Here is a 133,812-nt window from a genome sequence, read left to right as displayed (position 1 = left end):
ACATTAAGTTTCAACCCTTTGTTGTAGGATATACAACTTCTATTATTCTCTTTCCAATCCATTGATGTCTTACATGTTGGTCGACAAGGAAATGAGGTGGTACATCTACTAGTAAGACATGGACATTTTGTGGGCGACATTCTTCAATGGTGGTATGACCCTTTAGATTTTATTTCCAGTAACATTGTAGTGGATGCTATTGGTCTTACTGTAAATTTCTTTGTTATATTTAGAGACTTTATGTATCTATTTCTAATATAAATGCCATATGTTATTTCACAAAAAAATGCCACCCAGGCTCCAAATCTGACCATTCCAATCAGTCTGGCACCAATATATTCCTGAAGCACCTTGAGTACTAAAACAAACTTGAAAATAACTAAAACAAACTTGAAAATAACTTTTGCAGAGAAGAAGTTAAAAGTTGAGAGAGAATCAACTCCATTTAACTCTCCCTATATATTAAGCGTAGAACTATAATGTTATGATTTCATACAATAAAGTAGGGTATAACCGGTTCAGTTTGGTCTAATTATATATATTTTTTAAAACTAAATCAGTATACACCGATTTTAAAAATTTATGATATCGGATCAATTCACTACCGAAATCGGAACTTCTAGTTTTACAGATTATCTATGTTATTAATAATATGATATTTCCATATACTAAACTATTAGTCTATTTATATTATAGTAAAGTACATTATTTTTATAATATACTAGTATAGTATTGAATTTAAATATAGTCTATATAAATTCTAAACTTTTTATATGAGTATATATGATCAAATGTGTAAAAATATATTTACAAAAAGAATATATATTATAATTTATTTTGTCAAAAATGTATTAAAATTTATATGTTATATTAAATGCTATATTAAAAGTTATAAGATTAATTTTATGTTATATAAAATGTTATATTAATTTTATGTTAAAAGATTAATAGACTTGAATAATAAGATTATAATTTCATGTTCTATTAATTAGCAATTTAAAGTATAATATATAATATAATATAAAAAATTATAAATATATATACCGATTTAGTTCAGTTTAAACCAGTTTTCATATTTTGAAAATTAGTACCACTAGGGGGATTTCAGTCTGGTCTGGTCCTGAAGAGTTTTGTGGACCGGACCGGACCTATTCGGTTCAGGGTTTTTCCACCCTAGACTGGACTGAATAGCCATAAGGACCGGACCGGTCCGGTCCCATTCGGGACTGTCTAGTCCATTCAGTCCAATCCTATTCCAAATGGTCATTGGTCCAATTTTTATATCCCATATTTTTCGATATAACAGTGAAAGCGTTCTAACAATTTATCCAATTTTAAACCAAAAATACAAAAAAAAAAAAAATTGAAAGAAAAATAAAAATAATCATAAATGAAAAATTGTTTATATATAATAAATTTGAATAAAATATTTTATTACGAAAATATAAAAATTTTCTATATCCATCTAAACAATTTAAACAAGGTTATCAATCATAATATTTAATATTTATCATGTAGCAAACTAGCAACTTATTTACTATAACTATTAAATAATTTAATATATATACATATAGTGTACTATGATATATATTAATATATATATTAGTATAAATATAATACTATTAGTCTATTAGTATATAGTAATAGTTACTAACTTATTTACTACAGTTAATAATACACCATTAACTTCTTCTTCTTCTTCTTCTTTTGTAAGAAGAAACACTTTTCATTAATCCATAATTCAACCCCACTAACATCAAAGAATCAAACCAAATAATTTGGGCAATATAATCCGGGAAAGAATCCCACTAAACTATCAAGTCTTCTAGATGCCAAGCAAATTTTGCCAAAGTGTGAGCTGCTTTATTTGCCGATCTTCCTCTATGTTGAATTGAACATCTTGGAATCATCATCATCATAGTCTTGATTTCAGATACTATATTATCTCATGAGGACCTTGATTCAGTTTCTGCCTTGATTTCATTCACCATCAGTAGCGAATCACTCTCAATTATCAACTCATTGATGCCAAGAGGAATGGAAATCTGTAAACCACACAGAATAGCCAGCATCTTCACCTCCAAAGGATCATTTACTGCATTTTCCTCTTACTAGCAGCAAGAATAACTCCACCTATTTCATTTCTTAATACCATGCCCACTCCTGCCTTGCATTGATCACTGAAAGCGATCACTGAAAGCATTCTCATCTACATTTAGCTTCAACACCCCATGAGGGGGAGGCTGCCAACTACAAGCTCTTAGCTATTTTAAAGGATAAAGACTTTTAACATTTTTAAACTCATGTGCTAAAGACAAGGCATATTCAATAACATAATCAATAGCTAAAACTTTGTCCTAAAAAACTCTCTGGTTATTTATGTACCACAATCCCCAAGCAATGAGGAAAATTTTTTCCAAATCCCAATTCTTCCCTCGTGTCATAACATGCCATACAATCTGCATAAAGTCCCACCTCTCATCAAAATAGCAAATCTACATAGCTATTAGTTATAGCTATATAGCCTATTAGAATTTAGACTATATAATAGACTAATAGTACTACTACAACTGTATAAGTATATTGCATAGTTATATATTAGTATTAATTATAGTGATTAATATAACTATATAATAATATTAATAGTAGACTATTAGTATAGCTATATATTAGTATTACTTATAGTGATTTAGTATAATTATATTAGTATAACTATAGTCTATATCATAATATTAGTAATTTTTTTTATACCATATTAGACTACTAATATTAGTATAAATATTAGTATTAGTATATAATTATAAATATTAGTATTAGTTAATAATTATATAAAAATTATATAATCACTTTAGACAATTATTTATATAAATAATAAGATATATATTTTTTATTTTTCATTCAATTCGGTCTGGGGTGAAAAACCCTAGATTGGGACTGGACCGAATGAGTTTGGTCCCATAGAAATTGGACAAGACCGGACCGAATTCCGGTCCAAAAATGGCCACTTTGTTCAGTTTCTCCAGTCCAGACCAATTGAATATCACCCCTAGGTACCGCATTAGTTAATATCGATTTTTGTTTTTAAGAATCAGTACCACACCAAACCACTTACAAACCGGACCAAATCCACCAGTTTGTTCTGGTCCAATCAGTTTTTCGATTTTTTTCTTTACACTATGTGATACCCCTTTTTATGTGTATTTTCAATGAAGGAGTATTTTAATTTAATTAAAATATTAGTTCTTTTATTTTAAATTATCGTATTTAATTGGATTTAGTTAGTTGTGATATTTGTTTTGTAGAGCTTTCTTAATATTATTATCGTTTTGAGTTTAAATTGCTGTGTAATTTATTTTAATTTATTTTTTTATTTAAAATTATGTTGTTAGTTTTTACTAGTTATTTATTATATTTTAGCTTGATGTTGTGTTTAAATTATTTTAATCGTTTTATAGCTTTTAAGATTATTTTCGTTGGATCAATTCCTGGATCTCACTTCTTTCCTTTTTCTTTTTCTCTTCTTTTTCTTTTCTGTTTTTCTTCTTTCCTTTTTATTCATTTCTTTCTTTTTTCCTTTCTTTTTCTGCTTCCTTCCCGCGCAACCCAGCCCCCTCCCTCTCCCTCTTCGTCCGTTTCTTTTGTCCGCCCAGATCGCCACCATCCAACCCCCGTGACCTGCACCACCCCCATCGGTCGACTCCCCTCCGGTCGGCGCACCTCCCCACCAAATCTCAACTCCTCCCGTGCCGCCGTTAGCCAATGTGAGCCTCACATTTCCGCACAGTTTTTCCATCATTTCGCTGCCGTCGTTCCACCTCCTGCCACCACATCATCACCACATCATCACCTACCTCTTGCCATCCTAAACCACCCATTTTCGGCTCCGATCCGTCGCCGGAACAGCTCCCACGAGTTCATCTTCATTTTTGCCGTTTTTCACTTCCACCGCCGTTTCCTCCACTACCCACGGCCTATTCTCAGTTCTACTAGCTTCATAAATACCTCTTGGCCATTCCCTATCAATCCTAAGTCTGGGTTTGTTCCCATTCAAAAGTGGGTATTTTACAACCCACCGCTACAGTGTATTTTACACTGTTACGTTGTTTTTTCTTTGCCGTTTGCAGCTCCTTGATCCTTCGAAAATTATTATATAGCGTTGTAAGTATTTTCCAAGCTTTCTTTTAGATTAAAATATATCTTTACTTTAATGATAAATTGTGACTGATTGGTTATTCTGGACTGAGTCTGAGGAGTTGGGGGTCGGATGGATTTGAGGATGGAGTTATTTATATTTGGTTGATGTTGATATTTGTTGGAGATTTTGTGCCTTGATGTTTTCATTGTATAGTGCATCCATGTTCATGTTTAAAAAGGAAAAATTAGATTTTCGTGTAATTGCATACATGTACATGTGTTTGTAAAATGAAAACTGGGCTTGTAAGCGAGAAATGATTTATGGTATATGTAAACGATTGGATTGACTGGTTTGAGTCAGAGGCACGTGTAGGGATGGTGGTAAGCAGGGACGGTGGTAGAATCCCGCTTGTGATTCCCGCCTACGGTGCACGCGTAGGGATGGTGGTGAGCAGGGATGGTGGTAGAGTCTCGCCTGCGATTCCCGCCTACAATGCTCTGATGGTTTGGTTTTTGGGCCATTATCTGGGATAATTGCGAGGTTATGTTTAAAGGGAATGTTTTGGGCCAAAATGAAATTTTTGGCATGCATGGAAAAATGTAGAGTTTTGGGATATATGTATATGGCATCATTTTCATGCATATTGTTGTGGCATGAATGTATTTTCTATCTTGAGGTTTGCTTGATTTATTACTTCCCTGCGGTACCATTTTGAAACCGTAGATTTTGATGCAGAGTTTGAGGAGGAGGAGGCTGAGCCCGAAGAGGCGGTTTCGCCAGAGTACCAGAATTTTTTCTATGTTTAATACAAACCCGTTCAAAACATACATAATAAAATATTACAAGTCACAAATATTGTTTCAAAACCAACTACAAGGCATAAACTTCAAATCAATACTCCAACAGAGCCACCTCCTCGGGCTCAGCCTCCTCCTCCTCCTCCTCCTCGATCTCTGCATCAAAATCTACGGTACCAAAATGGCGCCGTAGGTAAGTAAGATCCAAACGCCACTAGATAAAAACATATTAAACTCAAACAATATGCATGAAAGAATGCAAATGCACATAACCCATAAAACCACATTTTTTCACGCACGCCAAAGTCCCATTTTGGCCCAAAACGTAACCTTTAAACATAACCTCGCCATTATTCCAGATAATGGCCCAAAAACCAAACCATCAGAGCACTGTAGGCGGGAATCACAGGCGGGACTCTACCACCATCCCTGCTCACCACTGTCCCTACGCGTGCACTGTAGGCGGGAATCACAGGCGGGATTCTACCACCGTCCCTACTTACCACCATCCCTACACGTGCCTCTAACTCAAACCAGTCAATCCAAAAACTAACCTCTAGAGTCCAAAAACTAACCCGACGAAAACAATTTTAAAAACCATAAAACGATTAAAATAAATTAAACACCACATCAAACTAAAATAAAACCAATTAAAATACAATAAATTAAAATAAAAGAACCAATATATTAATTAAATTAAAATACTTCTTCAGTAAAAATACACGTAAAAAGGGGATGTCACAACTTCTTTCCTTTCCTCTTTCTTTTTTTCCTTTTTCTTTTTCTCTTCTTTTTCTTTTTTCTTTTTCTTCCTTTCTTTCTTTTTTCCTTTCTTTTTCTGCTTCCTTCCCATGCGACCCAGCCCCCTCCCCCTCCCTCTCCGTCCGTTTCTTTCGTCCGCCCAGATCGTCGCCGTGACCTGCACTTCCCCCACCGGTCGACTCCCCTCCGGCCGGCGAAACTCCCCACCAAATCTCAGCTCCTCCCGTGCCTCCGTTAGCCACCGTGAGCCTCACCTTTCCGCACGGTTTTTCCCTCATTTCGCCGCTGTCGTTCCACCTCCGGCCACCACCTCTTCACCACATCATCACCTACCTCTTGCCATCCTAAACCACCCATTTCTGGCTCCGATCCGTTGTCGGAATAGCTCCCACGAGCTCATCTTCATTTTTGCTATTTTTCACTACCATCGCCGTTTCCTCCACCACCCATGGCCCATTCTCAGTTCTACTAGTTTCATAAATACCTCTTGGCCATTCCCTATAAATTTCAAGTCTTGGTTTGTTCCCATTCAAAAGTGGGTATTTTACAACCCACGGCTACAGTGTATTTTACACTGTTACGTTACTTTTTCTTTGCCGTTTGTAGCTCCTTGATCCTTCGAAAATTATTATATAGCACTGTAAGTATTTTTCAAGCTTTCTTTTAGATTAAAATATATCTTTACTTTAACAATAAATTGTAACTGGTTGGTTATTCCGGACTGAGTCCGAGGAGTCGGGGGTCGGATGGATTTAAGGATGGAGTTATTTATGTTTGGTTGATGTTGATATTTGTTGGAGATTTTGTGCATTGATGTTTGCATTGTATAGTGCATGCATGTTCATGTTTAAAAAGGGAAAACTGGATTTTCATGTAATTGCATGCATATACATGTGTTTGTAAAATGCAAACTGGACTTGTAAGCGAGAAATGATTTATGGTATATGTGAACGATTGGATTGACTGGTTTGAGTCAGAGGCACGTGTAGGGATGGTGGTAGAATCCCGCCTGCGATTTTTGCCTACGATGCACGCGGCGTAGGGACGGTGGTAGAATCCTGCCTATGATTCCCTCCTACGGTGCACACGTAGGGATGGTGGTGAGCAGGGATGGTGGTAGAGTCCAGCCTGCGATTCCCACCTACAGTGCTCTGATGGTTTATTATGTGTGCTTTAAACGAGTTTGTATTTAAATGAAAAAATTATGGTATTTAGTTGTAAGATTTTTTTTTATCCGCTGCACGATTTTATTGCACACTTGTTGTGTAACAGCCCGTTAGAAATTCAATTGTGAAATTTCTATTAACTTTAGAAATCTCGTGAAGACCCCATAAGTTTTCACGAATCCATTAATCGTATAGGTTTTTGTCTAACTACATAGTTAGTGTTATTATTTACTATGGTATTAGAAGTGTGTTTTTAATTATTGAAGATAGTTAGAAGTGTCAAAATGTATTATGGTTTGTGCCATTAGACTCGGAGGGTTATTTAAGGTCTTATGGCGCAATAACATTTTTTCATATGTTCGGACAAAACGTCTGTTCAAAACTGTAGATATTATTGGATAAAAATATCTTAAGCTAATTTTGTGGATATTATTAGATAAAAATATTTTAAGCTAATTTCGTGGATATTATTGGGTAAAAATATCTTGAATTGATTTTTGTAGATATTATTAGGTAAGAGAGTCCTACACTCCACTCTCACTCTGGGTAAGAGAGTCCTACACTTAACTCTCACTTCAAGTAAGAGAGTCCTACACTTAACTCTCATTCCAGCCTCATCTATTCCATATCTCATCCATAAGTATCTCCAGCCACCTCTCCCCATGAAATTATTTTCATTTATACTTTCCATTAAAAGAATATCAAACACTCTCTCTCGGACAACTTTTAGGAGTTCTTTTGCATGCCCATTTCGAAGATTTTGTAAGTGTTTTATCATAAAGTCTCCTTCATATAATTTGTTCCTTTTTAAGTTTAGTTTACATGAATATCTTATTTATCCCATTTGAAGATCATTTGGTCAGTCAAATATTATATAAACTATAGAAAGGTCATTCTGAGAGATAAACTGGAGCATATGTTATTGTTTGGAGTTTTTGACCAAGCTAATGGATAGATATTGGTCCAAACTTTTTATGGAGTATTGTTAACATGTATATATGACTATTGGTTGAGGATTTTTGCATGATTAAAAGTTTTGATGAAATATTTTCTTAGATTTAGAAACTTAGAAACTGGAAGAAGAAAAACAGTTTCTATTTTGAGAAAGTTTAACTCTTTGGTGGTCTAAACCTATTCTAATAACTTTGATAATTTTATTGGAGGATCCTAAGTATCTTATATACATTTTATATTATTATTTTGAAGATATTTGATGTTAGTTTCAAAGATATGAAATTTTATGTAAAGAGATATTCAGATAAGCCAAAGTATGGATATTCTTGGCTAAATTTATGTCTTGGTTAATTTCTAACCATGTGATCTTGAATTAGAAGCTTATATATGTTTTAGGACATATTTTAAAACATGTGACGATTTGGTTTGAAGATCATATATTTATAAGTCATAGATTAAGAGATTTATCAAAACTAGTTGAGGAAAAAGTTTCTGTTTTTAGACTAAGTGTAAAACCAAAAACTCCAAATGTTATTTTGTGATTTTGGTGACTTTAGTTTGATGATTTAAAGCATGGTTAATGTTAGGATGATATTGTGAATATGTTAGAAGTAAGATTTGATTTTTTTGAAATTCTTGGAGATGTTTTGATTTAAAGTCAAAACTTGTGATTCAAGTGCTTGGATCTTTTTACAAAAAAAAGTTTGGTGTTGATTATTAGCTTTTTCTAAATGTATGTTTTAAGTATGGTTTTGAACTTAGGATTGGAAGATGTTTGTCGCAAAATTTTGGTTTAAGCACGAGTTTTGAAGTTGGAAGAAATTGCAACAAAAATCAAGGGAAATGGCCTATGGATGTTTTGGCCATAGTGTGTTTTTCATAGTTGTGTTTTGTTTTAAATTTTTCTAAGTTGATATTTAAGTTTAGGACAAAATTTACATGAGGAATGTAAATTTTGAAAACTTTTGGAGTTAGTATGCAAAATTCTTAAGTTATGGGTAAAACGGTCATTTTCCCACATGTAGAGAGTAAAATGAAAATTGTACTCTTTAAGTTAGTATTTTCCATATTTTAAATTATTAGTGATTTAGTTCTAACTTTTAAAATCACTAATTACAGTTCCTCGTGATCGCACTTGAAGTTTTATAAGAAACGCGGAGATCGAGATAAGTTAGCTTTTAACTTACTAGCAGTCTACTGTGTATGTGTGCTAAGTAAAGGAACTAGAGTATATGTATGTGTGTTATAATATATGTCATGCCATGCCAAGTCATCACGAAATTGTTTGTTATACAGAATTTATTCTGTCATTAGTTTTTATCTGTTACATAATATATTCTGTCATGTATTGCTGTACATTACAAGTACATCATGCTAAGTATGCCATCTATTACATGTATGTCAAGTCATGTAATATTCACTGTTGCAAGTATGTTATGTTAAATATGTTGTCTATTATATGTTATGCCATGTTACGAAATATTTCTATCTCAAGTTGGTCATGTATTTCAAGTTATGTTTAAGTCACATTATGTTACGTCAAGGTTTCAGTCCTTTCATATTCCAGTCACGTTTCATCTTGATTACTTATGTATGGGGTCACAGCAATTGTGATGCATACACTATGTGAGACACAGAAATTGTGACACGTAGAATACATGGGGCCACAACAACTGTGGAGTATGTATTTAAGCAGTTAAAGAATAAGTTTCCATAGAATACATAGGGCCACAACAACTGTGGAGTATGTATTTTTCATGTTAAGTCAAGTTTGTGTAGAATACATGGGGCCACAACAACTGTGGAGTATGTATTTACACGTAGAATACATGGGACCACAACAACTGTGGAGTATATATTTTTCATGTTAAGTCAAGTTTCAGAACAAGTTCATGCTAAGTCAAGTTTCAGATCAAGTTCATGTCAAGTCAAGTTCAGTTCATGTTTCAATTTAAGTTATGTTAATTATGCTATGTTGTACGCCAAGTTATGCTTTAATTACTTATGAATTTGATTATGCATTTATGCTTTTACTGTCATCCATGCATCATTAGCTTGTGTGGAAGTTTTTTTTGTTAACTTACTGAGATTTGTAATCAAATCTCACTTTGGTAGTCCCAACTACCATTCCCCCCGAATGGTAGATCTTGTTACAGGACCTGAAGGAGAATCAGGAGCTGAACAACTAGATATAGTTGACTAAGCGACGGTGCGACATCAATGTTAATATAATAATTAATGTAAATTACTACTTGTACGATTGAGTTGCATATCTAGTACTTTTTGGATTATAACCATTTTGGACTAGTGTTGTGATCTTAGTTGTTCAATGGGTTTTTATGTATGAAGTATGTTTTAAGTATTTGGGATATTTTCAATTTGGTGCATATTATTACTAAAGAAAAAATTTATCCGCTGTGAATATTGCATATTGTTAGATGCATGTTAGGAACATTGCATCTTATATGTCATGAACGGGGGCAGGTAACCTTGTGTTGCATGTCTTGACACTTCAAATGTCCGTCCGATCTCAAACGGAATTTGGGGGCGTCACATGTTGCATGTATACACACTTAGCACTCGACAATAGAATAGTGATCCGTGTTGTCATCATCCCGACGTTTCGATTTCTACGTGTTCGTACATGAGAGTTGGGGGCGTCACACACTAAGCAAAAAGGTTTAGTAAGACTAATTACCTGTCTATTAACTGATAAGTAAATAATATATTAGATTTGTGATAATGTACAGCATAACTCTAAAAATAATTATTTTTATCATGTGATTGCTATTCTTGTGTTTAAAAAATCAATTGGATTTGTGCATTATTTTAACAAATTTATTTAGTTTCTGAGATGATTGTTTATTCAATGGGCATATTTGTTATTTCATTATAATATATATATATGTGTGTGTGTGTGTGCAGGGCTTGTTTGGACACGGAGATAGAGATACATATTTATCAAAATTATCAAGATTTCTCATATTTTTGTTAACAAACATAATTCAAATATAAAATACTTTTTAATATTTTTCTAAATAAAAAATATCATTGGTGCGCGAATTGGTGCACGAACTTGCTTATACCTAACAAAACTCTATTAGAAAAGTCTATTTCTAGTGATAAAAAGAAATGATAATAATTGTTAAGCGACAAAAGATAAAGCCAAAAGTGAATGAATACATAAAAAAAAAAAAAAAAATTAAAAAAAAAAGTGAAACTAACATAAAACAAAATAATAGTTAGCTATATAGGAGATCAAACATAAAATAAAATGAATAATTTCAAAGAATGAAGAAGATCTTTATAAAAGGAGGGAACTTCTACAAACACTCTCTTTAAAATCTCTTTCTCCATTATATTGAGAGCAAGGTGAGGTCTTGAGAGATTTTAAAATCGTTCAACATAGTGAATTTCACCCTTAAAGGATATATGAACGTAAGCCTTTGTGCCAAACCACGCAAATATTTGTGTATTTGTCTTTATTTATATTTTATATGTTTTATTTATTATTTAATTCATGGACGATCATCTGAGCAACATATCAAGAGCCAAAGTGTCGTCTTGGATCATTCGACTATAATGTTAAGAACTCTAGAGGACTTAAACCCAAAAAACAAAAGACTTTATACAATTAAAATAGATTCACTTGAAAATTTCTAAACAATTTGAGAGAGTGATAACAAATATAGACCGATGCAAACTAAGTAGTTCAACACGAATTTAAATGATTAAGGGGATGTTTGGTAATATTTTTAATCTCATCCATTCTCATCTCATTTCATTTAATCTCATCTTATTTCCTTCTCGAATATCACTTAAATACAAATACTTTCAAATTAATCATTAAAATTTTTCAAAATTTTTAAATAAAATATAAAAAACAATTCAACATTTTCAACATCACAATTCAAACCATTTTACTACTATTATCAAATCATTTCACTACTATTCACATATTTCTCATTTCATAATATTCCCCAAGCATCCCCTTAGGGATTTTTTGGACGCTTAAATAGTCTCATATATAATCATATATTTTTAAAACTTCTCATAATTTCCTTCCCAAACTAAAACATCACTCAAATACAAAATATTTTTTAATTTCAAATTTCTAACTTTTTCATCTAATATTACCTAATCATTATCCAAATGTAAAACGTAATATTAATTTTTCAAACTTCTAAATAAAATACAAAAAACAATATAACTTTTCTAAATTTCAAAACAATAATTATATTAAAAAATAATATTTATATAACTTTTAAAATTTTTAATATATTTTTTCAACTTTCTCATTTTCCATAATCCTAAAACATATTTTAACTCAAACTATTTCGAAATTTTCAGTACTATTCACAAACCATTTTATTACTATTTACAAAATTATTAGATATTCTAAGAGTTTGTTTGGACACTTAGGATAGGTTTGGAGCCTCAGATTAGACACAAAATTCTTATCTGATTACATTTTATATCATCTCATTTTATTTCCAAACATAATTAAAATAAAAAAATTTTAAACTAATTATTACAAATTTTTCAAAATTTCAAATAAAAAATTAAAAATGATTCCAACTTTTTCAAATCTCTAAACAAAAATAATATTTTAAAATTATATTCTTACAATATTTTAACTTTATAATATTTTTTATTCAAATTTTTCTCTTACCTTTCCAAAAACTTAAAAAATACTCAACTCAAACTATCTTACTATTATTCACAAATTATTTTACTACTATTCACAAAATTCTCATATCATCTCACTCCCCAAACTTGCCCTTAGATATTATGAAAACTTCTCATAATTTTATTTCCAAACATCACTAAAAAATAAAACATTTTTTGATTTTAAAATTTCAATTTTTTCATCAGATCATTATCTAAACATAAAATAAAAAAGTAAAATTTTTTCAAATTTTAAAATAAAAATAATATTAAAATTTAGAATATTCTATTTAATTTTTTTATCTTTTATTTTTAAAAATGAAATAAAATGTAATAACTTAAATTATTTATTATTATTAACAAATGTAAAAAAATTCTAAATATCCAAATAACGCATCGATATCGAAATCAACCCAAACTCGATCGACATATTTAGCTACTGCGGACGGTTAACATCTCAGTTGACTTTAGGTGGCCTCCTGCAAACTCTATATTATTTTTTTGGGGGGTTTTTTAACATATATATTTTTAATATTTTTTAAAATAAAATTATAATATTATTAAAAAATAATAATTTAATTATTAAATAAAAAATATTAAAATAGTTATTTTGTTAGAACATTCTCATTGGAATAATTAAAACTAAATTCAAGTTTTAGTTAATATGAGATGAATTTGATTTGAGCTATTCTATTCACATTAAATCTCTACATTGATTTATCTATTTATTCTTTATATAAAATTAAAATAATATGAGATGAATTTAACTTTAATTATTACATTCACTTCAAGTTCCCACATTCACCTCAAGATGAGAGAGTGTGTTTTGAAGAAATAAAAAAAAAAAAAAACATTTGCTCTATCTACTGTTACAAGCAAATTTGATTTTATTTTAAGATATAGTGTAGCTAAAACTTGATTAAGATCAATTTGACTAATTCAATGCTGGTGATTTTGATGTTCTATTGGGAAAGTTTTTGACTTTGAACGGCCTATTTGTTTACTCAAATCTAAACTATCTTATCTTATCTCATCATTACAATTTTTTCAAATCCTCATATAAAATATAATAAATAATTTAACTTTTTCAAATCCTAAAACAAAACTAATATTAATAAATTATATTATAACAAATTTTTACTCAAATTTCAACAAACCACCTCATCTTATTTTATCTGAATTGTGTAACTAAGAGCACTCGCATTCGGTTTCACATCTCTTCCGCATCCTTATATTTTGAGTATATTTTTAAGGTTTGATGTAAAAACCTTCCTCCATCCGGATTCTTAAAATGGGGATGAAGTTTACGGTTGATACAGTAGGTCCCCATATATGGGAAACCACTATACATCCCTAGATGTAATTTCGGTTCCCTCTCTCCTTTTGACATCCCGCGTCTTCTTCCTTGCGACAGTTGGCTGCCCTTCATTTTTTTCTCCGGCTTCCTTGAATCTCGCATTCATCGGTATGCCCATTCCAGATTTTAGTAATTTAGATTGTACTTTCTACAATCATATACCTAACTTCTTTTTCGTTTCTGAAATTTATTGTCTTCTTCTTTCATCCTATATCAAATTTTTGAGAATGAAAGGTTGTTCTTTTCCTTGTTTTTGGATAAATTATAGGGATGTTTCAAAGGGTTTTGGGTTAATGGAAAAAGAACCCACGAATGAAGGTCCATTTTGGTTTCGAATTTGGGAAATTTCTGGAAAATTAGGGGTTGCATTTATTTGGGGCATTTTGAGATCTTTAACTGCGATTTGATCTATTACCTGGGAACAGAATTGGTGGTTCAGTTCTGGTGGGGTTGTGATTATGCTTGGCTATCTTATTTTTCCCTGTTGATTTCGTTTATATTTCTTGTCTCATTTTATATCTTGAACTGTGTATATATTTTAATCATTGTTGAAGATTTTGGCAATTTCCAGATCTTGTAAAGAACTGTTAGTTTATGAAATTTAGCCATCAGAAGTTGGAATCCGAAATTTACCAGTTTTGTGACATTCTATTTTGTCATTTCTGTGCATTATATTTTGACAGTATTGTGGTATGTATTGTTTTGATAGTTTTGTGGATTATGTTGGCCATTATGCTTTGACATTTTTGTGAATTATATATTGACAGTTTTGTAGCATGTGTTGTTTTGATTTGTGTTGTGGATTATGGGATTGAAAGTTGGGGTGCCATGTATGGAAAAATCGAGTTGTAATGGTTTTTGTATGCTACTACTTGAGTGTTACTTTTGGTGATGAGAAACTACGTGTAATCATGTTGTTCTAATTATTGGAATTGTTCAAACTGAATGTTGTTCTAAATATTTGTTGTTCTAATGACTGGACATTAAATAAATACGTATGTTCTGTATATATATTTTGATAATTAAAGAAATACATATATATTGCCTTGTGTTAACCATATTACGTGACTATAAAGACATTTTGACAGTGTTTTAGTTATGTTTATTAGCTGGTTTTGTGACTGGAAATAAGTGTGGGCAGTAGATACGTGTTTTAATTATGGTTATGTCTTCTGGATTATGGTTTGACAGTTGGGGTGCCACGTATGTTGGAGTATGAAAAATCATTTTCCCTAATCTAATATTATTTTATCTATTATTATGGCTAATAGATCCAATGTATACTTGTGAATCAGTGCTATATATGGTCCCTTTCAAAAGTTCAATAGATTTTCATTACTTGTAATATTATTACAGCTTTTTTTACCAAATGCCTGGGAAAGGGTCTTGTATAAATGAAATGATTATCATATTGTAATACTATTTTATTTTGCCTAAACACAGCCATTCAATTTTAAACTAATGATTATCCTAGTGTATTGCCCATGCATTTATTGCTTGTCTTATGAATACCATTGGTTAGACCCTTTTTATTTTATGTAAGTATCATTGAACCGGGCTTTTTTTTTATACCTTTTTAAAAGAATTTGATGAGCAGGAACTAGCTAGGAAGTAGTGCTACTTGTGTAAGTCCATGTTATCATGATTGAATTTCAGATTCAATATAGGATCAGAAATGATAATTCTGTAAGTGATGGGATTGAAATGTCCTAATATTTGTTTTGTGTTGTTGGGGTGCAATGTTTCGTATCTTTCAGGAGAGGGAGTTGTTATTAGGCTGTGATGATGATGTTATAGTGGGGGTTAATTCACAAGTATTAATGGGGCCCATCGATATGGCGAGGTAATCCTCACTCGGATGGCCATATTTCAATTTGTGGTACTTTCCACAAAAGGCAATTGGGGTTTGGGTGGGGTTTTGCAGTCATTCGAACGGGAGGCTTATTACTTACGCATGCTGTCAATATTTACACCATTATGAGCCTTTTGTCTTATTAATATATTATATATATTAGTAAATCGAATGGGGATGATCTTATTTAGCATTATTGTGATTTGCATGCTGTTTGGTTGGTGTTTTGTATTATGTTGTAATATAATTATAATGTGGAAACTAATCGAACTTGCCTGTGATGATGTTTTGGACTTGGCACGCATATAGGAAATTTAGGGTCATTTCCTCAATGGCTAGGTAACCCTGACGACCAACTAGTAGTGGCAACCGGTCGTTGCAGTCATGAGTGGGTGGCCAAATTTCCATGATGTTACCATTCGGTTTCTGAGCCGATGACCCCGACTATTCCCCAAACTTCGGTTTCTAACATTTCAATATTTTTTTAGAGATGGATTCACAATACCCTGAACATATGTACTTCATAAACCTTCTTAGTCAAGATCCTCAACTCGATCCCACTTACGGTGGACAAAGTGGATCCTCTCCTATGCCTCTTGGTGACTCTCCACCCCTACCCCCTAACGAGCCTATTGGTGTTAGAAAATCAGTCAAGGGGGCAAACTTAACCCCTGAAGAAGACAAGTTACTTGTCTCTACATGGCTAAATTGTAGTCTTGATGTCGTCCAGGGAACAGATAAAAACACTTCCAACTTTAAAAAAAAATCTTTGAGTACTTTCAACAATATAAAGAAACCACAAATGAGCGGACAATAAAGTCTTTAATACATCGGTGGTCAGTTATTCAAAAGGTCACAAATAAATTTTGTGCGAAACTAGCTCAAATTGAAGAGTTAAATCAAACTAGCATGACCGTGCAAGACAAGGTAGAATTTTGTTACTCTTACTTATTTTACGAGATTTTTTTTTTTATCCGTGGTTGGTTTAACATGGATTTTATTTGTTTACATGCAAGTTTGACAAGATAAAGGTTATGTACCAATCGTTAGAAAAATGCAACTTTCAGTTCGAGCATTGTTGGTACCTATTGAAGGACCAGTCTAAATGGATTTGGCGCGCCACAAAGGAGGATCCAAAGCGAAGGAAGAAGATATCCCCGTCCCCAACCCTGACCCCAACTCGATGTTCCGCCTCTATGGAGGATTCAGTTTTTGATCTCGAGACGGAGAATGTGATAGAGAATGAAGTTATCGAATTGGACCGGCCAATGGGAAGGAAAGCTGAAAAAGGAAAATGAAAGGCCCAAGACAGGCAAGCAGAGGAAAATTTCAAACTCAGAAAGATGAAGTATACTCTTTTAGAGGAGTCACGGGTTCAGGAGAAAGAGTTTTATAGCCTTAAAGCCGAGAAGATGGCGTATGATAAGGAGAAAGAGGAAAAAAAATTACATCTTGAGGATGAAAGACTGAGGTTTGAGACAGAGAAGATGAAAATTGAAGCTAAGAAAGAGCAAAGTAAAATCTATCAAAAGGACGAAAGACTGAGGTTGGAGGCTGAGAAAGTGGAGCTTGCGAAGAAGGAATCAGATCAGCGCATTATGATGATGGATGTGAGTGTCATACCAGAAATGCAGCAGCTATATTTCCAGCAACTCAGAGGGAAATCATGGCGAGGCGCAGTCATGCCCAAGATTTGGATTGATTGTATATGGTTGTATTTCTTATTTTATGTTTTGGACAATAATATATATGTAAAAAGTAATGTAAATATTTTTTTGTACTTTTGATGATAGTATAAATTGATATTTTTGTGTAAGTAAATTGGATGTAACAATTTTAGAAACAATTATAAATTACCTCAAATATAAATATGAGGCCAAACTTGATTACCATTAATATAGTCACTACTAACATAAATGAATTATAAATGCAAAGCAGATTAACTCAAACATAGCTTAAAATAACATGAAGGAAATAATAGAATATAATGCGACCCCGACTAATGTTGGGAATAATAGCCATTGATGTTCAATTAGATCTTCTTGGAGCTGATGATGTGCCGAGTTGTCTCTAATAATATGATGATGTTGGATGAAATCTGTAAGCTCAGTTGTATGATTGTGCGACAATTCCTAGAAATCATCATCAAGTTGATCATTCTCAATATTCAGACTCTCACTATCATCATGCTCGTCTTCAATGATCATATTATGTAGAATAACACATGTTTTTATTATATTTGTTAGTTCCTTCACTTTAAACATTCGGGAAGGTCCACGAGTGATAGCAAATCGTTGTTGAAGTACCCCGAATGCACGCTCGACATCTTTTCTTACGGATTCTTGTGCTTTTACAAAAATTTTCTTCTTATTCCCTCTTGGTGATGAAATCATCTTTACAAAAGTTCGCCACTTGAGATAAATACCGTCAGCAAGGTAATACCCCATAGTATAGTCGTTGCCATTGATTGTATAATTAACTGGAGGAGCACGCCCTTGGATAAGTTTCGTGAAAATAAAAGATCCCTTTAGCACATTAATGTCGTTATGTGAACCGGGCATACAAAAAAGTGCATGCCATATCCAAAGATCATATGAAGTAACTGCTTCTAAAATAATAGTAAGTTTACGGATGTGGCCAGAATACATGCTTTTCTAGGCTGCGGGACAATTTTTTCACTTCCAACGCATATAGTCAATGCTTCCCAGCATTGCTGGGAATCCTCGTTGTTCAGCAACAGCAAGCAATCGGGTAATATTATTGGCATTTGGAGATCGCAGATATTCATCTGACAAAACACTTACTATTGTCTCAAAGAATTTTTTGAGGCTCTCCATTGCGGTGCTTTCACCAATACGTATGTATTCATCCATAAAATCTGCAGTAATCCCATACGCCATTATTCTAAGTGGTGTAGTTATCTTTTGCATAGAAGATAAACCTAGTTTTCCGGCATTATCTCTTCTTTGGACGAAGTATGGCTTGTAAGACTCTACCTCATTTAGAATACGGAGAAATAGGGGACAGCTCATCCGAAATCTTCTTCGAAATAGATTCGAGGGGTATACTGGATTTTCTGCAAAATAATTATGAAATAGGCGCTCGTGCTCTTGAATATGATCACACCAAATAAACTTATGACGTTGGTGATTGTCACGATGCCTCGATGACTGTCCATTGGCCTCCTCATTAAGAACAACATCGCTATCATTTTCAGAGGATACATATGTCAACAATTTGCGAAAAGAAGGTACGAGCCATTTGATGAAGGAAGTGGGAGATCAGGGGAGACTATTAAATTTCGGTTCTATAGATCAAATAAAAGAAGAGTTTGTGAGAATGTGAATGTTAGCAATATGCGTATTTATGGAGGAAAAAGTTACCGTTATATATAGGAAAAAAATATTACCGTTTGAGAGAGACAAAAAAAGTTACCGTTAGAGAAAATACAAAAAAAGTTACCGTTGTAGAAATGACAAAAAATATTACCGTTACAGACATGAGTGTAAATTTTATTATTAATACGTGACTAGGTATTACTATTAGAAAAATGGATAAAGAGTACTAAATAAAAAAATTTGGCCATCACGTTAGAAAATGCACTAATTAAAAAAAATTACTATTTTTATAATACGAATTTCGGTTTAAATAAAATATTGTATTGGATAGTCAAAATTGTATAAATATTTAATAGAAAGTAATATTTGAAAAAAAGATAATAAGATAAAAGAGTTAGTAGTTAAGACTGTAAATGAAAGAGAGAGAAAAAAGTAATAAAAAAATAATACAAAAATATTATTTAATAGAATAGAGATAGGGATGAGGAATGAGATGTAGGAAGTTTTTAGAAGATGAATAAAATTTAGAGATAAATTTTAAAAAATGTAATTTTAAATTAAATTATAAGAATAAGGATGATGAATCGGATGGAAATGTTCTAAACGGGATAAGATGCTTAATTCAATGAGAGTGTTATTGTATTTTAAAGTTTGAACTTTAGTTTTTTTATGAAAATAAAAATTAAGGAAATCCTAAATATAAATATTGACTCGTCACCTCCTCTATGCACCGTTTCAATAGCAACTCAATAACACGATTTCCTTCTACGCGATAAGAAAATTCCCTCCCACTTAGTCGCTTTATTTTAATGAAAGGATTTGTTTTCGCTATGGTGGCCGTGCGCGTAAATACCTCTATTTGCATACTGCAACAATAATTTCTCAAAACAAAATAACATTTAGCAATATAGGAGATCAAACATAAAACAAAATGAATAATTTCGAAGAATGAAGAAGATCTCTATAAAACGAGTGGACTTCTATAAACACTCTCTTTAGACTCTCTTTCTCCATATTTCTACAGAAACTCAGTTACGAGAGCAAGGTGAGGTCATATGAGAGTTTAAAATCATCTAATATAGTTAAGTTCACCCTTAAAAATCATATGGATGTAAGCTTTTGCGTCAAACGACGCAAATATTCATGTATTTTTCTTTATTTATATTTTATGTGTTTGATTCATTAATATTTAATTTATAGATGAGCATCTGAGCATTGTATCAAAAGCCAAAGTGCATCTTGGATCATTAGATTGTACCATTAAGAACTCTAGAGGATTTAAATCCAAGAAACAAAGGAGTATATAATTAAAATAGATTCATTAGAAAATCTCTACACAATTTTAGAGAGTGATAACAAATATAGATCGATACAAACTCAAGTAGCTCAACACGAACTTAAATGATTAAGGAGACGTTTGGTAATTTTTTTCATTTCATCTCATATTGTATTATTTCATCTCATCTCATCTTGTTTCATTTTTAAAAATCACTCAAATGAAAATACTTTCAAACTAATCATTACAACTTTTCTAAACTTTCAAATAAAATAGAAAAAAATAATTCAATTTTTTCAACATCAAAACTTAAACTATTTTACTACTATCATAAATCATTTTATTATTATTCATAAATTTTTCAACTCATCTCATTTTCCAAACATCTCCTTAAAGATTGTTTGGATGCCTAGATATTTTCATATATTATCATATATTTTTAAAACTTCTCATAATTTATTTTCCAAACATCACTTAAATATACAATACTTTTTAATTTTTAATTTTAAATTTTTATCTAATAATTATCCAAACGTAAAACTCAATACAAATTTCTCAAATTTTCAAATAAAATAAAATAAAAAATTCAAAATTTTAAGATTTTAAAATAAAAATTATATTAAAAAATTTAAATAATTTTTTAATTTATAATACTTTTATTCAACTTACTCATTTTCTATAGTCTTATAAAATATCTTAACTCAAACTATTTTATAATTTTCACTACTATTCACAAACCCATTACTATTTACAAAATTATTAGATATTCTAAGGGCTTGTTAGGACACATAAATATTATTAAAACTTCTCAAAATTTAATCTCCAAACATCATTAAAAAAATAAAACATTTTTCAATTTTAAAATTTTAATCTTTTCATTTAATCATTATCAAAAAATAAAATACAATACAATTTTTATAAACTTCTAACTAAAATACAAAAAATTATACAATTTTTTCAAATTTTAATACAAAAATAATATTAAAAAATATGTTCAAATAAATTTTGAATTTTATAATATTTTATTTTTTAATTTTTAAAATTAAATAAAATATATTCATTCAAATGATTTTTTTATTATTTATAAATTATTTTATTATTATTAAAAAATCTTAAAAAATTCTAAATATCCAACCCAACGCCTGGAGATTTCGAAATGATCCCAAACTCGATCGGCGTATTTAGATATGCGAGTGCGGACGGTTAATTCATGAGAAATACCATTTTTACCTAAGATTTTTGCCGAAAATTTCCACCGAATTGTGTTTTCATTCATTTATGGTCTGATACGATAGACTTTGACGTCTCGATTGATTTAAATTTTGAGTTTAATTAAGATATAAGTTAAAAGTTGAATAAAATATTATTTTTTAATATTATTATTTTTTTAAAATTAAAAAAAATTAAATTATTTATTATATTTTATGTTAAAATTTAAAAAAATTATAATAATTAAATGATATTAGTTAAATTGAGTTGAAATCCAAATGGGCCTACAAGCTATCCACTTAGGCATTTTTCTTTCAAATTTTAAAACTGTTAGTTTTAAAAATGTTATTTTGTTATGTTTTAAAGCCTAATTTGTTATATAATTTATATAAGATAAAATGATATGTTTTGTTAGAAATTAAATAAAATTCTTCTATAATAAAATTTTTAATATTAATTTTGTTTTAAAATTTTAAAAAAATTAAATTATTTATTATTTTTTATATAAAAATTTAAAAAAATTATAATAATTAAATAATATGAGATGAGATAATTTAATATATGATAACAAAACTTGGCTTTAGTTTTTTTTTTTTTTATAAAATTAAAAATTAAAGTAATCCTAAATGGATAAGTTTTATATAGATATTTTACAAATAAATAAGCCATACTAAAAAAGAATAAATTTGTTATATTATTTTAATATAAGGTTCACATTTTTATAAAAAGATTATAAGAGAATTGTAGATTTGTATAAATTATTTTTAAAAAAATAATAAAATAACCCAACTTAAAGGGATTTTTTACATTTTTTTTTGTGCCAATAGCTTTTAAAAATAGGAAAAAAATAGGCATAATATGTAGGTTATATATTATTAAATAAGTATTATATCTATATATTGTTGAATTATAAAAATATTTGAAACTTATATATTATAGAGAAACTATAGAGTTACAATTTTTTTTAATAATTTTTCTATAATTTTTAAATAAAATAATATTTTTAAAATAATATTATATATCCTGATCCGGATCAAAAGAAGAATTGGAGCAAAAAAGTTAAAACTTTTTCACCTCACCACGCAGGCAGACATACACACGCGTGAGTGAACGGAAGAACCTTCCTTCAACAGTACCCTCCAAAATATTCGTCTTCCTCACTCTCATTATTCCCTCCCTCGCAGCTTACGTCTCTCTCTCACCCTCCAAACATCAGAACAGAGACAACAACGACAACCTATGACTTCTCCGAAACATCCTACCGATTCGGCGACGGCAATTACCGTTCAACCTTCGTCGCCGAGATTCCCCATGAGCGGGACCCCCACCTCCGGAGCCCAACGCAAGATCGGGATTGCCGTGGATCTCAGTGACGAGAGCGCCTTCGCCGTTAAATGGGCCGTCCATAACTACCTCCGACCCGGTGACACTGTCATCCTCCTCCACGTTCGCCCCACCAGCGTCCTATACGGCGCCGACTGGGGTGCCATCGACCTTTCCGTCCACGACCTCGCCGACGATGAGCTTTCCCACCAGAAGCTCGAGCACGACTTCGACGCCTTCACCTCCACCAAGGCCAATGACCTTGCTCAGCCCCTCGTCGACTCACAAATTCCCTTCAAGATCCACATCGTGAAGGACCACGACATGAAGGAGCGCCTCTGCCTCGAGGTCGAGCGCCTTCGCCTCAGCACCGTCATCATGGGCAGCCGAGGGTTCGGCGCCTCCCGTCGTCCCTCCAAGGGCCGCCTTGGTAGCGTCAGCGATTACTGCGTGCACCACTGCGTCTGTCCCGTCGTCGTCGTTCGCTTCCCCGAAGAGAAGGATGGCCCCGACACAAATCCCGTTGTCGTAGCAAAGGCTGGTGTGGAGGATGAGCAGGAGTACCATGATGCATTGGATAAGCAAACTGGTAATTTTATTTAGTTCATAATTTAATGGTTTTTTCCTTTTTTCCCCTAAGATTTTAGTTTTTGATAGAGAATTGTTTTGATAGTCTGTTATGTTTTGTTTTATGAAGTAACTAGAAGATGACAGTTTGATCCTGTTCGAGGGAAAATAAAAATAATTTTCTCTATTAGGGATCGAAAATTCTTTTTTAATTGTCATTTAATGGTGCGATCATCCTGATGCCAAATATCTTCCTAGATTGTGGTGATTATGCTTTATCTTTCATCTCTTTCGTTCAGTTATCTTCTCATTGTCTCAGTTACACAGGAAAAAAGTAGCTTTTGTGGTAATGTTGCTTGTACATGGTGCATTGTGATTCGCATTTGATCCTGATATTGTTTATTGATTTTATTCTCCCCAAACTTTGTGTGTTTTCTTATTTTTCGTTGTGGTTATATTTCTCTGGTAGCAGCAACCCATTCAGGACTACAAAGAATTCAAACTCCATGATTCAGTGTGTTCACTGACCTTTTTGCAAAAACAGTCTTACTATAGAATTTTTTCAGGTTTAACCTTACAAGTTTTGGGCAAGGAATACATTTTGTACTCCTTTTACTTGAAATACCCTTTCATTTTAACACATACACATCCGCTGTGAGGGACCCAACTAGTATTTATCTCCACCTCATCGGCATCTTGTTCTTTGTAATTTATATTAAACTAGTATATCGGTGTCAAAGTTATAAATATCTTTATTTGCAGTTGTTTTTGCTGAAGTGTGCCATTTCCAAATGAAACATCACGACGCCCATATATTGAGGATCTAGTTCAATTTTCTTTTTTGCATCACTTTAACCGTTTCAATGTCTTTTGTCATGTGCTCTGGACTGCCATATTTGGCTGACACGTGACCTGATATGTGTTCCTTTTTTCCTTTTTTTTTTTTTGGAATGGCATCATAATATGGATGAAGGCTTAATTTTTTCTCCCGTTGTTTCTTGTTCACATGTAACTTATGTCTTATGGATTGAATTTTCAGTGAATCTGTCCTTCAGGTTCAGATGCCATATTTATATTTAACAGTTCCAGATCTTCTATTATTACAGCCATTTTAAGTGGAGCGTTTCATTTCGAACGAGAAACATGATGACGCCCTTTATTACAGAGAGTTCAGTTACTTTCTGTTTCAGGGCACTTATAACAGTTTTACATTAGGTTCTTCACAAGTAACTTATGCCTTATGGATTCAATTTTCACTGAATTTATCCTTCAGGTTCAGATGCCATATTTATTTTTAACAGTTCCAGATCTTCTATTATTACAGCCATTTTAAGCGAAGCATTTCATTTCGAACGAGAAACATGATGATGCCCTTTTTTTTTTCTGAGTTCAGTTACTTTCTGTTTCAGGGCACTTTTAACAGTTTTAGATTATGTTGTTGTGTCATCTGGATTACTGTATTTTAATGGGCACGGTATATGGTTTAGTGCATTGTTAAAGAGGCCTTTGCATTAGCGGAACCATGTTGAGCCTAGACATGGCCCCCCCTACCCTCCCAAAAAATAATTAATAATTATTATTCAAATTGAAATAAAATTTGGTAAAAAATAATATTGATCCCAAAAAACTTGAAAACTTCTTCAAATCTTTCAAACATATGCAAATTCTCTTCTTGAGTCTTCTTAAAAGTATGAAAAAAACTGTGCCTAGATTTTCTTTAAGTCCATAAATTTTTCCTCCAAAATATAAAAATGAGTATACATACCTAAAAAATCCAAAAATATACCTCCAAAAATTTAAGAACTTGAAGATATGAGTCAAAAAACTCAAAATTTGGTTGCTAAATTATGAATTTTTATATCTATATGCATTAATATATTTTTCTTTTATAAAAATTCAAAAGTCATTCATTTTTTTAAAAATTAAAGTTTTTTTTATTTTATTTTTTTATTTTTATTTTTATTTTTTATAAAAAAAGCCGTTAAACGTTTGCATATTTTCTCCGAAGTTTCTTTGATCAATGAATCAATCTTTTATGTAATGAAAAATACATGAACAAAAATATACAGTTGGATTTCTTATTTTATTTTAACTAAAAATTTTAATGCGATAAAAAATGTTTGTTATAAATTGAAGGAATATGAAATGCAATTGCATCTATAATGTATTTTTTATAATTATAAACAACAAAGTATATAATATAAACATATACATTCACATATGCATGTATGCAAGCATAGCTGTCGTTGCATAGCCTTCTTTCTCTTCTCTTGTTCAATTTCTTTTGTGATGTAACTCTAAGTTCAATGTTTCAAATACGAATACGCTTTGTTTGCTTTTGGGTTCTAAATGCTATCTTCATTTAAATGCATCCAGCATCCAATTTAATCTTTCTAGGCTAAGCCCATTTGACTTTGGGGCTTTAAGTTACACAATATTTTGGATTGAATATCCATGACTTGTATTGCTAGACACTCATAGTTTGGTGTCGCACTTGTATATGTCCCGTGTACTTGGGTTATACCTATCAATTTCATTACTAAAATTCTGGTTTACTGATAAAAAAAAGTTGCTCATATTGCTTCTTGTTAATTGAATTGACCTATTTACCTTTTAGGCTTGAATTCATCACCCTTTGCTCGTGCTAAGTCCATATTGTAATAATTAATGGATGCGGGTACACACACAGAGAAATACATATATATATGTATTTGCATGTATCACCATGGTGTACACGAGTCAAATTTGAGTGAGTAGTTGATTGTCAAACACTATTTGTTTGATTTTATTCGAACGAGAGTCAAACAAAAGCTTGTCATTGAGTTATATTTTATATTCATGAAAAACTGTATTATTATTCAAATCAGTTCTTGTTCATGAGTTAGTTAATCTTGACAAGATAGATTATTGATTTTATATCTTATAACTTTGATTTTGACAAACTCATTTTGAATTTGCATAAATACCTTTATAGTTCATATATGTATATATATTATATTTATATAGTATAATATATAGATTTATATAATATGTATCTTACTAGCAACATGCATTGTAGTAGCAATATGATTGTCTATTATCTTTTGAATAATTTAAAATGTTATTATTACTTATGAAAAAATAGTTAAAATGTTATCAATTATAAGATTAATATCAATATTACAAAAAATACTAGACATGAAGTTATATGAGTTTCTAAGATCTAATATGAGGCGATTCAAGCTTAGAGTAGTCTTGTTTATCTATGTCCCTGATCTTGCCATATCTTTGTAGATATCAATAAAGGCCCATTTTAGGAAAATTTCTAACTGCTTTATTTAAAATCTTTCCAAATTCTGTTGGTCGCATGAGATTTTGTTATTTAAGAACCATGTACTAATTCAATTTGGCATTGAGATGATGAAAAGTATGCTTGGTGATGTAATCTCAAGAGTTAGATCTTAATGGAAGGTGTGCATTACAACATTTTAGTAGTTTTTTAGCGTGCACATTGTAATTTGTTTCGTAGTTGTAGTCCACATTGCCAAATGGCTCATAGTTTGGAATTGCATAGTGTAATTGCCCTTAAGATTAGAATTATGGTTGGAACTTCACTACTGTCACTACTGTCGATATACTTGCAGCAGTTCCCAAGCTGGAGTGCCAGTTATGCCATATTGGAGATAAGAGAAAAGATGGAAGACCGAAGATGTGCTTAGTGGTATAAATATTTCTGGGAAAAAGATTTTGATGTAGCTGAATGTAGCACCCTTGAGGCACTAGCACGGAATAGTGATTTATGCTTTTGGGACAATCTATTGTTTTTCTTTCCAAAGAGAGGCTTGGATAGTTTGATAGAAAGCCAGAAATAGGTCTCTACTGTTTTCTTGCTCCAGGAACAGGAAAATGGCGTTCATCGTTGGAGAAGATCATGAACTGAGGATGTAAGCTGTGCCCATTGAATTATGGGTAAAAGGATCCTGTTAAGGGGGATTATTACAAAGAGTGCATGTGGGTTAGCTGCAGAAGGGACTTGCAGGGATATGGATTGCGTGCAAGGTAGTAGTAGCTAGAGTAGGAGTGTTCGGTTAGGAGTCTTGGAGTCCTAGAGAGTAATGTATTTATTAACAAGAGGATAGGGCCTCAGTAGATAGGTCTAGCATTATATTTTTAGTCATTTGAGTCCTGTTTAGCTTTATTTATGTTTATCTGTTTGTTATGTATAGAACTGGGTAGCTGCAAGAGTCAAGGTTATTTAAGTGGCTCGAGCAGCATGAATAAAATTATTAGTGAGGTTATTTCCTAACCCTTGTGTTTGAAGGAGGCCTAGGTTACCTATAATAACCTACATATTTGCACGTAACATTCAATATAGGGAAGTCAAGGTGAAACGATCCATCTGCTTTCCCTGTACGACACCTATTAGGAGGTCTGTGTCTAAGATTTGTAATAGATCCCTTGAGATGCTAAGAGAGTATCTTGGCTGCTGTGCGTTGTCAGTAGGTAATTGGAGGGTTAAAACATTTACAGAGTGTTTTGCAGGGAGATTTTACTGTAAAAGCTGAACATATAGAATAAAGAACAAGAGGTTGCTGATGTGGACTAATGATAGAATCTAGGATTTTGTACACTTTGTACAGTATGAGCTTCAGTTTATAAAAGTTTGTTTTCACAGTGCTGACATTATAGCTTTGAGTGCTGGGGTTCCTCCATACGGAAGCAGCATCGACTATTTTCATCCGGATGGATAGATAATATAGCAAATTTTTTGTATATAAAGTATTTTACTAGTTAAAGTTGGATGCCATTCTTAAGGAGGTCTCTTTTACTTCGGATTTGAGTATATGAGGGTTATGAATGGGATTCCCGCATTGCCTGAGAATGAGAAGTTCTGTGGTTTATAATTCCAAATTGTATAAACTTTCTTAGTCCTTTTGGACTATAGTCCCAAATGAGCGTTTGAGTTCTCCTGGGGTCATGACAAGCTCTTTTTATGTATTTTAGTAAATGCAGCTGCTAGGACATTGACTTTGTGCATGGTTATGAACTGTCTCTGATCGACTGGTTGCCTATGCTCTCTGTGGTATAAAGTGGCTGTTAAAGATGGCAGAGCAAATTGTTGCCTTTTATAGTCATTAGGCAGTTCACTTGAGGTCATAATTATTTTTTATTATATTTTTCGATTGTAGAGGTCATAGTTATTTTATGTTGGAACGTTTCATTTATGTCCCTGATCATTTGACTTATTTATCAAAAAAAGAAGAGGTGGGGGGTGATCACCCTGCAACTCTTGACCTAAGAAATTTGACACGTTTGATAGCCTGTAGTCTGGGTCACATTACTTTTTATGCAACTCATGTCGTTATTTCTCTGCTATATCTTAATGTTGGTCTTGAAACCTGGTTTTCATGACTTGTAGACGTGGACAAAGCCTCGTAAATGGATGGTAGGGGATCATCAAAGGATGTTTGACTCGTCAAATGCTCTGTTTGGTACTGGTCTCGCATTTGCCCTTCTCGCTCCTTTATATATATATGAAGTTTGGAATGGATGACAAATGAACTCTTCTTTATTTTTAGGTATTTAAATATGATAGGCTGCACTATTTTCCTGCCATGTAAAATTTTCTGTGTGAGTCCTTTTTCTTCTGTCTGCAACCTCATGCTTTGGTTTTATAACATCAAGAAGAGGATATAAATTGGATATATGCCTATCATTATAAAATGCCTATTCTTTATTTTATTTGAAAAAGGGGTCGAGAATTCCTTCAGGTAACAAGTGATGCAATTTCACGAAATAATAGTTTCTTACAGCCGTTTTTTGTAAGTAAAGAAAGCACAAGGGAGCATGTTTCTCCCAAGGAGCTAAAAGAGTTCATGATTTAATTTTACACCTTCAAATTTTAGAAGCCATATGTGAGCCTACACCACTGTACAATTTTCATTTGAAGGTTCCATCTGAAAAATTTAGTTTTAGTCTGCTTATTGACATACTAAACACATTACTGATGTGTAAGCTGTAGTTTTACACATTGACTTTGTAAGTATAAGAACTCTTCTGGGATTGCTTCAGTGGCCTTTGTTTCCACCTTTCATATGTTCAAGCTGAATCTGAACTCTTTTTCACACTCCATGCTAGCTATTACCAAGCCACTGTATATGAATTCTTGATGACATCTTTATTCAATAAGAGATCAAATGCTACATTTAGACAAATATTTTATAAAAAATAAATTTACAAACTGACATGACTTTTTATAAATAATGCCTAAAATGCACTGTTGATTTCTGGCTGTACTTTACTCGTCTTCGGTTTGATTGGGCTTTGTTTGGAGCCCATAGAAAGAACAGGTAAATGTCAGTAGCAGGAGTTTCCCACTATAATCAGCTGAGGCCTACCTCCAAAAAGTTAGAAAAGTAAAGCATTTCTCAAATAGAAAACAATACAGCGAAGAAATCATTTCTAATTTTTTTAATGATTTTCAGGTTATCCTGTCAGACTTGACCAGATGTTCAACAGTTCAACTGCAAACCTTTATTATCTTAATCATAGTAGTTTATATATGTTCCTTTTAGATCTTTCAAAGTCTTGGAGGTATATAACCAAGAATATTCAAGGAGTCCCCTTTTTTCAAGCAAATGGAAGAAAATAAAACTCATTATTCTCTGTCAAATGAATTCAAAGGAGATGGGCTTAGCCATCAGTCAAAGTAGAAAACCATTAAAGGTTATTACCAATCATTCAAAAGCATGAATGATGACAAAGGAAACGCGTTCACGGTTATTAAGGTGATATAGGAACCTCGTAAAGACAAAACACAGTTTTGAAATGTTACATATTTAGTTAAACCAACCAAATTAGGTATTTGGTGCAAACACAGAGTGATGGGATTCAATGTTTTGGCAGCATATTGAGTGGCATATTCTTGTTTTTATATTCATGGGCACTATTTAATTTTGATAACAAAGTCACGCCAAAAGCCATAGTGACTGACACCTGCTTGTTTACTCTTCACTATCTCATGGAATTCTACATGCTTGCTTAGACGTCTCTAGTGCCCATGTATGCATTTTCATTTCAATAATTCATGATTCTCAATCGTATTGATAGATGTGACGTATTCTCATTCTTATTAACCTTTTTCCCACCGAACAATGTAAATTTTTTTTAACCATTAAGTAAAAATAAAATAAAATAAAGATTCCGTACAAAATGTCGGTAGACATACTCAGTGGATCTACCATTTCTCTTAAGATAAAAGCTAAGGCATTTCACTTTCTCTATCAACCAGACTGAATAGAACCCACGTTAGACTGATGAAAAAGAATTTCCTTTTACGTCTTTGCAAATTCCATAAAGAGAACGAGGAAGAAGTGGCTGTCGTTTCAAGTTACAAAAGGCTATGTCCATGAAGAATAATAATAATTCCCTCTGTGGGTGTCGCATACACAGATCGAAGGACTAACAGTTGGTGGAAAAAAAAAAAAAAAAAAAAAAAAAAAAAAAAAGAATCCAAAGCCCAATCAAAAGCAACCAGAATATCAATCATCTTCAACGGCGGGGAAGGTTTCAAGGGGAGAGACACCACAGCCACACAAAACTCTCTCCCTCTACAAGCAACCATTTTCCACCACAAACACAACCTCAACTTCTTTCTTGGTCTTGGTTTCTCTCTATTTTTTTTTTTTTCTGAGAACATTAGTATTAACTCTCTCTACGATCCATCATCTGTCGATTAAAATACTAAGCCAGGATTTATGGTGGGCACGTGGATATGTCTCAAAGCTTGACTCCATTTCTAGTCTTAGTTTATTTATCTTATAATTGTAATTATTTGTCTACTCTATCAACCTAGTTACAACCTGGTTTAGACAGTAGACCCACCTAAATTAAATGCATTGATTGGGCATACGGTAAATAACTAATATTTTTTTTTTTTTTGTCCGAATTTGAGGTTTTCTAGGGGAGATTTAAAATATTAGTTTTTAGTATTATTATTGTTTTGGGATTAGAAAAAATTGTATTGAGATTTGAAAAAGTTAAATTATTTATTATATTTTATGTGAGAATTTGAAAAAATTGTAATGATGAGATGAAAATTTTGAATTTGAGTTGAGATTTTTGGATTACCAAACCTGCCAAAATGAGACTATATATATATATATGTTTTGATAAAGGAGTGAAGGGTTTTGAACTCAAGTTTGTCATTTGGAGGATCGGGTTATATGCTATCAGGCCATTAGGCTCTTGGTGATAAAGATACATAAAATAGGCATATAATGATTAAATATTTATTGAATATTTAATGCCTATTTGATAATCCACACGGATAGAAATTTATGTCCTAAGGTTCACTTAAAAGAGATATTGACTAAAAATCAGAAAAGATCTTATTTAAAACTACAATTCCAATACATTTGTTTAAGACATCATACCCTCCAATACAAAAGATTACCAAGTGTTTTCTTAGAAATAGCTAAATTCTCTTAACTTTTTACATATGAAAGGGTGAAAACAATATGCCTGCACCGTCTGTGCAGACTCTGCTTGTTCTCTGCCAAGTGATTTTGAAAAAACAGTGGAACAACAAAACTCAACTCTATATACCCTCTTTATAGAGTTTTAGTTTTGTTATCTGGTATGTGTGGGATCAGTGACTCAATTTAAGGGAGTAAAGGGTCCTGCACAAATTGAGGGAAATGAATTAACATAAGATTTACACTCCAAGAAGTATGATGCTGACAAGTGAATTAACATGATTACAAATACTGTTTAATTGTTGGTCAGAAGCCATGGCCATTCCTTTGGAAGAAAATAGTGCCACTCAGTTTCATTTTCTGTCCTGCACTACTGAGGAAATTGAGATGCCTAACCAAGGTTGAATAAGGAATAACATTTTGAAAATTAAGCCACAGAAAGAAACAAAGAAAACCAAAAACTGCTCTGTTCAACACAGTACAATCCATAGAAGAAATGAATGACTAAAGACTTGTATGGACCCAACCCCAGTTGACATCATACTGACCATAATAAGAGAACTTCCAAGACCTCAATCATTATTATTAGAAAATAAATGAAAACGAAAAAGAAAAATAGAAATTTACCTGAAATCAGGTTGGAGGGCTAGAGGTTGGTAAAAAAGCCATCAAGAAATGAAACATCCAATCTTGGCAACCATGCTTCTAAATCTTCAGGAACCCTCCCCTTTGTCTTTCCTTGCTTCAGCATTCCCAAATCTGCTTTGTCACAGTTCTTTTGCGATTCTAAGGCTTAGCTGAGAGAACCGGCATCCTTGATCATTCTGCTTTTGAATACTACATCTGTCCAGAGATTGATATTATCTGCAAAAAGAAAAGCTCAGGAAAAGGAACAAGAAATGTATAAACTAAAACAAAATAACCGAAACAAGAAAACAAATCTTAAGAAGAGAATATATATATATATATATATATTTATACATACTTGTAAAACTGAAAATGGGGTTCTTGTATCAGGAAATCCCTCTTCTTGTTGCAGAACTTGAGGCTGGGGGAGGCGGTGTCGAAGATAATGGAACTACTTGATTTTCTTCATCATCTTCATAAACACCTACTTGAATCTCATCCCTATGACTATCATCATCGTCGTCATCGTTGTCATCAACATCATCGTCATCGTCATCTTCCTCAGTGTTAGCTTCTCTCTGGGGATCATCACCACCACCACCACCATCACCATGATCATTATCACGGTCGTTTCCTTCATTTCCTGCCTCGTTTTGAGCATTACTATTGAGACAACTTTCACAGGCAGAAATGGTAGGACCGAGCTTGGGGCCGGAGCCATTCCAGGGCGTAAAAGACTGACAAATATGGCAAAGAAGGGTTCTCAAATGCTTAGCCACCAGGAAGTTTGCACCATGAATCTGAGCATCACAGTTCCAACAAAGGCTAGCCTGATCAGAGTCGCAGTATATATTGGCTGGAGAGTCACAGAGCTCGCACTTCATATTCTTAAATCTCAAGGAAATGGTACCAGATCTTGAAACTCTGATCACATCTTATGCTTATTCCCTGGCCTGCTTTTATTTCTCTGTGTTGTTACTAAAGCCACTGGGACTAAAAAAAAAAAAAAAAAATGATTTATTTTTGTAAGGGACTGGACAACTTGCAACTGTTTATACTTAAAACCAGGCACTGAGAGACATTTTATAATCTCATATCAATCGTAAACTTTAATGATACTGTAACAAATGAATAAAAATAGGAGATTTTCTTGAGTATGTCTTAGATCTCTTCTGATCCTAAAAACGTTTTATGGGAAGTTTGGAAACGTTTTTCATTTCGCATTATCTTTTTTATTTTTTAAATATCATTTAAATATAAATACTATTAAATTTATTATTATAATTTTTCAAATTTTTGAAAAAAAAAATTAATTTAACTTTTTCAAATCTTAAAAAAAAAATATTAAAAAATTATATTCTAACAATATTTTAACTTTATAATAATTTTTATTTAATTTTTTTATCTATCATTTTTTAAAATATAATATATATTTATCTCAAATTATCTCATTATTACTCATAAATTATTTTATTTTATTATTTTATTTATTTTTTTCATAGGCTCACTCGCATGGGATGGGCTTTGCTATTTGTATGGGCTCTCAGGTTATATAAATTTTTAAAAATTTTATGTATAGTCATTTTTACAGACTCTTTTGTATACTCCAATGATATGATTAGTTGTGTAGTAAAAAAAAAAAATTAATCCAGCCAATAATATCAGTGGAGTGCGCATGAAGTACGCAAAAGTGACTGTATGTAGCATTACTCGATGATTACACTTTACAGTTTGGATATACGTTCATAATTAGATTCGGATTTGGTTTTAAAAATCGAGCGGTTATTCAAATAAATTTAAAATAAATCTGATCTATAACTAAATATAAATTTGGATATCTAAATTTATTAAATTTAAAAAAAAAAAACTTTTTAAAACTATATTCCAACTTTGCTTTTGCGTACCCACTTTCATGCACTTGATAATTTTTTTTTCCAGCTTAACCTTTTGTTTATCTTTCCATAAAAAAACATTTTTCATTTTTAATAATATTTGATTAATTATTATAATATTTTATTTCGGGATAATAATTTTATTCTATCACATTTGAAGATAAAAAAATAATAATTAGAATGATGATAAATAAATAAAAATTTTATATTCCATATAATACTTTTCAATTTTTCGAATTAGATAAGATATTAAGATTTGAAAATTTAAACTTAACATACAAATACGAGAGAAAAAAGGAAAGTAAGATACACTATATACCATAACTATAGCTTGCAACATGATATATATATATATATATATATATATATATATTTCAGGTAATTTTTGTTCTTGGTCTCTGAGTTGTTATTATCATAACTTAAAGCTAATGGATTTGGTTTCATCTTATCTGTCCGGGTCCAATCCGGATAAATAACTGCCCATATTCACCCTGATTTCCAGATTCTTGGACTGAAAAAGAATCTGGTGCCATTGCACACCCCTATTTATATATATCTATCGGTTGAATCATGTGCACATCAAGTTCTGCCAAACTTTGTTGGTGGTGCATATTGTGATGTTAATATAAGGGTATTAATTAGTTTATTGTCAAGATGACTAGAAGCATCGTTGAAAAAGACAAAAACAAAGAACAAAAACCTGCCGAGGAAGACCATGGGAGGCGGCCGAGTTGGTAGTTACTATCTTGGCCAACTGAAGGTGTTGCTTTACAACCGTAATTGACATGGAGATGGGGTGGGTATTGGAGGGTCCAACTCGACCTAATCCAATCCATTCCAATCCAATAGAGGCTGCTACAATATTGCCGATATTTAAAGCAAAAATTAGAAGAGATAAAGAAATTCATGAGCCTAACTCATATTATAAAATTGGTTCATAAATATATAGTTGTTTATTGCTTATAAACATGCTCAAGACTTCTTAAGAGGTAATGTGAGATTTATTCCTCAACACTCCCTTTTACATGTAGGCTAGTATTTTCTCTGATTCTTGTTACAAGATAAGTAGTGTGACTCTACATTCGTTCTATAGCAAGTTTTGATATCATGAATAAATTGATCATGAATCTAACCTATCTCATAAAACTTATTCAACAAGAGATAGTTACTCATTACTTATTATAAACATGTCTAAGATCTGTCTATATATAATATGAGATTTATTCCTCAACAGAGATGTGATGAGATAAAATGTAACTAAGTAGTGATGGTAAAAATGAAATGACACCTTGTAGTTGAGTCTCCTGCAATCTCCTTCCCGGATTGTAGGCAATCCTTGGAAGCGTTCAAGAGGCTAACTCCCTTAGGCTTTCCTCCACGCGTGCAAGGAGATGGATGTATTCGGTCAGGGGATTGCGGGAGATCTATAATGGATGCGTGACACACAATGCATATACAATTTTGCTTAATGGTGTTGTTGTCGAATGATCGTAATTACTTGAAAATAAATATCAATTTTACAAAGACAATACTAGGGCCACCAAGAAAACCACTGAAGGATTGTACCGACAATGTAATTATTTTTACAGCATTTATATATATATTTAAAAAAAACCCAACACTAAAAACTACATAAACACAAATTCTAAAAATAAGTCTAATCGATATAAATGATAGGTACACTTTGCCGGTATAGCTATCCTTTTCTATTTTACAAAGCTACCATCCATTCCATATAAAATAGTAAAATAATTGTAAAATAATTATAAGTTGATCATATTCCTCTCTCTCTCTTTTATCATAAAAGTTCTTTCATTGTGCAAGTCAATGTGTATAAAACATAATAAGATTTAATTTGTAAAATTAAAATTTTTTAAATTTAATTTTAAAATCAAATTATATCATATAAATATTTTGATAAATATATTATTTATACCTACTTATAAATAGAATTTTTTATGTAGTAATAACATAAAACTGAACCGGGGTTACAAACCATAATGATTCTTTTCGTTGTTAGGCTGCATTTGGGTACTAAGAGTACCTCAAATACTCACAATACTTCTCACTACTATTTATTATTTTATTATTACTTTTCACATATTTTTATTACTATTCCTTATTTTTTACATACTTTTTATTATTATTAATTAATATATTATTATTTTTTATTTATTTTTTATTAATATTTATAATTTTTCTCAATATTTCTCAACACTCAAATCTATTTGCTTGAACTTTAGGCCTGGCCGTGGGGAGCTAAAATGTCCGAAAGAAGGCCCAAAGTCACGAGGAAATCATAAAAGGTAAAAACCATAAACGTCCCGAGCAAATAGAGTTGTAAATAAAAGAAATTCTTAATTTATATTATTCATTTTATTTTTTGATGTGATTTATTAAAAGAATAAAAATATAAACATAAAAAAATAAAAGAAATCTAAAATTTTAATTTTCTTCTTTTTGTGTTTTCAGACTATTTTTTTATTTTGTTTTATTTTGAATATATATTTTTAAAATTATTTTAATAAACCAATTGACAAAATGAAAGGTATAAATTAATAATCTTTCCATTAATAGAAAATAATGACTTAAAAGAGTGTAATGAGGAATTAATTAGCTCCATTTGTCGGTTTTTACATCCGAAACAGAGGCCAACAAAAAGTGTGGGCACTCATTCACGATCGTTTCTCAACCTTTCATTGATCAGCCTCCTACTTCTAAAACTAGGTGCTTTCTTGTGAAAAGCTGGAAAGTACAATCCTTGTCCAGCCCATGCCCAACCTCAAATCACCAAAGCAATCTTCTCTCTTCCCAAAGAAATAAAGATATGGCTTGTCTCATTTGATACATGACGTTTATTCCTCGTGGAGTTTCAAGGATGTCTGTCTTCTGATTTGATCCAGGACACTAAAACTGTTCAATCATTAATACATGGATTCATTTCCAGGAATATTGTTATTTGCATCTCTCTCTTGTTCATTAAATATGCAAAGCCAAATTATCATCTTGGGTTGATTTAAGGTAGGAACAGAGTCGATGTAATGTTTCCGGAACATTAAAAACAGAGGACACAAGTTTCTTTATTACATAGACAGAAATAACAGCGTTGGAAAAAGAGAGAGAAAATGCTCAATAGAAGAACACAGAGACACTACATTCTTTCTTTTTTTTTCTTTTGGGTGACATAAGCAGAGCCTAAGTTTCTCTGTAACAAAAACTTCCTTAACAAACAGAGGACTCTACTGTCTACTCATGACAAAAAACAAGCAAATAAACGAACGAACAGAGAACCCAATCCGGCGAGGAAAACAGTAAGAACAGAGAAGATTAATCCCAAGTACAAGGACAGGAACAAAGCTCTCTCTCTCTCTCTCTTGGGGGGTGGGATTGCAAGGAAAGGAAAGGAAAGGAAACTAACTAATATTCACTAACAATGGCTTCCTCCAACAATTCTTTTGAACTTTCCATCAACTCAGGGCTCAACCTAAACATCAGAGTACAAAACTCCATCTCATTCAAAGCCCCATCCCCATCCAAATCTCCTTCTCTAAGCATGCACATTACCTCCTCATCACTCATACCTTGCAATCCCAGCAAAGCAGAGTTCTTCTTCAAGCTCTCGAACGTGATCACACCCTTGTCTCCATCCGTCAACAAGCGAAATCCATTGCACAACTCCTTCATGAATCCTTCAGCACCCAACTTCTCGACCATGGCGGGAAAGAAGTCTTCGAAAACAACCCCACTGCGCGACGCCATTGATGATAATTAATAAAGTTTGATTGAGAGCTTAGGTACTAAGTACGTACTTGACTAAATATCAAACAACTTCTTTTAAATTTGTGCGGCTCTACTTTTGCTTCGGAACTATTTTATGGAAAGATGACCACGTTGGAGGTCATATATATACACGCAGGGAAACAAAGAAGGAGCAGTTGATCTAGAAGAAACCCAAGGAAATTGAAAGGAAGTTTTCGAGGAAAGAGAGGTTGATTAGGATGAGAACAAAGATACAGATAAGATAGATAAGATAGAGAGTTTGTTTTGTGAAGAGGTTAGCACCGGCATTTTGCTGTGTATAATTTGTGGCCGTTTCATGGTCTGAGCCACTTCTCCTTCCTCGAAGTTGCATGGGAAGGTACTGCTTGGTCATGGAAAAGCATTTTCCTGTGTGCAAAATAATTACATGGATAGAAAAAACTCCTAATCTGGACCTCTATTTACAAACAAAATCCCCACTCTACCATATAATAAAAATATTGTTAATAATTATTAATATGTATTTGGGATGAACCCTTTTTTTCAAAATTTTTTTTAATTAAACATATATTTTATTATTATTTTAATTTCTCGTATTACAAAAGAATAATAAAGAAGGTGTCCTATTTTCTTTTCAAATTCACACCCTTCTTTTTGTGTGCTCAAAATGGCGAACCCAAGAGCCAAATTTGGAGTTGAATTATGCATACACGTCTAAATCTGTCAACATCCATTCCTAACAAATAGAGGAACCCAAGTGCTCCAGGCATTCGTTTGAATAATCCAAAAAGCGAAAAAAAAAAAAAAAAAGGAATAAAACAAAGACATTTTGAATCACCAAAAGGAAGATCTTTAAATGCTTTTCTGGCCATCTAGTTAATAAATGCAGATAAAACGTACGAACAGTGAGGGCATTGTCTGGGAGCGCCCAGCGCGATGCTTCCGTGAAGATGGGATTGGCCAGGAGGTATTAGGAATCCCCTATCTTTCGCTGGTCCCAAATGGGGACGCTTCTATCTGTATGCATTGCATTCGCCAATTATCTGCTCTGGCCTACTACTGCCATTGCCATCCATGGCTCAGAAATCACACTCCACCGCATATTTCTATATTCTAATGCATATCTCTCTAAGTAAAAAATCATTTTTTTTGTTAATTACATGCACAAAATTCTAGATATTGGTCAATGATTCTTATTGTTGTTCAATAATATAACAGATGAGATGAAAATAGAGTCAGATTTACAGACAAAATGGATCTGATTCATGTTAATAAATTCATGTTTCTAAGCATCGATGTTTTGACCATGTTTATAAATATCATAGACTTACAAACTTACCTAGTAAAATTACATTGGTTAGCCAAACTCAGACAAGTTGACAAGAACAGACATGAATATTTATATTTTTATGCTCTTAATGCGACAAGAATTGTGGCTTTTGAATGTAGTTCCAAATGTCACAAAATAATACAAAAGTATGATGTGAAGGAGTCTCTGTTTCATTGAAATGGAGGCTCCCAAGAACCTTCCAACTCATCCCATGAAAAAGTTTGTGCAGAGCTAAAATGCAAGAGTTTTCCTTCGGATTCGATATATCTGGCTTTATGCCATGGATTGCCACTTTCCTAGAAAACTCCCAACCCTTCTTTCTAGACATATGGTCCAGTGAAATGACAGAAACCCTTTTTTCCTGTACATACGACTTGTAGTCAAAGGCCTAGTCAAATTCATATATACGAACTTATGTACCCATTTTTAAGTATATATATTGAGTATTCTTTCACAATATTCATTCCTTAATTTTACCAATTAAGCTTGGTTAATCACTTGTCAAAACAGAAAGGATATTGCTAGCGGGCCGCCCAGCGGTTAATGCTGGGTGCTTGCTAGTATATTTAAAACTTTTCTTTTTCCTTTTAATTTTTTAAATATTTTTTAACATATTTAATTATTAAGAAAAAAATAAAAAATATACAACTTTATTGATAATCACTTCCTTAAAATTAAGTAAAAAAATAAAATAAAATAATCAAGCAGTAAGTTTGAACGGTAATTTTAAATTAAAAATTAAAATATCTTCCATAAAAGGCCATACGGACTTACATTGTTTGCTTATTTATTTTTTGGAATATAATATCATCCAACAGGCCATATACCCATACCCATACATACATACATACATATATACATACATACATATATATTCTCGAAAATTTGAGAAAAAAAAATATATTTATATCCTCGAAAAGGCCACTGATTATGTGTATTTGTTGTTAAGATAAATATTAATTATTAAATTTACTTCTTTTCATTAGTTTTAAATTTTGATGTAACTGATGATTTCATATAATATTAAACAGAAGTTTTGAGTTTGAATATTGACTTTATATTCTATCCCATGATTTGATTAAATATTTCATGTGTTTCACCCATTTATTAAGGGAGAGTGTTAAAAAAAATTTAAATATATAAATTTACCTATTTTTATCTTTTGGATAGTGAAAGTGTTTCATCTCATCTTATCATTACAACATTTTCAAATTCTTCCATGAAAAATAATTAATGAAAATAATAATAATATTAAAAAAATAATATTATAATAATATTTTATTCAACTTTCAACTAAAACCATCACATCTCATTCAACTATTCAAACCGTACCTTAAACTTCTAAGACAAGTGGAGATTTCATATATGCCATCTTGAATTCTTGTATCAATTTAAATAATATAAGAATTAGGAAAAAAGAGTGAGAAGAATTGGTTGATAATACCATATCAAATGGTACTGATTTACAAGAATTTGAATGATGAGCTTGGTGCCTCCTTCCTAATTTGATGCATTCAGATTTTGGTGAAGCTTATGAAAAAATCCCACGATCTCGCTATGCTGATTTCAGGTTCATTATTGTTTGCAACATCTAACTTGTTTCTTGTCGTTTTGATTTATGCACAATACGAAATTTGTGGTGGCCGTAGTCCCGTAGAGAGGCAAATGAAGATATAAAATACGACAAGTACTAGTAGGGGGTACTTTGACAACATGCATAAATACGTTGCAATTTTAATTAAGTACTAAGCTGGATGCCGTACAATTTTGGTGGAAAGAATACGTTAACAGAGATAAAAGATATCTGAAAAATTATTATAGAGTACAGTTAGTTGAGTGGGACTGAATGTGGTAAGATATAAAATAAATAATAAAATAAATTTTTTTTTTTTAGCAATTTAAACTTTTAATTGGGACAAGTGGTGATTTTATATAATATCAGAGTAAAGATTTTGAGTTTGAATTATGACTCTATATTCTACCATATTCAATTAAATATTCAACGTATTAAGTTACTTATTGAAGGAGAGTCTGGCCCATACATGAGAGGGAGTGTTAAGATAAAAAAATAAATAATAAAATTTAACTTTTCTTATCATTTTGAGTTTTTAGGATAAATGGTAATTTTACACTCTGTAAGTATTAAATATTTCTTAATTGGTGAAAAAACAAATCAAAAGTTTGAAATTCTTAGGTGTTGAAAGATTAATTTTTTCTAAATATTTCATCATCTGGAAATTAGAAAAAAAAAAGATGTGTTAAAATTTAATATTTTCATATTAATGCACCTAAACATAAGATTCGCCTGTCTCAAAATTTGATTTGGCTCCCAAAAAAAGATAAGAGCATTACTACAACCATAAAAGAATTTCATAAAAATAAATTTATAAATTGATAAGAATTCATATGATGTGTTAGATCTATTTTATAATAAAAATAACTGTATAATCTAATGTGTCACATTGACTTATATCAGTTTGTAAGTTTATTTAATTTTATAAATTTTTTCTTTTGTAACTAAAATATTTATCCAACCTCACTTACTTCTATAACCATTTAACTCTTTTTATGAACAATTATATATAGATTTATATATCTAAAATATACACATATATAATGAGATGTATAGCTCTTTGGGCTTAAAAACTATGAAAAATCTAGTTGAAAGTGATTATAAGCACTAATAGGCGCATTCATCCAACGTGATTAGTCAGAAAGTCAAACTTTAATAAAAATTATGTTAATTTAAATTTTAAATTTAAAAGTAATAATATTAATATACAAATTAATAAGCGAATTCGTTTATACGAAACAAAATTAAAAATACTAAGCATCCCTCGAAAAGGAAAAAAAAAATAAAAAAAGAAAAAAAGAAATCCATGCCCATATGCTTGCCAACCCATAACTCAAATAATTGAAAGGGGTAACAAGAGTTAAGAAGGCTTGGCCCCTCTATAATACAACTTGCAATATTGTTGTCTCCAAGAAGAGTCCAAAAAGGAAAAAATCTCAAAAGGGCCCAAAATCAAAACGAGGCTAAACTACTTTTACGGGAACAAGAAAAGACTTGTTCAATACAAAGGAATATAATTATGAGTGTTTTTTTTTTTTTTTAATTTAAATTTTTAAATTTTTTATTTTTTATTTGTTATATGGTAAAAACGCCAAATTCTTGGAAAATGACAACTGTGAATCCAAAAGTTAAGTTGTTTTATAATAATTGTCAGAAACTTTAGTATACTAATCTTCAGACATACCTGGAACTGATGTGTAGGACCACAGTCTATTATTAGATCAGATAAATATAGTGCCTTATACATTTATTTTATATTTATATCTTTTTTTTTTTTTTTTGAAGGCGACACAATTCGATAATTCGACACAATTCGATAATTCAATACAAACATAGTATGAAGTAAATAAATTTAAATTTTATATAAATGAATTTCGGTCAAAAAGACAACTCGATAAGATACGATTAATAAAAAGATCAATTGTAGATCAATTCGCAAAACTTGCAATTAGTTCGTACAATATAAATATTGTATTAAAAAACTCGTATAATATGACTAACTTTTATTTTAAATTCAGTAAGTGTTTATATTTCTGCCTTTATTATTGTTGAAATTTTATATTAATATTTGATTATTTAATTATTTTATATCATTGAATCCAGTTGTAATTATGTATGATTTATATAATTATCCATTTAGTATATATAAATTTATATTAATTGGATTAAAATAAATACTTGTATTAGCTTAACACATTTTTTCTTTTGATGGAAATATGCTTCATTGCATTTATTTATAAACGAAATTACAACTGTGACTTATCAATACAGGAGAACTAGACTATAAGTCATCTAACGCAACTGCTCAGGAGCTTTCCCGTACATAAGTGACGGGCATTGTCTTAACTTCTAACACTCTCAAAGGAGAGAGTAAACGCTCTGTATCGACTAGAGATGGGATGACCCTTCCAACCTCCAAGAGGCGGAATATGGGAGACAACTACTATGAACAAACAGTCCAATAGCATATACCTACATTAAAACTAAATAAACAGACAAACCCACAAAACAAAAAACCAACAAAAAACAACCCAACCACGAGCATGACATGAAACTTTGACGGCACACCCTCTACAGGCAACTGGCATACGAGCACCAACGGCACGAACACTCAGCTTGCGTATGGACCACAGTAACCTCCACAGCGAAGGCCAGCCGTACGACCACCAGCCCCTAACATCGCCCGCCGCTCTTAGCTCTTTACCTCAGATAATGACTGCTCAATAGCTTAACACCTCACCATGGACTTCACATGAAAACAACTAGAACAACAAAACAAGATAAACCACGGCGCAGAGGTCGTGCAAAGCACAGAACACAGAACACAAAAGCCAACAGTGCAAGACACACAAACCAGCGACACCAACCAACAGCGGCAGAGACCGTGCAAAGCAGAAATGCCGGATGCCGAAAAAATGAAAAAATGAAAAAACAGGACACAAATAGCTAGCAAACAGAGGCCTGCCAGACGCAACCTAACTTTGGAAGGAAAACTGCCGCTCGGAAACTAAACAACCGAAGTCTAAGAATCCAAAAAAGTTGAGAAACTCGTCTGCAGGTGGCCCCTTGGTGGCGTGTGGTAGCCACACGCAGCAGATAGCCGAGACTTTGTCCCGCATGTGTGGCCAATGCCCCACTCCATTTGGCACCACGTTCGGTGAGCTTGTAGATTGGCAGTTGACCAACATCCTGGAGGGGCGCATGTTGACGGTTGGCAGCTGAACAGTCCGGGGCGGCTTCCTCCCTTATTGGCCAGAAAAAAACCAGTAAAGAAAAAGGAAAAAACCACAAACAGAGAGAAGGGAGGGGAGCGGGAGACGAGGCTCCCACCCCCCCCACCCCCCCACCCTGCGTCGCGCAACTCTGGTTTGGGGAAGGTTAGAGAGCTTTCAGAGAGAAACGATTACAGAGAGGCAAGAGGGGTTTTGGTATTTAGCTCAACACATTTATATGCGTGTTTATGTTAACCAAATAAAAATTAATTATTAAACAGGTTGTGCGAGTCATGCCATGTCACTTATTATTTATATGGGTCGCACTATAGTTTTAGAATCTCATCAATTTACTTAAATGGGTTGGATTAGGGTTTATCCATATAATCTAATACTTATAACTTAACAAGACACAAACACGAATTGTCACCCCCTTCCTAAACCTATGTCCATCACTTGTGCGTTTTGTTTAATTTTCTCATATATCTGAGTTCATGTAACACTTACTAGTATTCATCATACGAGGAGTAAGCTGAATACCCCAAACTATGTCGATTGAAAAATAAATTTAAATACGGTTCTCATCGATGCTGAGTACAAGTTCATGTTAACTCAAGCATGTCTTGAGTACCCTAGACCCGATGCTTATAAGGAGAAAAAGGACGTTACGATTGTTGGCTTAAGGCTGATCATGAGATGGCTAATTGCTACATTTTGTCCTCTGTAAGAAATGTATTGCATTAACATAACTAGGGCTGTACATTAAAAGCCCAGGTTCGGCCAGGCCCATTTTCTGACTCGACCCGACCATAATTAACCGGCCCAAAATAAAATCGGTTGCTGCATTCTGCTTCCCATACACTTCCGTTAAAAACGGTTTGGAATACCGGACCATAATGAGCATGACCTTCTGTTAAAAACATTTCCAATGATTCCCGATACTCGACTATGAAGACGTAGACAATGTTGTGCTTCGGTGTTGCCCCCAGGTGATTCCATCGTTGAAGTCGAGGAAGTTTTGGGTCACTGAGTTTAGACTTTAGTAGAGTTCCAGTGCTCAAGTATGAAGACATAGACGATTACGATGATGTGCTTTGGTGCTTCCCCAGGTGATTCCATCGATGAAGTCAAGGGAGCGGTGGGTTTAGACTTTAGTAGAGTTCCAGGCTTCGTGCCCATTGCCCAGTGGTTTAAATGAATTGAATTAAATAAAATAATGCTTAGGTAGCTAAACTTTTCCCTTCTTTTATTTCTTCGTTTATTGATGTCTTTTCTTTTTTGCTATTGAGTTCTATGTATATGTATATGTGTGTATATATATATTAAAAATAAATAAATATTTTTTATTTTTAAAAAAAATTGGGTCGGGTCGGAATACCCATTCCTTTCGAAATATTTCGGGTTGGGTAATTGAGAAAAAAAGCCAATTGGCCAAATGGAAATTTCAAGATTCAGGTCGGGATGGAATTAACATGCTTTGGGTTGGGTCAGGCCAAATGAACAGGCCTAAATGTAACATCAAATTATGCCAATTTTATTTGATAGTATGCTTAGCTTGAAAGAGATGTTTGTTGGGGAGAATGATCATGATGCTAGATAAGGATGACATGAGAAATTTATTGAGTGTTAAAATGGCCGAGAGAACTCTAGTTTGACAATATCTATCTTCAATAAAGGAGCTAGTTTAGGAGGTAGGGCATAAGAATTCATGTAATTGCTTAAACCAAAATGCCCCTACATATGTGTGGCAACCTCAATACTCGATAATGTTTAGGGCGAGAATATACGGTGTCAAAGCTAACAACCGTTGACAACACCCCAAATCTTACTCAGGACTAAGTGTGAATTCTCGAATTGAGTATACGCTAGGGGTGTAAAAAAAAATCGAAAATTGGTTGAACTGGATTGAACCGGACCGAGCCGGTGGGTTCGGTTTAATTTGTAGCTGGTTTGATGAGGTACCGGTTCTTAAGAATCGAAACCGGTCCTAAATCGGTGTAGTATCGATTTTCATATTTTGAAAACCGGTGTAAACCAAAAGGATGGGTATGTATATAATTTTTAATTTTTTTATATTATATTATATGCTAAATTGCTAATTAATAATATAATATAACATGAAGTTATAATCTTATTACCCAAATCTATTAATCTTATAATATAAAATTAATATAATATTTGATGTAAGCTATACACTACTTATACTAGTATAATTAGAAACTAATTATACTATTCTAGTCTTATTATTCAAGTCTATTAATCTCACTAATAAGTTAGACACTACTTATACTATATTATAATAACTGAACATTAATGATTTAGTAATTGTTAATTACAAATACGAAGTTCTAACAATTAAGTTTAGTATTGAAAAAATTATAATATTAAATTTCTATAGTGCCACACGTATAAATGGTAAATTAAGAAATCGGATCGGACTGAAGTAAGAAAAATCAAAAGTTCCGGTTACGATAAGGAATGGGTTCATATCAGTTCTTAAATTTTCAAAATTGATGTATACTGGTTTGGTTCCAAAACTTATCCAAAATCGATTACATTCCTAGTATACATTGAAAGAAATAAATCGCAGTAGAATAAGCAAAGGGATTAGTCAAAGGCTAATACTAAATGTACCAGAGGTTTGTACAAGTAAGAAAATTTATATTTCAACAGTAATATCCATGTCATTGTTACATCTTTCCAAATAATTTTATACACCATCATCAGCTCATCACTCACATGAAAATACAATGAACTGTACATAATACGTTGACTAGTTAGAATAAACATTTTAATAATTACAAACATAATTGAGAAAAAAAACCGATTGGACTGACCTAATTGAATTAAACCGAATAAGTGGCTTTAGTGTCATTCGTAACTGGTTTAGTCAGTTTTGAAACCGAATTGAAACCGGCTCAGTCTCGACTTTCGTGTTTTGAAAATTGGTTTGGACTAAACCGAACAAAAATATATATTTTAATTTTTTATATTATATATAAAATATTTTTGTTATAAAATTCTTTATGTTATATATATTCTAATTGATATAATATGAAGTTTGAATCTTATTGTTCATGCATATTAATCTTATTATAACATAAAACTAATATAACATTTGATATAATATTTTTATTTTGTAATTGTGTGGTTTTTTTTAAGCTTCATATTAGGAAAATAATTTCGACTTACACACTAATTCTATGAGCATTTTGTGTTTTTGTAATTTAGTGGCTTTATATTTCTATTTTTAATTCTTCTTTTTTCATTTAAGAGTATTTGTAATTTTAAGAAAAAGTGGAATATAGGTTCGAGTTGAAAAATTCACAAATTGAATCACACCTGTACGTATAGATTGAACTGAAACTGAATGTTCTAGTTTTGGTGATAAATCGGTCCATATCAGTTCTTAGATTTTCAAAACTAATTTATATTTGTTCGGTTCCAAAATATATCTAAAACTGGATCAAATTGAACCGATTACACCCCTAATTACAAATAATTACTAATCAGAGATAGGCCTCTGTGTCTATACTTTGGGAGGAGTTGAGCCTTCTTCCTCGGAAAACTTTGCCTGTGCTAAATCTACATCAAGTATACTAATAGGGTATAACTGATCCGGTTTGATCTAGTCTTGGACATTTTTTATAACCAAACTGGTATACACGATTCACCATCGACACCAGAACTTTCGATTTTTCCAGATAAAGAAAATCATACTCTAACAAAACTTTAGTAAGTGATTGAACCATTTACCTCATTTTATGCTATATTAATAGTATATTAATTTTATGTTATAATATTAAAATTTATATATTATATAAAATTCAAATGTTATAGTAAAATTATAAGATTAACTTATGTTATATCATAATAAAATGTTATATTAAGATTTACAAGATTAATTTTATGTTCTATCAAATGTTATATTAATTTTATATTATAATATTAATAGACATTAATAATAAGATTTTAAAATTTTATGTTATATTAATTAGCAATTTAGAATATAATATAAAAAATTATATATAATATAAAAGAATCATATAAAGAATATTTTATATATAATACAAAAAATTAAAAATATCTATATATGTACCAGTCCGGTTCAGTTCCCTATGTTCAAAACACCAAAATTGGAACCGGACTGGTTTTCAACCGATTTTGCTAAAAAGGAATTGCTATTGGACTAGATCTATTCAAAACTTGATTGAACCCACAGGTACGATCCGGTTCACTAGCTTTTCCCTTTGCCCTTTATATAAGTATGGCGAGGAATATTTTTTGAGAAAATCTCTTATGTATATAGTCATTATCAAGATGAGGGACTACCCTTTTATTAATTCACATAAATTCCATAATATTTCATTATATCAGTATCAATGGGAAATTGCTCCACTTGTTCATCATGGAGAATCACTCTACTCGGCCAACATGTGAGCTTATTCACCAAACCCAACATATGAAATCACCATACCCAGTCAACACACACAAGGACATAACGTATGATCGACCTGGGGACTCTCTCTACTTGTGTTATCAAGTGAGCAATACAAATGCATTCTGCCTCATTCATCATGAGGAATCATTCTGCTCATATGAAACTCGTGGCAACTTGCCGTAGGAATGGCATGGGGACTCCTCAACCTATCCATGATTATAGGCACATGGTGAGACTCAATACTGCAAAATCACATCATTATCAATCCACACATTCAAACTCATCACCTCAAAATCACAGCGCAAAGATAACTAATAAACATAATAAAAAATAATGTCCTTTTATGTAAGAAGGGAGTGAGTTAAAGAATATGCAAACCTTGAGCTTACAATATAGTCACAAACATTTACCCCACATTCCCATTATGCTCGTAAGAGCTAACCAACTTGAAGAGTACTTCGATTATTATAGTAGCGCTGGTGCCGATCCTTCGGTCACAAGCTTTGAAATCACAAACTTTCTTGTAGACTCTCACTGGAAGAAAGGGTAAACACTTTTTGACCAGGTTTTGGCTTTTGTACGATGGCTTTTATATTGTAGGATTGTCAATCATAATTCAGACATCCATCTAACTCCAGATATACTTGAACAAGAGGTCTTCGATTTCAACTGTCCATTTGGCCTCTAATCTTGAAGGATAGTAGAGACTGAGTGATTGATGGGGACAAAGTATGCACGACTTGCTGTAGACATGACATCTCTCATGGAGTATGAGCCTTAGTGTATGACATCTGTTGCCTCTGAGCATCTCCGTGTTATTTCAGAGAGCTCACAAATCATTTGATCGCGTGGTGTGGGGCGAATAGTCATTCATAGCTCAATGCTAAACCTTGCCTACCAGATTTTCTACACAGTGTCGCTCACCTTACACCTAGACTAGCTACACTTTGCTCATCCCTTTGCCTTCTTGTCACTTGCCTTTTATCTTTGAGATCGATCGCCACTACAACATTTCTGACTTTTTGCGTCCAAATATTTTATGGCACTTTCAGTTTGGTTGCAAATATATGCATTTCGGCTTGTATTTTCGATAACTTTTGTTTGAATGGATAAATTACGCTTTAGTCCTTTATGCGTTTGTCTTGGTATTGTTTCTTTCGTGGGCCTTTTTGTCTTTCGAGCTTGGATTTGTTTTCAAGTTTTTGAAGGGTCTGTAAAGAGACCTATGATAGAAAGCTTTTAGTCTCACTATATGTTGGGTTATGTTTCTCTGTCTCTCACTGTGCCCCTTATTTTGTCCTATTTTGCAGGAATTAATTTTCATTTATTAGCAGATGTTTCTGTGTTGATACGGGTTTCTGCACGTCTTGGTTTTATAATATGAAGGTAACTCTCTGTATAGAATTAGGTGAAATCCTTGACTTTGTTAATGTGGTATGAATGGCATTTCTTGTAGTAGCTATGTCCATGGTTGTATCACAGAAGTTGACCTCTTTGGTTGGTTACTTTTGAAATTCGATTGAGACTACATGTTTTCCAGTGAAATCCTCTTACTAGATTAAAATATAATTAGACTTATTTCTAACTTATGGAAACTGATCTTTCTCATTCTCAATAACGTAGTTGAGTCTTCTTGGCTATTTTTAAATTATTGGGTTGTAGTGTATCTTTTGTTGGTATTTTTAGTTTATTGGGTTGTAGTTCAAGCTTTAATTTTTTCAATAGCCATTGAAAAGCTGATCTATTTCTTTCAATGAAGCCTTCGAGTATATCCTTTTGTTTCATATATTTCTTCTATATATATATATATATATATATAAATATATATATTTTAGTTATTGTACTATTTTTTAATTGATTTGTATTAGAATTCTTAACAAGGTAAAGGAACGCCTACAGAGGATAAAAAATTCTATGTGTAATCATTTTTACGTACATTTTGTGTACTTCGCTAATGTAATTAGCTTAATTATTTTTTTAATATAAAATAATTAATTTGGCCAATCACATCAGTAGAATGCGTAATGAGTATGAAAAAGTGTTTGTTAGATATTTTATTCCCTTGCATTCTAATACTTTTTTTTTTTGAAAGTGTAACATGTATATTTCATTTATCAACAATCAATCATTACAATATTTCTCCTTCAACACAGCATTCATAATCTGTGGAGGGCCCTCCTCCATCCATACAATTTCTTCATCACAAGTAAGAGCCATTTTGGCTAATGAATGAGCTACATTGTTAGCCTCCCTATGAATGAAATTTACAGACCAACTCATATTATCCTTCAACAAACTTCTAATATCCTCAATTACTACACCATAATTTGCCCATATATCAGCATTACTGTTTGTATCTTTAACAACCACCTGGGAATCACCCTCCAACAACACTTTCTGCAGTCCCAGCTCCAAACAGAAAAACAATGCTCTTCTCAGTGCATATGCCTCAGCCACTATAGCCTTAACAACAATAGAAAGTTTTGAACACAGACAGGCAAGAATCTCACCTTCCGAGTCCCTTACAATGATCCCAATTGCCACTTGTTTGTTTTTTACATCCAGTGCAGCATCCCAATTTACTTTGCAGATCATAGCATCAGGTTTTTTCCATCTAATCAGCCTCCTGTCAACTCGATCAGGCTTAGAAGGATTGTTTACAGTTTTAAAATCTTCAATATTCTGCATGGCAGCAAAAATTAAAGCTTTTGGACTCTCAAACTTTTTCTCAAAAATAAAAGAGTTTCTTCTCAACCATATCCTTCTCATCATGCAAGCCACAAGACTCACCCCATCCTCCTCCAAACAGCTGTTGATTTGCTTCCATAGCTCCATAAAGTGACCCGCAGAACAAGCCCACTTATGAACTGGACTATCATTCTCTGCCCAGACATCTGATGCAGCTGAACAACACCATAAGGCATGTGCAGTGGTCTCCTCTTCCCTCTCATAGATACATAGGCTGTTTTCACTTATTTTTTTCTTTTTTAAATTCAGATTGGTAGGAAGTAAATCATGGCAAGCCTTCCATAGGAACTATTTCACCACACCCTGCACCTTCAGCTTCCATATCGACTTCCATCCAAACTCATCTGCATTCATAGTTGAGGATTCACCCTTTTCAGCCCTTATCCTTGAATGTTCCAGGTGATATGCACTTTTTATAGAAAATAAACCATTCTGAGAGCAGCCTCACCTCATTTTATCCTTTGTACCCATCTTGCTTAAAGGAATATTACCAATGGCCTCAGCCTCTTCTTTGTTGAAAATCTCATTAATAAGCTCTTTATTCCATTTACCACTGCCCTCCTTAATTAACTGCTTAATAGTTGCCTCAGCTGGAAGCATCTTCATAGGAGATTGTAATAAATGGGAAGAAGATGAAGGTACCCATCTATCTTTCCATATTTTTATCACATTCCCATCTCCAACCCTCCATGATAGACCATCTTTTATTAAGCCAACATAAGAAAAAAGGCTCCTCCAAATCAGAGATGGAGAGTATCCCAATTTGGCATCTAGAACACTCTTCCCCTTGAAATACTTCTCTTGCATTACTCTTGCCACCAAAGAGTTAGGATTATTCAGGATTCTCCATACTTGCTTAGCCAACATGGCTTTGTTAAAACATTTAAGCTCCCTAAATCCCAACCCCCCTCTACCTTTAGAATCACCCATCTTTGACCAGCTCCTCCAATGAACTCTTTTATCATTTTGCATATGACTCCACCAAAATCTTGCCATTACAACAATTATTTCTTTGCATAATTTCCTTGGGAGTAGAAAAACACTCATAGAATACGTTGGTATTGCTTGGACCACAGCTTTTAACAACACTTCCTTCCCTGCTTGTGAAAGGAACTTATTCTTCTAGTTATTTACTTTCAACCAAACTCTCTCCTTTAAATGCTTGAATGCATTATACCTTGATCTACCTACAATAGAAGGAAGACCAAGATACTTCTCAAAATTGCCACAAACAGCTACCCCTGCCACTTCCTGAATCTATCTTCTTACAGCCATAGGTGTATTAGAGCTAAAGAAAATGGTGGTTTTTTGTCTATTTAAGCACTGACTCGAGGCCCTTTCATATGTGCCTAACAGCTTTTGAATTTTATACCACTCTATCAGTTTTGCTCTTCCATAAATGACAGAATCATCAGCAAAGAGTAAATGATTTACTCTTATACCTCCTCTGGTTATAGCAACCCCCTTTATTTCACCATTTCTTTCAGCCATATCAACAAGTGAACTCAAACCCTCTGCACAAAGGATGAACAAATATGGAGAAATGGGATCTCCTTGACGAATTCCTCTTGATGGCTTTATAATACTGCTTGGCTGTCCATTTACTAAAGAAGAATATGTTACTGAAGTAACACAATCCATAACCAATTTAACCCATTTATCCCCAAAGCCTAGTTTCCTCATCACTCCGTCTAAAAACCCCCATTCAATTCTGTCATAGGCTTTGGAGATGTCCAGCTTCAAAGCCATACTTCCAACCCTTCCTTTTTGCCTTGTTTTCATGGTGTGCAAAGTTTCATATGCAACCATGACGTTGTCTGTAATGAGCCTGCTTGGGATGAATGCACTTTGGTTCTTTAAGATCACTTCTGGCAGCACCTTCTTCAATATATTAGCTAGCACTTTTGACACTATCTTGTATAGCACATTACATAGACTTATGGGACGATACTCACTAGCTACAACAGGTTTTTCAACTTTAGGTATTAAGGCAATATGAGTAAAGTTAATATTACAATCAAGTTCACATTTGCCATTCAAAAAGGATAAGACAGCTTGACATACCTCCTGCCCAACGACACTCCAGTAGGTCTGGTAAAAATAGGCTCCATAACCATCTGGTCCAGGAGACTTAAGGGGCCCCATTTCTTTAAGTGCAGCTTCAACTTCTGGCATTACAAAAACCTTCTGTAATTCTGAGTTCATAGCATCAGTAACTCTCCTTTCAACTCCTCTTAATCCCTCTTCAATAGCTTCTGGTGATGGATTTGAAGAATTGAAAAGGTTTCTGAAATACTGAGAGAAAACCTCCTCAATGCCTTTCTGATCAGCCACCCTTACTCCATTTGCATCCTGAATTTCAGAAATGCAATTCTTTTTCTTTCTCTGAGTAGCACATTCATGAAAGAACTTGGTATTTCTATCACCAAGTTTATACCAATTTCTTTTTGCCCTTTGCTTCCATTTTAAGTCTTCCTTTCCAAGAAGTAAGCCAAGCTCCTTCTGTAATCTTCTTATGATCAAGGCATTATGAGCCCCTTCACCTTTCTGCTCTTTTTCCAGCAACTCACTCAATCTTGAAATCTCCTTTTCCCCCTCAGGAACTCTTAGTGAGTTCCACTTAATTAGTTCACCCCTGCATCTTCTTAATTTTCCTTGGACCTCTTTTAATATATTTTGGCTTGCATTATCTCTTACCCAGGCAGCTTCAACAATATTTCTTCCCTCTTCCTCCAAGGTCCATTTGGCTTCAAATCTGAATAATCTTCTTCTGTAACCAGCAAAACAATTAAACTCCTTTATTATCAACAAAATAGGCTTATGGTCAGATTGCCTAGCAATCAAAGTCTCCACCCTCCTATCTGAAAACAAGATCCATCCACTGTGGGTTGCTAACAGCTCTGTCAAGCCTCTCTTTAGTAAAAGAATCATCAGTATGTTTATTGGACCATGTGAATTTCACTCCCCTCCACCCCAAATCATACAAGTTGTTACCCTCCAAACAATGTCTAAACTCATCCATTTGTCCCTCTGGCCTTTCTTTCCCCCCCACTTTCTCAGATTGTGATACAATTTCATTGAAATCTCCAATCACACACCATCCTTGGTTATTCACTGGTTTCAGACTTGACAATATGTTCCAAGTTGATTTCCTTTTTGAGGTCTTGGGATGGCCATAGAAACTAGTCAAAAGCCACTTTGCCTTTGATACATCCTGCCCCACCATCACACTAATATGGTGCTGAGTGAAATTAGTCACTTCAACGCTGACATTCTTTTTCCATAACAAAGCCAGCCCCCCACTACTACCTCTAGCATCCACCACAAAACAACCCTCACAGTCCATTTTCTTTTTTATAAACTCAAACTTCTTTGTTAATAGCCTTGTTTCCATAAGAAAGACTATCTCGGGCTTCTTATCCTTTACCAAAAGGTATAGGTCTTGAATTGTCCGAGGGTTCCCAAGCCCTCGGCAATTCCAACTTAATATTTTCATAATGATTGGCGGGGCCGGTTAACAGCCTCCGCCAAATCCTTAGAAACCATATTCTTTCCATAGTCCCCCTCATACTTCCCTCTCTTCACCTGGTTTTCTTCTAAAGCAGGATCCTCATCAATCAATTGTAGTCCACGCTTGCATTTAGAAGGCAACACAATCTTATCAGAGTTTCTGACTATCCTGGCCCTTCTTTTCCATCTTCCTTTGTTAATCACACCACCACTCTCATTTACCTCCACATCATTCTGTATCTCTGATGGCCTTTCATTACTAGCCATTAACATACACAACTCTCCTTCACTTTTCTCATTTGCCAGATTCTCAGTCAATTCATCAATTGTCTTATTGACCATAGAAGTACTGGTCCTTTTTTCTTCCAGTTCTGGCTTTAAAGTGTGCCTACTCTGCTTTTTAATCATCTCACTTGCAACACACACCTCCTCACTACCTTTTGGCTCAGATTGATCAGGATCTGATTCATCCTCCCTTTCCCCCTCATTCTTATTATAACCTTTCCCCTCCCTATGTTCAGCTTCATGTTTAACATGGCCAGAACTTGATCTATCATCACTTGGAATCCCACTCCTTCTCCCCATCAGATTACTAGCCCGAAGCCAGGTTCCATACTATTTTTCATTTACACCAACACCTGACTTAGGACATCCTTCTCCCCCGTGAACAATCACTCCACAATTAAAGCACATTCTAGGTAGCTTTTCATATCTTAGAGGAATCCAGTATTTCTTTCCAAGCAGGTTCATAGTTCTTCCACGAGCAATGGTTCTTTTTAAATTTAATTCAACTTTGACTCTCATAATACCCTCCCAACCAGATCCATCTCTCCACTCATCAATCTCCTTAACCACACCAATTGATTCTCCAATCTGTTTCCCTACCTCTCGGTTCATACAAACAAAAGGTAGATTGACCAATTGGATCCAAAAGTCTTCAGTGTCAACTTTCATTTGCTTCAGATGAGTAAATCCATCAAACACCTTGAGGACCAAGACATAGCTACTGAATAGCCACGGCTTACCCTTCAATACACGTCGTGCATCCTCTTGACACTCAAATACAATCACAAATAGATTTGTACTAACTTCTTGGAAGGAAAACGAGCTACTTACCTTCCAAATCTTAGTCATAGTCGATCTGACCACCTCCTTTCCCACTCGTCGATTAGACCACAACTTACAAACCAACCTCCTTTCTTCCTTTTGTGCAGCATCCTCCAAGTCGATCGAGTCAACTTCTATGACTGAATTCTCATCTTCAGTCAAGCTGAATTGATCCCAACGTGATTCCAGATCCTTCATTACTTCCTGCCTTAATTCAGTTACAAGAATTAAGGAGAAGCCTTTCCTTAGTCACTCCACGAGCACCAAGAGTACTCACTCCACCTATTTTCTCTCTCAGAGAGAGTTTAGAGGAGAATATCAAATCTTTATGATTGAAAATCTTGCATTCTAATACTAATTGTAAAATAGAATAGTGTAAGCCTTTTTTTTTTCTTTTTTGTCAGTTTATTTCTTGTATCATATATATATTCCACTTATTGTACTATTTTTTACTTAAGATAATGCTCAGTCATGTATGTAATTCATATATGCTTTCAGTTTTTGATTGTATCTAATTTGTAGGACTAGATATCCCCACGTATGTAGCTCAGTCATTAATGTGGCAAAATGAAAATGTAAGCTTTTCTAGTTTTATTTTTTCTGCTCGCAATGTTCATATATGACTTTATCTTCTGCATGCACATGTAAGCTTTTCTAGTTCATAACTAGTCTCCATGTTGGTCTTAGTTTGAGTATAGCTAACTATTTTTAGATTTGATTTCTTTTGTGGGGGTTGTGATTTGTATTTAGAGTTGTATTTGAGCCGGGCTTGTTTATGTGAAAATTGAGATCGAGCTCGGCGCCGAGCTTGTATCGAGCTGAGTTCGAGTGAGATGTGTAATTTTTTAAATTGCAAATTGCAATAACAGGTTAATAGCCCTTCAATTTCAAAAAGATTTAAATAAAATATAACAAACTTAAAATTTAACAAAATCAAAAACTTAATTAAAATCCAAACTATAAAATAACAATCTTCAAATAAAATACAAAATTTAAAACTTACATCAGAAACTTTAAAACTTACATGCGAGGCCTGAGGCTGAGGCTTATAATTACAATATAACAATGCTTATAAATTATGATACAAAAGTATGACACCAAAATGCTTTCTAAAGTCTTCAGTCTTCAAGAATCACATCTTCTATGCAAGCTTTCCTCCATTTACAACCCTAGGTGCCACAAATAATTTTCTTTTGGTGAGTAAATCTGAAAAATGTAATGTGATATTGTAACACCCCCAAAGGGTTAGGGAGTTAGTTCTTATTATTTGAAAATCATCTCCCAACAATACATATGTATACATACATATATATATATATATATCCCAAATTAAAGACTCCATAACATACATGTTCCTCTACAAGGAAATCAAGGTAACATTGTAACATAACAATTTACAACTCCACAAAGTCTCAAATAAAAGTATCAACATCCCAAATACCAAATCAACAAAGATCAAATCTACAGAATAAAACTTTCTAACAATCCATAGTATCCTTTTGTACTTAATCCACTATGCCGAACTAGTCTTGCCCATGCTTCATATTCTTGATTTCCAGCTGAATCATCAAAATCAATAGAATTATTGAAAGTAATTGTGTGAGTTATCAAGAACTCAGTAAGCATTGAACATATACTAGTATGTAAACGTGAGACAGTTGTAGAATATAGAACAAAATATGGCGGGTGGGTACTACTATGTGGAAAAGTAGCAACAATGCTCTTTTTGTGGATGATAAAAGTCGGCGGGTGGGTATTCCCATTGTTTCCAAATGTAACTGTTGTACACAAGGGGCGTATGAGGATATGAACCATGTTTTGGCTATGGGTGAAGTTGCTAGGAATGTTTGGAAGAGATGTGCCATAATTGTGGGGTTCCTTCGACATCAACAAAACACTTGGATGGAAACGGTCTTAGTTTGGTTTGCTAAAGCATCCATGTCTTCTTTCAGGGGTCAGCTTTTGGGTCTTATTCCTTCTATTGTCACTTGGTGGCTTTGGTTTCGCAGGTGTCGTGCTCGAATGGAAGGGAAGTGGGAGTCAGAGGAGGATATTTGGAGGAGCATTAAATTTTGGTTGGCTAAATTGAGTGGAAAATTAAAGGTTTCAAAGCCTTTATCCCGAAGTGATGAATCTTTGTGGACTTAAAAATTCCTGTTAGAGGGAGGTGATGCAAACCTTGTCAAGTAGTGAGTTGGAGTTGGCCAAGGGGAGGTTGGGTAAAGCTAAATGTTGACGGAAGTAGAAGAGAGGCCTTGAGGAAAGCTGGAGCGGGTGGCTTAATTCGTGATCCTTCAGGTAATCTGATTCTAGCTTTTGCAGTACCTCTTGACTTTGGCACTAATAACTATGCTGAATTCATGTCGCTGTTACATGGAGTGAGACATTTGAATAGATTGGAGTTTAGAAATGTGGAAATAGAGATGGATTCTATAGCTGTCGTAAACTGGGTATTAGGATTAAATTGTCCTATTTGGTATTTGGAAGATTATTGGATTGAGCTCATGGAACTTCTTTGCAATATCAACTTCAACATTCGACATGCTTATAGGCAAGGAAATAGCCTTGCAGACTTCTTGGCAAAAATGGCGTTTGAGGATTGTGATGCTACTTGGGATTCTTTGAATATGATCCCTCCTTTATTAAGGGGTCTGATTAGAACTGATAAGCTGGGCCTTCCTTATATTAGAGTTTGAATATTATTGGGGTTTGTTTTAAGGCTTGTTAGACGTTGTGTGTTTTTGGTTTGGTTTCTTTTGACACTTGGTTTTTGGGATTTCTTGTAATCCCCCAAGTGTAAAGATGTTTCAACGGTTTTCCTCTGCCAAAAGTGAGGGCTTTTGAATAAACTTGAGACTGGGCTGCTATGTGGGTGGTTACCAGCTCTTTATAAAAAAAAAAAAAGAACAAAATAGATTATCAAAATATCAGAGCGAACTTCCAAAACATCTATTTTCAGCAATAAAGTATACAAAAGTCCTTTGGCATAAGCATAATCGAAAATCATCATAATATAACATATTCTATATTTAACCCCATGGTAGGATTGTGCTATCCCCGGTGGCCAAACTAGAAAGAAATAAAAGTGAAATCTTCCTCTTATCATTCTCGGAACCCTAAGTGAACATGAAAGACCAAGCAGAAAACCACTTTGTTTCCAAAGTGGGTGTACTCAGAAACAGAAATGTTGGTACTAACACAATAATAGAGGCACGGTTTTACACCCAGGGTAAGGTTGGGAAGAAAGTAGAAACAAAATGTCATGCCAAAGGTTTTCAGATGCAACATTTCATATCAGAAATAGAGTGTTGAGCAGATACATTGCATATAATCTATGTAAATTTCCATATTTTATAATTGCTCACTTTTATATAGTTCTTGATAGAATGCCAAAAGAGCTCATGTCTACACTAGTTATATAGAAAATACTTTTTGTTTCTTATTCAGATACGGTGAGGTATGCAGAAAAATGATCGAGGTTGTTTCTCATGTTTCATAACAAAATATGAAACTTTTTCATAAAATCAACCTTTGTCCGATTAGGCAAAGTTTAGCACAGGAGCACTGTTTACTTGACTCCTGCAGTATATTATCTAAGTCTTGGATTCGACCTTTAGTAATATTACAACCTAAACCAAAAATCATTCACTAAAATGTTAATAACCTAAACAAGCACAAAACTAACTTTACTAAAAAACTCCGAACAAGCACAAAACTAATTTTAATAACGAAAATCCATAATCTGAACTATAGATTCAGCATTTATAAATACATCGCAATATCCAAAAATTCACTTCTTCCCAAAATTAGCCCATCCTCCTCGGACTTGCTTAACCATTTACCACAAGCCCACTATTGTTCACAAACTCATTCCCAACATGTTATACAAATAATCCACATATTGAAAAACAACTTACACTCGACTCATCAAACAAACAAACAACCACATTTACCCCTGACAATGTCAAATGAATATGCCCAACGACCAAACAACCACTATTAAGTCTTCTCTGCCCGCAACACTACAAACCCGGGACTCTTTACATGTCAAAGAATCAAACTTCCCACAAACTAATATATCAAGCAATCACATTGCCCATAAACCAACATATCAAAAAATCAAACAACCCACGATTCGACATCAAACAGACACTACATCAAGTCCACAAAAGTACATCCAAGAGATTGTCCACATCTTCAACCTAACCAAGCCACAACTCTACAATTTTTAACCCAAACAAAGACAATACAACCATCCAACAAGCACAATGTATAAGTCACGTAAATAGTAGTACAAATACGATACTAATGCTCGGATTGCCTTACCCAGATTTCATGCGGTTGAATTAGAAAGTGATGTGATGTTGTTTAGAGCATTGGAGATGTATTGTGTTACCCAGCAATAACATTAGAAATTGAATTCATACAATGGCTAACACATTGTAGTGGGGCTAAAATTGTTCAACAATAGAGAGGAATTACCTTGGCAGCTAGAGGCATACGTGAACTTCGGTGGCCTAAATCTATCATGGACTAAATCTAGAGGGGTAGTGCTAGTTTTAGAGGGAGAACCTGTAATACCTTAGTCTTACTACGTTAGTCTTTACGTCATTTTATTTTAATCTTTAAGTTAAATATTTTCATGTAAAGATTTTATTAGTTTATTAATTCAATTTATTTTATTTTAAGATGTATGTGTTTTTATTTTATGTGAATTATTAAAATGAGATGAGTATATTTTTATATCCTTAATATACTTTCTTTTAAGTCCTTCACTTTGAATTAATTATGAATTAACCCCTTTGAACTTACAACCTTGGATTGAATTAGGTATAAGCTTTATCTTCTTAGGCTTAATCTAGGACGTCCAATATGCACCTCAAGAGATAAGCTTTGACCCCTTTTCATTTCCTAAGGAGTTTTCACTTTTTCAAGCCATCGTACATCTCCTTCTTCCTTCACCTTCTTCTAGTTCAAGAGAAGAACCAATCATTCTTTCTATCACCTAAACCATGTGAGCTCCCAAAAGAAATAAAGAAAGTTAAATCTTTCCAAACCGTGCAATTTATCTATTTCTTTACCACTTTGAGGTTTCTTATAGTTGGAATTTCCAAGTATTTTCATCTTTCAAGAAGTGAAAAAATTTGGGGTAAGGGTTCCTAACTCATTTCTTAGTGTAAGTGATATATGGATTTTTTTTTATACATCAACCATCTTATAAATATATATATGTACATGGTTTTGAGGTGTTGTTAGGATCAACCGAACGATGTGTTGTATTGTGTCAATTTTTATTTTATTTTCATCTCTTTATGTTGTGGTTTGGTATGTATATATGTGCATGTGTTTTGTTTTGCTAACCAAGTGTATACAAAGCTGTTTTGAGGTGGTATTTCAGATATATAAATATATAAGGTTGTTTGAGAGGTTGCTTTCCATGTAAATAGATTTGAAAGGCTGTTTTAATGTTCTGTTTTAAGTATAAATATATATGAGAGGCTGTTTTAATGTTCTGTTTTGTGTATATATATATAATTATGTTCTGTTTTAAGTGATTAAATGCATATATGGAGCTATTTTGATGTTATGTTAACTAAGTTAATTATCTTCTTATGTTACTCTTGTAAAGATTTGTCGAGAGGGTAGTTATTTGAAGTAACATTAAGGGTAGAAAATGATGTTAGATTTATAATATTTTAGCTATCATCAAAAGGAGGTCTAAAGGATGTTGGATGAGTTTTAACACACTTGTTATTTATTGGATTAGGATTTTCTGAAGTTAAAGGGATTGCAGCGGATCGAGGTAAGTAGCTATAACCATGCACCCACGCCAAGTTCTCTTGTGGAAGAATATATCTCTATCTCTTTCCAAACGTTCCTCTAATTAAAGAATAAATGAATTTATATTATGTACAAGCCTTTCTTGGTAGCCCCTGTTAAGTATCCTATCGATTATAATTGATTGTATGTGTATATGGTAATGCATGCATGTAGATTCTAAGTCATGAAATTTTCATACATGCTTCTTGAAATAACTAAGATTTTATTTATATGTAAGCATGACATAAAATGTTATTTTCTAAAATAAATGCATATTCATCGGACTAAGGAAGATACTGAAAATGTTGATTTCAAAGAAAGAAAAGGAATGAATTAATGTATGAAAATATGTAATGGCCACATGAAAGGAAATGATATCAAAGAAATGGGCAGATTGCAATGCTAGGTAAGTAGTACTGGTAGTGCACCCAGTGCTGCTCTCTGACAGAAAGGGGTTCCTAACCTGTGGCCACGGGTGGAATCCAGGTCCAATAGGACCGCTAACCCCAACACACGAGGCGTAATAGTGTGTCGGCCAAAAGAAAGTGAAAGATTAAATTAAGTGTATGCATGAAGATATGATATATAAGTATGTATGAAAATAAGAAATAAAGATTTTGCATGAAAGTATGAAGTGAGTATATGCATGATAGTAAGAAGTAAGTGTATGCATGAAGTTATAAAGAAAGCATATGTATGAAAGTATTGTCAGAATTAGTATTTGTTTAGGAATGCATGTTTTCAAAAGAAAATACTATATGCTTATTAAGTTAACAGCATGGTGTACTGCTTACTGAGTATTAGACTCACTTTGTGTTTATGTTTTAAACGTCCAGGTACAGACGAATCTACTGAGGAGCTGAGTATTGCTGAGGAGGGAGGGGCCGACGTTTAGTAGTCCCTGGGTAGTTTGGTTTCTTTTTATGACGATATATGTTTCTTATGTTTTAATACTGGACCCCACACGGGGATGTTTTATTGAGTTAACTTCTAGACAAGATACCTTCAGGTATAAGGTATATAGTGGGGTAATGGAAACCCTCCTGCTTTAAGTTAGTTTTCTTTTATAAAGACTGAAGGGACTGAGTCTCTTTTTGTTTAAAGTAGTTATGTTAAATAAATGGATGACGGACTCTGAGAGTCCTTTGTAAAGGAATGTAAAGGTATGTCTATTAGATGTTTCTTTCAGTTAGAAATTAGAATTTATGCGTGATGCGTTCTAACCGTCACGCATTATCTTTTAAAAAAAATAAAATAAAAAAAATTTAATAAAATAATAATAATAACACTATGGGCATTCATTTATAAATAAATTTACTGTTATAATAGGAAAAAGAACATGTACGGGATCACGGTCTCGCTCTTGATAGGGTGGGGTTGTGACAGAACCCAAGAGGTTGGAGACTAACATGTGATAGAGAGAGATACGAACTGAGACAACATGGCTTATCGGTGTGGTAATGTGTGGTGGTGTATGGCAGCTGGAATTGGATAGAGCTGAGGAAGTGAACTCGAGGGCCTGCTATGGCACAACCAAAGGGGATTAAAAACCCACTGAAAACAAAGAAAAGAGAGAGAAAGAAAACAAGAGAGAGAGAGATGCTTAACTGTGTCAAAAATTACCAAAAATGGCATGAAAGAGGGACGTGCTACGACATTGAACACTAACTGAATAGAGAATGAGAGAGAGAAAGTGAGAATGTGTGAGATAGGATGGAGTAAAAATTTGGCTCCACTACGACTCCACTCTGACTTCGACAAAATGGGGTCAGATTTTTTTTTTTTTGTCAATCAAAGGCAGAGTTGGAGTTGGAGGTGTCACTGGACCAACTCCGACTCCGACTTCGACTCCAAATCCGATCCGATTTGACTCTGTCTCTGAATCCAACTCCGATATTGTACATATGTTATAAAAATATGTATTAATCTATATATTTATCATATATACTAGTATAGTTATATAGTTAAATTCAATAATATACTAGTATGAGCTAATTATTCTAAAACAATATATTTATACTATAATATAAATAGACTAATGATAGTTCAATATATGTAAATATTATAGTATTATTAACAAGCATAATCAAGTATAGAAATAAATTAGGCACAAGTATAAATAAGTCTATTATAATTAATTAATAACACGTATATTAATTAACTAAAGTATAATAACACATAATTAGATACTAGAAAGTCTAGTATATAATTAAGCTAGAAATAAGTTAGATATTAGTATAATAATATGTAATACTAATGTTTTATAACATAGTATAACTCTAGTATAAAAATAAGTTAGATATTAGTATAGTAGTAAATTAGCAGTGAATGATTTAGTTTTAATTTTAAATTTTTTGGAAAAATTGAAATTTGAAAGGCTACAAAAATTATTTTTTAAAATGGGCTAAATATGAAGCTACAAAAAGTCTAAAACTGAAATCCCCAATCTGACTCCACTTTGACTTTGACTTAAAAAGTTAGAGTCGAAGTCGGATCGGAGCCTACACAAGTTGAAGTCAAAGTCAGTGTTCGGATTTGAACTACGACAAAGTCGGAGTTAGAGTCGAGTTTTGGAGAATCTGACTCTAACTAAGTCGGTGCTCCCTATTTTGAGAGGCACAGAGAGACACAGAGATGGAGTGATGAACATAAATTTACTTGCGTGATGAGGAGCAACCGACGATGCCTTGACAACGACAATGACAACAACTACGACACACGGGGAGAAGGGAGGAGAGCAATCTACAAGTGAGAGAATCTAAGAATGAGAATAGTTGTGGAAAGTGGAAGAATGGGGGGTTCATGGGGAGGAGAAAAATTGATGGAAAAAAAAAAAGAAATTGATAGGGGAAGGGGAGAAAAAGAGGGAGGAGGAGAAGAAACCTACTTACCAAATCAACCTTATTCCTCCAAAAGGGTTGGGCTCTTCTCCGAGCCCAGGCTTGGGCCAGGGCTTAGGCCTAGGTACTACAAATATGTACTAATATAATATAACAACCACCAAATAACATTTAACAAATATTCGATGTAACAACCAGCTTGAAATTCAATGGTAGAATTTCTATTGGTTTTAGGAACCTCATGAAAACTCTATAGTTTTCATGAATCAATTAATTGCATATGTTTTAGTTTGTTTATATAATTAGTATTATCACTCACTATGGTGTTAGAAGTGCAATTTTAATTATTTGAGATAGTCAGAGGAGTCAGAATGCATTATGGTCTGCATCATTAGACTCGGTAAATTATTTATGATTTTATGGCACAATAAACCATTTTTCATATTTTTGGATGAAATGCTTGTTTGAAACTGTGAATTTATTTTTAAGAGCACTTGGGGATCGAATTCTAATAAAAAATTTTCACTGTAGGTTCATATGAATGTTTACGATTTTTCATTGCTAATTCATTTATCATACACTTTTTTTGAGTGAATAGTAATCTTGATAAGCGCAACAAGTGCAGTGTTTTTAAAATCACAGTGTGGAATGTCCAAATTAGGTTAGAGAAGTTTTATTTGGATACTTGACAATATCTTAACCACACATGATGAATAGTATTAGACACTTGGCACCATGATGAGCAATTGATGGATTTGAAAGAATCAATGTGTGAGATCATGCCACCTAAGCAAAACCCTATTCCATCCGACTAATCAAATTGTGCTAAACCAAAGAGGATTTATACCATAGTAGAACCCTATATGGTGGAAATCCAATTGAGAACCCAAAATCATGGTTAGAAACGAAATCCTAAACGGTTTTATCTAAATCTTAAAGTTGACTTCAAAATCCTAATTGAATACATTTCTAGTATTGTATTTAATTTCTTGATTAAATTTCATTCATAGGCTATTAATCCTTTAAATTTATGTTAGAATATTATTATCTAACCTTTTTAACTTTGGATATTTGATTGGGCCAAGAGAAATTAGATTTGGGCTTGATAGCAACCCAAATCCTCTTTAAATTAAGGCCCATTAAAGTCAACGAATTTGGCCACATTAGCATTGCTTCTTGGCTAAGTTTTGCACCCCTACTTGACTGACCAGATCTTTCAAAAAGGGGCAAGTTTTAGAAGGGAGAAGCTAAAGGGGCCACCTCACTCTTTCAACGCAACACTCCACCATGAGGAAATATCATGGGATAGTTTTGTACACTTTTTTTGGGTTGTCAAGTGCAACACTCAAGGTCACTCTCAGCCATATTTTCATCCCTCACTTGTCCAAGAAGTCTTTCAGCCCATTTCAAACTTATCCCACCTCTTTTTCCCACAGTCTTTAGAAAGAAAACAAAAGACTCTCTTCGATAGCTTTTCAAAGTTCTTTTGCACACCCGTTTCAAAGCTTGTGTAAGTGTTTTGTTCACAAAGTTTCCTTCATAAAAATTGTTTATTTTTGAGTCTAGTTTACGTGAATAACTTATCCATTCCATTTGAAGATCATTTGATTAGTAAAATGTTGTTTAAACTCCAGAAAGGTCAAAGTTTGGAGTTTTTGACCAAGCTAATAGATAGATTTTGGTCCAAAAGTTTTATAGAGTATTGTTAACATGTGTCTATGATTATTGGTTTAGGATTTATTGCATGACTAAAGTTTTTGATGAAATATTTTCTTAGATTTAGAAACCTAGAAACTGGAAGAAGAAAAATAGTTTTTTGTTTTGAGAAAGTTTATCTTTTATGGTCTAAACCTTTGTAAATCATGTGATATTTTGGTTTGAAGATCACATGTTTATAGGTCATGGATCAAAAGGTTAATCAAAACAAGTTAAAAACGAAAATATGTTTTTGAACTTAGGATGAATATGAAAATTCCAAGTATTGTTTTAGTGATTTTAATGACTTTTGTTGATGATTCAAAACATGACTAATTTTAGGAATATGTTATGTATATGTTAGAAGAAAGATTTGTATTTTTGAAGTTCTTGGAGATGCTTTGAAATAGATCAAATCATATGATTCAAGGGTTTGCCTTTTTAGTTAAAAAGTTTGGACCCTTTTTCTAAAAAGTTGTGTGTTGATGACTAGCATATTTTAGTGGATGTTTTAAGAATATTTTAAACTTAGGATAAAAGATCTTTGTTGCAAAAATTTGGTTCGAGCATGAGTTTTTAAATTATAAAAATTGCAACAAAAATCAAGGGAAAAAGCCTATGCATGTTTCGGACAAAATTAAATCTTTTTAATTTAATATTTGAGTTTAGGACAAAATTTACATAAGGTTGGTAATTTTTAGAGTTTGGATGCAAAATCATTAAATTATGGGGTAAAATGACCATTTTTCCACTTGTAGAGGGTTAAACGGTAATTTTGCTCTAAGTTTTTCCATATTTCTAATTGTTAGTGATTAATTTGTAACTTTTAGAAATCAATATTTTCAGTTTCTCGTGATCGTGCTTGAATTTGCTTAAAGAATGTGAAGACCAAGGTTAGTTAGCTTTTAACTTACTAATATTTTGCTGTGTATGGGTGATGAGTAAAGGAACTACAATGTATGTATGTATGTTATCGTATATGCTATGCTATGCCAAGTCATTACTTATTCATCTGTTACACATAATTTATTCTGTAATGAATTTTTTATTTATTACAAGTATGTCATGTTAAGTATGCCTTTTTTTTTTTTTTGAGAAGAACATTTGCATTGAATTAAGTCATAGGTTACAGTGCATCACTAACAACAACTTGCTTAATACAATTAGGAATTTCCTCTAGATCATATAGATCAAACTCACTTAAAAGGGCATTCTTGGCTAGCAAGTATGTTGCCACATTAGCATCCCTTTTAGTATGACAAACATTCCAAGAAGCAAAAGGATCTTAAAACAAGTTTTGTGTCTTCAACTATAAGTCCTCCTGTACTCCAATCTTCCCCTAGGTCCTTGAGCTTTTTGACTACCTGAAGAGAGTCACCTTCTAGGAGAATTTCATTGATGCCAGATTCTTTGCAAAACAGAATAGCCATCAATGCATACGCCTCTGCAGCATAAGGAGATAGTATGATTTCCCTTCGAGCTCTAAGTGTACCCAGGACTCTTCCACAGCTATCTCTAATGATGGCTCCAATTCCAACTAGGCCTTTTGTGGTGTTGAGAGATGCATCCCAGTTCAATTTGTAGTTCCCCTCTGGGGTTTTTTTCCAAGTCTGAGGTAAAGAGGCAGATCTGGCCAAAGTTGGGGGACCCTTAGCTTTTATGGTTCTGAAGCATCTTAAGTCATTTTGAGACCTTTGGATAATGGAGCTTGGGTGTTTAAGTTCCTTCCCATACACGAATTCATTCCTCCTAGCCCAAATTAGTCTAGCAATCGAGCCTGCTTCTTCCAAATCCTACTGAGGTAGTTTCTCTATCATTTGCTCCCAAATAGACTTAAAACAGGTGGAATTCAAGGATAGCTTTTGTAGTATCCTGTTGGCCTGCCCCCATACATCTTGGGCAGCACCACAACTCCACAATACATGACATGATGTTTCCTCCTCGAGATGGCATATTGGGCATGAAGAGTCTTCTCTTATTTTCCTCTTATGTAAGTTACTGAAAGTGGGCAGTGCCTCAGTGCATGCTCTCCATAGAAACATTCTTATCCCATTTGGCACCTGCAGCTTCCATAGAGATTTCCAAAATCCATCCTTGGTTGTGTTAGTTGATGGGCCACTCTCTTGGCTAGGTTGCAAGTCACAGTGGAGGTGGTATGCACTTCAGATAGTGAACATACCATTTGAGGTACATTCCCAACTCAATCGATTCTTTCTATAGCCTAGACTGATGGGAATTGTTTTTATAGTCTCCACACTTCCTTTTGAGAAAAGGCTGGCTAGCAAGTTGACATCCCATCTCCTTAAAACAGGATCAATTAAATCTTCCACTTGAGAGGCTACTTCTATTGGATTCCTGGCGTTGTTAGGGGTCAGAACATGAGGTCTTGGCAACCATCTATCCTCCCATATGTTAACTTGTGCCCCATTGCCAATCCTCTATGTTAGTCCTTCTTTAAGTAGATTTAGGCCAACTTTTAAACTCCTCCAAGCAAGAGAGGGTCTGAATCCTAGTTTAGCTTTCAGTAGGTTCCCTTTTGCAAAGTACTTTTGTTTGAGAATTTGAGTTGGGAATGAGTCAGGTTTTGTGAGAACTTGCCATCCTTGTTTTGCTAATAGGGCCAAGTTGAAACTTTTGAAATTCCTGAACCCCAGTCCTCCTTGATTCTTTGGCTTGCTGAGTTTATCCCATTTGACCCACTGAATTTTGGCTTTACCTTCATTAAACCCCCACCAAAATTTCCTTAGAAGCTGATATAATCTATTAGTGATAGACTGAGGGAGGAGGAAAATCCCCATGGTGTAAGTGGGGATAGCTTGTAGGACTGATTTCACTAGGACCTCTTTTCCAGCTATTGATAAGGAGTTAGTCTTCCAGTTTGTCACTTGAGACCAAATCCTGTCAATTAAGTTATGGAAAGATGTTGTCTTGGCTTTCCCCACCATGGTAGGAAGACTAAGGTATTTTTCAAAGGATCCTGTTGCATTGACTCCAGCTATCTGCAGAATTGTACTCTTGTTTTCAGATGGGGTGTTCTTGCTGAAATTGATGGAGGATTTCTCTTTGTTGAGCTTCTGACCAGAGGCTAGTTCATATTGGTCCAGGATCCTCATCAATCTACTCCATTCAAGGGAGTTGGCTTTGCAGAATATCAAACTGTCATAAGCAAAGAAGAGATGGTTTACTTTGATAGGGCCTTTGCCCATTGGGACACTTGAGATACTTCCTTCATTCTCAGCCTTGAGGAGGAGGCATGATAAAGCTTCTGCACAAAGGATAAATAGGTAAGGGGAGAGGGGGTCCCCTTGCCTTAGACCTCAAGTGGGCATGAAGAAAGCTTGAGGTTCACCATTTAGAAGGATATAGTAGGAGACTAAGGAGATTTATTTTAGGACCAAAGAGACCCATTTGTTATTAAAGCCCAATTTGCTCATTACCGCTGCCAAAAAGCTCCATTCCACACGGTCATATGCCTTGCTCATGTCCAGTTTGAAAGCCATGTAGCCTGTTTTCCCTTGCATCCTGGTTGTCATTGAGTGTAGAGTTTCATATGCCACCAGAATGTTATATGTGATGGCTCTACCTGGCACAAAAGCACTTTGATTTGGGGAGATAATGTTAGGCAAAACAACTTTAAGTCTATTTGAAATTACTTTTGCTACTATTTTGTATATCATATTACATAAACTAATTGGTCTGAAATCTGTAACTCTCTTGGCCTCTTTGGTCTTTGGGATGAGGGTGATGAAAGTGTCGTTGATCCCCTTCAATGAGCCCTCTTTGTTCAGGATGTTGAGGGCAAACTTAGTTACTTCTTCTCCCACTAGGTTCCAGTTTGTTTGATAGAATAAAGCTGGGAAGCCGTTTGGACGTGGGGAGCCAAGACCATTCATTTGGAACACAGCCACCTTGACTTCTTCTGCTTTGAATTCCTTCAACAGGTGTTCATTCATCTCAAGGGTAATTCTGTGGGGCACATCCTTGATGCAGTCAGCAATGCCTGATGGATTAGATGTGGAGAAGAGATCATAGAAGAATTCCGAGAAGATGGAACCAATCTGTAGTTTATCAGACACCAGTGAGCCCTGTCCATCCACTACTTGGTTAATTCTGTTTGTTTTCCTTCTTTGGGTGGCATGTTGGTGATAAAATTTAGTATTCTGGTCACCCATTTTGAGCCAATGCTACTTTGCGCTTTGTTTCCACTTTAGATCTTCCTCTGCAAGGGATTGTACAATCTCAGTTTGCAGCCTGAACATTAAGTTCATATGTTCCCCATTGCCTGTCTCTTGTAGTTTACTTAGTCTTGTCATTTTCTGTTTGATCTCAGCAGGTGCAGACCTATTTTCAGTAGCATTCCATTTCTTAAAGCTGAACTACAGTTTCTCAATCTCTTTACCATGGTTGGGACCTGATCCTCTCCCCATCCTAGATTCCCCCATGCCTCTTTAATGGTTGATGCACACCCCTCCTTTAGGGTCCAGGATGCTTCAAATCTGAACACTTTTGGGAGGGACCTATCCTAGTGCCTCTTGTTAGATAAGGCAATATGTAATGGTGAATGATCTGACTTGATAGCGAGAGACACATTACAACATGCATCTTTGTACCTCTGAATCCAAGCTGGGTTGGCTAATGCTCGGTCTAGCTGTTCTTTAGTGAAGTTTGGACCTCTTCTGTTATTGGCCCAGTGCATTTAGGACCTAAAGTCAGAATCAAATCCAATGAACACCATTCAAGAGCTTCTCTGAAATTCTCCATCTGTTTGTATGGCCTGTGAGGGCCTCCCATTTTTTCATCTTGGCAGGTGATTTCATTGAAATCACCACAACACAACCATGGGGTGAAGGCCAAAGGTTTGAGGGCTTTTAAAAACTCCCAACTGTTGCTCCTTTTAGAGGTCTCAGGATGTCCATAGAATCCTGTGAAGAACCATGGAGGTGAACCTGGGTTCCTTGAGACATGAGCACTGATGTGCCACCTTGAGTAGTTGTATATGGCCACATCTATGTTGTTTTTCCACATTAAAGCAAGGCCTCCACTAATTCCTCTACTTTCAACAGTGATGCAGGCATCAAAATTTAGAATTTTCCTAATTTCTTCCATTCTTGATTTTGAGCATTTAGTTTCCATGAGAAAAATCATGGAGGGGGACTTGTTCTTTACTAGAAGGTTAAGGAATTGAACTGTCCGTGGGTTCCCAAGCCCACGACAGTTCCAACTTATTAAGTTCATGATTCTTGGCAGGGTTGCCTTGCAGCCTCTGCCTGTTGTTTTTGGGGATCATTCTTATGTTCATGTTTGATCTCAATACACATATGGTCCAGTTTAGTTTTCTTACCATTGAGGTTTGAAATGTCTCCTAGGGTTCTATCACTAATTCTTTTCTTGATAAGTTCAACTGGGGTGATTGAGATTTCAGGTCTAGCTTGGGAGGGGTTTCTCTTCCAGTTGGCTTTTCTGGTCTTTATAGGATACTCGGCAGGGGAGAGGTTCTCTTGGGAAGGTTTTAACAGCCTTTTTGAGCTCCTGAGGAGTGACTTGGGATTGGTATTGGTTGTTTCAAGGAATATGGAAGTGGGGTCTTGTTCCAGGTCGACTACAAGGTTTTTTCCTAGAGTAGGGGGGGTTGGTTTGGGTAGTGCAGAGAGGGATGGTTTAAAATTTTTATCGATGGATAAAAGCTGGCAATTGACCACTGTGGAAAAGTATGGGAGTTCACCTGACTGTACTTCTTGCAGAGATCTGTCGTGGGATAGTGACTTTGTAGATAGACCTTCCTTAGAGCCTTGCAACACTGTACTTATTTCCACTGTAGACTCCTGGTTTTTCTGCTTAGCTTGTTCCTCATGTCCTTCTTTGCAATTCCTGAAGATCTGTCCCCTCCCTGCCATGCTAGAGTGTGGACTATTCGGTTCTGGTTTGTTTGGAACTGAGATACTTCCATAAGACTTAGTTGCTATAAATGGAATCCCGTTTGGGGTGGCACGTAACCAAGGACCATATTGAGCTGGTTGATCAGCTTAAGGTCTCAGTTAAGTATGCTATTTGTTATATGTATGTCATGGCATGTAATATTTACTGTTGCAAGTATGTTATGTGAAGTATGTCATCTGTTACATGTATATCATGTCATGTAATACTCATTGTTGTAAGTATGCCATGTTATGAAATGTTTATATCTCAAGTAAGTCATGAATTTCAAGTTACATTCAAGTTTATTATGTTTATAATACTTGTAATGTAATCACTATAATTGTCCAAGTATCTCCATTTGTAATTCACGTGAGGTACTTCTGGTGAAATCCATTTGATTGTCAAAATTCAGTTCTAGTTTAGTTATGCAGATACTCCTGGCATAATCATTCTAATTGTTAGGGTATCTCATTTAAAATACTCGTGATGTAATTATTCTGATTGTCAAAGTATTATTAGTTACTCCTAGTGTAATCATTTTGATTGTTAGGGTAAGTAATTTAAAATACTCATAATGAAATCATTTTGATTGTCTGAGTATCTATGACAGAATATGTTGGGCGGAATCATTCTGATTGTTCACTATTTCCGACAAAATGACTGGCTGAATAATTTTGATTCTCAAAATTCAAGTCGAAGTTCATGTTAAGTAAAGAAGTTAGTTCAAGTTCATGTAAAGTTAAGTTTCAGTTCAAGTTCAAATTCATATCAAGTTAAGTCTTAATTCAAATTCAAGTTCATGTCAAGTTAAGTTTAATCAGTTAAAGAACAAGATTCCAAGTTCATGTTAAGTCAAGTTTCAGATCAAGTTTATGTCAAGTCTCGTCTCAGTTTAAGTCTAGTTCGGTTTAAGCAAGTCAAGTTCAAGTCACATTTCGGTTTAACTTATGTCAGTTATGCTATGTTGTATATCAAGTTGTTCTATGATTACTTACGACTTTGATTATGCATTCATGCTCTTACTACCATGCATGTATCATTAACCTGTGTGGAGGCTTTTTGTTAACTTGTTGAGATTTATAATCAAATTTTACTGTGGTAGTCCCAACTATCATTTTTCCAAATGGTAGATCTTGTTATAGAACTCAATGGAGAATCGGGATCTGACCAACTGGATATGGTCTATGTGTAATCACAAAGACAAAGGTGGGCTCGATGGTGGTCTAGGGAGCCTCCAATACTAAAGTCAATACTTTATTTGGGAGAATTGTAGGATAATAATAGAGTTCAAAGAGATTCATTTGTACCTAGGGCGTGACTTTTATACAAGGCTTTAAGAGGACATTCCCGTACCTTCTTTTAGGGGTCTGTGTCATGCCTATAGTTGCCCTGGTCATGGCCTTTAATGTGGTGTGGTGTTTGAGGTAGCGCTGTTAATGCAGTGTAGCATTTGAGGTGGTACCATTAATGCGGCGTTGCTCCCCAGGTGGTGTCTCTATGGTTGGCGATTTGTGTAGTCACTTCTTGTCCCTATCGTCAAAGAATGGAGGGTTGCCTGTATTTTTTGTTCACCTGTCAGCGTAGATCCTTTAATGCCGGGCATCGCAAGCAAATGTCAAGGTTGCCAGGCATCACAGGCGAATGTCAAGGTTGGTGTGTCCCGTCTTTTCCCTTCAACTTGTTTTCCATGTAATGCATTCTCTTTCTGCTAAACAACTTATGGGTTGGGCTCATTTGGTGATTCCTAGGCCGTGAAAGGGTAGGATCTAATTCGAGAGGGGCCTTAGTATTTGGCCCAGGTCCAGCCTAGTGGACCGGGAGGGGAATATCACTTGCTGATTCCTAGCAAATGTGTTCAATCGGAATTTCTTTATTTCTGGGGGTGTTTCGGTAGCACGTCTATGATAGATTAATGTGAAACAATCAAATCAGAGTGATCGGGAAGAGAAGTAGTCGGGAAGCTGAGGGCTTGACCCGCACTCTGCCATGACATAGGTCGAGTAGCTTGGAGAATGGACTCGGCTCTTTGAACCTCACGAGGAGATAAGTAGTAGGGAAACTAGGGGTTTGGACCCACGCTTCACCATGAGAGAGGTCGGGTAGTTTGGGGCTTGACCTGCTTGTTGACTCTTTACGGGAAGGTAAGTCGTAGATAGGCAGTCTAGGGCTAGACTCACCTATTGACTCTTTATGAGAGGGTAAGTAGTCAGGTAGCCAATGGCTACACCCATGCGAGAGGTCGAGTGTTGGCCTTGCGTAGGTCGGTTAAGTGTCATTTAGGGGTTTTGCTCTTAATGAGCAGGTCGTCTATATAGACTTATGTGTTTCACCCTATTTGTTAAACATGTGGTTGAATAGCCGCTGATAAGTAGCCCCTCCATTTTTCAGGTCGAAAGGCATGGCCGTGTAGCAGTACAACCCCCTGTATGTGATGAATGATGTTTTCTCCTTATCTTTGGGGTTCATGCAGATTTGGTTATATTCTAAATAAGCATCCATTAAGCTCAGCATATGGTGACCTGCTGTGGAGTCCACTATCAATTCGATTCGAGGAAGTGGGAAGTTGTCTTTTGGGCAAGCCTTGTTCAGATCGGTGAAGTTAACACACATTCTCCATTTGTTGTTGGTCTTTTTCACTAGCACAACATTGGATAACTAGTTCAGGTAGTGTGTCTCCTATATGAACCTTGCTACTAAGAGCTAGTTGAACTCCTTAGTGATGGCGGTGCATTTCTTGGCTTTGAAACTTTGGCACTTCTGCCTGACCTTCTTGACCTTGAGGTCCACCCGCAGGTGGTGTTGGATTATGTTGGGATCAATCTCAGGCATGTCCTCGTGGCCCTAGGCAAACACATCTCGGTGCTCTGTGAGGAGCTGCTTCATAGCTTGCCACATATCAAGTCCCATCCTGCTGTTGGTCTTGATTATGGTTTCGGGTGGCATAGGTCTAGGGACAATTTTCCTTTCCAATACCCACATCCATATTTCTCTAAACAACTACTTTTCCTCATTCTTTGATTTCTCTCCCTCTTGTGCATTGAAGGCTAGCATAGTTGTTGTATAGTGATCTTCACCACCAAGCCTTCCATGTTCAAGCAAACCACTGTAGAAACACCACCCAAGCCATTGTAGCGACCATCAACCTCATGATGTCTTGCACCCCATTGCATCATGTCAAGCACGCTGCCAGCCACCGAATGCATCAAGATGCCATGATGATCTAGCCACACGTCCATCCCCACCAAAGCCCACTCTTGGCTGTCATACTCGTCACACCAACAACCCTCAGTCTCCGTTATACCAAGCTGCAAGGCATCTTCCCTGGCCCATAAGAAGCTCAAAGCGTTGCATGCTTCTTCAAGTCCAGTAACCAAACCGAGAACCACCATAGAGTAAACAAGCCACACGTGGACCATGAGCCAGTTGCTACAGACGTACATATCGATAGAGAGACCAAGAGCTCAACCGAGCATTGTTGACATGCCAACTATGTAACCCAACCCCATGAACCACTAGTCACAGTGTCTCCTCACTGGAAGAACACAACCTCATGCTCCTCCATGCTAAACCAAGCCATGACCATTGTGAATAGAATGAAAATGCCCTTGTTTTAGACAACCTAAAATAGAGCAGCAAGCATACACCCCCGACAACCACCCCTCCACATCATGAGTTTCACCCTTATAGTGAGAAGAGGGAAAGAGAAAGTGACGGGGAGGAGAGAAACTAAAACCCAAAGGGGGGGGGGATTTAACTTATTGAACGGCACCGTTTTCTCAAGAGATGGTATCTTTGTGGGCCAGGCTAATTTTTTAGATATTTTGGATGTTTTAGCTAAGGATCAAGAATATAAAACACAAGTAAGGCTATGTGAGCATTGTGGATTAAGTACAAAAGGATGCCATAGTTGTGGAGAATTTTATTAAATAAATTTGTTGTGTTCTAATGTCATGGTATGTTGAGAAGTTGATGTTTATATTAAGAATTTGTGGTGTTCCAAGGTAATTATTTGGAGTAGTTGAGTTAAAACAGTGAACTCTATGTGTAATAGAGATATTGGAGATTTTATCTATACTGTGAACTATGATTTTAGGTGACAAATGGTAACTCTTCGACCCCATTCGAGATCGGGGCGTTACAGATGTAGTCTGCGTTGTTGTGAGATGTCGTCTGATGGTAGGTGCAGTAGTGGTTGCCTCGATTTTGGTTATCAGCTTCCCAAGTGTTTGGTCTTCCTTCCTCCTATATAGACAACGTAATGTTGTCTTATTGAGGTCCTAGGCCTCTTGAAAGGGTTGCCTCATCCCATCTCCTGTCTTGCTGGCTTGCCTTGGCCTTCTTGGGGGCTTTGGCTTTGCTTGAGGCCTTGGTATTTTTGTTTGCCTATTCCAGATCTTTCTTTCTGGGCTTAGTCAAGGCTCAAAGTGTCTTCCGCATTGATAAAGCCATAAGCTTGATCTATGAATTCCCATAGCATGGTGGGGGTTCTCCTTGCCGACTCTGCCATGAACTGGTTTCAAGGCCATACATTTCCAAGGAGTTTTGCCATGGTGATTGTTTCATCCTGGTCATCCATCGTCGTATGCTCCTTGTTGAGCTTGGACAGGTATACCTTCATGCTTTCGTTCTCCCTTTATTTGATGGTTAGGAGGTATATTGTTGGATGCTTTCTCCTCCTACTGGCCATGAATTGTATGAGGAATAGGCAAGCAAGTTCTCCAAAGCTGTCATCTGATATTGGTGGCAACAACCCTAACCCCCCTCTTACTACCTCCTTCAAGGTCAGTTATAATACCTAGGTCCATAATTTGGCCCTGGTTGTGAAAATTTTAGCCCTTTTGGTGAACGACACTGTTTAGGTAAGGGATCTCTTTTTCTTTTCATGTTTTTCCCTCCCCTACCCTACAACCTCATTTGTTGTGAGCTTCATCTTGCTGCTTGCATTTTATCTTCTCGATGGTTTTTCAATTTCAGTTTCTACACTTCTGAAGATTCCTCCACCCAATCTCTATTATCTCCATGTCTAGGCAGTTTGAACTTCCTTTCCGTTTTTGAGTTCTCTCCTTTATTTCATTTCCGTCCATCACTCGAGTCTCTCCCTCCTATTTTTATTGTCTTCTACTTGCAGTGCATTTCAATTTTTTTCCATCCTCTCAAACTCTCTCTATCCATGTCTCTCATGCTCTCGGTTCTCTCTCTTAAGAGTCTTTCTTGTTCACTGCAAACCTCCATGCAGTCATCACTCACTGTTGCGGCATCGCTAGCCTCCGCACACAACCACCATCTTGACAACTTGTGGCTTTCATAGATGAACCAGCTAGCCACTGCTCGCCCCCTCAACCTCACAATTGCGGGAAAACAATCACTGCCCAAGCACCAATGTAAGCCACCGTCGCTGAATATATTTTTCAGATAGTTGAATATATTAGCTGAAGGTCAGATTACGAAACATTGGGTGAGATGACTTATGAATGATGGATTAAGCATAAGGAATTTCTATATGAGTATTGGCGAAGTTTATTAAGAAATATTATTGTGTTATGATGACTTAACATTTTGGGAAATTAATTATATTGAGGAAATTAGTTTGAATCAAAATTTCTATATGATATTGAGAATTAGAGTTTGTATTTATATTGTTGAAATATGAGCTTAGGTTATAAGAAGTAACTCTCCGACCCCTACGGGATTGGGGCGTTACATTAGTGGGAAGGTTCCGCAAGCAATCTCCCTGAGGAAACTATGGAGGGTTATATGAGCCTTAAAGGTCTTTAAGTGTTAAAGGGGGTCCCTGAACCCATCGTACATTTCCATTTGAGAGACCTTGAACTTGCAGCGATTACCTCGACATTATAGGGCAAGTTTATGCTGGTGAGTAGTTGATCCATTGATGAGGAGGTGCCCATCCTCCTCACCATCTCCTCATGCTTGTCCATGATGCTTTGTAACTCATGGTGCATCTTCCTTTTTTCTTCTTCATCGGTGTTTACCTCGCCAGTACTCCAGGATTCTTCTTACTCATTCCTACTTGGCCCTGCTTCATCTTGCAGTTCAGTGTTGACTCGTCTTAGAGCTTCATTTTCACATCGAAGGTTCTTGACTTCTTCTGCCATCTTTCTCATACCTTCTTCCATCTCTATGAAACATCCTTCCATGTTCGTCGATGTCTCTTCTTGTTTGTGGGTTGCTTGTGAACGTGTAGTAACTAGCATACGAAGGACATGTTACATCTATAAAGATCTTATAGACAATGCCACTATTAAGATTGTGTTTTGTACACCTGTGTTAAGTTCCTACAACTCAGGCCGGGATGTTTCTACCTCTAGTCACAAAGACTTATGTGGGCTCAGTGGTGATCTAGAGTGCCTCCGATACTAAAGCCAGTACTTCGTCTCAGAGAATTGTAGGAGAATGTTAGAGTTCAACGAGATTCATTCATACCTAGAGCATGACTTGTATGCGAGGTTTCAGGGGGTTATTCCCATGCCTTATGTCAACGGTTTGTGTCACGCCCACAGTTGCCTCGGTCATGGCCTTTAATGTGGCGTGGTGTTTGAGATGACGCTATTAATGCGACGTGGCTCTCGGGATGGCGTCTTGACGGTTGGCATTTGGAGCAGTCACTTCTTGTCCCCATTGTTAGAGGATGGAGGGTTGCCCATGCCTTCCGTTCATTTGCTGGCATATATCTTCTAATGTTGGGCATTACAGGCGAGTGTCAAAGTCGGCGCATCCCGCCTGCTTCGACTTGTTTCTTGCACAATGAATTCCCTTTTTGCAAACACAACTTGTGGGCCAGACTCTTTTGGTGATTCCTAGGTTGTGGATGCTGAGTTCACATTGAGATTTTTTAGCCCTGCAAATTCTTCTTATCGCTATGGTTGATTATGATATATGCTATAGTTTCTACGACTCGTGCCATATGGGTTGCTAATAGGAACGAGCCCCTCAAGACCTCCTCTGGGATTCTTTTTAGAGGAATTCTACACATCATCTTACACCACACACTTTACATATTTTAATATTATTTTTTATTATTTATTATTTTTATTATTTATTATTTTATTTTATTCTTGTTAAACTAATTAAGTTGTTCTATTTATTATTCATACACTACATATTTATTATAGAAAAAATTAAAAAAAAATATAATGTGTGAAGTGTGAGGATGCTAAATAGAATTTTCCTTCTTTTTATATCAGAAGACGGTGATGATCTAGTCGTATTAGACGGAGAAAAGAAGATTATTTGGCCATGAAATGTGATAGGTTCTGTTCCTTCGTGGCCAACCTGGTCAACAAATCGCGCGCCCAACTTCTAGATTTCGGGAACCTTGTCTTGCACGAAAACGTTGCCAATTCAAAGAAATGCTACCAAAGATGAAAATGAGTACTAATACAATTATAAATGTCGAGAAAGTGCAGTTCACATCATGGAAGATCGGCCAGTCAGATCCAGCCGTTGGAACCTTTTCTCTCGGTATTTCCTTTTTTAATCTTCCAGAAATATACAATTGGAATGGCAGTAGCCCTTACTGGCATGGTGGGCCATGGAATGGTCTGATCTTTATTGGACTACAAACCAGTAATTCTCGATTTCTCGATGGATTTAATCTTATAAATGAATTACAAGGATCGTTCTAATGTAGAATTTGGCAAATTGGTCATCTGCTTTCGAGGATGAATGTAGAATTTGAATAGAATAACAATAGTTTGGACTTGGTGTCTCTGACATTTTACTAATATACTTTTAAACTCGATTTGTTTATTGTTAGATTAAATGAAGGTCGTTTACATGTTAGACCAGGATATTCAAGTAAACCCACAAATATCACATATAGATCATTGACTATCATGTGCCGTGAAGAAAAAACTCCTCATGATGCAATATACAATTACATTATTAAAATTAAGTAGTATTCGGCGATACGCCAGTACTTTTCAATGATTCATCATGACTTTTGGTGGCTTTTGATAAGGTTAGAAAAATCCAAATAATGTCACTGGAAATTTGTTCAAGTTTGAAATTTGAAGGGTTCAAAACAGGATAGTGATATCTGAAAATTCTATGCAAATAATATACAGGAGTATGGAGATATCACGCCCTGCTACATTAGAGATTCAGAAGTATGAAGAGAAGAAGCAACAAATCAGCAATGCGCTTGGCATCCAAAGTCGACTTCTTCACTTCCACAAACATGAAGAATCGATCCGACAAGTTATGGGACTCGTTCGAACCAGAAACTTGTCATATCTCCTAGTACTCTTGATATCTCTTTCTTGTTTGGAGTTTGGATGTACCATAGACACTATCACAGCACATCAATTCATCAAAGACCCTGAAATCATAATTTCCAATGGCGGTGACTTTAAACTGGGATTTTTCAGCCCTTCAAATTCAACCTATAGGTATGTTGGGATATGGTATGCTAAAGTTAATGCGTCTTATGTCGTATGGGTTGCTAATAGAGACAGGCCCCTAAAGACTTCCTCTGGGATTCTTACTATATCCGAAGATGGCAATCTAGTGGTATTAGATGAAGAAAAGAGGATTATTTGGTCATCAAATGTTACAAATTCAGTTTCCAATCCAAGTGCTCAGCTTTCAGATTCCGGGAACCTTGTCTTGAAAGAAAACAATACCGGTTCAATCTTATGGGAGAGTTTCCAACATCCTTCTGATTCATTACTGCCAAAGATGAAAATGATTACCGATACAATAACAGGCAAGAATGTGCAGCTAACATCATGGAAGAGGCCATCTGATCCATCCGTTGGAGCCTTTTTTGCAGGTATTTACCTTTTCAATCTTCCTGAAATGTTCATTTGGAATAACGGCAAACCCTATTGGCGTAGTGGTCCATGGAACAGTCGGAAATTTATTGGAATACCGACCATGTATTCTCTATATCTTGATGGATTTAGTCTAGTAGACGACAAAGAAGGAACATTCTATTTGACTTATGATCTTTCAAACAATTCTATGTTATCACATTATACCTTGAGTTCCGAAGGAAATCTAGAGGAATTTAGCTCCATTAATGGGAAGGATTGGGGAGTCACGTGGTCATCTTTGATGTCAGAATGCGATATTTATGGCAAGTGCGGGGCATTTGGAAATTGTAACTCACAAAATTCACCAATTTGCAGCTGTTTAGAGGGGTTTGAGCCAAAGAATATACAAGAATGGAATGGAAGAAATTGGTCTAGCGGGTGTGTGAGGAGGACACCCTTGCAGTGTACGAGGGTGAACAGTACTGGTGGAGAAGAAGGCCAAAAGGATGGGTTTTTGAGAGTGACGATGATGAAAACGCCAGACTTTGCAAATTGGTCCTCTAACATGGAGGATGAATGTAGATACCAGTGTTTGGAGGATTGTTCTTGTGTAGCTTACGCATATGAATCTGGCGTTGGGTGTATGTCCTGGAGCAGTGACTTGATAGACTCACAAAAGTTTTCAATTGGAGGAGTTGATCTTTATGTTCGTGTGGCCTATTCAGAACTTGGTAAGTTGTTTTTTATTTTATTTTTTATTTTCGAAGTTTATATTACGCTTCAATTCATGCAGGACATGTATCTGCCCATAAAAAAGAGAATAGAGAAAAACTAGTTATCTTGTAGCCTACTTGGGATGAATTAGTTTGATGCTTCTGATTTGCAGATAAAAAGGGAGAATTGAAAGTAATCATCACTGTCACAGTGGTCATAGGATCAATGCTCATCGCCATTTGCACTTTCGTTTTATGCAATAGGATGGCTAAACGAAATGGTATAATGCATATTCCTTCAGCTTAGTTATTTACAGATGGCTAAACCATCAAGGAAAAAGAAAACTAATGAAATTTAATTGTTCAAAATAGGAGGAATATATCTAAAATTTCATGGTGAAGGAAATCTTGCAGTCAGCATGAACAAAGACAAACTTGAGGAGCTACCGATACTTAGTCGTGAGGAGCTCGCAAGTGCCACAAACAACTTTCATCAATCTAATAAGCTTGGACAGGGTGGATTTGGTCCCGTTTACAGGGTAATGGTTGCACCTCGTAGAGGCTTATTGCTTAATAGCTTGATTGTATAGTCATTGGGTTGTTTTTTTATAGGGAAAATTGCCAGATGGACAAGAAATTGCAGTTAAAAGACTCGCAAGAACTTCAGGACAAGGGCTAGAAGAATTTATGAATGAGGTGGTGGTGATTTCTAAACTTCAGCATCGGAATCTTGTTAGACTCCTTGGTGGGTGTGTTGAAGGAGAAGAAAAGATGTTGGTCTATGAATACATGCCAAACAAAAGTTTGGACACATTTCTTTTTGGTTAGTTAATTCTGGTGCCTCATTTTAGTATCCTTAAATATATGCTAGTCTAGGATTATGTATTTCACGAGTCGAAATATGATATTTATGGTTGTGATATGTCTAATCCTCATTTTATTTTTTCTTATTTTTTTTTGATTAAATTTATTAGATCCAGCCAAACGAGAGTTTCTGAAGTGGAGAAAACGCTTCAACATTATTGAAGGAATTGGTCGAGGTCTACTCTACCTTCACAGGGATTCGAGATTAAGGATTATTCATAGGGACCTAAAGGCAAGTAACATATTATTGGATGAAGAGCTAAATCCAAAAATATCAGATTTTGGATTGGCCAGGATTTTTGGAGGTGATGAAGACCAAGCCAATACTAAAAGGGTTGCCGGAACATAGTAAGTATCTTTGTTTGCTCAATTCAATTACATACTATTGCTAATATTGGAGATAACAATACCTATATCTATTCAATTGTTCGAGCTCAGCGGATATATGTCCCCAGAATATGCAATGGAAGGGTGCTTTTCAGAAAAATCAGATGTCTTTAGCTTTGGAGTATTATTACTTGAAATAGTGAGTGGAAGAAGAAACACTAGTTTTTATTATGATGAGCAAATCACGAGTCTTTTAAGATTTGTAAGTCTCTCTTATCTTATCACCTCTTTTTTGAAAACCTTGATTGCTTACTTTGCATAATATTTTAGTATATACCCTTTGTATTGATAGAGAGTAGTGTGAATCAGATGTTGCCAGAAGATCATGTTGTATCAGTATCCAAGTTGAAGAATCTCAAGTATTTTTTCTCTAACATACTAAAATAATTCCAATCATGTTTCATGTTTACAGGCATGGAAAATGTGGGAGACAGACAATATTGCTGTTTTAATAGATCCCGTGATATCAGAACCATGCTTTGAAATGGAGATATTGAGATGTATACATGTTGGGCTGTTGTGTGTGCAAGATTTCGCTAAAGATAGGCCAAGTGTGCATGTTGCTATTTCCATGCTGAAAAGTGAGATTATTCAGCTGCCTCATCCCAAGCAACCTGTATTCACTGCAACTCAAGTTGCTGCAGAAAGGGAGTCGTCAAATCGCCTACGAATAGGAGGCAGTGTCAACAATGTCACTATTACAATGGTTCATGGTAGATAGATGACATGTACTCTGAAAAGTTTGAAACAATCATTTCGATAGAACCTGCATTTATTTGGTGAATATAATTCTTAGTTCTTACTAAGTCAGTCTATGATTTAAGAGATTTATAGGTTTCAGGTCATGATCTTCTCAATTAACCCTGATATTGTCACAAAATCAGAGCATTTAATAGACTAAAATCAACGAATTCTGATTTTCAATCCTCACTTTTAATTTTATTTATTTTTTAGATTTTTATTTTTATTATTTTTATTTTTTATGGAGGAAAGGTTTATTGTCAAAATTGGAGAGCATAATCCTTACTTTGTGGCGTACTCGTTTAACAGTCACTATTTTGTCGACCAAGTGAGCTCGGTAACTCCTTTGCACCAGCTCATGATTGATGGCATGAAGCCTCCTGCCTTCAGCCTTATTGAACTAGGGTTCAACTATTTCTTTTCAGGTTTTTCTTCAAACAGATTTAAACAATACAACATAAGAGGTTTTTTGGGATGAAAAAATTTCTTTGGGACGAAAAAAATTCGTCTTGAGGTCATCCCAATATCAATGTTCCAAAAGGGCTTTTTGGGATGAAAATCAATTTTTTCCAAAAAACATTTTTTAGGATAAAATTGAGCAAAACTGTTTGATAGGGTTTGAACGGAAAAATATTTTTAGTTTTAGTTTTGTCCTAGATTTCTGGTCAAATGGTAAAACCATTACGTTCGACCATGAATTATGTTCGCCCATACTTCGTGAGTGGTTGACCAAAATAAATTCGTTCGAATGAAAAAGCAGTTAATTTTGGTGGTCGAACATACAACTTTGTTTGAACGCATTCGATGTCATGTTCAATGTCGTCAGTAAGCATATGAATGATTGTAACGTTCGAACAATTTATGAGTGTTGTTGAACGTCTATTACGGATTACGTTCGAATGTTCTGTATCACTATTCGAATGGTTTGATTACTTTCGTTTGAAAAGTTTTTGGTTGCTCGAAGAAAGTACTTGATTTTACCCAATAATGAGAAACCAAATTCACATACATAAAATCTTAAAAAAATGCATAATAATTTGTTCAATACACATAAAAGTAATCTCATAAGTGCAAACAAAATAAATAAAATAGTACTAGTGTTCATCGTATAGAAATAGATATAAAATTTGTATGTATAATGTAAATCAATTGCTTGGAGGCCTGAATTGTTCCATAAGCATCTTCATTTGTAGTTGCATCTCTCTCTTGAACTCCTCTTGTTGCTGTTCTTATTGTTTAATTCGCATATCTATGTTTGCTTGTTGCACCAATTGAGCCTCTAACTCATGCTGCATTGTCCTAAATTCCTCGATCTCAGGTCTTGCTTCCTTTAATATTCTAGAGCTGTTGAGGGCATTATTGGACGATGAGGAAGAGATAGAAGCCTTGACACAGTAACCCAAACCTCTCAAATATTCTTAATATAGATTGTAAAAATTTCAACATCACATGTTGATAAATTTTGATCTGACGAATATTCAGCACGTAGGGTAACCTTTTTTTTCCTAAACATAAGACAAAGAATTAATATTGGCACAAATATTTAAATATGTTTAATTAAAACAAATAATAATATTTAAATATTTTGACAATGGTCGAGATGAGTCCTCTCTCCATTACGATCAATATGTGATGCAATATATAATTTTGTTAGATCGTAATTAGTACCTGGCTCTTGTCACAAGACACATATTGTATATATATAAAGTCATTATAATACATCCAAATAACAAACTATATATAATCAAATATATAAAATAGCATTCCCAATTTCTTAGAGAGGCTATGGAAAGATTTTGAGCCTGCATGATGATGAATCTTCAACTTCAATCTATTTATTTTATTTATAGAACCTCGCTTTTGCATAGAAGTTATAAATATTAGTAAGGAAAAATTATAAAATATGACGCATAAAACAACTAATTTACCTTATATGCTAGATCTTCAAATATGTCACAAAGTCTTTTCCAATTGGAAGGTCAAACATCTTGAAAAGGATGTTGGCGTGCCTCGTCCTTGTTCTCAAACTTATTATAATGCTCATGACAAATTATCTTATATTTATAGAATGCATTATACATAAACTCATCAACAATTTTACGCTCTTCTCTGCGATCAAACTTTAATTCGAAATTATCATTGAAACAACATATACACAAAAAATTATTATTTGCATATTCCATATTTTGCATACATATTAAATAATTTTAGAAATAAATTCAACATTACCAAACAACACTTCTTGATAAATTCTTTCACATCTTGGGGGATTTTATGTGGCACCCCTGACTCTCATGTACGGAAAGGCGGGAATTGTAACGCTGGGATGATGATAACACGGGTCACACACCCCAAACGACAAGTGCTAAGTGTGTGTACATGCAGAAAATGTATAACAAAAATCATATCGGATAAATAAAGAATAATCAACTAAGTACCAGAATTTTAAATACAGATTCACCAAACTAAAAGCATTTCAAAAGGTTATATAGTTATCCAGTAAAATATCTTACAAAGACAAAATACATAGCCATAAAGGGGAAATAAATCCCATCCCAACAAGCAACCCTAGGTCACTCCACTGGCGGAGTAGGTACCTCAAGCTCGATGTCCTTATCTGCATCAAAATCTGCGATTCTGTAAAACAGAGCCGCATGATAAGAATATCACATGTGATTATGAGTTTTAGTAAGTAACCAATCGAACAACTCAAGAGATAAAAATACATTTAAACAATCAACATGTATGCATGCACATGCTGAAATATGCATGAGACCAAAACAATCATTTTTTTTTAAATGACCATTTTTACAATGCATGCCAAAAATCCCATTTGGCCCAAAACAAGTCTATTAAAGAAATAACTACCATTTTCTCAGTAAACGGCCCAAGTATAAAATTACGAAAATGGTTCACATATCCATTTATCAAAATATTTCATTTTCCCAAAAAATGGCCCACATATCTAATTATCCCATATGCACCATAATCTCCTCTAAGAACCATCCGCACACCATGACTCCTTTCGTCACATCATGTGTAACGACCGTGCATGTGACTTCGAAACGAGCGATGCCCAGCTCCGTACTCAGCATGTTTGTGACTAGGCATCCTTTAGCCCTCACTAGTAGAGGGGCTATGGATTTGGCACGAGAGCGTTACTATTTCGTCTGATCCCGTTGTGGCCTGGTGATAACCCATGGGATGTCATTCAGTTTTATCTGCTTCTGAGTGACCAGAGGAGCTCCACCGTGATAATGCCCCATCTCGGCTTGGGATCGTGATACGCACGCACCTAAAATCATTTCTCAACATGAAATCCTAGTTTTCATTCTTAATACATGAAAATGCATGAAACATAATAGTGGATGTCATGACACACTACACAACAGATAAAAGAAACTCAAACACCACCAAACTCTACAAATATACCCAATCTCCAATCAGACACAAAAATCCACACTCCTTGGACCCAAGGCTGGCACAACCAAACAGATTGTAGAACAATATATTAGTGTAAAAATGTATTTAAATCTCATTAAATTGTTTGAAAAATTACTTACAATGATGAAAAGGAAAAACTCTAGAAGAACGAAATGCACAAGCACCTGATTAATGCCAAAAGTAAACCTCAAATAAAATCACCAACAAGAATGATTTTTGAGACTGAAAATGAAACTTGAAATCAAGGAAATTCAAAGTGAAAAATGAAGGAAAGGTGGGCTGATTTACAAGAAAAAAACTAGAAGATAAATGGTTGGACAATGGTTTTCAATGCAAGAGAACACACAACCAAGCAAGACCAAAATGGAGCTCACATCTTGGACCAAAACAGGGCACAGGTTGGGGCCAAAAATAGAGCACAGTTTGGGGCCAAAACAGAGCAAGGTTTGGGGCCAAAATAGAGCACAACCAAATGCATGGCACATGGATTTGGAGAAGAAAATAGGGCACGGGTTAAATGTAAAGGGTTTCTCAACCTAAATTCAGAATACCAAAGGATGAGGGAAAGAGATAGAATTGAGCAAGGAATGGCATGATGGGCTGACCTGCAGGGAAAAGAAACCAGATGAAGAGAAAAAAACTAGAAAGAAGTAGGGAGAGGCACGATTTGCAACAAAGAAAAAGGGAATCAAATAAAGGAAAAGAAAGAAAGGTAATACCAACAAAATTTGCAAAAGAAAAGAAAAACAAAAATGAAGAGGAAGAAGAAAGGCAGTGGTGTGGCAAGGAAGAAGAAGAAAAAGAAACAAATCCTTAAGGGCAATTCAGCTAAACGACGTCATTTGAGGATGAGAGGGCCGGGCTGAAAAGCCCATAGGTTGGGCTTCCAAAACCAAATGGGCTAAGCCCAAAAGAGAAGTAGACACACGCAAAACAAGCCCAGTCTGAAAAAGAAGAGGTCCAAAAAATAAAAAAACACAATAAAATAGATAAAAGATAAATAAAAACACTACAATTAAATATTAATAAAATAAACAATAAACCCAACAATAAACTAAATTAAAATAGAGAGCAATTTAAATATTAAACAATAATTAATATCAAGAAAAGCATATTAAAATAAATTTCACAACTTAGTAATCATAAAATAATACTCTGAAAATTATGATAAATTTTAAAAAAGAGAACCACTAATAATAAATAAAATAATTATTTAATTAAAATGCACGAAAATATGGGGTATCACATTTTATGTCATCAACTCGTAGCCAAAGGTGCATAAATTCATTATTGATAAACTCTTTCACATCTTGGGGACTTTATACATTACCAATACATCCAAAACAGGTCAATCATCTGTATAAGTTTCAATTGACCATTCGCTCTCATCATCTGTTGATATTCTAGATGAGTCAACCTTTTTCTTAACTATCGTATCAAAAATTTCAGCCTCAATATCTTTCTTATGTAATGGAATTATCTCATATTAGCTAAAATCCACAAGCAAGTTAAAGACGGGTTGATGCTAATATTAATTCTAATGGCCAAATGGCCATTAGAATGGTGATTCTAGTGCAAATGGCCAAATAACTGCGACCCCAACTATTAATTCTAATGAAGCTCTGCTTGAGGCTAATATTGACATTGGAATGAAGTATTCAGGAGATGGTTTGGTGGGTAGTGATGAATCGCATCCACCGACTGATAATAATGGCATCCATGATGTGGGGACTTTATTAATCAATACGGAAGTAACTGAGTTGATGATAGAGAACCCAAAACTTGATACGCACCAGGTCTCTATAGGTTTGACAGTGACTAAGAACGTTGATGGAGGTAGATGTTGCTATCCCTGTTGATCATGTTTTGTCGTCGGTCCCTATTTCTGTTATGGAGATTTCTTCATCTGAAAGTAAGGAGAAAATAGGGGTCGTGAAAACTCTTCCCGAGGTTGAGGGTCACTTTGTGCAACTAGTTGAAGAGATCATTCTAGAGGGGTCTTGTTCTGGCGATGGGCTAGAGAATGATGTCCATATATGTGCTAGCTTTGAAACTAATCTAGATGATAAAATAGAACACATAGCAAAAGGAAAAAAATTATGCCTTTGATAATGAGAAGAAAATCAAGGATGAGAAAGTTACACAATTGAGGAGTTCTACCAAGTCTCGAAGTAGGCCTCCCAAATTTAATCAATGTTAAGCTCAATTTTGTATTGGAATTTAAGAGGTCTTGGCACCTCTAAGATTAGGCTTCATAAGCTAGTCTATAAATTTAAATCTAGTATTATTGCTATTGTTGAGCCTTTCTTGCTTGGTAGCAGAATATGGAGTCTTCAATGGTCTCTTTGATTGTTGAATGGTATTTCTAATGAAACTGAAAATGGAAAATTATGGGTTTTATGGAAGGAGGCCTTAAATGTCAAAGTTCTTCATCAGGGCTCTCAACACATTTCAGTGGAGTATTCGAGAGATGGAAAATTGATTTGCATTTCGTTTGTCTATGCTCACTATACATATATCGGCCATAGAGAACTTTGGCCTACTTTAGCTACTAATATTCCGAGCGGGTCTTCTTCGCTCATTTATGGGGATTTCAACATTATTTGGGTGGATTCTGAATGTCAAGGAGGTCAACATAGGTCACCTCTAGCTGTGGAAGAGTTCAATTCTTTCTTTAATTCGGTGGGATTATCAAAAATGGGGTCCTCTGGCAATTCTCTTCCGTGGTGTAATGGACATTCTGGCTTGTCATGTAGCTGGGCGTGTTTAGACCAATCATTATTGAACTCGGTAGCTATTGTGAAATTTCCCAGTGCGCTGACTCATTCAAATGAGTAGCACAATCCCAAGTTTAGAAGGATGTCGTGTAATAATTAGGAATAAAATTTCTAGATCGTCTCCTCGGTGAATGTTGTTTAAATCCAAACTCATATAAAATAGTGAAAAGTTTCACAAATAAAAGTGGTGGTATGTACAATGAATGGAAGAGTGCAATGGAAATAAATAGTCATAGACTAGATTCATATTTTTAGATTTTTGAGTGTCGAAATGGAATGTAGAAAACTAACAAATTGAAGTTAACAATTAAGGACCCAACTACGCTAAATAATTTTAATTAATCTGAAAATTAAATAATAAATCTGAATTTATTTAAGTCCTAATTAACCTTTAATCAATCTAAGATGCAATTGTAGTGCATATTTAATGGAAGCTTAAAGAAATAAGAAAAATAACTAACATAAAATAAAATAAACATCAAATAAAATGCCCAAACTTTTAAGCCAAAAATATTAAGAATATACCATAAACTTCAAATTGAAATGAAATAAAAAGTAGGGAATGAAAAAAGCAAGCCAAATGGATGGAGATGAAGATTGAAAGCAGTGAAGGAGAGGCTCGATTGTAGCAGCAATTGGACCCCTCAAGGAGCTCTTCAACGGCTCTACAGTGCAGACCCAAACACCTCTATCCTTATGTGCTTGAAAATGAAAATCTGTCCAAGAGAAATATGTGTGCCGTGTGAATCAATTAATGCCCAAAAAAATAAAATTGATGCGGCGCTGAAATGGCCCCCAAGAGATATTATGTGCTTGGCGCAGGTCAAAGTCCCAATATCAAATTCATTCTGTACGGCGCTACATAAACCAAAATGCCAAAGAAAATTTATATATGTGCAACGCTCTAGGTCCCGTAAGCATGAATGGACTGGGCTCCAGTGAAAATATGTGTGGCATCCCTTGTTCCAAGTCCAAATATGTGTTGCCGTGCCATTGACTTTTCAAATTAAAATAATGAATTTTAAAACCTCCTATGGGCCCCTCAAGCATGTGACTTTTAAAAGCTCAAAACTCCATTTCTTTTGGCCCATGACTGCATATAAAGATAAATAAAATAAAATAAAAAATAGAATATATAAAAATAAAAATATGTGTGCATATAAAGAAAAATTGCTCAATTAAATCACAAGTTCTAAAATTAAGTATAAACTATGCTATTCACCAATTTAAATCACAACTTAGATTTATGCATCTTAATTATTTTTTTTTTTATCTAAAACCAATAATAATGTAATTAAATAAATATATTGGTTATAAATGTATAAAATATGCAATATTTCAGTTCAATCACACCCCCCAACTAACGTTTTGCTAATCCTTGAGTAAAATAGTAAAAATTAGTTGAGATGAACATTGCATAAAGATCGAAATCCAAACAAAAGTAATCAAACACAACTCTGAATTCTCACAAAAGGTGATCCATGACTACTCAACCCCAGGAGCTATACCCACCAAGACTGTTTCAACAATCATTCACATAAAATTAGAGAAAATGTCTCAGAACTCAGACATGTGTGTAGCTACACGGTTGTGCATTCTTCATTATTAGCTAGGATTTGCCATAGGATTTTTCTACATTAAGAACAATCATTGCCGATTCTAACTACCTCAAAGCCCAAGGACTGGCAGTTTTCATGCCAACTCTGTTTAAAGGTTGAACACTCAACTCCCAAAGTTAGGGTAACTGTTTCTAACCCTTTTAGGAAAGTTCACTAAGCTGCCTTTATTATCTTCTTCTTTTTTTCTCGATTCTTTTCTCATCCCTTTTTTTCTTTTTCTTTCTTTCTTTCATTCTTTTTTTTTTCTTTCCTTTTTTTAGCATGGTTTGGTAGTCTTGCAGTTTACTTCTCCTGTGTTAAATCAGTGGACAGTAAATGATGAATACTACAAGTGTAAGCATGTGCAAAATATCCTTCAAACTTATTCCTTCGTTCTATATAAATCTTACCAAATCTCATCTCAATAAATATAGCAACCCGGTGTTTCAAACCATATATCAACAAAATATGATGCATCAGAAATCATGCTCTATGCTCAGGCTTGAAAATAAATTTTTACAAAATAATTCTGCTCAACCACTCCACCAAGGTGATTGAGCTGAAATATTGCATATTTTAGCTATTTAAAACCAATGTATTTTAAATTCATCATGACATTATTATTGGTTTTAAATGGAAAAATGGTTTAAGTGAATAAATCAAAGTTGTGATTTTAATTGATTAAAAGCATGAATTTCTGCTTGAATTCTACCAACTATTGATTACTGTGCATTCTAGTCCATAATTTTTCTTGCTTTCTATTATCATTTGTGTTTGTACCATTATTCTCCTTGTTGCTCTGTCTCTCTCTCTCTCCCCCAATTGCAAATACTTCTTTGGAAGCTGCAAAGTGAGGGAGACGTGCAGAGAGAGAGACATGGGTTTGTTAGATGATGTATGAAAAATCTCTCTATTTGTTTTTTTCTTCAATGGAAGTACAAGGAAATATCTGACTTAACCAGGTAATTTCTAGGTGGATTTTTGCTTTGTTTTCTTGGGGGTCATTTTCTGTGCCAGTTAACTGAGGTTTGAAGATTGGCCACTGGTTAGTGGAAGTGGTGGGAATTGCGTACTATGAATATGATTTGAAGTTGGTTTTGCCTCCTGTGGCCCGAGGAGTCATTGCTTTTGCTTACCACACGGACACCATGCATGGGACCAACTTACACATGCAGCTCACATGCAATAAACGTGACAGCAGCCTCTCACACGATGCAACCATGCAGCAGAACAAACACATGTGTTCACTCGGACAGCAGCAAAGCAAAGCACTCACTCGGACATGCTTTGACAGCCAATCACACATGTAGCATCATTCGGACCATGCATGGGACCAACTTACACATGGACAGCAACCTGAACGTGCAGCAGCAGCAAGCTTCTGAGTTATTTATTCCTTCTTTTCCAAGCAGCTCACATGCAATAAACCACACCAGCTCACACAGCAGATAGCAGCTTTCGGACAGCACACATGCAGACATGCAACATCATTCGGACAGCACTCAAACAAACCATGCACATGCAGACAGCAACTCATTCGGACCACATGGACAGCAACCTGAATGTGCAGCAACCTGGACAGAAAGCATACAGCACATTGCAGACAAACACAGCAGCAAAGACACTCACACACCCTTCGGACAGCACTCACACATGCATGCACACATGTACACAACAGAAAGCAGACCAGCCTCATTCGGACAGCACACAGCTGGACCCACAGCAGCTCACACATGCAGACCACTCGGACGTGCAGCAGGAGATCAATAGCAACACCATGCAGCAACCACTCATTCAGACAGCACACTCGGAAAGCAGCAGCAGCAGGGAATGAATACTGGACGTGCAGCTATTTATTAACTGGCAGCAGCAGCAGCAGGAGGAAGTTTTAGTTTTTGAATTATTTTCTTTTCATTTAGAAGACTAGCGGCAGCAGGAGTTTTGTTTACTTATTTTCTTTCCGTTTAGAAGCTGGAGGGAGTTATTGTTTTTTTTTGTTTTCATTCGGCTACAGTTGAGCAACTGAGTTCTTGAAGTTGCACTTTTTCCTTCATTCATTTTTCTGGCTTTTGGTTTAGAGAGGAGCAGCAGGGGTAGTGGAGGAGCTTTCGCATTTTATTTTTATAGTTTTACTTTCTTTCTTTTTATCTTGCAGACGGAGGCGGCTGGTTTGCTCTATTTTTCTTGTAGTTTGATTTCTTTACAGACAGATGGACAGAAGGGAGGCTCTCTCTCATTCGGATTGCACATTTTTTTTTCGTTCTTAGTTTGCCTCAACTTTTCGTTCCAGATTTTAGTTGGCAGTGTTTTCCGTATATAGCAGTAGGGCAACCTTGAGTTTATTTTCTTTCTCTTCAGTTTAAGTAGCATAATTTTCATTTCATTTTCTTTGACTTTTCTTTCCTAATATAGATTGGTATTCGGCAGTTTTTATTTTTGCCTACAATGCTTTGTTGTTTTAAGAATTTTTATTAAGTATTAAGAATTGTTTTAGAATTTTATCTCATTAATTGTAATACCTTAATTTCTTTCAAGTGTGTTAGTTTGTTTCATGAAATAAAGGAATTGTTTTAGAAGTTTTTAATTAAGTGTACTAGTTTAATTTATTGCAAGAAGGGTTTGGTAGAGAGCTTTTGTTTTTGTTTTAGTTGGGTAATTTAATTGTTGTTTACTTATTTCATGTTATTTATTTTTATTGTTTCATTAAGCTTTCATTTTAATAGTGATTACAATTGTTATGGTTTAATTTGAGAATTTGTGATTTAGATACAATGATAAACCCTAGAATATTGATTTTGAGGCTTTTCAATTTTCAATGCATGTTTTGTCAATTACTTTCTAATCTAGTTTAATTCTTAATTTAGTTTTATTAATCTCTGAATTTAATCTGTTAGTCATTTACATTCCAATCCGACAATCAAAACTCTAAAAATATGAATCTAGTCCATGACTAGTAACCTCTTCCATCCATTGCACATATCATCCTCTTGTTTTCTCTTTGTGAAGTTTTTCACATTTTTTCAACGAGTTTAATTTTAAGTAACTTTTCCTGAGGAGACGATCTAGGAATTTATTCCTAATTATTACACGACATCCTCCTGCACTTGGGATAGCATTGGTGCTACTCATTTTTGAGTGAGTCACAAGGTGCTCAAATTTCACAAAGTACTAGAAATAAAGTGTGTGTCAATCATATATGTATCAATGCACATCACGTTAATGCAATTTTTTCTTTTTAAAATCTGTGCACACACGCTACCCCCCAACTAGTGAGAGACATGGTTCTCAATAAATCGAACGAAAGAAAACAAAGTGCACAAGAATAAGTAAGCAACACAGACAACCAATCATGTGATATAAAATGAAAGCAAAACAACAAATATAAATAAAAAAACACAGAGTGAGAAATTGGGGGTGGGGGGTAGAAATAGACATGAACAGCAACTACTTGATTTTAGAAAGGTTTTAACTGAGTGTGAACTTAGAGATTTGGGATTTATAGGCCCTATGTTCACTTGGTGTAATAAAAGGTGTGGCTTGTCAACTATTAGTGAGAGACTTGATCATTTTTTAGCAAATTCCAAGTGGTGTCAATTATATCAAAGGGCCGTCCATTGTCATTCATGGATCAACAGCTTATTCTAATCACTTACCCATTTGGTTAGAATTAGATGTTGTTCATAGGTTCAAAAAAAGGAAAAGGCCATTCAGATTTGAAATAATGTGGCTTGGAGGGGACGGTTGTTCATAGATTGTAGAACACACTTGGAAGCTTGGGACTTCATAGAGTAGTATGAGTGAAGTAATTGATATGATCAAAGGGTGTAGTCAACAGCTGGATTTGTGGAATAAACACAAGTTTGGTAGGGTGCATGGTCAACTTCAGAAGGCAAACAGAACCTTAAATTGATGTAGGAGGGTGACCCTAGAGGTGTTGATAGGCAAGTTGCCATCTTAGCTAGGGATGATGTTCAATTGTGGCTAGGGAGAGGAGAGAGCCATGTGGCTAGATGAAGGTGACCAAAATACCAAGTTTTTTCATGCTAAAGCATCACAAAGAAAAAAAAAAGAAAAGCATTCTAAAGTTACAAAATGAATGTGGTGTATGGAATGAAGGGGGATAGGCTAATCATTAGCCATTTCAGTTCTCTTTTTTCTACTTCTAAGCAAAGGGGCTCAATGGACATTATTGAGAACTTGAAGAGGAAGGTGACCAACAGTAAAATTGGACTTTGTGACTTGCCGAGTTCATTTGCCTCTAGTCAGCTCCTCATTCATACTGTTGGTCACCTTCCTCTTCAAGTCACAAAGTCCAAACTTTTGAAGTGCTTCCTTTTCTATTCTAATAAATGGAGAACCCAAAGGTCATATTGTTCCCACTAGAGGCTTGAGACAAGGGGATACCCTATCCCCTTATCTATTCCTTCTTTTGACGGAGGGTCTCATTAGCCTTTTGAAGAAAGCTGACAGGTCTAATTCTATCCCAAGGGTACAAATCTATAGAGGGGCTCTAAGTCTCAACCATTTACTCTTTGCAGATGGTAGTGTCATCTTCTACAAAGCTAAGATAGAAACAAATAGAAGGTTACAATCATTGTTGCAGCATTACGAGAGTGCCTCAAGCCAACAAATTAATAAGGAGAAAACTTCAATGATTTTTAGCACAAATGTATTAGTGGGGAACCAACAAGAAATTCTGTTAATGTGGTGTGTTGGTCAGGCAGAACAGTATAAAAAATATCTCAATTTGCCATCTGTGATTGGCAAGTCAAAGTCTCATGCTTTCTCTGAGATTAAACATAGGTTTCTAGTTGAAGCTTCAAGGCTGGAAAGAAAGGGGAAAGGGAGGTATTGATCAAAGTTGTGGCACTTTCTATCCCCAACCTATGCAATGAGCTATTTCAAACTCCTAGGCAGCCTATGTACTATGCTTGAATCAATGATGGCCAGATTCTGGTATGAGTTGGGCTAAGATGTGTGAATCCAAATATAGAGGAGGCCTGTGATTTAAAGCCCTACATGTTCTTTACATGGCCAAATTCTCCAACGATGCTAGCTAAGCAAGGTTGGAGAATTTTGCAAGAGAAAGGTAGCTTGCTGCTCAAAATCTATAAGGCCAAATATTTTCCAAAAGTTCAGTTCTTTCATGCTCCTTTAGGTGCAAATCCTTTTTATGCTTGGAGAGGAATTTGGGAGGCAAAGCATCTTCTATTTAAAGGTGAAAGATGGAGTATAGGAAATGGCAAGACTGCTAGGATTGGAAGGATGGCCATCGAGTTTATAAGAGGGATACTACCTATGCAGAGTCTCATTCAATTGAAGCCGAGGTGGGTGATCTAATTGAAGGCAACAGAAAGTAGTGGGATGTCAACAGAATTAGAGCTCTATTCAATCAAAATTTAGTTGCAGAGATCTTAAAAATTGCTCCATGCCCAAGTGATGAGGAAGATAAGTGGATGTGGAACAAGGAAAAAAGTGACAGATTTAATGTGTAGAGTGCCTATAGAGTTTTAATAGCCAGCAAAGAGGAAAATCATAGAGAACCATAGAATACTAACCTCTACAATCTATTATGGTCTGCTCTATAGAAGCTGAAAATTCCCAACAAATTTAAAGTTTTTGTATGGAGAGCATCTAGGGATGGATTGCCAACTTTGGATAATCTAAGAAGAAGGAAGCTTGGTGGAGGATCTGCAACATGCCATCCTACACTGTCCTAGTATTCAGGATCAGAGGACTAGATATTTGCCTATTCTTTAAAATGTGGATCAGAATATATCCTTCAGGGAAGTGGCTCTGAGCAGAAAGAATGAAGGTGCGGTGGACGAGTTGACTACATTTGTAATGATTGCATGGGGTTTTTGTTTAGAAGAAACAAAATGGTACATGAGAAGGCATGTATGGAACCTGCTTAGGTAATTGATTTTGTCTTTCACTGAAGAAAGTGCCTCACAACAAAAGGCATAACCCAACTCCCAAGCAGTAGACATGCTATTGATTGCTTCTTCCACCTATAGGTTTCCTTAAACTCAATGTAGATTTTGTCATGTTCTATGATCAAAAGAAGGCTAGGGTGGGCATTATTCTCATAGATTTAAGAGAGAATGTTGTGTTGGCAACAAGCAAAATCGAAGATGAAGTTTCTAATCCTACTACTGCTGGAATCCTTGCCATGCTTCGGGGGTTGCAATTATGAGCAAATATGGGGATTCAAAAGCTCATTCATGAAAATGATTGTTTAATGATGATTTCTGAGCTGCAAACTAATACTTTTGCTTCTCAACAAGTATTAGTGCAGGAAATTAGAAGACTTATACAGATGTTCCAAGATTGTAGTGTTCAACATGTCAATCGTCTTGACAATGAGGTTGCTCATAAGCTTGCTAGACATGCTTGGAATGTTGTAGATAGTAGATGTGGTGGGATGGTGTTCCTTCTCATGTATCCCAAGCCATATGGCTGGATAAACATTCATTGTAATGTCTACATTTAATGAATATGAAGTTGTTTTCCTATTAAAAGAAATGTATAAATAGCTTGATGTCAACATACTAAATAAAAAGGAAACCCAAGATGAACATTATCACTACCACGACTTTCAAAACCCATGCGCATGCACACACACTCACACTCTAGCTAGGTATCTAAGAGAGAGAGAGAGAGAAAAAAAAAACATACTTCCTTAAAACACTACCCTATACAAACAAACCATTGGAGCTTGGCACTCCCCCAAAACAAGTATATATACTTTGGAGTCTTCTCTCTTTCTCTAGAAACCGATTGAAAGAGGTGAGAGTTTATAGTCTCTCTACGTCTATTGAGTAGAGGTGAGAACAGTGCTATTTGTTTGATCCTCTCAAATAAGATAGTGAGTTTGTGAGGTGAGGAAGTGATGGAGGATCTTGAAGTGGTCTGGAATAAAATGAAATTGAATGAAGAGGAAAACAAGGGGATAATGATGCAGGAGGAAAAGTGGGAAGGAATGAAGGAAAGGGAGACTAGAAGTGTAGTTGGAAAGGTTTTAACAAGGTGGTGGAGTTTGTGGAACTAGGAGAAAATACTTTTCTTATTTCTTTTGCTAATGAGAATGCCCGTGCTAGAGTTATGTCAGGTAGGCCATGGTTATTTTATGCAAATCTTTTTATTTTGAAGAATTTCAACAGTCTGATACAATCTCATACCGTGGAGTTCACTTCTGAATTATTTTGGATTCAACTTCATGATTTACCCTCTATTGTATGAATCAAAAGTATGGAGAATTGATTGGTAGAACATTTGAGGAAGTAGTAGATGTGGATGTGTCGTTGGATGATGTGGGATGGGGTGAATATCTAAGGGTCAGAGTGAATCTGGACTTGCAGAGGGAAGTGGCTAGTGGTAGAACAATTAAGGTTGACTCTAAAAGCATGTGGGTGCTAATAAGATATGAGAAACTGCCTAGAATCTGCCTCAATTGTGGTAGGTATTATCATGGTAACCAAGGTTGCTCACATAGTAAAGGAAATTTGAAGTTTAGTAAGAAGGAAAATCGATACGGTTCTTGGCTCAGAGCAGAGACAAGTAGAGGAAGAAGAGGGGTTAGAACCATATTTGATTATAGTGAGAACTCGAGTGTTCGTGGTAAGGGGTCTACTGAAGTGGGGGGCAGGTTCTTGAGCCAACAGGCCTATCCTGAAGGGTTATTGGAGTATGGAGGAGAGCTACAGTGTGGAGTGGAGGAGTTGGGAATTGAAGGCACTGAGATAGTAGGTTCATTTATGCCTACTGAAATGGAAAAGGATGTAGTGAAGGAGAGGTGGTATGAGATGGAAAATAAGGGTATTAATATCACAACCAACTCGTTAATTGAAGCTGGGGAAACTATAGTGGACCAAATACAGCCTGGAAAGGAAAAGTTAATAGTTTCTAACAGAGAGGTGGGAATAGAAAGAAGTTTGGACTCGACACCTGTTTATGAGGATAGTAGTATGAAAGAGGAATTACAACCTGAGTCAACTAAAAATGAGAAGGAAGCTGGCAAGAACAAAGATGTTGAACCAAAGGGGAGATGGAAGAGACAAGCCAGAGGCAAGGCTACTTCAAAACCAAACCCAAGCTTTGGTCTAGGGACAGGTAAAAGAACAGGTTTATCCTTTTATAATGAGGGGCAAAATCAGGGCTCTAGCAAGAAGTTGAAAGAAGATTAAGCTCATCTTCTCACAGGCAGAGGTTGTGAAGTAGCCCTGTCGAGAACCATGAAAATCTTAAGCTAGAACTACCAAGGGCTTAGGAACCCTCTGACAGTTCATAACCTTTACATGCTTGTGAAGGATAAGTGCCCAACAGTAATTTTCCTTATGGAAACTTACTTGTATGTAAATAAATTATAAGCTATAAGAAGAAAAACTGGTTTTGATGGATGTTTTGGTGTGGATTCTGTGGGGAGAAGTGGTTGCTTAGCTGTGATGTGGAAGGATTCAGTACAATTTGAACTTATAAACTACTCACACTGACATATTAGTGGGTGGTTATATGATGATCAGATAAAGAGGAAGTGGAAGATGATAGGTTTTTATGGTTATTCAGAAGTGGGACTGAGGCAACATTCATGAGACCTATTTACTGCAATTAATGAGGGACCTGATCCTTGGTGCATCATAGGAGGTTTTAATGAGATCTTACTTTAGAATGAAAGTGGGGTGGAAGACTAAGACTTGAAAATCAGATGGAATCTTTCAGAAAAGTAGTAGAACTTTATGATTTTGGTTTTAAGGGAGACAAATTTACTTGGAGTAATAATCAGGAAGAAGGAAACTACACAAAGGAAAGACTGGACAGGGCCTTTGCAAATAAGAGATGGAGAGAGGTGTATAGTCATGTTTTAGTGGACAGGCAAGTGGCAAGATTTTCTTATCATAAACCTTTGATTTTATCTATTAGGGAGGGTATGGGAAGGAATCAAATGAGGAATAAATTGTTTAGATATGAGGCATGGTGGAGGAAGGAGGAACAGTGTTGAGAGTGATAAAAGAAAAATGAAGATGGGAGACAAATTTAGTATGAGCATCTTTGAACCTGTGCAGTCAATCATTACAGCAATGGAATAAGAACTACAACAAACAAATGGACAAGGTGATTAAAGAGAAATTTGTCTTACTAAAAAGACTTCAAGAGAATTGTTGTGGCGAAAATAGTGTGAGGATAAGGAGTTTATAGAAGGAGTGGGGATATTATTGGAGGAAGAGGATATAAAATGGAGACAACGAGCAAAAAGAACATGGTATGCATGTGGGGACAGAAATACTCATTTTTTTTCATGCCTGTGCAACACAAAGATATAGAAAGAACAGGATTGTGGAGATCAAGGACAAACAATCTGTGTTAAGAGAAGATCAATGGGGCATACAAGATGCTTTTCAACAGAACTTCCAAGAAGTTTATACTTCCAATCAACCAACTGATGAAGAAATAAAACAAGGGGTGGAATCTCTAGAACAGAAGGTCTCTATGAAATGAATAATGCTCTTTTGCAGGTTTTAAACAAAGTGGAAGTGGAGCATGCATTGAAACAGATGGCCCCTTTCAAATCTCTAGGTCTAGATGGCTTTGGGACATCCTTTTATCAAGAGTATTGGAATATGGTTGGGGACAAGGTATGTGATGAAGCACTGAATTTCTTAAATGGTGGAGAGCTGGATCAGCAAGGTAACTTATTTAGTTTTGATCCAAAAGTTAAGAATCCGATGTTAGCAGGAGAGTTTAGACCAATAAGTCTTTGTAATGTGTTTTACAAGCTTATTGCAAAAACTCTTGCAAATCAACTAAAGCTGGTCCTGCCTGAAGTAATATCTCAAAACCAAAGTGCATTCATTACTGGAAGACTGATAACAGATAATATAATTATTGCTCATGAGGCCCTTCACTCAATGAAGCATAGACAAAGAGGTAAGAGTAGAAGTATGGCAATTAAATTGGATATGTCTAAGGCTTATGATAGGGTGGAGTAGGGGTACTTAAAGGCTGTTATGTTGAAACTAGGATTCCATGAGAGATGTGTAAATCTGATTATACAATGTTTATCTACAATGCAATATGCAGTGCTTGAGAATGGTCAACCTAGGAACCATATCATACCAACAAGAGGACTTAGGCAAGGCGATCCTTTATCTCCTTACCTATTCCTTTTGTGTGTTGAGGGATTGAGCTCTACGATTAAACAAGTTAAGGCAGCTGGTTTGGTGAAAGGAATAAAAATAGCTAGAGGTGGAACTCCTATTAGCCATCTAATGTTTGTGGATGATTGTATCCTCTTTTGCAAGGAAAAAATAGAAGAATGGGGGTAGTGACAAAATATCGTGGTTTCTTATGAAGCTGCTTCAGGACAGAAAATGAATGAGCAGAAAACTTCTGTGTTTTTTAGTACAAATACTCCTCAACAATTAAGAAATAGTTTGGTAGGTGGGATTGGTTCAAGAAGCAGTGTTGATTTTGAGAAGTACTTGGGGCTACCTAGTGTGGTAGGTAGATCCAAGTACAAATCATTTTGAATTATAAGAGAAAGTGTGTGGGCACTGATAAATAATTGAAAAAACAGTTTCTTAACACAAGTAGGAAAAGAGGTTCTTATAAAATCTGTATTGGAAGCTATCCCAGCATATGCTATGGGGGTCTTCAAGCTTCCTTAAGTATTGTGCAAAGAAATATCATCACTAATTGCAAAATTCTGGTGGGAACACTTAAAGAATGATAGTAAAATCCAATTGAGGAAATGGAGTGGAATGAGCAGTTAAAAAAATGGAGGGATGGGATTTAGAGACATTGAGTGTTTTAACAAGGCAATGCTTGCAAAACAGTTGTGGAGATTAGCAACCAGATTAGAAATTTTAGGTGTTACCATCTTGAAGCAGAAATATTTCATGCATTGCTCAGTTGTGGATGCTAAAATTGGTGGTTGTCCATCATTTATAGGGAGGAAAATAATAGAATCAGGAGTATGTCCAATATGTGAGTAGGTGGAGGAAACAAGTGGGCATGCATTGTGGAGTTGTGTTGCAAGCTCTGATGTGTGGACTAAGACAAAGAGACAAATACAGAAATGATGCAGAGAGGAAGATTTTATAGTCACATGGACTTAGTTTTCTCAGAAATTCCAAAAAAAAAAGAAAAAAAAAGAATTAGAGAGCTTGGCATTTATCTTTAGGAAGTTGTGGCAGAGAAGAAATAAATTGGTGTTTCAAAACTCTTTCCAAAGTCCAGCAGAGGTGATAACAACTGCTATTACAAATCAAGAGAAGTATTTACTGGCAAAGGGTGTTGACATAAATGTTCTCTCTGGGTCTATGTCAGGAAACAAAAATGTAAAATGGGAACCACCACCTCGGTTATCATATAAAGTAAATTGGGAAGCTGGGTTTGAGGAGTCTTCTTTGAGAATGGGAGCTGGAATAGTAATAAGGGACTATGATGGAGAAATCATATATAGCTGCAATGAGTATGCCAAAGACAGATGTCAAAGCTATAGTGTTGGCTGAAGCAAATGCTCTGGGAGAGCAATCAAAGTTTGTGAGGAAATTGGTATTCAGACTGCTGTTTTGGAAGGAGATGCATTGAAGATCATAAAGGAAGTGCAATCTAAAGAGGTGAGTTGTGCTTGGTATGGTCAATTCATTGAAGATATAAAGATGAAATGCAGAGATAGACTTAGATGGAAACTGCAATTCACCCCTGGAGAATGTAATATGGTTGCACATAAATTAGATAAGTTTGCACTTCAATGTGAAGAGGAGATAGTATGGATGGAGGATAGTCCTGAGTGGTTAAAACCTTGTATCCAAGTAGACAAAATGAGTAATTCTGGTAGTGTTGAATGAGAAATGAGGTATCTGATTTTCCAAAAAAAAAAGTATAGATACTTTGGAAATCACGTTGCCCAGCTTTACGCAACACTGCTGTAATTCAACCTAGTAAAGACATCATGTAATCCATAATTTATAGATACTCAAAGATAGCACATGAGTCACGGTGGTATCACTTTTGAACCAGTCATCTTTCTATTAATTTCATTCATTATATATCTACATATATCAGTCTTTCTGCTATTCTGAGAATTTTGGGCTTTTAAAGTTTTCCAGCCTTGAAGTGTCCTGCTGACCATAAATTCCCAACGTCGAGCTTGAGTACTCCTCCACAACAAATTAACCCATACCGGCCGGGAACACAAATCCTGACAAACTGATCATGTCTCTTGACAAATTAATCCCATTTAGCATACAACAAAATACAAATACCAGTGCACACAAGTTTCATCAAAATTAAATGATTTTATTGCCAAATAATGCCAAATGTTCCGAGACGTAGATGCTTATTCAAGCCCATAAATTGACTTATTCAATATTCATGCTAAATAAGGTACCGATGTACGAACTAGATCATGTGTCTTCTATAATGGGTTGTAGTCATGACACCATTAATTTCCTTCAACATCTTTAGATGCATCGTCAAAATTAGTACAAGGACATATATTCACGTCCATGATGATCATTTCTTTTGTGCAAGATGCTTAGCACAAATTTTCTTCTAGTATCCAATTAATTTCATCGTGGTGAAAACATTTTCCTTTTGGCTTGGACTTATCTGCGACAGGAAACTATTTTTCTAGCCCCTTTGTGTTTCAGCTCCGACATTCAAGATGACTCTCTTGAGCCATGTATAGGCACTTTGATTTTAACAATATTACTCTCTGAAGCCTAGAGCCCTCTAATTAGCTCAGAAATCTATAAATATTTTTATTCATATTGTAAGTCTGAATTAATTGAGTAACACTATAGGTAGTGATTGGAGAACAATGCATATACATGGGATCCAGCATATATCTCAGCTTTTGGAGTTTTTACCTACTTTATTTTACACTCATTTTACTTCCGACCATAACTACGCTTCATTTGAAATAAATTTGTAAAAGAGTTGTAAATTTCTCATTTTTCCTATTTTAAATATCACACACTACAAAAAAAATTAATAGATTGGACTATCTTTATTTTCTACAAGACAAATTTCGTCGCAAAAAATAACATTTTCATTTCAGTCGAGATTTTTTGGCTAACTGGAAAATGTAGCCAGAATTAAACACTTTTTCACGCAAGTTTTGGTCGCCGGAAATAGTTTTGCCAAAAATAACCTGTTCCGTAATTGTAGATCGTTTTAATAACTTGTTACAGCAACAAAGGTTTGCCACAATTTCGTAATTGGCATTTAAATGACTTATTACCGCGACTTCTACTCACCGTAGTAACTATTCTAAATACCCTTATTTTTGCCCTTTCCGTCACTCTCGCCACTCCCTCTCTCTCTGTCTCTCTAGGGATTTAAGATTCTCAAGGGATTTCCAAGCGCTGCCACCGACGCCATAGTCTCGTCGCCGCCGGTCTTCTTGTCGTCGCCGGTCAGTTTCTCTGACTTTATCTGTCATGCTCTCTCTCTCCAACTCTCACTCGGATTTGCCAAGGTTACTCTCTCTTTCTCTCTCTCTCTCTCTATATGTGAGCTTACAGCTTTCTGATTTGTGTAGTTTTTATCTTAGATGTTTATTCTTTTTCTTTGTTTTTGAGTAGTCTGATTTTCGTTCGATTACAAATCTTTTTGTAATCCAAGGGTAGATGCAGAACACGAGATTAAACTCTGTGAACTTTTCTATAGAAATAGTTACTTTTGTTGTGATTTTTTCCTTGTTGTATACTTACATACCTAGACCAAATACTTTCAGCATTGCTCTGTTTGCGGGCTTCAAAATTTTGTAGGAACGACCATAAATAGCTGGAAAAGATCGATGTCTCCCAGATCCATTGGTGGATTTGAGTTCTGTAGAAAATACAAGAAATTACTTCTAATGCTAAGAGAGAAATGCTAGCTCTATATATTGTAGTAGAATGAATCATAATTAAAGAGTTTTAGGACTCATTACTTGGTTTTTCTAAGCCTGGTTAGCTTATATCTATACTGAATTTCAATCCCCCTATTTTTAACTTCTCTAGATCTGGCCATAAATACCTTTTTATAATTTTGATGCCAAAAAAATTTAGCTAATAAACCTTTTTATAATCCTCCTGTTTTCAATCCCCCTGGTTTTTCTGCTGTTTGTAGTTTCCTAGAACCTGGCTTGGACTTTTCCTACAGGCCAACCAAACAAACAACCAAAAAATGGAGTTTCATAAAAAAAACTCCATCTCTCTGCAGCATTGCTGACTTTATCTTTAGATCATTTTACATCAATATGTTGATCTTTTAAATTCACTAAAGCTTTCTGCTGTCTAAAGTTGTATCCTTTTCTTTGACTCTTTTTTAACCATTTTCTCACTTGGGATTTTGTTAGTGCATGTACACTGACAAATAGAACAGGTACTAAAGTCTTGTGCTAAGAGGTAAGAACATTTGCATTCAAGTGATTGGAAATTAAATAATTATTGAAAAAGTTCAATAGTGATCTATGCAATGGTGTTGATGATCAGGAAGTGGATAACTTTCAATCCTCCTGAACGTAAGTCTTGTTGCTGTCCTCTTTTTTGTTGCTGTTCTTATCGCTTCGTTTTTTGCCTTACCTATAGTATTTCTAGCAGTGGTAGTGATGGTAATGGGAGGTTTTTTGTGAACTCATTCTACCATTTTACCCTTTGTTTTTCATTAGTCATGGTTTATAATTAAGAAAAAAGAAATACAAGTACCATTAGAACAAGACACTAAGTTAGGAATATTGGGGTGACATGGAATCTGATTGGCCCATATGCACAGGTCACTAACACGAAGTGAAAACAGCGGTTTCATGATATTTTTCCACAATTTTTCTCCCTGCCCCCTCTCCTTTCCTCTTGATTGGGGTTTATTTTTCAATTGCTGATCAAAGAGTTCATATTTAATGGTAGTGTGTACTGTATTAGGTTGTATTTCTCCAAATGTTTGTGTGACTTGCACCCTTGATATCAGGCTTGGTAAAATATTATTAGAAAATCGAAGTATCTGGATTATTTGCTGAAGAAGAGTTCAGTTTCCCTAAGTTGCTTATTAAATTTCAAGGCTCTATAATATTAAGGTAGTCGTCTACTTTGAATACAGCAGAATTTTGTGTGGACCTTTTGTTTTCTAGTTTAACATGGATTAGTTAATGCTTCCTTTCATTATAATCTCTTAATTCTTGTAACTTGTTTTGGTATTTCTTACATGTCCTGCAGTGTGGGAGGCCCATTCAAAGACACGACTGGACCTTAGTTTGAGGCATAGGCTTTGGGACACCTTAGTTTTCTTTGTTTCTGGTTTTTTTTGTTTTTTTTTTCATAATGACCTTGATGAATATAAATTATTTTGCAGAAGAGTTGTCATTGCATTTGCTGCAGGGATTTAGTTGTTCCAATGAGATGGCCAATTGGCTCAAGTAGTTGTCCTGAAGCTAATCCTGTGCAGTCATTGTTAGAACCATTAGCTCCACTCAGTCTGAGGGGTGATCCAGAAACATCATTTCCAACTTATTGGTAACAAGTTCAAATTTTTCAGTAATTATATATAGTCAATTTGTCTTACTTCAGAAGAGAATATCTTTATGCAAGTTTAAAAGTAGATAGCATTGGAGTTTTTCTTTATTGTAGATATTCATTATATTGTCAAGTTGGAGTACTACCTGAAGTTACAGTGAGGACTAATAATAAACATTGTCGACATGTTCTGTTTTGCTTTAGGTGTGTAGTATGTGAATGATGAGTAACATAAATTTTGGCATTTTAAAATATTCCATACAGATTGAAGAAAAAATAAACATTGAAATCTTCCTTCAAAAAAGGTTCTAATAGCAATTTTCTTTTGCAATTATTTTTCTGGTGTAGATTGTAGCTTGCTTAATAGCCACATCCGGGGCAGCAGTATTGGAGATACTGTACTTAGCTTACAATGGTGACAGAAATCTCATGGAGTGAAGCATGTAGTTCCTACGGAAGGTTTTGCAGTTGAATGAAGCTAGCTTTAGTTCTCCATGCCTGGCTCTTTGGTGTCTCATTGTTCTCGCTGTAATCTCAACTTATAGGACTTTTATCATGTCTGAGCCTCCTTCCCTCCCTTCTAAAGAGGTGGAAGAAGAAATAACTTAATACTCCTTTGATTGTTTTTCTTAGGCACTTGGCTCTTGGAATAGTTGGATTTCCCTTGAATACTTATATATATATATATATATCTATATGTTCTTTGTAATGAAATAATGAGTGTGATATTAAGAAACAATGCCAAACTGATCTCGAGTTGTTGAAGAAATAATAAACAAACTCATTATTTTATTGTGATATTCAGAGTTTGTTTTGTTGAGAAATTTATTGTTGGCCAAGAAAAATTTTACTTGTTGGGAATGAAATCCATTAAATTTCAATTAATTCTAGAGTGCTTGTAAGAAAAAGACATATTTTATCATTTGATAAGAGTGGATAAAAACTAATATAATTTAAAAAAAAAAGTGAAAAAATCGTATTAAAAAAATTTATGATTAGAGGCAATCAGATGTCTTTGCGGCCATTTTTATACTTTTTCCGGCGACTAAATGTTGCCGAAAATAGAAAAATATTTCTGTCATTCGCTCCTGTAGCCGGAAAAAATCTTTAGTGGCTCAAAATTTCTGGCCACTTTGGGGCAGCTAATTTCAGCCGGAAATAAGCTTTTGTGGCGAAAAGTATACTATTTGCGGCGACTTGTGTTCGCCGGTAATAGGCTTATTTGTTGTAGTGACATAGTGATCTTTTTTCCTCTCGGAAGCTCTAGCATCCGTGGAGGTCTATTCCCTGTCTTAGTACAGGTTAGTACGAGGTTGCACCAATCATGGGAGAAACATTAGAGGAATTATGCTAGAGATTGTCGTTGATGGAGCAAGAAAAGGAGGAGATATACTGGATGAAGGGTTGCTGGAAGATTCAAAGCAAAGGGGTGAACATTGCTTATTAGTTTCTTTATTGACAGAGAAATTATACAACCGTGAGGCATTCAAGCAAACTCTGAAGAAGATTTGGCGTCCTGTGAAAAAATTATGGGTGAAGGACTTGGGGTCTAAAATTTTTCTGGTGGAGTTTGAAGATCAGTAGGAAAAGACCAGGGTGCAACGTGAGGGTCCATGGTCTTTTGATAGAAATCTCATTCTGATGCAGAATTACACAGGTGAAGCCCAAGCAACAAGAATTCAGATATCAAAGGCTGCTTTCTGGATCAGATTGTATGATCTCTCGTTGGGAGCCATGAATGAAAAAGTGGTTCGAAAGATTGGTAACAGCATTGGAGAGGTGGAGGAGATTGACGTGGAAAAGGATGAAGTTGCATGGGGAGAATTCATCAAAATTAGAATATGTTTGGATATTACAAAACCTCTGTTGCGAGGTAAGTGTATTAACTTGGGTAATCATGGTAGTTGTTGGGTTCGTTTTACATATGAGAGATTACCCACTTTCTATTATGCATGTGGTCGTCTGGGCCATAGTCATAAGGAATGCAGCATATGGAAGAATGAACAAGGTGCATGCAAGGAAGATAGTCTCCCATTTGGTGAATGGATGCGTGTGTCAACCTTTTCGGGAAAAGCCTTCAACAACCGTGAGTATCGAGAGCAGCAACCTGAGCAGTCTGTAAAACAGCCATTGATTCTGGTCAATGCAACAGTACCAATGCAGCAGCCTGTGAAACAAGGAAATGACTTCAACCACCGTGAGCAGCAACCTGAGCTGGGCAGAGGTATGGCTGTAACGGTTCCAGGGCTACAATCAAGGGCATCAGCACCAATTCAGGAGGATGGTGGAGCAGTTTCAGAACCAACTGTTACATGCAGTAATGTTGCAGATTTAATTCAAAGAGGGGAATTGATTGTGAAGGAGCAAAAAAAGGAAACTGAAAAGGTGGTAAATGCTAAAGTTATGGTGTCTGATGGGAGTAATGTAAAAAAAGTTGAAACTATCCCTAGAGATATGGAGATTACACAAGAGGCTATACTAAATGAGAATGGGCTTAACGGAATCAGGCCTCTGAAAGAAGGGCCAATAACTTTAAGAATGAATTCTACAGCCCAACTGAAAGGGAAAGAAGTTGTTCATGAATATGAATTTTCAGCTAAGGAAGAAGTTACTAAGTCAAAGGTGGCAGGGGGAAAGTGGTTGAGGCAAAGAAAACTGACTGAGAAAGGAGCACATAATCAGTTAGTTAGACATTCTATAAAGAGAAAGGGAAGTACAATGGAAGACAATGGCTCGGAATCCTTACCAGCACCTAAAGTGAGAAGGGTTATGGAGGCTGAGAAGATGTTAACTCGTAGATCGGTGGAGGCTGAGTTTCAGCCCCGCCGGGAGCCATGAAAATTTTAAGCTGGAATGCACGTGGGCTTGGGAACCCACGTGGCATTAGAGCCCTTCGTGACTTAGTTAAGAAGGAAGGTCCTGATATAATATTTTTACAAGAAACAAAAGTAAGTAGCAGAATCATGGATAGAGTGAAGTTTCAGGTAGGATTGCATAATTGCCTAACAGTCGATTGTGAGGGAAGAAGTGGAGGTCTTAGTTTGTTATGGAAACAGGAAGTTGAACTGACCATTAGAAGTTTTTCAAAGCATCATATTGATGCTGAAGTGAAGGATAGTGACAATGAAGGTTGCTGGCAAGTAACAGATTTGTATGGACACCCAGAAACAAATAGGAGGGAAGAAACTTGGGATTTAATGAGGTCTTTAAGTAGGGGTGCTCATGAGAGATGGTTGGTGATGGGTGACTTCAATAAAATAACCAGTAGAATGGAAAAGAAGGGTGGGAAGGATAGAGCTGAATTCCAAATGGAGAGTTTTAGAAGAATGATAGATGACTGCACATTAGTTGATTTGGGTTATGAAGGAACCAGTTTTACATGGTGGAACAACAGGGAAGGGGTGAATGCAATTCATGAAAGGCTAGATCGAGCCTTAGCAAACACTGCATGGTGTAGAGCTTTCCCTTATGCAAAAGTGGTGCATACCAGTGCTGCTTATTCAGACCATCATCCTATTGTGCTACAAACTGAGGGGTGTGTGCAAAAGTTTAAAGGTCAAAAGCCTTTTAGGTTTGAAGCAGTATAGACAGAAAGTGAAGAATGTGCAAATGTGATTGAGAAGGCTTGGCAAGTTCACTGTGGGGATGGACCTATTGGAGAGGTGGTGAATAAGATTTTAAGGTGTAGTGACAGGTTACTAAGGTGGAACAAGGCTAGCTTTGGAACAGTTCAAAAGAGATTAAGGCTGGCTAGAATGCAACTAGAGAAGATCCAAAAAGAGAATTTCAGAAGCCCAAATAGAGCAGCAGTACAGAAAGCAAGAGAGGAAGTACAAATTTGGCTTGAGAGGGAGGAAATACTTTGGAGGCAGAGATCAAAAGCATTATGGTTAAAAGGGGGTGATCAAAACACAAAGTTCTTCCATAGCAAAGCAAGTCAAAGGAAAAAGAAGAATACTATTACCAGGCTCAAGGATGAACATGGGGAATGGAAAGAAGAAGAGCAAAGGGATGAGTTGATAATAAACTATTTTGAAGAGATATTCAAATCAAGTGGTTTGGAAACCAATAACAGCTTCTTATCTTCTCTACAAGGCAGGGTAACAGCAGCAATGAATGAAGATCTTACAAAGGCCTATTCTGAAGATGAAGTAAAGATTGCACTACAACAAATGGATCCTACTAAAGCTCCTGAACTCGATGGTATGGCTCCTATTTTCTATCAAAAATACTGGAATATTGTAGGACAATCTGTGACTAAAGCTGTATTGCATGCCCTTAATGAGGGTCAATTCCCTGCTGAGTTAAACCACACCTTTATTGTCCTTATTCCAAAAACCAAAAAGCCAGAATTAGTATCCCAGTATCGCCCAATAAGCTTGTGTAATGTCTTTTATAAATTGATCTCAAAGGTCATGTCTAATAGGCTGAAATTAGTCCTTCCTCATGTTATATCCAACTCTCAAAGTGCATTTGTACCGGGTAGAGTCATTTATGATAATATTCTTGTAGCTTGTGAAATGATTGATTATTTAAGAAGAAAAAGAGCTGGAAAAGAAGGATTTATGTCCATCAAGTTAGATATAAGCAAGGCTTATGACAGGCTTGAATGGAATTATTTGGAAGCTGTTATGAAACATATGGGTTTTGCTAATAGATGGATCCAATTAGTTATGCTTTGTGTCAAAACAGTCTCTTTTTCCATTCTCATAAATGGAGAACCAGTTGGCCCTATTCATCCTTCCCGTGGGTTAAGACAGGGAGATCCACTATCTCCCTATTTATTCTTATTGGGTAAAGAGGATCTTATTTCTTTGTTGACTGAAGCAAGTTCCAGAAATCAGATTTCAAGCATTCGGGTATGCAGAGGGGCTCCAATGGTGAATCAGTTGCTATTTGCAGATGATAGCATCCTCTTCTGCAAGGCCACTCTTCAAGAGAACATGGAGTTACAAAGAATTCTTCATGAATATGAGAATGCATCAGGTCAAAGAATTAATAGAGGAAAGACTGCAATGGTATTCAGTAATAATGTCCCATCAGAAATTAGGCAACAAGTATTATCTTTGTGGGGAGTTCAGGGATACCAGCATTATGATAAGTATCTAGGCCTACCATCAATGGTAGGCAAAGATAAAAGAAGGGCGTTTTCTGATATAAAGCATAAAGTATGGTCAAAGCTGCAGCAATGGAAGGAAAAGCTTTTATCACAAGGGGGAAAAGAAGTCTTAATAAAGGCAGTGGCCTTAGCTATTCCAACTTACTCTATGTCTTGCTTTAAGCTACCCAGCTCTTTGTGTCATGAAATAGAGCAAATGATGGCCAAGTTTTGGTGGGGACAGAAAAAAGAGGAGAGAAAGATACACTGGGTGAATTGGAAGAGGCTGTGTGAGACTAAAGGGGATGGGGGTATGGGTTTTAGAGATTTAAGGATTTTCAATAAGGCCCTACTTGCAAAGCAAGGATGGAGAATAATGCAGAATGAAGAAAGCCTGCTTCACAAAGTGTTTAAGGCCAGATACTTTCAAAACTCGAATTTTCAGAATGCAAATCTTGGTCACAATCCATCCTTTGTGAGGAGGGGTATTTGGTCAGTGAAAGAAAAGCTTCTACAAGGTTGCAGGTGGAGGGTTGGAAATGGAAGAATGATAAGGATTCGGGATGATTATTGGGTGCCTGGTTTCAAAAACTTACAACAGTTAATGGCAGGATCAACAGAAGAGGACCAAAGAGTAGAAACTTTAATTGATCAACAATCAGGTTGGTGGGATATACATAAAGTCAGAAGTTTGTTGGCCCCTGAACCAGCTGAAGCAATTTTGAAAATTATTCTCAGTTCAGAAAACCATGAGGATAAATTAGTATGGGACTTGGAGAGAAATGGTTGCTTTAGTGTCAAGAGTGCCTACAAACTTTTTAAAACCTTGGCCACAACAGCAGTGGGAGAAAGCTCAAGAAATAGAGAAGATAAAAAGCTGTGGAAAGCCATTTGGAGGATGAAAGTGCCCCAGAAAGTTAAGATTTTTGCATGGAGATCTTGCATTGAAGCTCTGCCAACTAGATACAATTTGAAAAGAATGAAGGTAGTTGAAGATGCCACATGTCAATTGTGTTCTGCAGGGTCTAAAAATACAGTACATGCTCTCAAACAATGTCAGATGCTCACTGGGATTTGGGATCAACAATTTCCTCAAGGAATGCATGTACTACCAAATGAGGATTTCAGAGAGATGGTTGCTCGAGTACAAGTCAATCATAGTCAAGAAGAGTTGGAGCGTGTATTTATGATAGCTTGGGCATGCTGGTACAGAAGAAATCAGTGGGTATTTGAGGAAAAACATTTGGAACCAGCAGAGGTAGTCAACCATGCACTTTGCTTGCTAAAGGCTTTTCAGGCAACTAAAGGTACTAATTCTAATGGCATTAAGAGAGTGACTAAATGGCAACTACCTCCACAAGGGACCACAAAGCTTAATGTGGATGGAGCTATGTTTAATGAAGATGGCAGTGCAGGAGTTGGTCTTATTCTCAGAGATTAGGAAGGAAAGGTGATCATGGCTGTAAGCAAAAGGGAGTCAGCAGTGGTGGAGCCTCTTGAGATTGAACTGGTAGCTATACTCAGGGGCTTACAATTTTGTATCCCTCTTGGTTTGCAAGCTCTAACTATTGAGACAGATTCGTTGATTTTAGCTCAAGAGTTAGCAAAACTTGAGTTTGCCAATGCTATGTTTGGAAACATAGTAACAGACATCAAGCAGATGCAGAGTAGAATACCAGTTTGTTCTATTTTGCATGTTAATCGAGAGGCAAATGAGTCAGCACACAGATTAGCAAGGTTTGCAAGATCAGTAGTTGATACAAGTGTTTGGTGGGAGGTTGTTCCCTCTGTTATTGAACAAGTCCAATGGACTGATTTAGCATTGTAATTCTGTTTTGCTTATTAATGAAAGTGATTTTCCTATAAAAAAAAATATGTATATATATAATATCATTTTTTAAATACTAGTTACCGGGCATGTTGTGACCAACCACTCATTTTTCTCTCAGTTGATCACAAGTCTTACCTATACGTTTTAAATCTCAAATCTTTGTTTTTAAATTTAGTGGATGATTTTTAAATTGAGTCAAGTGCTGTAAAATCTTCTAAATATTTTTAGTCTAAAATTTTTTTAATGAACATTTTAGTGTTATTAGACCAAGCCTAATTTTAAGTAAGCCTATTTAATTTTTGAAAACCCAAAAATAATATAGTCTTAAAAAATCATTTTATTTAAATATTTTATTTCTTTAGTAATATTTTTAAATATTACTACTTTAAATATTTAAATATTTTATTGATTTGAGTGTATTTCCCTTGCAATTATTTCTACTTTTCATTTTCTATTATTCTTTTGTTTCAATTGAATTTATCTTCACCATTGCATTTAAATCAACTCCAAATGTATGGTTAGGATCAATTTTCCCAAAAAAAGCCCTAATTCCCCTTATTTCTTCCTGTCTCTCTTTCTTTTTCCTTTCACATCCGCTTCCAATGCACTGCCTCCAAGCCCGTGACCCATGCACCCTCTTACTCCCTTCTCTCGCTCCGGCCACCTACACAGTCACACGCCCTTCACCGAAGCCTACTGCTCCTCTGCTCCAACCCTGAAATCCCTCTCTGTCTCTCTACCTCTCTCGGCATCTCCCTTCTACTCTCTCTTTTCTTCTCCTCCTTAGGGTTTTCTTCGCAAGTCCTTGCCTAGCAGTTAGGCACCAACAACAACCCAATCAGGACCAAGGCACTACTCAGCCAAAAATCTCCCCTCTTCTCAACCGCAAACCACTCATATCTTCCCTCTCCATGCGATAAGGACCAGCCAAAAATCCCTGTGCCATGAAGTGCCACTAGGGAGCAGTCACCGATGAAAGCTCAACTCAGAAGCCACCTTGAGCCATTGTCATACACCACTCAACCCCAACGCCTCTCTCTCTTCCTCTATGTTTCTCTATTTCTCTTAGCCGGTTCCTCCACACTGACCTCCCCATGCATGGCAGCTAGGCAACACTCAAGCCAATAGTGCCACCGTTGTCTCCTCTTCCATGCAGTGGACTAGCCACCGTGAGGTCCGATCCCTGATTTCCCTTCCACCTAAGACCCAACGACGACCCCCAACACTATTATAACTAAGAATCAATGAAATGTATGGATGTTGAAGGAAACTGGAATTGATAGTAGTATTGTATTGAAATGGATAGTAAAGTGCTCTCTTCGAGGGAGGTCCTCCAATTATATGAAGCAATACAAGAATATTCTGAAAAATGTCTCTAACCGTCTAGTTACAGAGCTTATATACTAAATCTAGTAAAGTACGTAAATACCCTTAATACTAAGGCCTATGGCCATTTAGACGCAAGACTACAATTACAATTGAAAACTAAAGTTGTCCACTGATGGGTTCAGCTTAGTTTCTTCGCCAAACCGAGACATCATCGATGTCTACCATGAGTGTATTGAACCGGCTGAAGCCGTGGATTTGGAGAGAGAAAACTAATCATATCAGTCTTGACATGCATCGGTGCAATCTTCAGTCTATTGTCGACGTCTTCTATGAAGAAGGAGGAACTAAGGAAGAAGGAAGAAGCGTTATGCCGTCGTCTGCCATGGAAGAAGAAGAAAGTTGCAGAGAGGAAGAAGACGATGTAGGGAAGAATAAGAGGGGTGGAGGGGTTATTAATTCATTTTGAAACGGTCCATTTGGCTTTTCGTTCTATTATATATATATAAATATATATATTTAACTTCCAGACTCTAAAACGACTCCATTTCACTCATTTAAATGAAACGGCGCCGTTTTATAAATATATTAAAAAATATATATATAAATAGACCGGATCGGCCGGTTCAGCAGTTTCCTAATAGTTCAAATTGGCACCAAACTGCCAATATCGATTTTCCCTCAATTCCTCTCATCTGCCGACTGGTTATTGGCCTGTTTTAGCCAGTTCCATGCTGGAACGGAGTGAGATGTAAGGGGAGGCTGTTCGGTGGATTATTATTTGATTATTTTTAGGGGGTATCGGTCGGTTTCATTGGAGGGAAAGATTGGATGGATCATATTTTCGGAGTGGTTCACGTCTGGCTCAGCTGTGATTGAATTTTCGGTGGGAATTTTTTTCTTAGTGGAGTGTGAACGTAAGGTCAGCAGCTTGTTGTGTTTGGCTGACTTTTACGTTGATAGAGGGATTGGATGATATATATGGAAAGAATTTGTCTGGAGGGGATATTCCTGGCTCCAGACGTCTTCGTCCAGATTTTTGGAGGAAAGTGGCGTCTTGGACTTGGACTTGAGGCAGCTATATATATATTGCTTGCTCTATACGGGGGAGGGACGTTAGAGTTGAGTAGGGGAAAAAAGGGAGTGTCGGTTAGTTTGATTGAGGGAGTAATATATTATTTTCTAAGGGAGAGTCAGTTGGGATTTATATTTTTTTGCAGGAAGAGTCGGTCGGCTGGGATTAATTTTCATGTAGGGACGTGGGAGTATTTGAGGGAAGTCGGTGGGTGGATTTGAGAGAAGTCGGTGGGTTGTGAAAGGAAAGTGTGTGTCGGTCGGTTGGAGTAGAGTATTGACGTCTTGCATTCTTCGTCCAGACCTTTGGAGGATTTTATTTCTTTTTCTGTAGTTTTCGTTCAGGAGGGACGGAGGGAACTCTATCTCTCATTTGAAGTCTATTTCTTTTTTTTTTTCTTTTTTTTTTCCTGTTTTCCAAGTTTTCGGTTGTTAGCTCTTAGGATTCTCTCGTACTGGGTTTTATTCTCTCGACGTCGGCTGGGTTCCAGATTTTATTGCTTCTAAGTTGTTTTCCAGTATTTCTTGTATTTTATTTTAGTTTTCTAATGGAGACTATTTATGTGATTTTTATAGCACTTGTGATGAACATGGTTGGCTAAATTTTCATTTAAGATTAGAGGTGAAGTTTAATTATTTAAATATTATTTTCGGATCAATGTAAAATTTATTTTGTGAGCTTGATTGATTGAAGGATTTTATTATTAGATATTTTGATTATCTATATATTTATCTTGATTTATTGTTATTTTCAAATACAGTGAATGCTTGAAGAATCCTTGTGATATTCAAATAGATTTGTGAATGTTTTAATCATCAATCGTTCATGCTCAATCATTAGCGACTATTTTTTTCTTGACCTTAAATGTTAAATCTTTCAATTAAACAGAATTATTATTCTAGTTTAATTGAAGTAAATCGATTGAAAATAATATTATAAATTATTAAACGGATCCTCAAAACCTTAGTCTTTCTCCATATCAATTCATTTTATCATTTTAGTTTGATTAAGTTATTTTACAAATCTTCATCTTAGTAATTTTATTTTATATTCGAGTGCATGTTTCTTTTAGTAATTTCTTTTCATTGTTTGAATTTATTTTCTTTATCACAAAAGTCAATCCTTGTGGATTTGACCCTGTGAGGTACTACAACACCTGTATACTTGCAGGTAAAATTGCACTAAATTTTTGGTTCATTAGTTTGAGTCAAAATTTAGGCGCAACAGGATAGGTGTAAAATAAGCTAAACGAATTTTGGAAAAGTGAGGAATGAAGAGAGAGCTGAGAGTGAGCTTGAGTGTTGCTCTTGACAACCCAAAAAAGTGGACAAAACTATCCCAATATATTTCCTCATGGTGGAGTGTTGAGTTGAAAGAGTGAGATGACCTCTTTAGCTTATCCTTTCTAGAATCTTCTAGGCCCCTTTTTGAAAGATCTAGTCAGCCAAGTGGGGTTGCAAAACTTAGCCAAGAAGCAATGCGAATGTGGCTAAATTTGTGGGCCTTAACCTAATAGGCCTCAATTTAGGGTTTTTAGAGGGTTTGGGTTGGTATCAAGCCCAAAACCAATTTCTCTTAGCCCAATCAAGTATCTAAGATTTAAAAGGTTGGATAATGATGTTCTAACATAAATTTTTGTGATGACCCGCTTTTAAGTGTATTTTCGCTGAAATAATTGTTTTTATTTTAAGTAATATATCAGTTATTTATTTTAATTTATTTGCGTTTTAAAAATTGGTTTTTAATTTAATTTAATTTATTTGAGGTTGTGTTTTATTTCTTTTAGTTGTTGTGTGGTTTTAATCTTTTTTTGGCGGTTTGTTTCGTTTCCTGGAATGAGGATTGGACCTCATTTCTTTTCGCATCTTTTTCCTTTTTTCTCTTTTTCCTTTTTCTTTTTCCCTTCTTTTCTTTTTCCTTTCTTTTTTTTCTTTTTTTTCTTTTTCTTTTTTTTTTCTTTCTTTTTTTCTTTCTTCTCCCGCTCGACCGAACCCCCCCCCGTGCTCTCTCTCTCTCTCCTCCCTCTCCCTCACGCCGGCGTCACCTTCTCTCTACCCTACCACCGCCGTCCGGCCACCAATCGACCCCCCACCGGTCCCATTCTCTTCCTCTCCCTCCGGTGCACCACCCCTCCAAAACCCACCCCCAACCGGCCGGCCGTTTGGCCGGAAAAGCTCCAAGAAAGCCGCACGGTTTTGGCTCCGATCCGCCGCCGTCGCTCCACCTCCGGCCACCATTTCTTCACCACTTCATCACCGACTCCTTGCCGTCCTAACCCACCCATTTCCGGACTCCAACGACCACCGGAACAGCTCCTACGAGCTTAGTTTCCGTTTTGGGTAATCCAGCCATTTCCGGCCATTCCGCCGCCACCCACGGCCGTTCGTCACTTCCAATAGCTTCACAACCATCCCTAGACCACCCCCTATCAATTTCGTGTCCTAGTTTGTCCCCGTTCAAAAGTGGGTTTTTCAAACCCACGGCCACAGTGAATTTTCACTGTGACGTTGCTTTTCCGGCTCCGTTTGCAACGCCGCTTGTTTTCTAAAATTGCCGTATAGAGCTGTAAGTATTTTCCAAACCCTATTTTCAGATTTTAATATATATTGCTCATTCAATTATTTACTGTTGTTAGTTGTTGATTCCGGACTGAGTCCGAGGAGTTTCGGGGGTCGGATGGATGGAGGACGGAGTTGCCTGTTTATTTGATTTATGATTGTTGGATTATTTTATTATGCATTGTTATGGCATTACATGGTGCATGCACGTGTGTTTGTGGATTTATGTGAAAAGCCTGTGTATTGGCGTAAGTGTGTTGCGGGTGCGTGTATATCACGAGCCCAAGCCGGGATGGGTTATTATCTCGGTGGAGCTCCTCTGGTCACTCGGGAGCGGAATAAACTGAGTGATGTCCCCTGAGTTGTCGAGAGAGATGACGGGAGCGGGGCTAGGGGATGCTTGGCTACGAACGCGCCGGGCGGTGGAACCGGGCATCGCCCTACTCACCGACTCCGTGGCCCTTCGCTGGCGAGGGCTAGAGGATGCTTGGCTACGCACGCGCGGGGGGCGCGGAACTGGGCATCGCTCGTTAGGTGTCACATGCGTGGTGCTACTCTACGGTGTGACACTGGAGCCAGGGTGTGCGGATGACCCCTAGGGGAGGTCATGGTGCATATGGTTAAAATTGGTTAATGGTTTATGAGGCCAAATGGGACTTTTGGCGTGGGCCAGATGGACTTCTGGCGAGATATTGGGCCGGATGGACTTCTGGCGAGATATTGGGCCAAATGGACTTTTGGCGGCCAAATGGGTTTTTGGCGTGTGTGGAAAACTTGGGTTTTATGGGCTTTGTGCATTGGGCATGGTTCATGCATCTTGTTTGAGTTTTATGTGTTTTTATCTGGTAGTGTTTGGGTTTTACTTACCTGCGATTCGTGGTTCCGTAGCTTTTGGTGTAGAGATAGAGGACGAAGAGGAGGAGGCTGAGCCCGAGGATGCGGCTCCGCCGGGTTGCTGATGCTATCTTTTATATTTGTTTAAAACTGTATTTGGGTTTTTGTAATATTTTATTTATGTATGTTTTAAACAGCCTGTATTACGTTAAGAAAAATTCTGGTACTTAGTTATGACTTTCGTTATCCGCTGCGTGTTTCTCTGTACACATCTGTTGCCTTGCACACACTTGGCACCCGTCGAGGGGATGGTGACCCGGGTTGTCACCATTCGGACGTCTCGATTTCTCCGTATTCGGGCGCGGGGGTTTGGGGGCGTCACAATTTTCATGATAAATAGCATATAGAAATAATTTAATCAAGCGATTAAATAATGTTAGAAACCGATTCAATTACGATTTTGAAGTCAACTTTAGAATTTGGATAAAACTGTTTAGGATTTTGGTTTTAACCATACTTTTGGGTTCTTAGTTGAATTTCAATCATATAGGATTTTACTAGGGTGTAAATCCCCTTTTGTTTGGTACAATTTGATTGGTTGGATGAAATATGGCTTTTGCTTAGGTGGCATGATCTCGTACATTGATTTATTCAAATCCATCAAATATTTCTCATAGTGTCAAGTGTCTAATACCATTAATCAATGTGGCTAAGATCTTGTCAAGTATCCAAATATAAATTTTCTAACCTAATTTGGACATTACATACCATAATTTTGAAAACACTGCACTTGGTGCACTTTTCGAGATTACTATTTACTCCAAAAAAGTGAATAATAAAGTTAATACTAAAAAATCCCAAATGTTCATATTAACCTACAGTAAAAATCGTTTACCAAAATTCAATCCCGAAGTGCCCCTAAAAATAATTTCATAGTTTCAAATAGGCATTTTGTCTAAAAATATAAAAATAGGTTATTGCACCATAAAACCATTAATAATCCACTGAGTCTAATGGTGTAGACCATAATGCATTGCAACACTTTTAACTACTTTAAATAAATAAAAATTTCATTTCTAGCACCATAGTAAATGATAACACTGACTTTGTTGACAGATTAAAACATATGCGATAGTCAATTTATGAAAATTTTAGGGATTTTCACGAGATTTCTAAAATCAATAAAAATTTCACCATTGAATTTCTAATAGGCTGTTACGTTAAGCATGAATAATTGATGGTTAAAATATTCACAAACCCATTTGAATATCACAGAGATTTTTCAAGCATCCAATGTATTCAAAAATCACAACGAACCAAGATAAATATATAGATAATCAAAATATCCAATAATAAAACCATTTAATTGATCAAACTCACAATATAAATTCTATTGTTGATCTGAAATAATGTTTAAATTATTAGACTTCACCTCTAACCTTAGTACCAATGTTTAGCCAACCGAGTTCATCACAAGAGCCATGGAAATCAAAGAAATATTCTCAATAAAAAAACTAAAATAAAATACACAATCAAACACTAGAAAACAACCTAGACCATAGAGCAAAAGTGTAGAGAAGATAGAGCCCAAAAGAACTCCCTCCGTGTTGCTACTTGTTTGGAGAGGAATCCCCGTTGTTCACTCTATGTCTCTCTAGAAGCCTTCAAAATCCCAAGCTCCACTATCGTTGTAAGTTGTGACCCATGATTTTATTAGCTCATATTTTAATTGCCATATTAATTATTTGTAAAATTTATTTTCAGTGGTGCTCATGCCTACGTACTCATATGAGCTCTTTGGTGGCACATGCGATCATCCAGAAATTGTCGTTATGCATTGTGAGTATAATTCTTGACCGAATTCTAATTTCTAATGCTATGATAAATTATCTTGTGCAATTTGGTTGTGTTGGATTTGTGGGTCGAGGGCCTGATGAAGTGTTGGGAACCACACGTAGTTGGAGTACTATGTTCTAGTTGGGTTCAAGACTCTGGTGATGTTGTTTGTAAATTGTTATTCCATCCAATATCTACCTATCATGCATCTTCATTTTGCATGGATATTTATTTGGCACAGTATTGATAAATGCTCTGCTCTTTGATTATGTTGTGAAATTGGTGAAGTTGTGTTTTGGTGTCAAAATGCTTATAGGATTTTGTGTGGGTTCGTGCATATCACGACCCTAAGCCAGAATAGGGAATTGTCCTAGTGGAGCTCATCTGGTCATTTAGGAGTGTGTAAAATAGACTGACATCCCCTGGGTCACCGGGCTTAGACGAGACGATAACACTTTCGTGCCCACTCTGTGGCGTTTCTGCTGGAGGGGCCTAGAGGATGCCTAGTCACTATGCATCAGAGCTAGGCATCACTTATTACGAAGTCACATTCATAATCTTTACCTATGGTGTGACAAAGGGAGCCAGGGTTTGCGGATGTTTCCTAAGGCAGACCATGGCGCATGCATAACTAAATGATTGTATGGACTTTTTGTAGATCAATATGTGAAGCCGAGATGGAGTATTATCCCGTGGAGCTTCTATAGTCACTCGGGAGTGTGTAAAACTGAGTGACGTTACCCAGGTTATTGTCAGGTGACAATGGGCTCTGACGAGATGGTAACACTCTCGTATCGACTCCGTGGCTTCCCTGCTGGCGGGGCTAGTCAATGCCTAGTCACATACGCGATGGGCATGGAGCTGGGCATCGCTCATTTCAAAGTCACACGCACGGTCTTTACCTGTGGTGTAACAAAGGGAGCCAGGATGTGTAGATGGTTCTTAAGGGAGACCATGGTGTATACGTAATTAATTAAATGCTGTCTAAATGGAAATTTGATTTTTGGCATGAGTAGTTTAACTGATTTCTTTGTGTACATTATAAAGAAAAGATAATTTGGTCTTTTTGCACTATTGTCGTTCTTGTTGTTGTGTGCCTTATGTTTGAAATGCTTGGTTGTGGACCTTGTTATTCTTGCTAAGATTACAAAATCTCATGTGGTGTTTCTACCTGCAGTTTCGTTTTATGGAACCGTAGATTTAGATGCAGAGGACGACTTTAAGCACGATGAATTGACCCCACCCGAGGAATGATGGAGTATTTGTAGTTTTGTTTGAAAGACCTACTTTTACTTTATCAATTGGATAACTGTAATAATTTTGTGAGGATTATTCGATTGGGTTGTAGACTATAAATTTTATGGTACGTAACTTGAACTACCTTTAATTTTTCTGCTGCACATATTTAGCATGTACACATGTTGCATGTTTACACACTTGCACTATGCGATGGGGCATGTGACCCGAGTGGCCATCATCCCGGCGTTGCGACTCTGACTAAATCACGTGTGGGGGTTGAGAGTGTGAAAAATATATATTGCTATAATATAGTAATATATATTGTAATATATATAGTATATTACTATATATTATATAACATCAAAAGTTCTGGCTGTTACTGCGCTAAAGATAAAATAGTTGTTTGCCTTGTCAAGTAATGAAAATGATAAAAGTTTTATAATTGAGACTTACTTGTACTTGATTTTTAAATAATAAAATTGACCTTTTTGGGTTTGGCTATCTAATAGAGTTTTACTTTTAAATAGTTTTTTAAGGGGTTTCCTTCGTTATAAATCTTTGTATTATGCAATTTATTTACTTTATGTGATTACTTAGTTATTAAATAATTGCACGATTGATGACTAACCAATTTGTTGAGTGAATTGGTAGAAAGTTGTACTACGATACAAGGACATTTGGGTATTTTAGGTTGGATTCCAATTTTCTTTCTTCTAATACCAGACTAGACCAATTTATATAAAATATATATTATAATTTTTTATATTGTATAAAATATTGTTTATATGGTTTTTTATATTATATATAACTTTGATATCTAACATATAAAATAATATTGTATTATATGCTAAATCACTAATTAAAATAATATTAAAATTTAAAATCCTATATAAATAACTATATATTATCACTATAGTCTATAATACAATTATAATATATCACAATATATTATCACTATATTATTATATACTATAATAATATACATGCTATAATAATATACTAGAATATATAATATACCAGAAAAAGGGACCAAATTTGGTGCCCTTGACCCCCCACGCTTAAACTAACGAGAGTCGCAATGCCAAGGTGCCGGTTGCTCGACTCACGCATCCCAAGCGCATTGTGATAGCAAGTGTGTGCAAGCATGCAATAAATAAGTGTGCAGTTATAAACGATGTGAAAAAATACAAGTGTTGTATGAAATTCTAATAGTACTAAAAATTATAATACAATCCAATAAATAAGTTCTCAAAAAGATTATTACAGTCATCCAGCTTAAATAATTAAAATAAGAAAGCAATAAGCTACAACGGGGATAAACCCTAGGTCATCACTCCTCAGGCGGGGTTAGTCCCTCATGCTCAAATTCGTCTTTGCATCAAAGTTTATGGTTTCGTGAACTATAGGTGAGAACACCACAATAAGATCTCACAATCTCAGTATGGAATTTCAAACATGGAAGCATACAAACAAACACGCACAGCAAACATGAGAGATTATTCCAAAATATCCCTTTTTATAAATTATTAAAAGGTTTCATCATTTAAGCCACTCACACAAAACCACATTTATACACACAAGTGGCATTCATTTATTACGAAGTGCGCCATGGTTTCCCCTAGGCAAGGCCAGCTCAATGGTAAGGCCATTGAGGCCATTGCTTAAGGCCTCCACCCTATATAAGGTCCCCAAAATTAAAAATGAGTTAAAAAAAAAAAAAAATAAAAATCATTTCATTAAATAAAATTTCAAATAAATTTTATATTTTTCAAAGTGTGCAAGGCCCCGTAATCTAAATTTAATATTTACTACAATGAATTATTTATATTTTAAATAAGTTTTTAAGTTCTTACTAAATTGAAGCACAAAATTTACATTGAGGCCTCATTTTAAGTTGTTCTATTAAATATAAATTCAAAAAAACTCTATTTAAACATTTTAAATAAAATCTCATTTTACTGAAAATTTTGAAAATATTTCATATAATAACTTATTTTTTATTGTATGGTAATTACAAATGATTAACTTAAATTTCGCCTTAGGCCTCAGTTTGTATTGAGCCGCCCCTACCGCTAGGGACCATTCGCATGCTCTGGCTCCCTTCGTTACACCACGGATAGTGACCGTGTGTGTGATTTCACAACAAGCGATACCTAGCTCTGAACTTAGTATGTACGTAACTAGACATCCTCTAGCCTCCACTAGCAGAGAGGCTACGGAGTTGTACCAAGAGTGTTACCGTCTTGGCAAAGACTACTGTCACCCAATGGCAATTTAAGGGATGTCACTCAGTTTTACATGCAATCGAGTGATCAGAGGAGCTTTACCGAGATAATGCCTCATTTTAGCTTGGGATCGTGATATGCACACGCCCACGAAATACTCATTTTTGTTATAACACCAAAAATCACAGTTTTCTAGTATCAAAGTACAACCAGAGAAATAGAGCATATGTAATAAAATAATAACAAGTAAAGGATGTTAAGAATGCAAATGCATGATAGACAGTTATTGGACGGCATGGTATATTTCAGTAAAATCATACATAGAACAACACATTCATCACATCTGACAGTATCATAGTTTTCCACAACTACACACGATTCCCAACACTCCACTCGGCCCTAGGCCAACATTTATCCCAAACTATAGATTTTATAACCTGACGCTCCATGGTGTCCCTGGGCACTTTTATTCACAACTAGACTGCATCAACATTTAGTGATAAATTTCCATGTTAGTAATTCAAGGGTTGGTCTAGAAATTTACTAACCAACACAAAGGAAATTTTTTGGATGATCACAACATGCTGAGTAAGTGCATGTGTGCATGCACTTGTTGTTGCATAGGTGGACAAAGTTGGTTAGGCTGATCTGAACATGACCAAAATTTAAAGTATGAGGCAAAAGGTAGAAGGGCTTACTATGGTGGCCTTTGGAGGGGAGGAATATGGTGGTGGCAGGGCATAGAGGACAATGGCAGATTTTTGGGCAATATAACACTCAACATGGGTGTTTTTTGGGTGGTGGATTTGATAAACTTAGGGGATGGGAAGGGGGACTGGGGGTGGTTGGCAGTGGTGGTTGGCAGTGGTGATTAAAACCCTGAAAGGGTGAGAGCACTAGGCATGGGTTTTTGGGCAGATCTAAAAGGGGGAGAGAAGAGACCAAGTGAAAGGGGAAAAGTGATAGGATGGTCGAATGGCCTCTAGAGAGTTCCTTCTGGCATTGCATGCCAAAACCCTAGGAAAATAAAATAGAGCAAGAGAAGGAGAGAGGATCTGAGAGAGAAAGTGGAAGGGATCTGAAGGATGGAGGTTGAGAACAATTAGCCCACCATGGCTAATGTTGGATGGCAAGGCAAGCAGTGGAGGAGGAGCTACGAGAAATGAAGGTCAACAAATCTAAGAAATAAAAACGACCTCAATTGATCCGCTAGCAAGGATGCCAAGTGATGATGGATCTAAGAGGCTGGTTGTGATCTAAGGCATATCTGAATGGCTTGGCGTAGTGCTCCTCCGAGATGATCGATGACAACACTGAGAATGATAGCCACACACATGTAAAGATAGGCAAGAAAGGGCGAGAAAACAGAGGGAGGGAGAGCAAGATCGACAGATAGGGTGAGAGGGCTTACCGATGATAGGATATGGCGATATGTGGTTGAGGCAAGCTGCGGGTGGTGACATTGTGGTGGCAATATTGATAGCAACACACATTGGTTGCATGGAGAGAGAGAGAGAGAGAGAGAGAGAGAGAGAGAGAGAGAGAGAGAGAGAGAGAGAGAGAGAGAGAGAGAGAGAGGAAAAAAAAAATCAAAGGTTTTCATCCCTAGACCAAACGACGTCATAGGGGGTAAGGGGCTGGGTTTTAGGTCCTAGTTTGAGCTTCTACACAGGCTAGGCCCACAATCATAAAAGGTAGTAAACCAAATATTGGGCTTGGGGCTTGGTTTCACATCGAACAGGAATGAAATAGGTAAAATCGAAACTATCGATTTAGGAGTGTAGTTGGTGCAATATCGGTTCTTTAAATTTTAAAATCGGTATATACTAGCGGATTCGATTCTAAAATATGTCCAAAACTAGACCGAACCAAACCGGTTACACTCGTAATTATATATAGCTCACAAAGGTAGCTCTCCAAACTGTGTGGTCCCTAGTTTAATAATTAAAGGGTTCAAAATTCTAATCCAAGTCATGATAGTATGAATTGGAATATTGCAATGATTGAAAGTAGAAAGCGAAATATCTTGGAAGTATGATGCTATGAAATAATTTCATAATTGATGACTAACCAATTGGTTGACTGAATTGGTAGAAGTTGTATTACGATACAGGGACATTTGGGTAATTTCAAGCCTGATTCTAATTTTTTTTCTAATATCGGATTGTATAGGACCGTACATTTGGGTAATTTCAAGGACATTTTCTTTGATGCATATAACATTAATAGTTGTATTTAATTGAACTTTTGACTCGATGTGGTTTTAAAATTGATCTAGTTAGTCATTGAGTTAGTCATTTAGGAAGACATGGCAAGCCATTTGACATGTCACATGTTATAAATTCAAAATAAAAAAACCTTAAAAATGTAAAACATTTGTAGATGGTATGTATTCATGATGTGTTTTAATAGGTTTTAAATGACAAAACAACAGTTATTACATTTGGTCAATACAATTCTCGGAATCTTTTTTGGGAGCGTTCTAGGTTTCTTCTGGTTTTCATGTGGGGCCATGGTAGCTATCGTCGGCCCCTAGTGAATTCTTCATCAATGGAGATGTTAGATTGTGGTATGAAGACGTATGTACGAGCTATATCTAAAGGGGTGGTCTCTTCATTCAAAATTCCTTTTGAGATATCTTGTTGATATCAATGGCGAGAAAGGCTTTGTATTTTTAGAAGGTGAGATGACGAAGGCTACCGAGGAGATCAGATTTGACTTCGTGTTGAAGTTTGTTCATTCCAGACCTTTGATCAATGATATTAGGTTGTCTGTGATCAAGACTTAGGGATTGCATGTGTGATATCAGCTTATTATTTCTTCTTTAATTATGAGCTTCAATCTTCATGCTAAGCCTCGTTCTACGTGTCGTACCTCGTTGGCGCGTTTTCATAGATATCCAGCAGATTTCAAAGCAAGATAAATATTTTAAAAATTACGGATATTTTGACTATTTTGAAAATATTTAAATGTGATATTTCCAGTATTATTAGATAAACTTGTTTTTAAAGTAAAGCAATTATAATATTTTGATGAGCTCTAAAAATATTATAACTGTGGATAATTATTTAAATTAAATATTTTAAGTCATTTTAAAATATTAAGAGATTTAACTTTACGTTGAAAACTCTAAATTAATTTAAGTGATTTTATTTTCTTTGAGTAATTAACGATACTTACTTCATTATTTTAAATAATGATGAATGAATATTATTTTATTTTATAAAATAATATTCTGTCTTAATTCCTCTAAGTGTTTTATTTAAAAAAAACACTTACGTATTTTTCAAATCAGTGTTTAAACTCATTGTTAGATTGTTTTGAAGATCTCGAAATGAAGGACTTAGATTAAATACCCAAGTCCCTCTCTTTTCGTCCTCACTTTTCCTTTCCTTCTTCTCTCTCCTCTCTTTCTCTCCCCTGCCCGACGGTATGCCCCTCTCCACCGTGTTGCACTTCTCTCCAATAGCGCAACCACCGCCGGCCACCATTGGCTTCACCACCGGTCATCGATCACTCCCCTCATGCCGGTCAACACTCCCTCCCACCGGCAAGCCTCCATGTGCCCTCCTCCTCCTCCCATGACAACTTAGCCAAAATGGGTTTCAAGCTTATTTCTTCTCCTAGCGTCACCATACACAACCAAAATGGCCAACAAATACCACCAATGGCTTCACCACCTCATGGGCTTCCTATCCATAGTCTCATTTCCTCCTACCTCTCTCTTTCTACGATGGGTCGCCAAACGCACGCACACACAGTCTCACCACTCTACACCGCCGTGCACAGCTATCCACGACATCTTACCACCACCATCTTGTTTCTCTCACCACCACGACTTTTTCCAACCATTTTCATGTCCAACCGAACTCCTTACTTGTGGCCAATCCGCCGCTGTGAGCCACTGCCCAGCTACCACCTCGCCACCACAGCTCCACTACACCTCCCTTAAGCTCCTCCATGCCCAACCAAGCTCCTCTAGCTCTCTCTCTCTCCATTTCCTAGTTTAGACATACACGACCCAAAACACATTCACGGACCATTGTTCCTCCACCTGTGCCACCTCGACACTGCCATGAGGTCACCACTCTAGAATCACGATCAAACCTTTCCCCGCTCAGATCCACACCCGTAGCCACTTTTAGTAGCCCAAACAGCCACTGTACATGGTTTAACCACCTCATGCGACTCCTCTGACACCTTGATCGTGACAAGCAGCGAGTGACGCACGGGTTTTCCCGTCAATGATATAACCCTCTATCTCTAGTTATTTATGATATATGTTAGTTAGTTGATAGGTTGTGGATTGTGCTGTTAGTATTGTGGAGTTTGCTGTGTAGTTGTGAAGTGTTGGGCTTGACTGTGGTGTTATGGACTGTGCTGTAAGTATGAGCGTGGAATGGATGTCATAGTTGTAATGCGGCGTGAAGTGTGAAGGGAGTATGTGTGAAGTGTACTCCATGTAGTGTAGCGATGCACCGTGAGGTGTGTATCGTAGTGATGTGTGTCGTAGTGTGGATGGAAGAGAGTTCACGCGAGTGTACTCTGTGCTATGCCATGATACACTGGACAACATGTCATGAAGGGCTGGATGGCATTGCTGAGAAGCGTAGGGTGTGTGAGCTTTGTTGGGAACTGTGTAATAGTGTCTCGAAGCATTAGTGATGTGGCCTATAGTCCGAGGTGATGGGTGTCACCTTGTGGTTGACTTATGGCTGAGAGTATATGTGAAGTGGTAGAAAAGTATCAAAGAGTGCAGCGAAAGCATGACGGGTGTCATGACGTGACTCGGAATTAGTCTCGAGCTACGTGACATGATAGAGGTACATTTGTTGAAGTAGTCCTCTCCTATCAAGTGTTGGGATGAACTTATACAGGGCCGAGAAGTAGGAAGAGTCCTATTGATCGGGTTTGAGCAAGTTGGTATCGGAGTATGGAGCTTGTTTATACAAGTGGCCATTCATTGGACTATAAGTTGGTCTTTGGCGGTAAGAAAGGTAGGATACAGGTGTCTCTGGCGATACATGTGTACCGAATATGTTTGCCACATGTAATGGATATTCTGTCCTCAGCATGTTACATGGTGTTTTAGCCCCAGAGTTGGCTTGAATTCATGTAGCCTATCTAGATGAGAATGAGGATTGAGTATGGGCTAGGATACGTGAAGGTAGTAATGGGTAAGTGGTCTAGGATTGGGATGTGTAACTTAGTCAGTTTGAGTCATGCGTTGACATGTGGTAATAGAAGAATGAGATGGAGGTCTTAGTGTCGTAACCTTAAGGTGAATCACAGAGGTTCACTTTAAGGAATAAGACCCTAAAGGTTTTAACATAGTAAATGGCACGTAAGAGCCTAGGGATGGATGAAGAGTGTTCCAAGTGAAGCATAGTTCTATTTTTAGTATACTTGCTTATGCATTAGATAGAAATGACGTAAGATTATGTGTATGCGATTATGCCCAAAGAATTATGCGATAGTTGTGGCACAACTTTGAGGTGTCGATTCCACAGGGAGACAAATTAAAAGAATAGTAGAAGGAACAAAGAAACTAAATAAAAATATTAAATTAGTAATGGAGAAAAAATTAATTTTAAATGCAAATTAAAGTGAAGCAAAGTGATTAATGAAAAAAGTACTCTAATTTGATGAACAGTAGAGCATCGGGAATCCTTTGCACAAATCCAGTATTTTAATTATTTTTAATTCATTGGATAACTCAATTAGGAACTCAATTTTCAAAATTTCCAATTGGAAGATATAGATTTATAAATCAAAATTAAACCAAATATAACCCTTTCAAAAATCATTCACCACTTTTAAATACGTAAATTATTATCCTTATTGAGAAAATCCAATGATGACAATATACTTAGGGAGTGATTTTACAGCAAAAAACTAAATCAATATAGATAAATAATTGATCCAAATATAATCAAAGAATCAATCCATTCAATAGAAAAAGCATGACTGAATCTATAAACAAAATAAATTTTATGATTATTTGAAGAAGAAAACATCAACAATGATTGAGAAAGATAAAACAAAAGAGTTTTAGTAATTGAAAATAAAATACATAAATTAGAAATACTATCTATTGTGTAAGTTCATCCCTAGCCCTACTTGAGAATTTAGTTACCCATAAATATAATGAACAACAAAAATCTCCAGAGAAAACTGAAGTGAACGGCGGCCATGGAAGTGATTTTCTCCTCTCTTCAAATCTGCCTCTTGTGCCTCTCCTCCTCTTCTATTTCGTGCTAATGATAAACTTATATAGAATAGGAAAGAAACCCTAATGTTTTCATAATTTCCGCATAAAAAAATGCCTAAATTTTAGGATTCATCTTGGCAGCCACGTACGTGTTTTAGGAGTTCAAATTTGGAAATCCTTGTTAGAGACAAAAATGTATAGCCCTTTAAGATAGCTTTCCAATTCATCAAAAATCGCATCAATTCAATATGTGAGTAATAAGTTACGGTCAAAATACTAAAGTATGTCTAGACTGTCTCTTAGCAAATTTTGGATTTAGACTTCTTGCAGTTTCCTTTTGTGATTTTTTTTCTTGATCTAAATTGCTTTCAAGCCCCATGAAGCTCCTCCTTTGATTTTGACTGGGTTTTGACTTGCTCTTTTATAAACTTTGAAATTAAACATAAAAAAAACTGCTTAAGAGTATCCTAACGTAAATAGAAACTCAATTCAAGAATACACATTAATTTTTATGATTTCTATTTACATTTTAGCATTTTAATCCAATAATAAGGTATTTAGAGTGCACTTTCACGTACTCATCACACCCCCCAGCTTACTAATTGCTAATCCCTAGCAATTTTCATGTCAAAGCAACGAAAGAGACCAAAGAAAATCACACACAAAGGCGACCAAGTCATACTTTCCAGATTCACATGTCAAAGCAATCTAAGGAATCCAATAACCCATCAAGATCAATCCACCTATACCAATCCACAAAGTGTGTGTGTGTTCTCCAAGCCATAACCATCTTACCACTAATTTTGATACATGCAACATCAAGAACGATTCAAGGAAAAGGTTCAACTCCATAACTCACGGGTATAATAGCGTTTTGTGTAAGGGCTCTCTCTATGAAGTTGACAATGGGTGTACACACACTTATGAAAAATTAGGCAATTATGTATAAGCAACAAGCAAACATTGATCTTATGATAGAACACTAACAAATGAGAATTCCACAAGCTTATTTAGGATCAGAAAGGTCAACATAAAATGTTGTAACGTGACTTGGGTTTGAGGCTATATGAAAAAAAAGATGAAAATGATTAAAAACATCCAAGTACATACAAAGAGAATCTTATTAAATATCTCAGTATACCACACTTCTCACTTGATGTACTCTCCAACTTTTTAGATCATCAAATAATAATGCTTTTCCTTCTTCTTCCTCTACTCTTTTTTTTTTTTTTTTTTTTTTTAACAATTTGATGGACAAACATGCCATTTTGGTATTCTTGCCATTTCTACCCAACCTTGATACCTTGATTTTTCTTTTCTTTTCTTTTCACTTATTCTTCTTTTTTTTTTTATTTTTTTTTTATGTCTTTGAAGCTCATTCAATTGAAGATTTTGCAACTTGTACTCTTATATTTTTTTCTTCTTTTTTTTTTAATTGAAAATGATAAAACAAATGAAAGAAAATGCAAATTCCACACCTAGTATACACTTGGAAGTAAAAAGGGTAAGAAAATCTGTGTATAGATTATACTCCAATGTGGAGAGGCATGGATGATATGGACATATGAAAAGAAAAAGTTACATGTGTTTATTGGCTCAAAGTTGGCTACTAGGGGTCTATGATGGAAAGGGTTATCTTGAAAGGATCAAACATTGATCCTAAATTGACCTTCGTCATATCCCAAATATATCCACCATCTTACCATAAACCATGTAATGATATTCTAAAAAAAAGTGCTCAATTCAACAGATTAATGAACGCTTATCACAATTTACTACATTTGTAGGCTCTCAATTCTCTCCAAACTCACATGAACAGTAAGCAAAAGTGTTCTCTAGCTACATGTGTCAATCCACCATCTTACCACAAAACTTGGATGAGTACATTAGGGGTTTTGTGAATGCTTCAGTAAAAAATGATTATGGTGGGTTTGGTGAATTTACGAAGATGGTTATGAATAAGAATGAGTACACATGTGAAAATAATGCATGTGTGATGCAAATTAAAAAAATGGACACATGAAAATATGCCACTGAGTTCCAACAAGCATTTTAAATACTGAATTTGCACCACCACCACCACCATCAACTTAAATGAAACATTGTGCTCAATATTTAAGAATCAAAATTGAATGGGGAGTAACTGAAAATGATAGAATACACTTGATGAGTGACGTAGGTAGCTCTCTAAGCACCTAAAATGGTAACCTGAAATAACAAAATAAAACTAACCTGCAAACAAAGACAAAGAAAACAACAATAAATAAAAAGGGAAAGAAAGAAAATAAGAGAAAACAAATAAAGAAAAACATAATAGGGTGGTGTGGTCAAGGTTGATAGACTGGATCCACAAGTGGAATATCTTCCACTTTCGGAACTTGCCTATCAATTAATACTTTAAGGCGTTGACAATTTATTTTAAAAATTTGACCATCATTAGAATCCTCTATTTCT

At 35.4% G+C, this 133,812-nt stretch overlaps 7 protein-coding genes across 8 annotated transcripts; 2 read left to right on the top strand and 5 right to left on the bottom strand.

Moving 5' to 3' along the window:
- Positions 1-22,600: 22,600 nt before the first annotated feature.
- On the top strand, positions 22,601-29,006 carry LOC122279901 (universal stress protein PHOS32). The gene is made up of 2 exons (XM_043090796.1): positions 22,601-23,426; positions 28,803-29,006. Exons 1-2 carry the CDS (start codon positions 22,754-22,756, stop codon positions 28,820-28,822), a joined length of 693 nt encoding a protein of 230 aa, XP_042946730.1. The 5' UTR covers positions 22,601-22,753; the 3' UTR covers positions 28,823-29,006.
- Positions 29,007-31,750: 2,744 nt separating this feature from the next.
- On the bottom strand, positions 31,751-33,512 carry LOC122278753 (B-box zinc finger protein 25-like). Its single transcript, XM_043088944.1, has 2 exons — positions 32,846-33,512; positions 31,751-32,724 (listed from the first exon to the last, which is right to left on the bottom strand). The coding sequence occupies exon 1, from the start codon at positions 33,369-33,371 to the stop codon at positions 32,874-32,876; it is 498 nt and encodes a 165-aa protein (XP_042944878.1). The 5' UTR covers positions 33,372-33,512; the 3' UTR covers positions 31,751-32,724; positions 32,846-32,873.
- Positions 33,513-37,434: 3,922 nt separating this feature from the next.
- On the bottom strand, positions 37,435-38,371 carry LOC122279651 (calcium-binding protein KRP1-like). Its single transcript, XM_043090403.1, has one exon. It carries the CDS (start codon positions 38,136-38,138, stop codon positions 37,797-37,799), a length of 342 nt encoding a protein of 113 aa, XP_042946337.1. The 5' UTR covers positions 38,139-38,371; the 3' UTR covers positions 37,435-37,796.
- Positions 38,372-50,815: 12,444 nt separating this feature from the next.
- Positions 50,816-54,788, bottom strand: LOC122278525. Its single transcript, XM_043088706.1, has 6 exons — positions 54,437-54,788; positions 52,815-54,303; positions 51,891-52,466; positions 51,745-51,827; positions 51,485-51,597; positions 50,816-51,376 (listed from the first exon to the last, which is right to left on the bottom strand). Exons 1-6 carry the CDS (start codon positions 54,786-54,788, stop codon positions 50,816-50,818), a joined length of 3,174 nt encoding a protein of 1,057 aa, XP_042944640.1.
- A 779-nt stretch (positions 54,789-55,567) lies between these two features.
- On the bottom strand, positions 55,568-56,257 carry LOC122278524. The gene has a single exon (XM_043088705.1). The coding sequence runs from the start codon at positions 56,255-56,257 to the stop codon at positions 55,568-55,570; it is 690 nt and encodes a 229-aa protein (XP_042944639.1).
- Positions 56,258-67,664: 11,407 nt separating this feature from the next.
- On the bottom strand, positions 67,665-70,586 carry LOC122278523. Its single transcript, XM_043088704.1, has 3 exons — positions 69,852-70,586; positions 69,009-69,653; positions 67,665-68,207 (listed from the first exon to the last, which is right to left on the bottom strand). The coding sequence occupies exons 1-3, from the start codon at positions 70,584-70,586 to the stop codon at positions 67,665-67,667; spliced, it is 1,923 nt and encodes a 640-aa protein (XP_042944638.1).
- A 9,738-nt stretch (positions 70,587-80,324) lies between these two features.
- LOC122278768 (G-type lectin S-receptor-like serine/threonine-protein kinase At1g11330) lies at positions 80,325-83,878 on the top strand. Of its 2 annotated transcripts, XM_043088962.1 has the most exons (7): positions 80,326-81,835; positions 81,991-82,098; positions 82,190-82,356; positions 82,430-82,640; positions 82,792-83,029; positions 83,120-83,270; positions 83,481-83,878. In XM_043088962.1, exons 1-7 carry the CDS (start codon positions 80,398-80,400, stop codon positions 83,787-83,789), a joined length of 2,622 nt encoding a protein of 873 aa, XP_042944896.1. In that variant the 5' UTR covers positions 80,326-80,397; the 3' UTR covers positions 83,790-83,878. The 2 variants fall into 2 exon arrangements, with proteins under 2 accessions (XP_042944898.1, XP_042944896.1); XM_043088964.1 differs by lacking the exon at positions 83,481-83,878 and having other exon boundaries at positions 80,325-81,835; positions 83,137-83,271.
- Positions 83,879-133,812: the final 49,934 nt, after the last annotated feature.

This window comes from Carya illinoinensis, chromosome 10 (genome assembly GCF_018687715.1).
Source record: "Carya illinoinensis cultivar Pawnee chromosome 10, C.illinoinensisPawnee_v1, whole genome shotgun sequence".
NCBI classification, from domain to species: domain Eukaryota; kingdom Viridiplantae; phylum Streptophyta; class Magnoliopsida; order Fagales; family Juglandaceae; genus Carya; species Carya illinoinensis.
Note: the sequence above shows the minus strand (reverse complement) of the source record. Positions and strands in the feature narration are given on the sequence as shown.

Excerpts from the sequence above, each read along its gene's own strand:
- LOC122279901 (XM_043090796.1), top strand. The coding sequence starts at position 22,754 with ATGACTTCTCCGAAACATCCTACCGATTCGGCGACGGCAATTACCGTT. Across the intron at positions 23,427-28,802 it reads TGCATTGGATAAGCAAACTG|ACGTGGACAAAGCCTCGTAA; the intron begins GTAATTTTATTT and ends CATGACTTGTAG.
- LOC122278753 (XM_043088944.1), bottom strand. The coding sequence starts at position 33,371 with ATGAAGTGCGAGCTCTGTGACTCTCCAGCCAATATATACTGCGACTCT.
- LOC122279651 (XM_043090403.1), bottom strand. The coding sequence starts at position 38,138 with ATGGCGTCGCGCAGTGGGGTTGTTTTCGAAGACTTCTTTCCCGCCATG.
- LOC122278525 (XM_043088706.1), bottom strand. The coding sequence starts at position 54,788 with ATGGACTGTGAGGGTTGTTTTGTGGTGGATGCTAGAGGTAGTAGTGGG. Across the intron at positions 54,304-54,436 it reads GTTTAGACATTGTTTGGAGG|ATAGGAGGGTGGAGACTTTG; the intron begins GTAACAACTTGT and ends TCTTGTTTTCAG. Across the intron at positions 52,467-52,814 it reads AGAGCAAAACTGATAGAGTG|GAAATTATGCAAAGAAATAA; the intron begins GTATAAAATTCA and ends TCTACTCCCAAG.
- LOC122278524 (XM_043088705.1), bottom strand. The coding sequence starts at position 56,257 with ATGAAGGATCTGGAATCACGTTGGGATCAATTCAGCTTGACTGAAGAT.
- LOC122278523 (XM_043088704.1), bottom strand. The coding sequence starts at position 70,586 with ATGGGTGACCAGAATACTAAATTTTATCACCAACATGCCACCCAAAGA. Across the intron at positions 69,654-69,851 it reads AATGGAGCTTTTTGGCAGCG|GCTGAGAATGAAGGAAGTAT; the intron begins GTAATGAGCAAA and ends CTCCTCCTCAAG. Across the intron at positions 68,208-69,008 it reads TAGCAAAACAAGGATGGCAA|GATTTGGAAGAAGCAGGCTC; the intron begins GTTCTCACAAAA and ends CTACCTCAGTAG.
- LOC122278768 (XM_043088962.1), top strand. The coding sequence starts at position 80,398 with ATGCAAATAATATACAGGAGTATGGAGATATCACGCCCTGCTACATTA. Across the intron at positions 82,099-82,189 it reads TAGGATGGCTAAACGAAATG|GAGGAATATATCTAAAATTT; the intron begins GTATAATGCATA and ends TGTTCAAAATAG. Across the intron at positions 82,641-82,791 it reads TTTGGACACATTTCTTTTTG|ATCCAGCCAAACGAGAGTTT; the intron begins GTTAGTTAATTC and ends TAAATTTATTAG.